Consider the following 144,179-nt stretch of genomic DNA (forward strand, 5'->3'; position numbering starts at 1 on the left):
TGTGGGAAAAAATATGGAGCGCTGTTACTACGTGATGGGCAGCATGGACCATGATCTGAATGAACACGTTCCCTTTGATCTACAGTAGAAACATATTTCTGTACCTTACATTGTTGAGAAAAGTACATTACAGGAGAACCCATGGACAGCAACATCTTCTCCCTTACAGGTGGAATACTGTTCTGGAAACTATATTCTATCACCTTAAAATTAACTATTGAGTTAATGTCCCAATGACTAAGGAAGATCAAACCCAGAAAAATATCTTCATAAAAATAAGGGTTTTATACCCAGACTGATCTCTAATTTCAGTATCTACTTGGATAAATTGCTTTTATTGACATGTTTCTGTAACATTTCAGTTCTTATTTGAAAATAAGGATAAGGGGTACTTATTCTTATTGTGTGTGTTTTCCAGCTTTGGGTGAGGATTTCATAGGAAAATATGTGTAAAGCACTTAACCTAGATCAGAGAACCTAAGAAATTATAACTAAAAAGATACAGAGACTCATCTGCCGTTACAACAATCCTGGAAAGTGGTTTATAACTAGTCTTTTTTTGTGGATGAAGAGACTGAAGCTGAGAGAGATCAAATGCTTTGTTGAAAGTCAGAAAACCTGACTTCAGAAAGATATACCATGATTCACATTCCAGTTTTCCTTCTTACAAATAATGTTTATCATACGTATATGAGTGTGTGTGTGTGTGATTTCAAAATAAAAACAAGCCAATTGTAGAAAATTTTAAAGACACACAAAGGAAAAATTAATTTTTACCTACTTCCCTAATGTTTCTCATATATAAATTATGTAAAAATATAGATAATACTATTAATAATAATTATAATAATAACTTAACTTTATTGAATCCTTTTATGAGCCAGAGCTTTCCTAAGTATTTCACTTGGATTAAGTCCATTTGTGTGTTAGTCACTTGTTGGGTCCGACTCTTTGTGACCCCATGGACTATAGCTCGCCAGGCTCCTCTATGTACTTCTTCAGGCAAGAATACTGGAATGAGTTACCATTTCCTACTCCAGGAGATCTTCCTGACCCAGAGACAGAACCCGGGTCTCCAACACTGCAGGCAGATTCTTTACCATCTGTGCCACCTAGGAAGTCCAGGTCCACTTGGCCTTGATAAATACTGGGGAGGGTACGTGCTATTCTTATCTCCATCTACCAATGAGAAACCTGAACCTGAAGGGCCGAACCAGCTCTCCCAAGGTCATCAACCTCAGCGGTGGAGGTAAGCAACACCAGGGCCGACTGAAATTAGAGCCAGCACCTTTAGTCATTAGGCTGGTAACCTAAGTACGGACAAGATTTCTTACATTGGAATCATACTGCACACTTCTTCATGATTTGACCTTCCATTAAAATAGAATGTTAATATTTCTTCATGTTATAAATATACTTCTCCATGATGATGTTTATTGGCAACTCAGTATTACAACTTCAAACATGCACCACTATTTATTTGATCCCCTCTACATTGCTGAATGCTTACAGTGTTGTAACACTGAGCATTGTAACACTCAAAGAATACTTTTGTATATACTTTGTATATGCTTTGTTGCAGATGTGATTAAATATTTCCATGGGTCAAAATCCTAGAATGGAATAGCTGGATAATTTTTAAGGATTTTTGTTACACATTTCCAGCCTGCATTAAAAAAACATGGTACCAACCATCTCTCACAGGCAGTGATGGAGAGTCCTCTGAATTCAGGCCTTCTGATCCTTGCTTGTCTGCATACATGCTAAGTTGCTTCAGTTGTGTCCAACCCTTTGCAACCCTATAGACTGCAGCCTGCTAGGCTCCTAAGTCCATAGGATTCTCCAGGCGAGAATACTGGAGTGGGTTGCCATGAGTGGAATAACTGGACAATCTTCCACTGGAAGATCCTCCTCCAGGGAATCTTCCCCACCCAAGTATTGAACCTGCATCTCCTGAAACTTTTGCATTGCCAACAGATTCTTTACCACTGAGCCACTGGGGAACCCTTACTGTGACTTTATCAACTCTAAATTATCAACTCTGCGATAATTCCTATTTAATCCTGCCACTTGGTGTCAAAGAATACATCTGAATCCAACTTGCCAAGAACCTTCCTCTGTATGATGCCTTTCTTATTCAAGAGTTATTCCCCATATGAAGCACAACTGTGTACTTACTTGGGTAAATCTAGAGGGATGAAATTTGACATCTACTGTGAGATTCAGTTGGGAAATCTTGTAGCACCTGATGCCAAAAAGGAACTTTTATTCTTAAACCGAATTTCCTAATCATGTGTTTGAATTGAGTAGAATGCAAACTTGTGAATACTCAATTATAGTAGATAACTCTAGTACATATTAAGTAATCTAGATTTGGTAAAAATGTATTTTTTTCTCCTCCTGCCATAAGTCTCTATCCTGAAGGAGCCAAAGGCACAGGAAATTTCTCGGGACACCCATCAAGTCCCTCAGGGTTCAAGGGTTTTCTCCCAAAGCACTCTGCCCATAAAGTGTTAAATATTTATAGCCAAGAATTGTCATCAAATTCTTTCAAATTTCTTTAATTTAAAGTTGAAAAATCAGGACATCCCTGGTGGTACCATGGATAAGAATCCACCTGCCAGTGCAGGGAACGTGATATGATCTCTGGGCCAGGAAGATTCCCCATGCTGTAAAGCAATTAAGCCCATGCGTCGTAACTACTGAAGCCTGTGTGCCTAGAACCTGTGCTTCACAACAAGACAAACTGCCTCGATAAGAAGCCCATGCACCATAATGAAGAATAGCCCTTGCTCATTGCAACTAGAGAAAGCCGCATGGCAATGAAGACCCAGGAGTCATAAAATAAAAACTAAAAATTAAATAAAAAGTTGAAAAATCAGGCATCTGTTGACTTGGACAGATAATTTCAAATGCAACAATTTGGAAACATGAGATTTTCATCTTTCTCCTAAGTATGGTTAGTGGTTTAGTCACTAAATTGCATCCAACTCTTGCAGCCACATGGACTGATGCCCCTCTAGGCTCCTCTGTCCATGGGATTTCCAAGACAAGAATACTGGAATGGGTAGCCATTTCCTTCTCCAGGGGATCTTCCTACTAAGGGATCAAACCCCAGTTTCTGCATTGCAGGCAGATTCTTTACCTACTGAGCCACCAGAGAAGCCGTAAGTATACATGCAAACAAATCTACCCATTTGTTCCTATGGACATGTTGTACCTTTTTGCGTCTCAATAAAAGATAGAAGTACTTCAGCCTCAAGTAGTGGTTCACAAACTATAGATAATCATTTTTCAAAATAATTAAGGGGAGATTATCAAGGAAAAAGAAGAGATTCCTTGAGGGTTTTTTTTCCCCCCACTAAAGGTAGATGGACTTAGGCACATAATCTGGGAAGGAATATTGGACTTGAATTTGGGAAGACTTTCTGAGGAATGTCCCTTCTTACTCCTGACTTGGTCCATGCAAAGGACTTCAGGACCCTGGGGAAGATTCTCAAGACACAGAATGATCTAGATGCCAACATCTCTTTATTTTCACACCCGGTGCTTGAGCAGTTCATGCCAAGAGCCTAAGATACTCCAGAGCCTAAGTTTCCTACAGCATGACTCTCTCTAAGGCCAGACATTGAGGAGTTAAAGGAGGCCTGGGTGCAGGGACAGCTGGAGATAATTACTTACAATCAAAGGACACACAGAAAAGCAGCAGGAACAGCAGGGTGAGGTGTTCTGCCTGACTGGATTATAAGAGGCATCTGGACAGAGGCAACTGGGCTTAAATACTAGTCAGGGAATTTTGCACTGTTTGATCTTATTTTAAGACCTAAGAAAGAGATTGGGATTGGTTTGAACCTGGTTTAAAAAGCCCAAAGGTAGACATTCCTGTCATAAACAGCTTGAACTCTCTTGTCCTGTAAATGCGGATATAGGAAAGATGTGTTAGGGCCAAGGGGGCTTTGTGTATTAAACACAAGATCAAGTTTTACTTCGAAAATTCTGAAGGATAATTTTGTACTCCTGTTTTCCAACATGGGCAATTAGTCTAAAATCCTGGACATCTGACTTTGTTCTTTGTATTATTTTCCCTAAGATCTCTACATTCTTTTCCCTAAGATCTCAAATTTTTTCGTCAACTTACTTTTTTCCGCAGCCCTAAATTATATTTCAGCAACTGCCATTTTCCCTCACAGGGCCAAGATTCATGAGGCAAATAAATATTTCTTCAGTGAAAGAACGTATTGTAGCCAGCACTGTTTTAAGGAGATATCAGATCTCTGAAGTCTCTAAATTGGATTTTCTTCTCAGATACATATTTTTTTCTATTTAATAATGTGTATAAAATGGATCCACTGCATTATATTCAGTACCTAAACCTTGACTCTTGGAGAAACCTTTTCTTGATGAACTCCAATCCGAAACTGTGATCTTTCTTCTTTTGATTTATCTATAATGTTAAGACATAAGCTCTAAACTTTATAACAGTGAGTACTTTATCAGGTAACCATGGAATTAAGCATACTGAGCAACTTGAAAGAAAGCATGCTTACTTCAAAGCTGATGGCATTAGATGGTATGAGATAAAATGGAAAATTGCCTCATGTACAGATGCCTGCAGCAGGACTCATACAGACAGGGTAAATGACAGCCTTTTCATTTAGGATATGGAATTGGCAGAGGCAAACCTCCACGGTGGAAGTCAGAAACTTTTAGACACAAAAGCACCTAAAATACATCTCCCTTTCTTATGAACTATTGATGATAGTTCCCCATTGCTTATAGGATGAAGTCCAAATGCCTTAGAATCCACAGCTGCACCTCACAGTATGTTTAAAATCTGCCTCTGCTTCCTCTTCTCTTTTCCCATCTTTGCCCCATATGCCTGTTTCATTGAGTCCTCTAAAATGCCATTTCATTTTCTTATCTTTAAACTTGTGATCCGTAATATCTTCACATTCAAACATCCTACCTTCATTGAACAACCTGGACATTTTCTACTCAAGCTTAAAGGCCTACCTGAGAAATATTTTCCTCCCCAACCAATATATATTTTTAACTTTTTATTTTGTATTTGAGTTGTTATAATAATTTCAGGTGGACAGCAAAGAGTCTGAGCCATACATATGCATGTATCCGTTCTTCCCTGAACACCCCTCCCATCCAGGTTGCCCCAGTACATTGAACAGAGTTCCCTGTGCTGTACCTTAGGTCCTTGTTAGTTATCCATTTTAAATATGACAGTGTGTACATGTTCATCCAAAACTCCCTAACTATACTTTACCCCTATTTTTCCCCCTTGGTACCCATAAGTTCATTCTCTAAGTCTGTGAGTCTGTTTCTGTTTTGTAAATAAGTTTATTTTTATCATTTCTTTTTAGATTCTGCATTTTAAGGGATGTCATATGATATTTCTCCTTCTCTGTCTGACTTACTTCACTCAGTATGACAAGCTCTAGATCCAACCCTGTTGTTGCAAATGGCACTATTTCAACCCATATTTTTAACCAATGAACAAGAGGCTTTTCCTTTTCATCTCCTTTTCCCCAAATAAAACTCAATATTTTAACCTTACTTATCCTGAAGAATGAATTGATCCTTTATTGGTGTGTCCATGGTACTATGTACATTTCTCTATAATCCATTTGTCCAATAACTCAGGCATAAGTTCATTCATGCATTTATTTTTAAAAAAAGTATTATCTGTATAAAGATGGTTAGTCACTACTCGAAATTATAGGAATTATAGGAACTAAGCAGTAAAACAGATCAGACTGACGGTCTCAGGGTTAAAGATCTAGCTATCAAGTTTAAATTTCTTCTATAATGTTATGATTAGCCACTTTGCTTATCTGCTCTTCTTCAAAGATGGACAACTTCTTAGTAATCTTTAGTGTGGATCCACAAGGCTTAGTACTGTGGTTCATATTTGAAGTGAAAGTGAAGTCACTCAGTTGTGTCTGACTCTTTGCAACCCCATGGACCATAACTTACCAGGCTCCTCCGTCCATGGGATTTTCCAGGCAAGAGTACTGGAGTGGGTTGCTATTTCCTTCTCCAGGGGATCTTCCCAACCCAGGGATCAAACCCAGGTCTCCCGCATTGCAGGCAGATGCTTTAACAATATTTTTAAACTGTTACTCACTATTTTCTAAGTAAAGCTTTCATGCTTTACAGAAATTCTCCTGGAATCTTCACAATAGTGCTATGCTTTGGACACTCGTTTAACTCAGAGAATTCAAGAGACACAGTTTCTTGGTCCCACAGTTATTAAGTAGTAAAGTCATAAACGGAACTCATGTATGTTTGACTCCCAGAGTAAAGTGAATGAAAGAAGAATGAAAGCAATATTCCAAGAAAAGGTCAGTTCTTTGGTGCTTCAGGGAAAGTGGAGAGGCGGTCATTGGCCTGAGGACCAACAATACAAGGAGTGAGTTTCTGTGCCTAGAGTAGAGGAGGGAGCACTGGCTTCATCTGCTTGAAGAATTTGAAGCTTCTGTTAAAATTGTCTCTGTGCTCTATTTCATCACTAAACCTGAATCCCTTTGGACCAGCCTAAAGTGATTGGTTAATCAATTCACTTATTTTTGTATACTCTTTATAGAAATTATTTCAGACTGCTTAAATAAAGGAAACAAATCTAACCAAAATAAATAAATAAGTCCCAGTTCTTCTGACCCTGGAATGTTTTTTCTAAAACGGCCCATGAGAGAAGCTGCTCCATTTCTTATTAGTGGTTGCAATTCACCACATCTGTCCTTTTGGTCTTTGAGGATTCACACTGAAACCATCCTTAGGTCTTCCTGGGAGGCAGCCTCATGGTATTCTGAGAGGGACTGTCTGGGCCTTTGTAGTTCCTGTCAGGAGCCCATACCCCCCTTAACCCCCCGCCCCGAGGCAGTTTCCTCCTTATACAGTTTTCACATCCAATCATAACTAATACACTCTCTAAAGTTGGTACAAATCTTTTTAGCCCTTCCCCTTTAATGTGATTACAGACATGGAGAAACTGTTTATTTATATAGATAATATTTGTAAATGTAAATAGTAATGAAGAAGAGGCACACGAAGCTTCTAGGCTAATAGGTTGTTATGTCTGAGCATCAAAGTCGAGCCAGTGTTTCCTGGTAAAGTTTTGCAATTTTCAACATAAAAAGAAAGATTGTTTTGTTTGTTTGTTCGTTGTTTTTTACTATATATCATTTCTCTTGTAGTCACTACTTTTGTTAGACATAACTACTAACAATAATATAAAAAACTTTCCCCATTTTGCTTTCAAAAATGGCCACAGGAAATGTTCCGGTCACTACTTTGACTCAGTTCATTGACTGTTGATAGAATATTGAATTCATCTGAGTCAGTTGATATTTTCACTTTTGCTTTAAAAAAAATGTTTTAAAAGTATTTAATAAGATAAAATATTTTATTTAATATTTTATTTCTTTGTTTGGTACACCAGGTCTTAGGTGAGGCATGTGGGATCTAGTTCCCTGACCAGGAATTGAACCCAGACCCCCTGCATTGGAAGCATGGAGTCTTAGCCACTGGACTGCCAGGGAAGTCCCTCACTCTTGCCTAGAATCCCCTTACATGATTTATTGAATATTGTAGTCTTCAAAATGTTTTACGAAAAATAATTTTCACATGAGGCTGGGAGTATTTTCTTTTACCCTTGACTGCGGCTTCCCTGGTGGCTAAAACGGTAAAGAATCTGCCTGTAGGGCAGGAGATGCAAGAGATTTGGGTTTGAACCCTGGGCCGGGAAGATCCCCTGGAGAAGGAAATGGTAACCCACTCCAGTATTCTTGCCTGGAGAATCCCATGGACAGAGGACCTTGGTGGGCTATAGTCCATGGGGTCTCAAAGAGTCAGATACAACTGAGTGGCTAAAACTTACACTTCACTTTTGTGTTTCTCCGTAACGGAGTATTCTGCACTTCTCTCCATGACTCATTCATTTCTTCTGAAGGAGAAAGGAAGTGCTCTGGGTGGTGGACCTGGAATAGTTAGGCATGCCTATCTTTGTCCTTCCTTCTTCCTCTCTCTTCCGGGTGTGTCTGTCTGAAGATAACAAGAGTTGTCATCTGCAGAGTGTGCGTGGTCTGCATGAGCCTGATTAACTTCTCACGGAATCTGAAGTTCCCAGTATGCCCAACCAGACACAGTGACTCTGGATTCAGGAACTGGACAAACAGAAGGGTATCATTTTGTGGACCCATCCAAACCCCAACATTGGTATGGAAAAACTAAAAGGTTATATTTTGTGAAGCAGAAGTTTCTTAAAATTTAGCCTAAGAAGGAGTGCTGAATAAGATGTGAATGGTTGTCTCATATACAGGGTTATCCTTACCATCTTTCTAAATTCCATATATATGTGTTAGTATACTGTATTGGTGTTTTTCTTTCTGGCTTACTTCACTCTGTATAATCGGCTCCAGTTTCATCCATCTACCAATACAGTATTGTAAAGTAAAATATAGTAAAAATAAAAATTAAAAAAATAAATAAAAAGCAGAGACATTAAATAAATAAATAAATAAATGAAAAGAAAAAGATGTGAATAGTTGTAACTTTAAAATCTAGTTCCAAAAAGTCAATGACATTAGGCTCTCAAATACATAAACTCTCTGTTTCTCCATCTGTATTCTTTGTATTGGAATATCTGCCACCACTTTATCTAAAATACATGAAGGCAAACAATTGTATGAGAGCCACTGAATTTTTAGATGTTAATATAAATACCTTCTAAATGACATACTGTTAGTATTCCAGACTCAAAGTAAGAAACTGTTTGGTCTGAACATGAGATTTGGTCTACTTACACTTGAATTCTGAAAATAAAGAGTTTTACATCTGATTTTGTTGTTCTCTAATCTGGCAATGTGAGGAATGATTAAAGCAGGAGTTTACATGTGGCAGTGTAGGGCAATGATTTGTGATATGTTGCTGATCAAATATCCTTTCTTCCCTTCTTTTTTCTTCCCCCGAAGGGAAATAAATGGTCAGACAAATTCTTCCTGTATTTCATTTGTTGTTACTTCTGGTTTCTTCTCCCCAACCCCCGCCACCGCAACACACACATTTAGCAAAAACTAGGATTTCTGGAGATTACTTTCAGAGTTCCTGTCTCACCCACAACACATACTCAAAAATTCTTCTGGAAAGGTTATCAGAGGCAGTAAAGGATGTAGGGACATTACTATGTAGGAGTAATGGGGCATAAAACCAAATATTTATTCTTCCTACTGAGCACCAGCTATAACTATAGTTTAGGCAAGATTGCCTCTGTACCTGCCTCTAACGGTGAATGTACCTTCCAGATTTATCAAATATGCCTGGTTTGAAGATTAGTTCCCAGTAGGAGATTCCTTACACTGAAGAGCACTTTGAATAAGATTTATTTGATCCTCATCTCATCTTTACTTAAGTCTGGTTAGAAAGTATGAGGATGTATTTTAAATAGAGCCTTCATTCATTTTAATGAGATAAAATGCCTATGGTGGTCTGACGATGTTGCAAAGGTCTTTATTTACATCTCTGTCGTCTTTCTCTTTGAGAAACGAATATTTTACAATAAGATTTAATCAGTTCACACAAAGAAGTTAGTTGTTGCAATGTCACTGCCTTAGTAGGTATTAATTCCTTCAGTTTTATTTCTGGATGACCCAGTTAAGAGTTAGGTCTCCACGCTTTTGTAGATTATTACTTTCTCTGCTTCTTAAGGGTTGACAATACATGGTATCTTTTACAAATTTAATCTTCTAAAGACATTAACAAAAATTCAGTATAATATAAGGAACTGGTTAAAAATTATTACAAAAATAAAAAAGTATTTAGTCATTAAAAACACATTATCCAAGTACTCTTAAAATGAAAAACAATTAGGTGTGGAACATAAAAAAATTTCACACACTTTATTAAAAAGCATATATATATGTGTACATATGTTATATATGTATAAATTAGGAAGGTAGACACAGTGATACAAATTACTGCCTGGTAAAGTACATGTGATTATTCTTTTATGTGTCGTGGTGGTGGTGTATTTTTGCTGTTTGAGATTTGCTGAATAAATATTACTTTTGCAATCAAAAAGTGGCACTTTTTAAAAGTCCAAAATAAAGAAAGATTTTGGAGAGCATTAAAAAGGCAGCTTTCTGTTCCAGCTCTTATAAACTATATACATTTTGTCTCATGTTTGCTTTAGCCATGAAGCCACATAAAGTAACATTAATAGAACTGATATCTCAGCTGGTAAAGAATCCACCTGCAATGCAGGAGATCCCGGTTCAGTTCCTGGGTCTGGGAGATCCCTTGGAGAGGGGATAAGCTGTTCACTTCAACTGGAGAAAGAAATGGCAACCCACTGCAGTATTCTTACCTGGAGAACCCCATGAACAGAGGAATCTGGTGGGCTACAGACCGTGGGAACGCAGAGTCGGACAGGACTGAAGCGACAGAGCTTGTACACACACACGCGGGTACTCACTCCAATGTTCATAGGCTTCCCTGGTGGCTCAGACAGTAAAGAACTCACTGACGATGCAGGAGACCTGAGTCTGATCCCTGGGTTGGGAAAATCCTCTAGGGGAGAGCATGGCAACCCACTTCAGCATTTTTGCGTGGAGAATCCCCATAGACAGAGGAGCATGGTAGGCTACAATTCATGGGTTTACAAAGAATTGGACATAGCTGAGCTACTAAGCACACACACAGGTATTACTTTATGTATTAAAATCTTAAGTATGTACTGCACATTGCCTTTTCCACTATTTACTTAGATATTTTACAATAAAAAAATAATGAAATAGAGAAAAACTAAAACAGAATTGAAAAAGAGAATACAAGTCTGCCAACCATAAAAGTCAAAATAATTGATGTGTTTCTGCCTCAAATTTGTCTCTAAAGTTTTCTTCTCTTTGTTTATAAGAAAGAACATGTCCTTAGGTGAAACATACTTTTTGTATCACTGTATAATGAAAGAAGTATCTCAGGGGGGAATCTAACATTGGATTTAATAATCACTGTATAATTTAATGTATCAATAAACGTGTAAGTTGCTATTGCACTTAACAAAAGCTTACCTTTATTTAAAGAAGAGAGGCGGCTTCCCTGGTGGTTCAGTGGTAAAGAGTCTGCCTGCAATGCAGGAGACCCAAATTTGATCGCTGGGTTGGGAAGCTCCTCTGGAGAAGGAAATGACAACCCACTTCAGTATTCTTGTCTGGGAAATTCGTGGACAAAGGAGACTGATGGTTACATCCAAGGGGTTATAAAAGAGTCAAACATACAATTACATTGATAGCCTCTTTTCTTTCTGTTTTCCTGCTCTACCATCCTCTTGAGAAGGCAATGGCACCCCACTCCAGTACTCTTGCCTGGAAAATCTCATGGACGGAGGAGTCTGGTAGGCTGCAGTCCATGAGGTCACTAAGAGTCGGACATGACTAAGTGACTTCACTTTCACTTCTCACTTTCATGCATTGGAGAAGGAAATGGAACCCACTCCCGTGTTCTTGCCTGGAGAATCCCAGAGATGGGGGAGCCTGGTGGGCTGCCGTCTACGGGGTCGCACCGAGTCGGACATGACTGAAGCGACTTAGCAGCAGCATCTCTACCATCCTCAGTAGGTTACCTTTCTTCCTGGGTGAGTCCTTGCCTCATGACTGCATAGTTACAAGGAACTGCCATCATGCTAGGGCCCATGACCTCACACAATCACATATTCAAAAAAATGGCAGCCTTTCCTTGTACATCTCTTTGTCAGGAAGGAAAAATCTTTACCAGAAGGTATCTGGAAGAGTTCCCATGCTTTGTAAGTATCACATCATGTCAGTTCAGTTCAGTTGCTCAGTTGTGTCCAACTCTGTGTGACCCCATGAACCGCAGCACTCCAGGCCTCCCTGTCCATCACCATCTCCCGGAGTCCACCCAAACCCATGTCCATCGAGTTGGTGATGCCATCCAACCATCTCATCCTCTGTCGTCCTTCTCCTCCTGCCCTCAATCTTTCCAAGCATGAGGGTCTTTTCCAGTGAGTCAGCTCTTTGTATCAGGTGGCCAAAGTATTGGAGTTTCAGCTTCAACATCAGTCCTTCCAATGAACACGCAGGACTGATCTCCTTTAGGATGGACTGGTTGGATGTCCTTGCAGTCCAAGGGACTCTCAAGAGTCTTCTCCAACACCACAGTTCAAAAGCATTAATTCTTTGGTGCTCAGCTTTCTTTATAGTCCAACTCTCACATCCATATATGACCACTGGAAAAACCATAGCCTTGACTAGATGGACTTTGTTGGCAAAGTAATGTCTCTGCTTTTGAATATGCTGTCTAGGTTGGTGATAACTTTCCTTCCAAGGAGTAAGCGTCTTTTAATTTCATGGCTGCAGTCACCATCTGCGGCGATTTTGGAGCCCCCCAAAATAAAGTCTGACACTGTTTCCACTGTTTCCCCATCTATTTCGCATGAAGTGATGGGACCGGATGCCATAATCTTCATTTTCTGAATGTTGAGCCTTAAGCCAACTTTTTCACTCTCCTCTTTTACTTTCATCAAGAAGCTCTTTAGTTCTTCTTCACTTTCTGCCATAAAGGTGGTGTCATCTGCATACCTGAGGTTATTGAGATTTCTCCCAGCAATCTTGATTCCAGCTTGTGCTTCCTCCAGTCCAGCGTTTCTCATGATGTACTTTGCATATAAATTAAATAAGCAGGGTGACAATATACAGCCTTGATGTACTCCTTTTCTTATTTGGAACCAGTCTGTTCCATGTCCAGTTCTAACTGTTGCTTCCTGACCTGCATACAGGTTTCTCAAGAGGCAGGTCAGGTGGTCTGGTATGCCCATCTCTTTCAGAATTTTTCACAATTTGTTGTGACCCACACAGTCAAAGGCTTTGGCATAGTCATGCCAAAGTATCATATGCCCATTCCTAAATTAATTGTCAGTGGGATGGGTGGTAATATTACCATGGTTGTCTTAGTTAAAATTTACCGCTTGGGCATAGAAAGGCACTCTTTCCTTGTATATCTGACAAAAGAAAAAGTGAACAAAATTGGGATTCTGCTAGTGATAAAGAATGTGGTAATTGTTAGAGAGAGGAAGCCTGTCTTGTGTCAAGCATAAGACAACTTATTGAAACTCCACACTGGATGAGTATAGGGTAGACAGAGGGAGTAGGTCACAGTGGCACTTTTCATGGAACCTGTAGTCTAGGGGAGAAGAGGGGAACTGAACATGCCATTATCAACAAAGTATAATCTTATTTTTGGATGAGGAAAGTGAATAAGCAAGCTCCAGTATTGTATGCACGTAGATATGGTTAAGTCAGTTTAAAACGATAACTTCATCAAGGCCTCTGGAAACCATTTAAAATATATTGGGTTGGCCAAACGTTTGTTCAAGTCTTTCTGTAAGATCGTATGGAAAAACCTGAATGAACTTTATGGCCAATCCATCTAAAGCAACCATTTACTTAAACTAAAACTGTAGTTTCTTCTGTTTTCTTCCACTATTTTATTTTAAAATTTTACACTTAATATTTCTGTGAACAAATAATTGCTCTCCTTTACATTTTACATTTACAATTAACATGATCAGATACGACACATTTAATGAACATGGTGGGTTAAATTGTACAGTACAGATGTCCAGGTTCTAATACTTGAAACCTGTGAGTATATTGCCTTATGTGGTAAAAGGGATTTTGCAAATGTGACTGAATTAAAGATTTTCAGATGGGGAGATTAACCCCAATTATCTGAGTAGGTCCGATGTCATCACAAGGATCCTTCTGAGAGGACGTCAGGAGGATTAGTTGGAGGCAGAGGCTGTGATGAACAAGAGGGTGGGGAGGCAGGAGGAAGGGCTCGTGCACGCATCCTCAGTCGCTTCAGTCAGGCCCGACTCCTCAGCCCTCCGGGCTCCTCGGTCCATGAGATTCTCTAGGCAAGAATACTGGAGGGGGTTGCCTTACCTTCCTCCAGGGGTTCTTTCTGAACCAGGGATCTTACCCACATCTTTTATGTCTCCTACTTTGGAAGATGGATTCTTTACCACTAGTGCCACCTGGGCTGAAGGGACTGTGAGCCAAAAAAATGCAAGTGGCCTCTAGAAGCTGGGAAAGGAAAGGAAAATAATTCTTCTCTAGATACTCCAGAAAGAAATGCAGTCCTGTCAGATCTTGATTTCAGCCTCTTGAAACCTATGACATGCTTCTGACCTCCAGAAGTATGAGAAAAAAATTTATGTTAAGTCATTAAATTTATGGTAATTTGTTACAGCAGCAATGAGAAATGGATATAACATGCTATGGTCTTTTGCCTTAATGCCAGGTTTTATGATGCATATGTGTATACAGTTTAGAAGTACTTATATTTATACTATATATTTTTCAAAGAATTTATTCTAAAACTATTTAAATTTTATTTAAAAATTTAAAATTGGAAAAATATTCATAGTTGACCTTCAGTGATCTTTATTTCAGTACAATATCTCTTTTGTATCAAATCCCACAAAGTTAAGCTTAGTATACTAGAGTGGGTAGCCATTCTTTTCTCCAGGGGATCTTCCTGACACAGGGATCAAACCCTGGACTAGTGCATTACAGGCAGATTCTTAACTGTCTAAGCCACCAGGAAAGTCCCATGTTAAGGACAGTTATGACTAAAGATGAAGACCAAAACTTCCTTAAAGAAAAGAGCTGAATGAGGAAGAATAAGTGAAATGCCACTTTCATCTGCATAAATTGGAATAAAAATGACTTACATGAAGTTGTGTTTAGCAAAGAACAGTTAATCCTGTTTTTTGCAAAACCCAGCAAAGTTGAGAAAGCATTAGTCCGATTTTACATAGGCAAGAGTTATACCATAAAGCTGTTTTGCTCCTACTTGTATTGAGCACTTACTGTGTGCCAGACATCATGATAGGTGCTGAGGAAATAATAATGACAATATGACAATAATGTGAGTTTATTTGTTTATCATTTATTGAATACTTACTTTGCTTGAGTAGAGTTCAAGATATTATTCATATATTAATTAATCTGTAAAACATACCAAAATAATAGAACAGACATAGCCTTGCCCTGAAAGAGAGCACAGCCTATTGTTAAGGAAGAAATGGTGGACATATCATCAGACCCTTTCTCTAGCCAAGTAAGTATGTGTGTGTGCTCAGTTGCTCTGTCTTGTCTGACTCTTGAGATCCCATGGACTGTAGCCACCAGGCTCCTCTGTCCACAGGATTTTTCAGGCAAGAATACTGGAGTGGGTTGCCATTTCTTTCTCCAGGGGATCTTCCTGACCCAAGGATCAAACCCATGTCTCCTGCATTGGCAAGTGGATTCTTTACCACTGAGCCACCGGGGAAGCCCCACCAAACAAGTACCAGGAGAGAATTAAGGTCACAATTCGGGAATCACAGAGAAGATACAGGTGACCCAGTCTGGGTAGGAATAGGGAAGGTTTTCTGAATTAGTTGTTCCTGAATATAATCTTGAAGGCAAATTCTTTTAGTCTCCCTGAGATAAGCAATATAACAATATCATTAAACACAAAACTTTAATGACTCAATGCAGCAAAGACTGAGTTCTTAATTACACCACAAATCAAGGTAGATTATACATCTTTTCACAATGCCTCTGCTCTGACCATGACTCGGGGATTATGACTGCTTCCAGACTGTAATTCAACATGTTTGAGTTTTCTTGCATAGCTAGAAGAAGACAGAAGGTGCACTTATATTTAACTTCCTTGACTGATAAATAATATACCTAACCTCCACTCCCAATTATTGATCAGAACTAGTCCCATACCCCAACTCAAGTACAAGGGCAAAGGAGTATGTTGAACATATGGTGATTATCACTCCCTGATATAGTCAGACAAAGAGTACTGAAAAGGAAAAAGTTAGCAAAAGTACAGAGAGAAGAAACACTATCATCTGGGCCAGCTGGATTTTGGTTTTCTTAAATGTAATATAAAAGGAAGTGTGTAAATGATAAGACCCTGAAGGAACAGTCATGACCCATATCAGGAAAGGTCTCATAGGAGATGTTAAGACTCTTGGATTTTATTCTATAGAAGAGATGGAAGAATTCTAAGTAGATCTGAACTCTGGAGACTGTAGCCTGACAGGGACAAAGCTAAAAGCAGGAATACTAGCTCAGTTCAGTTGCCTTCAGTAGCTCAGTTGTGTCCGACTCTTTGTAACCCCATGAATTGCAGCATGCCAGGCCTCCCTGTCCATCACCAACTCTCGGAGTTCACTCAAACTCATGTCCATCGAGTCGGTGATGTCATCCAGCCATCTCATCCTCTGTCGGTCCCCTTCTCCTGCCCCCAATCCCTCCCAGCATCAGAGTCTTTTCCAATGAGTCAACTATTCATATGAGATGGCCAAAGTACTGGAGTTTCAGCTTTAGCATCATTCCTTCCAAAGAACAGCCAGGACTGATCTGCTTTAAATGGACTGGTTGGATCTCCTTGCAGTCCAAAGGACTTTCAAGAGTCTTCTCCAACACTACAGTTCAAAAGCATCAATTCTTCAGTGCTAAACTTTCTTCACAGTCCAACTCTCACATCCGTACATGACCACAGGAAAAAACCATAGCCTTGACTAGATGGACCTTTGTTGGCAAAGTAATGTCTCTGCTCTTCAGTATGCTATCTAGGTTGGTCATCACTTTCCTTCCAAGGAGTAAGCGTCTTTTAATTTCATGGTTACAGTCACCATCTGCAGTGATTTTGGAGCCCAAAAAGATAAAGTCTGACACTGTTTCCACTGTTTCCCCATCTATTTCCCATGAAGTGATGGGACTGGATGCCATGATCTTAGTTTTCTGAATGTTGAGCTTTAGGCCAACTTTTTCACTCTTTTCTTTCACTTTCATCAAGAGGCTTTTTAGTTCTTCTTCACTTTCTACCATAAGGGTGGTGTCATCTGGATATCTGAGGTCATTGATATTTCTCCCAGCAATCTTGATTCCAGCTTGTGCTTCTTCCAGCCCAGCATTTCTCATGATGTATTCTGCATATAAGTTAAACAAGCAGGGTGACAATATACAGCCTTGATGTACTCCTTTTCCTATTTGGAACCAGTGTGTTGTTCTATGTCCAGCTCTAACTGTTGCTTAAGACTAGTTAGGAGGTAATAAAAAAGGAGAATACTCACCAATGCTTACATGATATAATAGAGATAAAGGAAATGTTAGAGGCAGAGTTGGCAAAAATATACAAACAGATTAAATATGGACATTAGGATGAAGAAGTGACAAATAACTTTCAGATTTCACAGCTCTGGGTAGGTGGTACTATCAATTTAGACAGAGATTATTGGGAAAAGACTATTTGAAAAGGATGATGAAGAAGTTTACTCCAGACTTTTAAAATTTTTTAAAATTTATTTTTTGACCAAAAATAAATGGGTCTTCACTGCTGTGAGTGGGCTTTCTCTGGTTGCAGTGAGCAGGGGCTACTCTTTATTGCAGAGCATGGGCTCTAGGGCACCCAGTTGTCCTTTGGCATGTGAAATCTTCCTGGAACAGAGATTGAATCTGTGTCTTCTGCACTGTAAGGTGGACTCCCATCCACTCTATCCCCCCGCCCCCCAGGGAAGTCCTTATTCCAGACTTCTTAAGGTTGAGCTGTCAGTGGGAAATCCAGGCAAAGTCAACCAGCAGGAGTTTGGATAAATGTCTAGAGGCAAATCTAGGGTTGAGATGAAGATCTGGGAATGTAAAACTTGGATGAAGGATGAAACCACAGGAATAGATGGCTCACAAACTGAAAATGAGAAGAGCAGTGGGTTTGGAACACAATCCAGGGGAATACCAACATGTAAAGGGTAGAATGAAGAAAGGGGCTCATTAAGATACAAGAGAAGGTACTGCCAGCTATGTAAGAAAAGAAGCCAAGGCAAGGAGAGTGTCAAGGAAAGTGGGATCACCCATCTTAAGCAGCATAAGGAAATGCAGCAGGATAAGGGCTGAATTTTGACATTGAACTTGGGGATTAAAAGTGCCCAGTAATAGTCTTTTCAGTAAAGAAATTAGTTCATGATAAGTCACCACAGTCCTGTCTGACTCTGTGAAACTATGGACTATAGTCCGCCAGGCTCCTCTGTCCATAGGACTCTCCAGGCAAGAATACTGGAGTGGGTTGCCATGCCCTCCTCCAAGGGATCTTCCCAACCCAGGGATTGAACTCAGGTCTTTTACATCACCTGCACTGGCAGGAGGGTTCTTTACCACTAGCACCACCTTGAGAAGCCCAAAGAAATTGGTAAGAGAGTGATTGCAATGGACCTGGTAATGCTACATAGTAGATAAAGCAGCCACAAGGTAGCCATGTCCCCTGAGAAGTTTAAGAACTTGCTCAGCATCCCACAACCAGGGCTTGAGTTCAAGGTGGGCAGAACTGAAACTGAGGCAAGGTCATGTAGCTGCTTAATGGTTGGGCAGGATACAATCATATTCACCAATGTGTACATGCATGCTAAGTTGCTTCAATTGTGTCTGACTCTGCAACCCCATGGACTGTAGCCCACCAGGCTCCTCTGTCCGTGGGATTCTCAGGAAAGAATCCTGGAGTGGGTTGCTGTGCCCTCCTCCGTATTTACCAGAATACTTCAAGAATAAGTGCAGTCTTTCACGAGAGTTTCTAATTTTCATGACAGTTGAGATGAGTTGCTGAGGGGAATTTTCCAAGCATATGTTCAAACACATACACACAAAGTAAGGCTTGAAGAAGTAGAATGTTTAGGTGATTTACTTTAATGGGAGCTGAGCAGAGCACAACAAACTAATAATAAATGATACCCTCCTAAATCCAAGTGCATTTTAGACTTTCAGGGAGTACTTAATGGGACCGAGCAGTCTTAGCAAGTAAAATTGAATGGATGTATTTTTAAACAGCACCCTACATCAACATAATTCTATCAAGTGATCTTTTTCAATAAGCAAGGTGCTGAGCTCATATTTAAGCCCGTGCTTAAAGAAATGAAGCACTTGGGGGAATAAAGTTCCCAATGCCTCTTGGGGGTCACAGAATTCTCAGTGGCCCTAAATAAAGGAAAGACCCTGGTTTACATAGCAGGCTCTGGGAACATAGACAAGCTGTATGACTCTCACTTGGTGGGGAGCGGGGAGAGATAAAGCTGACCATGAAGGCCGGAACCAGATAATGAAGGGCTTTATATATCATGCTAAGGAGTCTGGACTTTATCTTGCGGGTTAGCAGAGAGCTATTAAAGACTTTTAAGTAAGGGATTATCATGATCAGATTTCTATTTTCTGGCAGCTACAGTGTGGAGGAGAATGAAGGAGGACAAAGACTGGAGGCAGAAAGACCAGTAAGTCCTGCTTATTATCTCCCTTCCCCCCTCCTCTGCCTCAAGATTCCCACATACCAAGACTCCAAATGCATTTTTGGTGTGGACTTTCTTTTCAGGGGTGGCCTCCCTGGTCAGGGGCTTCGTTCCTTGACTACCAACCATGAGTGCATATATATGTGTCTCTTGTGTATACCCACATACACACACACATTTATGCACACCCAGAGCATGGTTTTTATTCTGATCGTTCTTGGGCAGCATCAAAACTTCCTGTTGTATCCAGATCACTCAGAAGTCATGTCAAGCCATGCCAGAATTTACTACATGAACAAAGAATCCTTTGTCTGTTGGGAAAACAAGGAAAGTACATAGGATTTAGTCAAGCGATGAGGACAGAACCATATAGGTGTATGAAAATCACAGTCAAGTTGCTTAATGAATTTAATGTAAAATAATTTTATTTTCTACATCTTTATGATATATTTGTCATGGAGTGCCTGCAAAGGTATGCACAATTCTAAAACGCAGTAAGAGAAAGGAATTGAAGAAGAGAGGGTTTGCCCACACAGGAGACTTTGAACAAGAATGCTCTAGTGAGGAAGCACACAAGAATTGTCACCCATTATCCAAAGAAGAGACAGCTAAGGAAATTGAAAGCTTACTTCCCCCAGAAAAAAGAAAAGAGTAAAAGTTAGATACAATAAAATATTTGCAAATAATGATTCAAAAGCAGGCATATTTAAAGGGAGAGATGGAAGAAATTGTATATGTATCTGGTTCTAATGGTACAAATGTTTCTAGGTTATTAAGAGCAGGAGAACAACTCAATTGCAGTCAGTCAATAGCTGTAAGTCTTGAGAAGCAGAAAATAATGCAGCTTAAGTGGATTACTAAAATGTATTATACTTGCAGAAAACTTTAACTAATACCTATGTGGTCTTTAACAGAAGAACAACATACTTTGACAGAAGTACTGTTTTTGGAACATTGTGTTTTTAAATCCCTTGGAAAACAAAGTAGTATCTGTGGCTCTTTGTCTTCCTTGCCTTAAAGAGAGGAACTTCCCTGGTAGTCCAGTGGTTAAGACTCCATGCTGCCAGTGAAGGGGGACAGAGGTTCAATCCCTAGTCAGGGAAATAAGACCCCATATGTTGTGTGGCCTGGCCAAGAAATAGAAATAAAGATAAATAAGTAAATAAAATTTAAGACAGACTTAAAAAAATAAAGTATAAGAAAAAATGGCAATGATCTCATCTAAACAGTGAGGCAGAAAGAGGGCATGCATGTCTAAGTCTTTGTGACCCTATGGACCATAGCCTGTCAGGTTCCTCTGTCCATAAGCCTCTCCAGGCAAGAACACTGTAGTGGGTTGCCATCCCCTCCTCCAGGGGATCTTCCCAACTCAGGGGTCAAACCCAAGTCTTTCATGTCTCCTGCACTGGCAGGCAGGTTCTTTACCACTAGCACCACCTGGGAAGCCCAGGAAGAGGGAAGGGCCATTTTATACGTTACTGAATCACTAAGATATTCTTGAACACTGCAAATTTGCCAGTTTGCACATCTGTGAGAATAACAAGATTGTACAGAAACAATTGGTATCTGAAAACTCTCTGCTTTCCTGGGAGAAGGCATGCTTTTTAAAAACTACTTATTTATTTGGCTGCCTCAGGTCTTAGTTGGGGCAAGTGGGATCTTCTTTGTAGTATACGTAGAATACTTAGTTGCAGCATGTGGGATCTAGTTCCCTGACCAGGGATCGCACCCAGATCCCCTGCATTAGGAGCTTGGAGTCTTAGCCCCTGGACCACCAGGGAAATTTCCACGGTCCACTTCTCACCCTGGTGACATGCGTGAGGTAGTGAGCAGAATGGGTGTAGGGGAAGCATGGAATGACAAAAGAGAGCAACATACACTGAAGCTGCTGGTGGGCATCAGGTCAGGGGGATGATGGAGACGAAATGGCCAGAGTAAACTAGACTGCGTAGTGCTGGGATTGAAAAGTACCTCTTTCACTGCTCAAACTTTGAAAGCTGTGGTGGCTTTGGTTCCTGGGGTCAGTGTCTGATAACTCTCCTGTTCACACAAAGTACAGCAGTGATCCTAATAGGAGTTGCTTCCAAATGGTTTAAAAACTCAGGGTTGCCTCCACCCTCTAACCTCAATAGCTGAGAGCTGACAGGCATAAGCTGTTTGGTTTCAGAGTGCCAGATATTTGGGCCTGAGACATTTCTTACTTCCTTCCTTTCCTTGTAAGGCCAGGACACCAGGTCTTCCAAGTGTCTGTACTAATTAAATGCAGGTCTAGTATGCCAAAAATGTTTTGAACGTAAAAGATTAACGAGAGAGGGAACTTTTGTGAAACGAGGGAATTGAGACAAGAGGAGCCCCTCCTGGTTGGCACGGTTTTAAGAGGGAGGTAATCTTAAGGTCTTAAGAACACGAGCTATATGATTTTTTTTTTTTTTAAGAGACACTTGGCTCCAATGGGAAGGCATGAACCAAATATTTCAGGGACTAAGACAGCAGCCACCCAGGAAGGCTCACTGTGATCCTGGGTGACAGATGAGCTGTAAGTGGACTGTCTGAGTAAATGAGGGTGAGATTAAGCCATTCTACATTTGCCTCTTCTGGTCGTGTTACCCCGTGTTTTGTTTTAGAGCTCACCATAAGGGGAACCCGCTGACCACTTTGACCTTTCCTTCCAGATTTGGCATTTGGAGGTATAAATCAGGATTAGCACTGCCATTAAACTTCAGACGTGGTGCCTGTAAGACAAAAGTAAGACCATTACTGGCAGTTTTAGCACTTGGGACAATATTGCATTGCTCATTTGGAACAGTAAGGAATTAATCAGTAGGAGAAACTCGACGTTCTTGTGGGCATCACCAATCTCCCCCAATATTTTGACTATTACTTGTTCAATCAGCTGAGTGGTGGGAGGTGAGGAATGAGACAAAGATTTGTGTTTTGGTAACTTGCCAGAACTTAGATGTCAGCTAACCTTCTGAGAAGCAGAAGGATTTTTTTTTTTTTTTAATGAAAACATTCAGCAGCGGTCAGACTGATGAACATATTTGGAGACACTGAAATGATGTAATGATGGCAACAATGTTATTTTTACAGCATTAGAAGTAAGGAGGACAACTACCAGCTGCCAAACTCATTGGTCACATTGATCCCTAATAAATCCTGGGTGAGCCTGCCTAATATTAGTCATAGGAGTTAAGCCTGTGAATCTGTTAGGACTTAAGACACATTACTTTTAGTTGGGAGGGTAAGAAAAAAAAATCTTCTGGCATACGGTAAAAGGAGGGGTAATTTAGTATGCTTTCTTAATGTTTTGAAAAGCAGAACTGAGGCAACATTTGTTTTCTTGGATGAATATCTTTTATTCTCAAGAGAAAATGGTAAACTCTCATCAGAGAAATATGGGGGAAGTGCACCTAAGGGAAGCTTGTAAAAGTCTTTCAGGTTTCCCAGAAAAGATTAAAAAACAATAGCCACACGTGATATCATTTCCACATACACTGAATTCACGTTTACTGAACATTGCCTAAGGCATCATACTTCCCATGGAATCAGCTTTCTTTTTCTAATACATTTTAAGCAGTTGCCCTTCACAACCCTAGCGGCAGTAGAGTCTGCTAATATCTCTATTTTACAGATGAGAAAACTATTGTTAACTATGATGCAACAACTTAATTCAGCCAGTGAAGACCACAGAGCTGGTTAATTGCGAAACTAGGATTGTGCATCAGTCCCATTAGACTCCAGAGCCCAAGATCCTAAATGTGAGGCTAAACTATGGAGAATTTCCCATCTCCAGAGGTAGCAGACCTGGTGATCAGGGACTCAGGAATGGAAGTGACAGATTTGGGATCTTCAGCTTACCAGCTGTTTGAGTTGAATAAAGTCATCTATGAAACTGGAGATCATTGTTCTTTATTGAGTTTGTGTCTAGGTTAAATTACATAGCCTAGAAGCAATGCTCAATACACCAGAAATGCTTAGAGGGTTGACATGTACACAAAGGTATATTTAAAATGGTTAGCCAACAAGGACCTATTGTATAGCACAGGGTAGTCTGTTTAATACTCTCTAATAAGGTAAATGGGAAAAGAATTGGAAAAGAATAGATACATGTATATGTGTAACTGAATCACTCTACTGTACACCTGAAACTAACACAACATAGTAAATAGACTATGAAAAGTGAAAATGTTAGTCGCTTAGTCATGTCAGATTCTGTGACTCCATGGACGGTAGGCTCCTCTGTCCAAGGAATCCTCTAGGCATGAATACTGAAGTAGGTAGCCAGTCCCTTCTTCAGGGGATCTTCCCGACCCAGGGATTGAATCTGGGGCTTCTGCATTGCAAGTAGATTCTTTACCATCTGAGCCACCATAAAAATTAAAAATTTGTAAAGTATCTATTTTTTTGAATGACACTTATCGGTATATACTTATTAGTTTAGTCTTTGTTTACTTACTCTTTGCTAGTGATATCCAAACTTGGAGCCTACTCTAGACCAAAAGGTTACCTAGTACTGGGAAGGGACCTTAGAATTATGAACTCTCATCAATCATCACTTATGATTCTCAGGATCAGGCTAGTTGGGGATATGATGTTTTCAGTTTTTGGTTCCTTTGCTATAGCCCAAACTAACCAATTATTTAGATAGTTCATTAAAGGCCATCCCACACCACTGGTCTCTGTCTATTAGCCCTGTGAAGTACACACCAATCTTTATTTTGTCCTTCATCTGCAAAGATTAGTGATGCTGTACCAGTCAGATAAGTGTCAGCTCTGGTTCTCTCTGGCATTGAATTATAATTGGTTCAAAGCACACATTTAGGGGAAAGATTGTCTGAGGCCTTCACAATGAAATTGTTTTTCTTAAACAGGTTTTGTGTTGACACCCAGAAAGCAAAGTCTCTATAGAGCTCTCTGCCCACCCCCACCACCAGTTATCTATCAATGTTTTAAAAATCAATTCAGAATTTACCTATTCCAGAAATTGGTGCTAATTACCCTTGATTTCAACTACTCCCGCATTACTCTCAGAATTTCAATTCTGCATCTATGAAAGTAATTGGCTTGGGGCTTCCCTGGTGGTGCAGTGGTTGAGAATGCACCTTGCAATGCAGGGGACACCAGTTCAATTCCTGGTCAGGGAAGATCCCATATGTTGTGGGCAACAAAGCCCACGAGTCACAGCTAAGGAGCCCCCATCCTGGAGCCTAGAAGCTGCAACTGCTGAACCCACAGACCGCAGCTACTGAAGCCCTAGAGCTTGTCCTCCACAACAAGAGAGGCCACTGCAATGAGAAGCCCTCTCACCACATCTGGAGAGTAGCCCCTGCTTGCCGCAACTAAAGGAAAACCTATGCAGTACCAAAGATCCAGCACAGCCAAAAATAAATGAGTAAATGAAATATTAAAAAAAAATTGGCCTGGTCAAATGAAAAAGGTTTTTAATAAGGACAGTTTGGTATGTCTCTTCAAGTAGATAGCATAAATCCTTGAGGACAGGGACCATGTCTACCACATATTAAATGTGGATGGAGGATAGGAGAGAAATAGAAGATATGGTTCCTGCTCAAGGAGCATGTGATTCAACTGAAGAAAGATGTTGATCTGCAACTGTGACACGATACTTTCCATGTAACTCAGTTAGGTTCAGTTGCTCAGTCGTGTCCAACTCTTTCAGCCCCATGGACTGCAGCATGCCAGGCCTCCGTGTCCAACACCAGCTCCCAGAGTTTACTCAAATGCATATTCATCTCATCCTCTGTCATCCCCTTCTCCTCCCGCCTTCAATCTTTCCCAGCATCAGGGTCTTTTTTAAATGAGTCAGATCTTCCCATCAGGTGGCCAAAGTATTGGAGTTTCAGCTTCAGCATCAGTCCTTCCAATGAACATTCAGGACTGATTTCCTTTAGGATGGACTGGTGGGATCTCCTTGCAGTCCAAGGGACTCTCAAGAGTCTTCTCCAACACAACAGTTCAAAAGCATCAATTCTTTGGCACTCAGCTTTCTTTATAGTCCAACTCTCACATCCATTACATGACTACTGGAAAAACCATAGCTTTGACGAGGTGGACCTTTGTCGGCAAAGTAATGTTTCTGCTTTGTAATATGTTGTCTAGGTTGGTCATAGCTTTTCTTTCAAGGAGCAAGTGTCTTTTAACTTCATGGCTGCAGTCACCAATAGAGGTGATTTTGGAGCCCCCCAAATAAAGTCTGACACTGTTTCCACTGTTTCCTCATCTATTTGCCATGAAGTGATGGGACCAGATGCCATGATCTTCGTTTTCTGAATGTTGGGTTTTAAGCCAACTTTTTCACTCTCTTTCACTTTCATCAAGAGGCTCTTTAGTTCTTCACTTTCTGCCATAAGGGTAGTGCCATCTGCGTATCTGAGGTTATTGATATTTCTCCCTTAAATCTTGATTCCATCTTGTGCTTCATCCAGCCTGGCATTTCACATGATGTACTCTGCATATAAGTTAAATAAGCAGGGTGACAATATAGAGCCTTGATGTACTCCTTTTCCTATTTGGAACCAATCTGTTGATCCATGTCCAGTTCTAACTGTTGCTTCCTGACCTGCATACAGATTTCTCAGGAGGCAGGTTAGGTGGTCTGGAATTTCCATCTCTTGAAGAATTTTCCACAGTTTGTTGTGATCCACACAGTCAAAGGTTTTGGCATAGCTCATAAAGCAGAAGTAAATGTTTTTCTGGAATTCTCATTCTCTTTCAATGATCCAATTGGTGTTGGCAATTTGATCTCTGGTTCCTCTGCCTTTTCTAAAACCAGCTTGAACATCAGGGAGTTCACGGTTCACGTACTGTTGAAGGCTGGCTTGGAGAATTTTGAACATTACTTTGCTAGTGTGTGAGATGAGTGCACTTGTGCAGTAGTTTGAACATTCTTTGGCATTGCCTTTCTTTGGGATTGGAATGAAAACTGACCTTTTCCAGTCCCGTAGCCACTGTTGAGTTTTCCAAATTTGCTGGCATATTGAATATCCATGTAACTAGATAGTATATAAGTACCATGTACATATGTACACATGGATAGTACATATCCATGTAACTAGATGCACATTAGAATACTACATTTTGACTGCCATCAGCTCCCTAAGGAAACTCACATCTGAATTTCACAAAATGTTTGCTCTTTTGGAGGACTGAGCAAATCACTACAAATATTCAAATAAAATCAGAACAATATTTTCTTTTGTATAATATCTTTATCTACAACTTGTTCTCAAAGTTTGTTCTTTTCTAGTACATGAGCATATTATACTCTAGATGAGCATTTTTCAGCTGTAGCTTGTGATTTATTACTAGGTCAGGAAATTTGTTTAGGGGCCATGATCATCATTTTTAAAACATGAAATAGAATAGACAATATCAGAGACTGCACACTTAATAAAAAAATGAGTTTATGAAAATTGTTTTCTGTACATGTACAGGGTCATAGTGTAAAACGCATTTCTTACTATGACTTGTAATCAAAAAGCATTTGAAGAGTAATGTATCTAGTCAGCACCCAGAAAACTAAACAGATATTCTTAGCAAGACTATAGAAAAGCTTGATGCTTGCAACATGCTTTCTCATTGAAGAGAATCACCTTGTGTGATGGTAATAATTTCTTTGCTAAGTTTAAAACTACCCACTGAGAACAAATGCTACTGATAAAGTTCTACTGAAGACCTGGCTTAGATAGATGCCCACAGTGCACTCCCTAATGCTTCACACCAGAGATGTTTGAGGTACATGTACCCAACTGCATATAGAGCTAGAAAACTGCAGACCTCATTCAGGTCAAGTTCCCATAAATCTGCCTCATTATGGACCCTCTGGACCAGAGAATCCTAGGATCTAAAGTCAGAAGGCCACTCTCAGGAAAACTCAAAGGGAAGGGAAGTCACAAAAAATAATTCCAGGATCAGCCAAGTAGGCAATTATCAAAGAACACTCAGAGGCCATGAGAAGCCACCACATGTCTCAGCAACCTGCTTTCAAGTTTGTCCTCACTTTCCACTTCATATCAGTGCCTCTCACTGTTCAAAATTAAGTCTGAAGATCATCCTGACACGAGTCCTACACTCATGAAAGTTTGAAAGACAAGCAAATTTCCAGGCATTTGCGGCCCTATACAAGCTTCCCTGATGGCTCAGCAGGTAAAGAATCTGCCTGCAATGCAGGCAATGATCCCTGGGTCCAAAAGATCCCTGCAGGAAGAAATGGCAACCCATTCCAGTATTCTTGCCTAAAAAATCCCATTAATAGAGAAGCCTGGCAGGCTACAGTCCAGAAGTCACAGAGAGTCAGACATGACTGACTGCCTAGGTACACATAAGTACCTGGTACTTGGAAAAAATCTAGACCATGTGCCAGTAACCAGAGGAAACTCTGTGACTTAGTTGCTAGTAAGTCCTATACTATATGGAACTTAGGGTTTATTACTATGAAGTCAATTGTAAGAACTCTCTATTCTGAGCTGAATATGGATATTTATCATATTCCAGGGTGGATGTGTAACAGAACAAACCTGACTCCATATTGGATCTGTTCCTTTAGCTCTATCCTTTGTGCTCTGTTGCCGGTGCTTAGCTGTAAGTTCTCCACCTTTTCTTTCTTTTTTTTTTTTTTTAATTTTAAAATCTTTAATTCTTACATGCGTTCCCAAACATGACCCCCCCTCCCACCTCCCTCCCCACAACATCTCTCTGGGTCATCCCCATGTACCAGCCCCAAGCATGCTGCACCCTACGTCAGACATGGACTGGCGGTTCGATTCTTACATGATAGTATACATGTTAGAATTCCCATTCTCCCAAATCATCCCACCCTCTCCCTCTCCCTCTGAGACCAAAAGTCCGTTATACCCATCTGTGTCTTTTTTCCTGACTTGCATACAGGGTCGTCATTGCCATCTTCCTAAATTCCATATATATGTGTTAGTATACTGTATTGGTGTTTTTCTTTCTGGCTTACTTCACTCTGTATAATTGGCTCCAGTTTCATCCATCTATCAGAACTGATTCAAATGAATTCTTTTTAACGGCTGAGTAATACTCCATTGTGTATATGTACCACAGCTTTCTTATCCATTCATCTGCTGATGGACATCTAGGTTGTTTCCATGTCCTGGCTATTATAAACAGTGCTGCGATGAACATTGGGGTACATGTGTCTCTTTCAATTCTGGTTTCCTCGGTGTGTATGCCCAGAAGTGGGATTGCTGGGTCATAAGGTAGTTCTATTTGCAATTTTTTAAGGAATCTCCACACTGTTCTCCATAGTGGCTGTACTAGTTTGCATTCCCACCAACAGTGTAGGAGGGTTCCCTTTTCTCCACACCCTCTCCAGCATTTATTGCTTGCAGATTTTTGGATCGCAGCCATTCTGACTGGTGTGAAGTGGTACTTCATTGTGGTTTTGATTTGCATTTCTCTAATAATGAGTGATGTTGAGCATCTTTTCATGTGTTTGTTAGCCATCCGTATGTCTTCTTTGGAGAAATGTCTTTTTAGTTCTTTGGCCCATTTTTTGATTGGGTCGTTTATTTTTCTGGAGTTGAGCTGCATAAGTTGGTTGTATATTTTTGAGATTAGTTGTTTGTCAGTTGCTTCATTTGCTATTATTTTCTCCCATTCCGAAGGCTGTCTTTTCACCTTGCTTATATTTTCCTTTGTTGTGCAGAAGCTTTTAATTTTAATTAGATCCCATTTGTTTATTTTTGCTTTTATTTCCAGCATTCTGGGAGGTGGATCATAGAGGATCCTGCTGTGATTTATTTCTGAGAGTGTTTTGCCTATATTCTCCTCTAGGAGTTTTATAGTTTCTGATCTTACATTTAGATCTTTAATCCATTTTGAGTTTATTTTTGTGTACGGTGTTAGAAAGTGATCTAGTTTCATTCTTTTACAAGTGGTTGACCAGTTTTCCCAGCACCACTTGTTAAAGAGATTGTCTTTACTCCATTGTATATTCTTGCCTCCTTTGTCAAAGATAAGGTGTCCATATGTGTGTGGATTTATCTCTGGGCTTTCTATTTTGTTCCATTGATCTATATGTCTGTCTTTGTGCCAGTACCATACTGTCTTGATGACTGTGGCTTTGTAGTAGAGCCTGAAGTCAGGCAAGTTGATTCCTCCCGTTCCATTCTTCTTTCTCAAGATTGCTTTGGCTATTCGAGGCTTTTTGTATTTCCATACAAATCTTGAAATTATTTGTTCTAGTTCTGTGAAAAATGTGGCTGGTAGCTTGACAGGGATTGCATTGAATTTGTAAATTGCTTTGGGTAGTATACTCATTTTCACTATATTGATTCTTCCGATCCATGAACATGGTATATTTCTCCATCTATTAGTGTCCTCTTTGATTTCTTTCATCAGTGTTTTATAGTTTTCTATATATAGGTCTTTAGTTTCTTTAGGTAGATATATTCCTAAGTATTTTATTCTTTTCGTTGCAATGGTAAATGGAATTGTTTTCTTAATTTCTTTTTCTACTTTCTCATTATTCGTGTATAGGAATGCAAGGGATTTCTGTGTGTTGATTTTATATCCTGCAACTTTACTATATTCATTGATGATCTCTAGTAATTTTCTGGTGGAGTCTTTAGGGTTTTCCATGTAGAGGATCATGTCATCTGCAAACAGTGATAGTTTTACTTCTTCTTTTCCAATTTGGATTCCTTTTATTTCTTTTTCTGCTCTGATTGCTGTGGCCAAAACTTCCAGAACTATGTTGAATAGTAGTGGTGAAAGTGGACACCCTTGTCTTGTTCCTGACTTTAAGGGAAATGCTTTCAATTTTTCACCATTGAGGATAATGTTTGCTGTGGGTTTGTCATATATAGCTTTTATTATGTTGAGGTATGTTCCTTCTATTCCTGCTTTCTGGAGAGTTTTTATCATAAATGGATGTTGAATTTTGTCAAAGGCCTTCTCTGCATCTATTGAGATAATCATATGGTTTTTATTTTTCAATTTGTTAATGTGGTGAATTACATTGATTGATTTGCGGATATTGAAGAATCCTTGCATCCCTGGGATAAAGCCCACTTGGTCATGGTGTATGATCTTTTTAATGTGTTGTTGGATTCTGATTGCTAGAATTTTGTTGAGGATTTTTGCATCTATGTTCATCAGTGATATTGGCCTGTAGTTTTCTTTTTTTGTGTCATCTTTGTCAGGTTTTGGTATTAGGGTGATGGTGGCCTCATAGAATGAGTTTGGAAGTTTACCTTCCTCTGCAATTTTCTGGAAGAGTTTGAGGAGGATAGGTGTTAGCTCTTCTCGAAATTTTTGGTAGAATTCAGCTGTGAAGCCGTCTGGACCTGGGCTTTTGTTTGCTGGAAGATTTCTGATTACAGTTTCAATTTCCGTGCTTGTGATGGGTCTGTTAAGGTTTTCTATTTCATCCTGGTTCAGTTTTGGAAAATTGTACTTTTCTAAGAATTGGTCCATTTCTTCCACGTTGTCCATTTTATTGGCATACAACTGCTGATAGTAGTCTCTTATGATCCTTTGTATTTCTGTGTTGTCTGTTGTGATCTCTCCATTTTCATTTCTAATTTTATTGATTTGATTTTTCTCTCTTTGCTTCTTGATGAGTCTGGCTAATGGTTTGTCAATTTTATTTATCCTTTCAAAGAACCAGCTTTTGGCTTTGTTGATTTTTGCTATGGTCTCTTTTGTTTCTTTTGCATTTATTTCTGCCCTAATTTTTAAGATTTCTTTCCTTCTACTAGCTCTGGGGTTCTCCAACTCTTCCTTTTCTAGTTGCTTTAGTTGTAGAGTTAGGTTGTTTATTTGACTTTTTTCTTGTTTCTTGAGGTATGCCTGTATTGCTATGAACTTTCCTCTTAGCACTGCTTTTATAGTGTCCCACAGGTTTTGGGTTGTTGTGTTTTCATTTTCATTAGTTTCTATGCATATTTTGATTTCTTTTTTGATTTCTTCTGTGATTTGTTGGTTATTCAGAAGTGTGTTGTTCAACCTCCATATGTTGGAATTTTTAATAGTTTTTCTCCTGTAATTGAGATCTAACCTTAATGCATTATGGTCAGAAAAGATGCTTGGAATGATTTCGATTTTTTTGAATTTATCAAGTTTAGATTTATGGCCCAGGATGTGATCTATCCTGGAGAAGGTTCCATGAGCACTTGAAAAAAAGGTGAAATTCATTGTTTTGGGGTGAAATGTCCTGTAGATATCAATTAGATCTAACTGATCTAATGTATCATTTAAAGTTTGCGTTTCTTTGTTAATTTTCTGTTTAGTTGATCTGTCCATAGGTGTGAGTGGGGTATTAAAGTCTCCCACTATTATTGTGTTATTGTTGATTTCCCCTTTCATACTTGTTAGCATTTGTCTTACATATTGCGGTGCTCCTATATTAGGTGCATATATATTTATAATTGTTATATCTTCTTCTTGGATTGTTCCTTTGATTATTATGTAGTGGCCTTCTTTGTCTCTTTTCACAGCCTTTGTTTTAAAGTCTATTTTATCGGATATGAGTATTGCCACTCCTGCTTTCTTTTGGTCTCTATTTGCGTGGTATATCTTTTTCCAGCCCTTCACTTTCAGTCTGTATGTGTCCCTTGTTTTGAGGTGGGTCTCTTGTAAGCAGCAAATAGAGGGGTCTTGTTTTTGTATCCATTCGGTCAGTCTTTGTCTTTTGGTTGGGACGTTCAACCCATTTACGTTTAAGGTGATTATTGATAAGTATGATCCCGTTACCATTTACTTTGTTGTTTTGGGTTCGGGTTTATACACCCTTTTTGTGTTTCCTTTCTAGAGAATATCCTTTAGAATTTGTTGGAGAGCTAGTTTGGTGGTGCTGAATTCTCTCAGCTTTTGCTTGTCTGTAAAGCTTTTGATTTCTCCTTCGTATTTGAATGAGATCCTTGCTGGGTACAGTAATCTGGGCTGTAGGTTATTGTCTTTCATCACTTTAAGTATGTCTTGCCATTCTCTCCTGGCCTGAAGAGTTTCTATTGAAAGATCAGCTGTTATCCTTATGGGAATCCCCTTGTGTGTTATTTGTTGTTTTTCCCTTGCTGCTTTTAATATTTGTTCTTTGTGTTTGATCTTTGTTAATTTGATTAATATGTGTCTTGGGGTGTTTCGCCTTGGGTTAATCCTATTTGGAACTCTCTGTGTTTCTTGGACTTGAGTGATTATTTCCTTCCCCATTTTAGGGAAGTTTTCAACTATTATCTCCTCAAGGATTTTCTCATGATCTTTCTTTCTGTCTTCTTCTTCTGGGACTCCTATAATTCGAATGTTGGAGCGTTTCATATTGTCCTGGAGGTCTCTGAGATTGTCCTCATTTCTTTTAATTCGTTTTTCTTGTTTCCTCTCTGATTCATTTATTTCTACCATTCTATCTTCTATTTCACTAATCCTATCTTCTGCCTCCGTTATTCTACTATTTGTTGCCTCCAGAGTGTTTCTGATCTCATTTATTGCGTTATTCATTATATTTTGACTCTTTTTTATTTCTTCTAGGTCCTTGTTAAACCTTTCTTGCATCTTCTCAATCTTTGTCTCTAGCCTATTTATCTGTGATTCCATTTTGATTTCAAGATTTTGGATCATTTTCACTATCAATATTCGGAATTCCTTCTCCGGTAGATTCCCTACTTCTTCCTCTTTTGTTTGGTTTGGTGGGCAGCTCTCCTGTTCCTTTACCTGCTGAGTATTCCTCTGTCTCTTCATCTTGGTTATATTGCTGCGTTTGGGGTGGCCTTTTTATATTCTGGTAATTTGTGGAGTTCTCTTTATTATGGAGCTTCCTCACTTTGGGTGGGGTTCTATCAGTGGCTTGTCAAGGTTTCCTGGCTAGGGAGGCTTGTGTTGGAGTTTTGGCAGGTGGAGCTGGGTTTCTTCTCTCTCGAGTGCAGTGGAGTAACCCGTAATGGGTTACAAGACATCAAAGGTTTTGGGATAATATTGAGCTGCCTGTATATTGAGGCTCAGGGGATTGTTTCTGTGTTGCTGGAGAATTTGCGTGGTATGTCTTGTTTTGGAACTTGTTGGCCCTTGGGTGGAGCTTGGTTTTGGTGTAGGTATGAAGGCATTAGATGGGCTCCTATTGCTTAATGTTCCCTGAATTCATGAGTTCTCTAATGTTTTCAGGCTTTGGATTTAAGCCTCCTGCTTCTGGCTTTCAGTTTTATTTTTACAGTAGCCTCTAGACTTCTCCATCTATACAGCACCGATGATAAAACATCTAGGTTAAAGATGAAAAGTTTCTCCACATTGAGGGACACTCAGAGAGGTTCACTGGGATATAAGGAGAAGAGAAGATGGAGGAGGTAGTTAGAGGTAACTGGAATGAGATGCGGTGAGATCAAAAGAGAAGAGAGCAAACTAGCCAGTAGTCACTTCCTTATGTGCGCTCTATAGTTTGGCCCGCTCAGGGGTATTTACAGAGTTATACGGGGAAGAGGAGAGGGAGGAAGTGGACAGAGGTGACCAGGAGGATCAGAGAGAGGAATGAGTGGGAGAGAGACAAATCCTGCCAGTAACCTGTTCCTTAGGTGTTCCCCACCGTCTGGAACACACAGAGATTCACAGAGTTGGATAGAGGAGAGATGGGGGGGGAAAGAGACAGAGGCCACCTGGTGGAGAAAAAGGAGAGTCCAGAGGAGGAGAGAGTGGTCAAGCCAGTAATCTCGCTCTCAGGTAAACTGGGGTAGTGAAGTTTGGGTTTTTAAATGTACAAAATTGGCAATAAACACCTAAGAGCAAAGATTAAAAATCTAGAGTAGAGTTTGGATTTTCAAAGATACAATATTAAAGAGAAGCAGAAGGAAAAAGGAAGAAAGAAAAAAAAGAATTATTAAAAAACAAACAAACAGACAATCAAAAAAAAAAAAAAAACCATCAACAACCATCCAAAGACTATATATGGTGTTTGCCTTAAAAAAAAAAAAAAAAAAAAAGGTCTTTAAAAAAAATTAGTAATAAAAGGTTATAGAAATAAAAATTTAAGGAGAAATAGAACACAACAATTAAAAAAAAGTTAGAAAAAAACCAAAAAAAAAAAAAAAAGGAGTGCTTTTAAAAATATTGAAATATATATATATATATCTTGCCCTTTCTGGTATTATGGGCCGTGTGGGATCACTTCCAAGGTGGTTCCCTCTGATTAACTTCTTCTGTTTGCTGGTTTTTTAGGATCACTAGTTCAGTCGCGCTGTGGGGAGGGGGGATGCTGCAAACAAATAGCACTGTCGTGTGCACACAGTATCTCTGCTCCGCTTGACCTGTCCTTTCTCGCGGCGCACAAACCGCTCCGGTTCTATGATGCTCAGCTGGGAACCGTCTGGGGCCGGCCCTAGGCTGCGTGCACTTCCCCGGTCCTAGCCGCTCAGGTTCGACGCTCAGGCAGCCCTCAGAGGCACAGATTCGGCTGGAACTGCGCTTTGTGCCCTTCCCAGGTCCGAGTAGCTCAGGAGTTTGGCGAGCGCGGTCGCCGCGGCTTGTCACCTTTTCTGCCGCTGCTGCTCAGCTTTCTGGGCGGACTGCTGGCGCACCCCGTGAGGCAAATTGTGACTGTCCAGCTCCCCCAGAAGTCTTAGCAAAGGAGCCTGCTTGCAGTTAGGTAAGCAAAGTCTCTCCGGGTCTGCAGTTGCCCCTTTCCAGACCTTACGGCTCTGGCTGCCTGTCCCCGGCGGGGGATGGTCTGCAGCCGGCTTTTTCCGTTCCTTCCTTTGTTCTGTGCTCGGTCCTGGCGGGGTCTTATGTTCGAGCTTTTCGCGTGGTAGCTATCCCACAGTCTGATTTGCTAGCCCAGGTTAGGTCGTTCTGGTTGCGCGTGGGGCGTTCCTGCCCGATTCTTACAAAGCTCTGCAGCCCGCGCCTCCCGCGCATCCCTGCCCTGCCCCCACTTCCCAATGGCGGATGCAGGCGTCTGTGCTGCTTTTCCGCTGGGGGAGTTACTGGTGGGCTTGTAATCTCTTGGTTTTAATTATTTATCTATTTTTCCTTCCTGTTATGTTGCCCTCTGTGTTTCCAAGGTTCGCCACAGACTCGGCAGGGAGAGTGTTTCCTGGTGTTTGGAAACCTCTCTTCTTAAAATTCCCTTCCCAGGACGGGCTTCCCTTCCCGGGACGGAGCTCCCTCCCCACCTCCTTTGTCTCCTTTTTCGTCTTTTATATTTTATCCTACCTGTTTTTGAAGACAAAGGTCTGCTTTTCTGGTTGCCTGATGTCCTCTGCCAGCCTACATAATTTGTTTTGTGAAGTTTGCTCAGCGTTGAAATGTTCTTTTGAGGAATTTGTGAAGGAGAAAGTGATCTTCCCGTCCTATTCCTCCGCCATCTTTCCCTCCCTCCTCTCCACCTTTTCTAGTAGAGTGTTTCCTATAGTCTGAAATACACAGACTAGCCAATTCTCCAGCCTCTGACCTTTAATGGTATAACACTTATTCATTAAAATGCTGCAGAACAGAGAATAGTACTCTTCTTGTTGGAGGTTTATAGCAGCACTGTGAGCAGACCTACGTGGACAGTGGCATGAACAAAGGATTCCAGCAGTAAGCAGTTTGCAACAACTAGTCACAGTCCCTCCTTTTTAGTATAAAAGAAGCCCAAACTCTGACTTGGGTAAAATGGTTATTTGGGACACTCAGTTCAGTTCAGTCGCTCAGTCGTGTCAGACTCTTCGTGATCCCATGGACTGTAGCATCACCATCTGCATCATTTTCTCTCTATCACCAACTTCAAAAACTTGCTCAGACTCATGTCCATCAAGTTGGTAATGCCATCCAACCATCTCATCCTCTGTCATCCCCGTCTCTTCCCACCTTCAATCTTTCCCAGCATCAGGGTCTTTTCCAGTGAGTCAATTCTTCCCATCAGGTGGCCAAAGTATTGGAGTTTTAGCTTCAACATCAGTCCTTCCAATGAATATTCAGGACTGATTTCCTTTGGGACAGACTGGTGGGATCTCCTTGCAGTCCAAGGGACTCTCAAGAGTCTTCTCCAACACCACAGTTCAAAAGCATCAGTTCTCTGGCACTCAGCTTTCTTTATAGTCCAACTCTCACATCCATACATGACTACTGGAAAAACCATAGCTTTGAGAAGATAGACCTTTGTTGGCAAAGTAATATCTCTGCTTTTTAATATGCTGTCTAGGTTGGTCATAGCTTTTCTTTCAAGGAACAAGGATCTTTTCATTTCATGGCTGCAGTCACCATCTGAGGTGATTTTGATTTTATTTGGACCCCCAAATAAAGGCTGTCACTGTTTCCATTGTTTCCCCATCTATTTGCCATGAAGTGACGGGACCAGATAACATGATGTTAGTTTTCTGAATGTTGAGTTTTAAGTCAACTATTTCACTCTTTTTCACTTTCATCAAGAGGCTCTTTAGTTCTTTCTTTTTTGCCATAAGGGTGGTGCCATCTGCATATCTGAGGTTACTGATATTTCTCCCTGAAATCTTGATTCCAGCTTGTGCTTCATCCAGCGTGGCATTTTGCATGATGTACTCTGCATATAAGTTAAATAAGTAGGGTGACAGTATACAGCCTTGATGTACTCCTTTCCCACTTTGGAGCCCAGTCTATTGTTCCTTGTCCAGCTCTAGCTGTTACTTCTTGACCTGCATACAGATTTCTCAGGAGGCAGGTTAGGTGGTCTGGTATTCCCATCTCTTGAAGAATTTCCACTGTTTGTTGTGATCCACACAGTCAAAGGCTTTGGTGTAGCAAATAAAGCAGAAGTAGACATTTTTTTCTGGAACTCTCTTGCTTTTTTGATGATCCAACAGATGTGGGCAATTTGATCTCTGGTTCCTTGGGACATTAGTTCTCCATCTTCTTGGTCTGTTGACTTTCCCCAAAAGTCACTATTCCTTGCCCCAACACCTCGTCTCTCAATTTATTGGTCTGTCATGCAGCAAGATGGCTTCCCTGGTAGCTCAGAAGGTAAAGAATTCACCTATAATTCAGGAGACATGGGTTTGATCCCTGGGTTGGGAAGATCCCCTGGAGTAGGAAATGGCAACCCATTCCATCATTCTCGCCTGGAGAATTCCATGGACAGAGGAGCCTCACAGTCTACTGTCCATGGGGTTGCAAAGAGTTGGACATGACTGAGCAACTAACACTAAACTTTCACTTTTCATGAAGCAAACAGTGTGAACTTGGACTCAGTAACAAATGCACCTATACACTCTTCTCTCTCAGAAAGCAACATTTGCCATATCACTCCCTTATGTTTGCAAACTTTAGAAATTTCTCAAGTCTTCTTTGAATCCCATTTCCTTTCTGGTTGTATTTAAAAATCTCATTGTGCATTACCTTCTGATCTCTTTTTATTTGGAACTCCAGTGCTGAGTACACCATGGCTTCTACCTAACCATTGAGTCTCCATTCTATTTTTTAAATTTTATTTATTTATTTTAATTGGAGGCTAATTATTTACAATATTGTCATGGTTTTGGCCATACATCAACATGAATCAGCTGTGGGTGTACATGTGTCTCCCTGTCCTGAACCCCCCTCCCACCTCCTTCCCCATCCTCCTTCCCCATCCCTTTGGGTTGTCCCAGAGCTCTAGCTTTGAATGCCCTGCTTCATACATCGAACTTGCACTTGTCAGCTATTTTACATATGATGATATACATATTTCAATGCTATTCTCGCAAACATCCCACCCTCACCTTCTACCAGATTAAAAAATATATAGTTTTAGAGCAGTTTGAGGTATACAACAAAGTTGAGAGGAAAGTACAGAGATTTCCCATACGTGTCCTGTCCTCTCACATTCATAGTTTACCCATTAACAAAGCTAGTAGAGGTGATGGAATTCCAGCTGATCTCTTTCAAATCCTAAAAGATGGTTCTGTTAAAGTGTTGCACTCAATATGTCAGCAAATATGAAAAACTCAGCAGTTGCCACAGAACTGAAAAAGATGCTTTCATTCCAGTCCCAAAGAAGGGCAATGCCAAATAATGTTTAAACTACCACACAATTGCCCTCATTGCACATGCTAGCAATGTGGAGCTCAAAATTCTCTGAGCCAGGCTTCAATACTATGTGAACTGAGAATTTCCCAGTGTTCAAACTGGATTTAGAAAAGGCAGAGGAACCAGAGATCAAATGACCATCATTCAGGGCTTCCCTAGTAGCTCAGATGGTAAAGCGTCTGCCTACAATGTGGGAGACCTGGGTTCAATCCCTGGGTCAGGAAGATCCCTTGGAGAAGGAAATGACAACCCACTCCAGTATTCATGCCTGGAAAATCCCATGGACCGAGCCTGGTGGGCTACAGTCCATGGGGTCGTTAAGAGATGGACATGACTGAGTGACTTCACTTTCACTATTGTATAATAGAAAAAGGAAGAGAATTCTAGAAAAACATCTACTTCTGCTTCATTGACTATGCTAAAGCCTTTAACTGTGGGCCTCACAACAAACTGTGGAAAATTCTTCAAGAGATGGAATACCAGACCATTTTACTGCCTCCTGAGAAATCTGTATGCAGGTACATAAACAATAGTTAGAACCAGACATGGAATGACAGACTGGTTCCAAATAGGAAAAGGAGTACGTCAAGGCTGTATATTGTCACCCTGCTTATTTAACTTATATGCAGAGTACATCATGTGAAATGCTGGGGTGGATGAAGCACAAGCTGGAATCAAGATTTCTGGGAGAAATATCAATAATCTCAGATACGCAGATGGCACTACCCTTATGGCAGAAAGTGAAAAGGAATTAAAGAGCCTCTTGATGAAAGTGAAAGAGGAGAGTGAAAAAGCTGGTTTAAAACTCAACATTCAAAAAACCAAGATCATGGCATCCAGTCCCATCACTTTGTGGCAAATAGATGGGGAAACAGTGGAAACCATGACAGACTATTTTCTTGGGGCTTCAAAATCACCTCAGATGGTGACTGTAGTCACAAAATTAGAATATGCTTGCTCCATGGATGAAAAGCTACAACATACCTAGTCAGTGTATTAAAAAGCAGAGACAGTGCTTTGCCAGCAAATGTCCATCTAGTCAAAGCTATGGTTTTTGCAAATGGATGTGAGAGTTGGACCATAAAAAAGGCTGAATGCTGAAGAATTGATGCTTTTGTACTGTGGTGTTGGAGAAGACTCTTGAGAGTCCCTTGGACTGCAAGGAGATCAAACCAGTCAATCCTAATGAAAACCAGTCCTAAATATTAATTGGAAGGATGAATGCTGAAACTGAAGCTCCAATACTTTGGCCACCTAATGTGAAGAGCCGAATCATTAGCAAAGACTCTGATTCTGTGAAAGATTGAAGGCAGGAGGAGAAGGGGATGACAGAGCATGCAATGATTGGATGGCATCACTGATTCAGTGGATATGAATTTGAGCAAGCTCTGGAAGATAGTGAAGGACAGGGAAGCCTGGCGTGCTGCAGTCCATGGATTCACAAAGAGTCAGACATGCCTGAGTACCTGAACAGCAACAACAACCCATTAAAAACATCACTCACTACAAAAGCACACTTTTTACCAAGGATGATCTTACATTGACTCATCAGAATCACCCAAAGTCCATCGTTGCCCTTAGGATTCATTCTTGGTTCTGTACATTCTATGGGTTTGGAGAAAATCATCATGACTTATGTCCCTCATTACAATGTCATAGAAAGTATTTTCACTGCCGTATCCATTCTAGTTTCATGAGCTAGTGTTCCTTATTGCTGCTGATAATGGAACTAAGGCCTATGAATTTCGCCTGCTGGATTTCATTAGTTTTGCCTCACCTCTAGCAGATTACTGAACAAAGCTGAAGGAGAATCTGTGCCCCTTGAGGCCCAGTCAGGCCAAACATTTTCTTTTTTCCCTACAGCCTGAATTTTCCTCAGTTCTTCATCTCATCAGATCTTGAATAACTCAGAAACTTTAATGTCAACAAAAATATTTTATTCTTTCATAACAACTTTTTGGGGTGCACTGGAACACGTCTCTTGCATTGTCTTTATCCTCTTCCTCATTTTATGGGGACTCGGTTACGTTTTCACAACTAAGTTACATTGTCCATCTCTTTCTCTGACACCTAAAAAGCTCACTCTGTTTGCTGAATCTTCCACTTTTCTTTTCAGACATTTGTTTTTCTAACATACTCCTCTAGGTTTAGCCTTATTCCTTAAACACCTGCATGCCTGTCCTTTAAGAAGCATGAATTAAATGAACAAATGTTCATTACAATGAACAAAAGTCTTACAAAAGTATACCTTCTTCAAGCCAATGTGTCTATTTCCTTCACTCCATCCTCACTTTGAATAATCCTACCTGGAAAGAATTTTTTCATCAGATGACCCTTGAACCCATCACTGAACTTCAATATAAGACACAGTAAATTAGTATGATCAAGAGTCCAGAGTCTGGAGCTAAACTACTTGAGTCTGAATTCTAGCTACTTTATTTACTAGGTATATATTCTTGGGCAAATCCTTTAAGTTACTATGTCTCAGTTTCCTTATATGTGAAATGGACTGTTTAGTATTCCCTTTCTTGTGAGATTATTGTAAATATTAAATTAACTCGTAGGTAAATTTCTGAGACTAGTACATGATACATAGCAGGAGGTATTATGTGTTATCTTCCCGCTACTTTCACTTATTCATATATTTCCCAGTCATTTTACCTCAAGAGAGAGAATATCACCTGAGGTCACTGATGCACCTACTAATGCCTTAATCATGACTCTTCCCTGGTGGCTCAGACAGTAACACGTCTGCCTATAATGCAGGAGACCCAGATTCAGTCCCTGCATTGGGAAGATCTCCTGGAGAAGGAAATGGCAACCCACTCCAGTATTCTTGCCTGGAAAATCCCATGGATGGAGGAGTCTGGTAGGCTACAGACCATGGGGTCGCAAAGAGTCGGACACGACTGAGCAGCTTCACTTCAATTCTTTCTTCTGTTACAGATCTAACTTTTATAAAACTGCTAGTTGGCAGTTGATTCAAGTCTTCAGAGAGAAAATATTTGCGGTTTTAAGGGTATGCCCCTCCCTGGTTTCCTGGATCCAGACTCCTTCTGAGAGAATCATTCTAGTGAGCTTCTGGAGTTCTTATTGCCCTTCCTCTGGTCGTTTTCCTTGAACCCCAGTCACCGTTTCTGAGCAAGTAACAGCTAGTACACTCTCCTCTAATCCTGTCTGTAAGGACAACTAAACCTGGGTGCGTATCTCCCCTATTACTTATTTGCCCAGACTGACCTCCAAGGTCTTGTTTTTCTGCTCATATTGTTCTACCCTCTTCTGTAAAAGCTTAACCTTGCTCCTAAGAAAATCTCTCTCTTCCTCTTAACCAAACATTCTTTATTTCTCTTTCATTTTCCAGAAGATCATGTTCTGATAGCTTTTAAAATCCAATTCAACTCTTTCCTTGTCACCCAAACAAACTTTGTCCTTAAAGATAAGAGTATTCCCAGCTTCGACTTTTCTATTTGCCTTAGCTTTTATGTTTGAATAAACTTCATTAGGTAGCTTCTCTACTTCAAGCAAAGATGGTCGATCTCTCATTTAAAAAAGGCTCCTCTACTGGGGGGCTATTCAGTGATGCAATCACTACCCCTGCGAGTCCGAACATAGTTACCTGAAGACAATGGGTTGGGGAGAGTTTTTCTGAGACAAACTATGTGAATGCAGGGAGTAAGCCTTCCACGCTTTACCCCCTTGACAACTAAATGCAGATGGGGAAAAACATTGACTCCAGCTCCTATCTATGCCTGCTGTAAAGCTCTGTTACCCAAACCGAACTTAACTGCTCTGAAATCTATGGATGTGCTAAGTCACTTCAGTCTTATCTGACTCATTGCAACCTTATGAACTGTAGCCCACCAGGTTCCTCTGTCCATGGGATTCTCCAGGCAAGAATACTGGAGTGGAAAAAAAAAAAAAAGAATACTGGAGTGGGTTGCTATGCCCTCCTCCAGGAGATCTTCCTAATCCAGGGATTGAACCCATGTTTCCTATGTCTTCTGCAATGGCAGATGGATTCTTTACCACTAGCACCACCTGGGAAGCCTGATATCTACAGCCCTAGCTTGAAGGCCTTTTTGGGAAAAAAAAAAAAATACGATAAAGTTAAAATCATTCCATACAACCTGTGCCTAAAGAGCTTGCACAATGATATGTAGTAAAAGAATCTCTTGTCCCACAATCTTCTAATCCTTTTCTGGGCCTCAACTGCAACATGATGGCACTATGTAATTCTTGGGCAGCAGCAGCCTCATGTACATGAAAGCCTTTATGACCAAATCAGTGGGGTCTGTCTGTCCCAGCTAGTAACCAGCTGACCCACTGGAAAAACAGCAACAGATATACTGCCTCAAGACACCAGGATACAATTGTACAAGACCTGAATCTACAGAGTACTGAGTAAGCAAGTCTCCTGGCTGCACCATCAGAAGCAAAGATGACCATGGGTTATTTTGGTAAACATATGTTCTTTATTTTTACTATTATTATTTTAGGCAGTGCTGGGTCTTTATTACTATGCCCAGGCTCCATAGCTGCAGCTCATGGGCCCTAGAGTGCAAGGCTCAGCAGTTGTGGTGCCCGGGCATTGTTGCTCCGTGGCATGTGAGATAGTCCCAGACCAGGGATCAAACCTATGTCCTCTGCATTGGCAGGTGGATTCTTAACAGCTGAACCGCCAGGAAAGTCTTAAACATCAGTTCTTGTTTTCATCTTTCAAGGTTAATAGACTGTGTATCATTCCTTTTGTCTCTTAAACAGAAATAATAACAGTCTGTAGCCATAGGAAGCCAGAGAAGGCCATGGCAACCCACTCCAGTACTCTTGCCTGGAAAATCCCATGGATGGAGGAGCCTGGTGGGCTGCCATCTATGGGGTCACACGGAGTCGGACATGACTGAAGCGACTTAGCAGCAGCAGCAGCAGCCATAGGAAGCAGATGAAGATCAACAAATTAACTTTCTTATTGATACAAGCTAAGCTGGAGAACATGGCCTCTGTGTACATTTTCCTTGTTCTTCATGACATAATTATACCTCGCCACATGAAAGGAAATCAGTGCTTAATATACATTGGAAGGACTGATGCTGAAGATGAAACTCCAATACTTCAGCCACCTGATGCGAAGAATCAACTCATTGGAAAAGACCCTGATGCTGGGAAGGATTGAAGGCAGGAGGAGATGGGGATGACAGAGGATGAGATGGTTGGAGGGCATCACTGACTTGATGGACATGAGTTTGAGCAAGCTCTTGGTTATGGACAGGGAAGCCTGGTTTATTGCAGTCCATGTGGTTGCAAAGAGTCGGACATGACTGAGAACTGAACTGAACTGAACTGAACATGGCCCCAGTAAGCTGGGTCTCCACAGGACACCTCTGCACAAGCTTCCCGGCCAAGAAGCTTGGCACACAGAGGGTACAGACCAGAACATAGAATTGCCATAGGTCTGCATGTGTCCTCAGTTTCTCAGCTGTGTCTGACTCTGAGACCCTATGGACTGCAGCCCACCAGGCTCTTCTATCCCTGGGATTTTCCAGGCAAGAATAATGGAGTGGGTTGCCATTTCCTTCTCCATTTCCATAGGCAGGCAGCTTCAAAAAGAGAACGTGGAATTATTTCCTGCTCTTCTTCCAAGTAGCTGGTCAGAAAATCCCATGAGGAGGCCTAAGTCAGTGAAAGAATGGGGCAGACTCTTAGGTAGGCAAGAGTCTACATAAGACATTCTCTCATGGGGACATGAGGCTAGGCTAACACTTCAGACTCGGCTTTTAATGAATTACCTTAAATATTAAAAACTAGGGGGGGGTGAATGGATAGGAAATTGTTCACCAAATCTCAGACTTTTCTAACATTCTGCTCCAGTAATTGAATGTAAATAATGTAGTGAAAGGCAGGTTAACTGTTTACTCAACTTTGCAATGTTTCTAGGATGGACATAAAATTACATTGGCCATTTAGAGGTGACATTTATTTTATTTTTTCTTGTGCATCTCTAAGACTTATTTTCCTTTATAAACTAGAGTTTTAAATTCAAGGTAGAAAACAAATTCATGGGATTTTTCAAAATAACTTTGTCAGAATATTTTAGTAAGAATTCAATTCACAATAACATATTTTCAATGTTTTTGAAAGTGCTTTGAAAACTGTAAGACACTGTATGGTGGTGGCTTAGTTCCTAGGTCGTGTCTAACTCTTGTGACCCCCGTGGTCTGTAGCCCACCAGGCTCCTCTGTCCATGAAATCCCCAGGCAAGAATACCGGAGTGGCTTGCAGTTTCCTTCTCCAGGGGATCTTCCTGACCCAGGGATCAAATCTGGGTCTTCTGCATTGCAGGTGGATTCTTTCCTGATTGAATTACCAGGGGAGTCTCTAGGGAATTCACCAGGGAAGAAATTATATAGAAGTATGATATTGCTTAGGATAAGTTTAAGGTTTTATATGGTGGCTTTTTTTCTAATAAAAAGTGGGAAATATCTATTTCTAAAGGTGAAAAGCTGCCTGCAGTGTAGGTGACCTGTGTTCAACTCCTTGGTTGGAAAAATCCCCTGGGGAAGAGAATGGCTACACACTCCAGTATTCTTGCCTAGAGAATTCCATGGACAGAAGAGCCTAGCGGGCTACAATCCATAGGGTCACAAAAAGACAAGACTGAGCAACTAACACTTTCACTTCTAAAGGTAGATAAATAGGGTTTCTGCAAAATTTTAGAAAAGCAACTTCAGTGTCTCATCAACTTTTGAAGTTTTCACTGTCTTGATCAGAGATTAAACCTGATTAGGTCGATGGGATGAGCTTTTTAAAAATTGTTAGAACACAAGTGGGAATCTCTGCTTTTTGGAAATAATTAAGACACATCAACTATCCCAGCTGTCTAACACAATTGCTCTTGTTATTTTTTAAATTTTCCCTTTAGATTCTCTCTCTGTTATGTTATTGTTTGATAAAACAAATTAGTCTTAGGTGCTGCTTTTTGTCTAAAAGTACTTATTTCTCAGCTGCAACCACTACAAAATCTGTATTAGAGTTGTACACATGCTGACCCTCAAATATTTCCCACCTACATATGACCAGTGGACCACATATGACTGGTGTCTCTTTTTCTATGGAGAAAGTTCTCTTTATTCAGGCTGTCACTTGAATTACTTTGGCTCCTTGGAGACAGTTAGGTGCTAGTTGTGATTAATGGGAAGTTAAAGTTCCTCCCGTGACACCTCTTTCATCTTCTTCATGGGAAAGTATTAGAAAAGGTACATAAACATCCCTACCAATAGGAGTCAATCCCAACAATACCATTATCTGACATTGAATTCTGCTATTTATAAACTCAGGTCAAAACACATAATTTTGTGTAATTATACTTGTGCTATAAAATTATTCTTTAATAAATAAAAATAACTTTAGCCTGAAGATTTCCTTTAAGTGAATGAGTGAAGTGAAGTCGCTCAGTCATGTCCAACTCTTCGCAACCCCATGGACTGCAGCCTACCAGGCTCCTCTGTCCATGGGATTCTCCAGGCAAGAATACTGGACTGAGTTGCCAAAATATCAGGTAAATAGAATAAACCCAAATTCTCTTAATCACCTTTATATGGCCAGATCAGATTACTTTTTCCTGAGGAGGTCATTATAAGACAAGTCACAAAGTAATCTTGTCAAGAGAGACTGGTGTCTGCTCACAGGGACACATACATTCAAAATGAAAATATCTAAAACCTTCTGGGTTTTCTGCTGTTATTAAGGGACTCTCCATGGTATCTATAACCCAAACTCCAGAGGAACCCTGAGATCCATGTCAGCACTGGAGAGGAACCCTGAGGTTCCGGCTTCAACTCCAGATGAGGACCTCGGCCCTGGCAGCGACTGGAGAGGAATCCCGAGAGGCCTCTCAAAACTTGCATGGAGACTGGACTTTCCTGAGGCCACACGAGCAGGTCACTGAGGTCCCCGTTGTATCTCAAGAGGAACCCCAAGTTTCCTACTGCAACTCAAAGGTCCATCTAGTCAAAGCTATAGTTTTTCCAGTAGTCATGTATGGATGTGAGAGTTGGAATATAAAGAAGGCTGAGCACTGAAGAACTGATGCTTTTGAACTGTGGTGTTGGAGAAGACTCTTGAGAGTCCCTTGGACTGCAAGGAGATCCAACCAATCCCTCCTAGATGAAATTAGTCCCGAATATTCATTGGAAGGACTGATGCTGAAGCTGAAGCTCCAAGACCCTGGCCACCCGATGCCAAGAACCAACTCATTGGAAAAGACCCTGATGCTGGGAAAAATTGAAGGTGGGAGAAGAAGGGGACGACAGAGGACGAGATGGTTGGATGGTATCACTGACTTGATGGACATGAGTTTGAGCAGGCTCCGGGAGTTGGTGATGGATATGGAAGCCTGGCGTGCTGCAGTCTATGGGGTCTCAAAGAGTTGGACACAACTGAACAACTGAACCGAACTGAACATATATTGAATATTCTTTGGCATTGCCCTTCTTTGGGGTTAGAGTGAAAATTGACCTTAACCAGATTCATGGCCACTGCTGACTTTTCCAAATTTGACATATTGAGTGCAGCACTTTAGCAGCAGCATCTTTTAGAATTTGAAATAGCTCAACTGGAATTCCATCATATCCACTAGCTTTGTTTGTAGCAATGCTTCCTAAAGCCCACTTGACTTCGCACTCCAGGATGTCTGGCTCTAGTTTAGTGACCACACCATCATGGTTATCCAGGTCATTAAGACCTTTTTTGTATAGTTCTTCTATCTATTCTTGCCAGCTCTTAATCTCTTACACTTTTTTTAGGTCCTTACTGATTCTATCCTTTATCATGCCCATTCTTTCATGAAGTTTTCCTTTGATATCTCCAATTTTCTTGAAGAGATCTTTACTCTTACCCATTCTATTGTTTTCCTCTTTTTCTTTGAACTGTTCACTTAAGAAGGTCTTCTTATCTGTCATGTCTCTTCTCTGGAACTCTGCATTCAGTTGGGTATATCTTTCCCTTTCTGTCTTTCCTTTTGGTTCTCTTCTTTACTTAGTTATTTGTAAAGCCTCCTCAGACAACCATTTTGCCTTCTTGCATTTCTTTTTCTTGGAAATGGCTCTGGTCACTGCCTCTTATACAGTGCTACAAACCTCTGTCTGCTGTTCTTTAGGCACTCTGTCCACCAGATCTAATCCCTTGAATCTGTTCATCACCTACACTGGATAATCATGAGGGATTTGATTTCAGTCATATTTGAATGGCCTGATGGTTTCCCCTACTTTCTTCAATTTAAGCTTGAATTTTGCGATAAGGAGCTCATGCTCTCAGTCACAGTCAGCTCTGGTTCTTGTTTTTGCTGACTGTATAGAGCTCCATCTTCATTTGCAAAGATAATAACCTGATTTTGATATTGATTCTCTGGTGATGTCCATGTGTAGAGTTGTCTCGTGTCATAAATTTGGAAAACTCAGCAGTGGCCACAGGACTGGAAAAGGTCAGTTTTCATTCCAATTCCAAAGAAAGGCAATGCCAAAGAATGCTCAAACTACTGCACAGTTACACTCATCTCACATGCTAGTAAAGTAATGCTCAAAATTCTCCAAGCCAGGCTTCAGCAATACATGAACCGTGAACTCCCTGATGTTCAAGCTGGTTTTAGAAAAGGCAGAGGAACCAGAGATCAAATTGCCAACATCCACTGGATCATTGAAAAAGCAAGAGAGTTCCAGAAAAACATCTATTTCTGCTTTATTGACTATGCCAAAGCCTTTGACTATGTGGATCACAATAAACTGTGGACAATTCTGAAAGAGATGGGAATACCAGACCACCTAACCTGCCTCTTGAGAAATCTGTATGCAGGTCAGGAAGCAACAATTAGAACTGGACATGGAACAACAGACTGGTTCCAAATAGGAAAAGGAGTATGTCAAGGCTGTATATTGTCATCCTGCTTATTTAACTTATATGCAGAGTACATCATGAGAAACGCTGGACTGGAAGAAACATAAGCAGGAATCAAGATTGCTGCGAGAAATATCAATCACCTCAGATACGAAGATGACACCACCCTTATGGCAGAAAGTGAAGAGGAGCTAAAAAGCCTCTTGATGAAAGTGAAAGAGGAGAGTGAAAAGTTGGCTTAAAGCTCAACATTCAGAAAACGAAGATCATGAAATCTGGTCCCATCCCTTCATGGGAAATAGATGGGGAAACAGTGGAATCAGTGTCAGACTTTATTTTTTTGGGCTCCAAAATCACTGCAGATGGTGACTGCAGCCATGAAATTAAAAGATGCTTATTCCTTGGAAGAAAAGTTATGACCAACCTAGATAGTATATTCAAAAGCAGAGACATTACTTTGCTGACTAGGTCCATCTAGTCAAGGCTATGGTTTTTCCTGTAGTCATGTATGGATGTGAGAGTTGGACTATGAAGAAGGCTGAGCACCGAAGAATTGATGCTTTTGAACAGTGGTGTTGAAGAAGACTCTTGAGAGTCCCTTGGACTGCAAGGAGATCCAACCAATCCATTCTGAAGGAGATCAACCCTGGGATTTCTTTGGAAGGAATAATGCTAAAGCTGAAACTCCAGTACTTTGGCCACCTCATGCGAAGAGTTGACTCATTGGAAGACTCTGATGCTGGGAGGGATTCAGGGCAGGAGGAGAAGGGGACAACCGAGGATGAGATGGCTGGATGGCATCATGGACTCGATGGACGTGAGTCTGAGTGAACTCCAGGAGTTGGTGATGGACAGGGAGGCCTGGCGTGCTGCAATTCATGGGGTCGCAAAGAGTCGGACATGACTGAGCGACTGAACTGAACGGATGACCAGTGTGTTCTCTTGACAAAACTCTGTTAGCCTTTGCCCTGCTTCATTTTATATGCCAAGACCAAATGTGCCTGTTATTCCAGGTATCTCTTGAATTCCTACTTTTGCATTCTAATTCCCTATGATGAAAAGGACATCTTTTCTTTGGTGTTAGATCTAGGAGATGTTGTAGGTTTTATATATATATATATTATTTTCCATTGTGGCTTATCACAGGATATTAAATACAATTCGCTATGCAATAAAATAGGACCTATTGTTTTTCATTCTATATATAATAGTTTGCATCTGCTAATCCCAAACTCTCTGTCCATCCCTGCTTCACCCATTTGTCCCTTTGAAAACCACAAGTCTGTTCTTTATGTCTGTGAGTCTGTTTCTGTTTCATAGATTAATTCATTTATGTCATATTTTAGATTCCATACATAAGTGATATCATATGGTATTTGTCATTCTCCTTCTGACTCACTTTACATAATACGATAATCTCTAGGTCCATCCATGTTACTGCAAATGGAACTATTTCATTCTTTTTTATGGCTTATACTATTCTACTGTATATTTGTACCATATCTTCTTTATCTGTAGAGGCATGTTTAGTTTGTTTCCATGTCTTGGCTATGAATAGTGCTGTGAATAGTGTTGCTATGAACATAGGGGTTCATATATCTTTTTGAATTATATTTTTGTACAGATATATGCCAAGGAATGGGATTGAGGATCCTATGGCAACTCTAGTTTTAGTTTTTTGAGGAACCTCCATACTGTTTTCCATAGTGGCTACACCAACTTAGATTTTCAAGGAATAGGTCTTGTTTCAATAACTGAGCCTCTTATTCTTTTCTCCTTCTGCCAAACTGAACTCCTTTTGGATTACTGTCTAAATTCCATGAATATTCCCCTAGCTACACTGTGCTTTTTGGAGAGCAGTCCAGAGAACATAAAGCAAGGTAAAACTGTGAAGCAGCCAACTGCTGGGCAAGTATGAGTTAGTGAATAGTACATACAAACTGACATCAGGTTCCCAGTAAATATCAGAAGCTATCTTTTAGGTATATCAGTTTAAATAAACATGATATGTTTTTAACTTTAAAAAAAGATGTATATCTTTGGGGAAAATGTCAAAGGAAAACTTTGCTTTCACCTAATGTATTTTAAGTAAGTAAATTGCATGAATGTAATATAAATTATGCCAGGATATCTTTTCAAAATGGTGTTGATATCATGTTTTATAAGAAAAAAGAGGGAATAAAGAGAAGTTTGAAAACAAGTTCTTTCAAATAGAGTTGAGGTATAGAGTAGTTGTCAGTTTTTACCAAGGTTTATAAATCTGAGATGCCCAATTATAGATTGTCTCAGTAGAAATTGATCTTAGAAAAGTGCAGAAGTTATCCACACTCTTTTAATCTATATTCTTTTCTCTTCATTTATTTCTTTTTTTTCTCTTCATTTATTTATTTGCCTCTTGATTTTCAGTAAAAGATTATCTTAGGCTATATCATGTAGGGAGAAGCAATATATGTTTATGAAGAGTTAATAGGACAAATTAAATTGCTATGATTTATACTACTATCTCAACACTTCTGGAGATCACTTAACATCAAAAGCTTTAAAAGTATACCCTGACTTTCTTTGTTCCTCAGAAATTCTACTTCTAGAGGTCCATCCCATAGCTGAGATGCATAAAATGTTGATCACTGCAGTATTCTTAATATAAACAAAAATTGGGAACAATGTATCAATAAATGTCTGACAATAGGAGGTTGGTTCTTCAGGATATGACGACTCAAGCCCATCAGTGTAATAATGTGTTGCCTAAATGATTGTGCCATACATGTAGAAAAATATGTGATGACATAAGAAAATCCTTGTAATATACTCACTGATGAGAAGCGGATTAAAAACGGTTAGTACAATATGATCTTATCTTGGCCTGTTTGGGCTGCTATAACAAAATACCATAGCCTGGCTGACTAAAACAACAGACATTTATTTCTCACAGTTCTGGAGGCTGGGAAATTCAGGATCAAGACAGCAGTATATTCAGTGTCTGATGAGGAACTGTTTGTTCACAGACAGACTGTCTTCCCTCTGTGCCCTCACATGTCAGAAAGATGAGAGAGCTCTCCAGGGTCTTTTTTATAAGGGCACACGTTTCCTTCATAAGATCTCCACCCTCATGACTAATCATTCCCAAAGGCCCATCTCTAAATATTATATTACTGGAAACTAGATTTCAACATATGAATTTGGGGAGAAATTTCAATCTTGCAAAAGAAACTGTATACTTAGTATAAAAGTTTATGTTCATGGAATGAACTTCTGAAAAAATTATCTTTTAGTTTAAAGATTATGAGTAATTAAATAACAATGATATTAATTTATCAAACAATGTTCTGTGTGCTCGGCACTCTTTTAAGTGCTTCGCATGCACTGTTTAATTTAATTATTGCAACAACCAGAAAAATAGGCATCACTGTCCCATTTAGATGATGAAGAAACTGAAGCCCACAGGAATTAAGAGGTTTGATCAAACTAACTATGACAGACATGGGATTGAACCCGGCAGTTTAAACAGAGGACACATTTCAAATTATACACTATCACAATATCCCAATTTTTATTCATTTATATTTTTCATCTTTGTCCAGATTTTCTAGAGTAAGTATGCATTATTTTATAACCAGGAAAAAAAATCTAATAAATCTTGTTTTAAAATCATGTTAGGCACTGTACAGGAAAAGAAAAAAGCACCTAAGTAGTGTAGAATAATATTTCTGTTTCAAGAAATAGATGTTCTGAAACTAAATTGATGGATTAGAGTCTCCTTTAATTTTTCTTTCAGGATACAGTAAAACCATGTAACTGATGAAATAACAAATGACAACATTTCTGTCTTACTAATCATCCCCTTTTTTTTAATATACATGATCAACCTACCCAAGAAACATGATATTTTCATAATATGACTGTATCTGTGCTTGCTTCTAATTTTTCTCTTCATTTCTCCTTTCTAAAGAAGTCTAAACACCTCACATAGACACATGAGAACTCGTTCTCCTTGTAAGTAAAGAGAGAACAGAGAACAGAAAATGATACCATTGTGGAATTAAGCCTATCATCCTTCTTTCAAAAGGAATTGGTCACAATTTGCTTTGTTGAAGCAATCTGTCCCTTGTTACCGATTTATATTGCTCTGTGGGACTATGTTAGAAAAACATTATTATTATTAGCAGTAGTAATACTTGGCAGCCATTCAGCACATTTCATCAAAGACTCTAAGAGCTTAGCCATCAATCAAACTTGCCTTGGTGTGCTCCTGGGAGGAGGTGGTATTATTTCTGTTTGGAACAGAGGTTAAGTGACTTGCCCAAGGCCTTGAAGCTAGTGAGATTCAGAGTTGGGAATTAAACCCTTGAGACTTGACACCCAGCATCCCACTCTCCTTCCTGGAGCACATTCCCACTGCCTGTCTGAAAGATGTGGGGATAAATAAAGCATCTCATAGAAAAATGGCCTGTTCCCCAGCGTGTATTCCTATGCTCAAGCTCTTCTGGCATTAAATTGAAAGAGTGCAAATACTTTTATTCAGAACTTGAGATGGTACCTTTCAGTTTTGGCACTCATTTCATTCAGTCCTTCATCAAATATTTATTTAGCATTACCACATGTTAGACAACAGTTCAGTTGTTGTGAGTGACACAGTCATGGCCTGCAGGGAGTTTTCAGTCTAATAAGAAGTCAGGAGGAACAGACAGATCACTACAATATTGAATGATGTTATTTAGTGTTTATTACTTTATCACAGGTCACATTTGAAATCTAAATCCTTCCTCTTTGCTGTATGTTATAGATTGTAATGAGGCAACATCTGTCATAGCAATTTAAAGCCATAGACAGTATATACACATTTTTATATATTAGTAACAATGAAATGAAAATTACAAAATTAAAAAATAAGCTACTTATAAGATAATCAAAACCAGTTAACATTTAGGAATAAATTTTAGATTTCTACACTAAAAGCTATGAAACATCGCTGAGGAAAATGAAAGGGTATCTAAATAAATAGAAAGAAACATCATGTTCACTGAGTAGAAAACTCAATACCATTAAGATATCCATGTGAAGTTATTTCAGTCATGTCTGACTGCACCCCCATAAACTGTAGTCCACCAGGCTCCTCTGTCCATGGGATTCTCCAGGCAAGAATACTTGAGTGGGTTGCCACTTCCTTCTCCAGGGGATCTTCCCAACCCAGGGACTGAACCCTCATCTTTTACGTTCATTCTCCCCAAATAGATCAATAAATCCAAAACGTCATCTATCAAAACTGCAGTAGGCCTTTCAGCAGGAATTAGAAAACAAAGTCTAAAGTTATGTTGAAATGCAAAAGGCCTAGAATGGTTGAAATAATTTTGACAACAAAGCACAAAGTTGAGTGACTCATATTTCTTGAATTCAAAATTTACTTTAAAACTACAATAATTAAGGCAGTGTAATATTAAATATTTGCATGAAGACAAAGCTATTCACAAAACAAAAGTAAAGAGAAAAATCTTGAAACCGTTTTATACAGTCGGAAAAAGCGTGGGCAGCTGGGACGGCGCATAAGCGCGGCCGAGAGGAGCAACCCCATGTCTGAGGTCAGGGGTGGCAGCCAAGACTGCCAGGCTGCGACAGCGCAGGAGCAGCCAAGAGGAGCTACCCCACGCCCGAGGCCAGAGGAGGCGGCTGGGAGGAGCTACCCCATGACCAAGGAGCGGCGGCTGCACGGGTGCAGGAGGGCCTAGAGGAGATACTCCACGTTCAAGGTTGGGAGGAGTGAAGGTGAGGAGATACCCCTTGTCCAAGGTAAGGAGCAGCGGCTGCGCTTTGCTGGAGCAGCCGTGAAGAGATACCCCACGTCCAAGGTAAGAAAAACCCAAGTAAGACGGTGGGTGTTGCAAGAGGGCATCAGAGAGCAGACACACTGAAACCATACTCACAGAAAACAAGTCAGTCTAATCACACTAGGACCACAGCCTTGTCTAACTCAATGAACTAAGCCATGCCCTGTGGAGCCACCCAGGACGGGCAGGTCATGGTGGAGAGGTCTGACAGAATGTGGTCCACTGGAGAAGGGAATGGCAGACCACTTCAGTATTCTTGCCTTGAGAACCCCATGAAAGGTATGAAAAGGCAAAATGATAGAAATAAAATAGAATGAAAGAGGAACTCCCCAGGTCAGTAGGTGCCCAATATGCTACTGGAGATCAGTGGAGAAATAACTCCAGAAAGAATGAAGGGATGCAGCCAAAGCAAAAACAATACCCAGTTGTGGATATGACTGGTGATAGAAGCAAAGTCCGATGCTGTAAAGAGCAATATTGCATAGGAACCTGGATGTTAGGTCCATGAATCAAGGCACACTGGAAGTGGTCAAACAGGAGATGGCAAGAGTGAATGTTGACATTCTAGGAATCAGCGAACTAAAATGGACTGGAATGGGTGAATTTAACTCAGATGACCATTATATCCACTACTGCGGGCAGGATTCCCTCAGAAGAAATGGAGTAGCCATCACGGTCAACAAAAGAGTCCGAAATGCAGTACTTGGATGCAATCTCAAAAACAACAGAATGATCTCTGTTCGTTTCCAAGGCAAACCATTCAATATCACAATAATCCAAGCCTATGCCCCCACCAGTAATGCTGAAGAAGCTGAAGTTGAATGGTTCTATGAAGACCTACAAGGCCTTTTAGAACTAACACCCAAAAAAGATGTCCTTTTCATTATAGGGGACTGGAATGCAAAAGTAGGAAGTCAAGAAACACCTGGAGTAACAGGCAAATTTGGCCTTGGAGTACGGAATGAAGCAGGGCAAAGGCTAATAGAGTTTTGCCAAGAGAACGCACTGGTCATAGCAAACACCCTTTTCCAACCACACAAGAGAAGACTCTGCACATGGACATCACCAGATGGTCAACACTGAAATCAGACTGATTATATTCTTTGCAGCCAAAGATGGAGAAGCTCTATTCAGTCAGCAAAAACAAGACAGGGAGCTGACTGTGGCTCAGATCATGAGCTCCTTATTTCCAAATTCAGACTTAAATCAAAAAAAGTAGGGGAAACAACTAGACCATTCAGGTATGACCTAAATCAAATCCCTTATGATTATACAGTGGAGGTGAGAAATAGATTTAAAGGCCTAGATCTGATAGATAGAGTGCCTGATGAACTATGGACAGAGGTTCATAACATTGTACAGGAGACAGGGATCAAGACCATCCCCATGGAAAAGAAATGCAAAAGAGCAAAATGGCTGTCTGGGGAGGCCTTACAAATAGCTGTGAAAAGAAGAGAAGTGAAAAGCAAAGGAGAAAAGGAACGCTATAAACATCTGAATGCAGAGTTCCAAAGAATAGCAAGAAGAGATAAGAAAGCCTTCCTCAGAGATCAATGCAGAGAAACAGAGGAAAACAACAGAATGGGAAAGACTAGAGATCTCTTCAACAAAATTAGAGGTGCCAAGGGAACATTACATGTAAAGATGGGCTCGATAAAGGACAGAAATGGTATGGACCTAACAGAAGCAGAAGATATTAAGAAGAGATGGCAAGAATACACAGAAGAATTGTACAGAAAAGATCTTCACGACCAAGATAATCACGATGGTGTGATCACTCACCTAGAGCCAGACATCCTGGAATGTGAAGTCAAGTAGGCCTTAGAAAGGATCAGTATGAATAAAGCTAGTGGAGGTGATAGTATTCCAGTTGAGCTATTTCAAATCCTGAAAGATGATGCTGTGAAAGTGCTGCACTCAATATGCCAGCAAAGTTGGAAAACTCAGCAATGGTCACAGGACTGGAAAAGTTCAGTTTTCATTCCAATCCCAATGAAAGGCAATGCCAAAGAATGCTCAAACTACCACACAATTGCACTCATCTCACATGCTAGTAAAGTAATGCTCAAAATTCTCCAAGCCAGGCTTCAGCAGTACATGAACCATGAACTTCCAGATGTTCAAGCTGGTTTTAGAAAAGGCAGAGGAACCAGAGATCAAATTGTCAACATCCGCTTGATCATGGAAAAAGCAAGAGAGTTCCAGAAAAATATCTATTTCTCCTTTATTGACTATGCCAAAGCCTTTAACTGTGTAGATCACAAGAAACTGTGGAAAATTCTGAAGGAGATGGGAATACCAGACCACCTGACCTGCCTCTTGAGTAATCTATATGCAGGTCAGGAAGCAACAGTTAGAACTGGACATGGAACAACAGACTGGTTCCAAATAGGAAAAGGAGTATGTCAAGGCTGTATATTGTCACCTTCCTTATTTAACTTATATGCAGAGTACATCATGAGAAACGCTGGGCTGGAAGAAGCACAAGCTGGAATCAAGATTGCCAGGAGAAATATCAATCACCTCAGATATGCAGATGACACCACCCTTATGGCAGAAAGTGAAGAGGAGCTAAAAAGCCTCTTGATGAAAGTGAAAGAGGAGAGTGAAAAAGTTGGCTTAAAGCTCAACATTCAGAAAATGAAGATCATGGCATCTGGTCCCATCACTTCATGGGAAATAGATGGGGAAGCAGTGGAAACAGTGTCAGACTTTATATTTTTGGGCTCCAAAATCACTGCAGATGGTGACTGCAGTCATGAAATTAAAAGACGCTTACTTCTTGGAAGAAAAGTTATGACCAACCTAGATAGCATATTGAAAAGCAGAGACTTCACATTGCCTACAGAGGTTCATCTAGACAAGGCTATGGTTTTTCCTGTGGTCATGTATGGATGTGAGAGTTGGACTGTGAAGAAGGCTGAGCGCCGAAGAACTGATGGTTTTGAACTGTGATGTTGGAGAAGACTCTTGAGAGTCCCTTGGACTGCAAGGAGATCCAACCAGTCCATTCTGAAGGAGATCAGCCCTCAGATTTCTTTGGAAGGAATGATGCTAAAGCTGAAACTCCAGTACTTCGGCCACCTCATGCAAAGAGTTGACTCATTGGAAAAGACTCTGATGCTGGGAGGGATTGGGGGCAGGAGGAGAAGGGGACGACAGAGGATGAGATGGCTGGATGGCAACACGGAGTGGATGGACGTGAGTTTGAGTGAACTCTAGGAGATGGTGATGGACAGGGAGGCCTGGCAAGCTGCAATTCATGGGGTAGCAAAGAGTTTGACAGGACTGAGAGACTGAACTGAACTGAACTGAACCTTGACAATGGTGTTCACTTCAAGCATAGACTTTAAGAAATGGTGATTGGTGGTTTAGTCGCTAAGTCGTGTCTGACTCTTGTGATCCCATGGACTGTAGCCTGCCAGGCTCCTCTGTCCATGGGATTTTCCAGGCAAGAATACTGGAGTGGATTGCCATTATAGAACAATAGATCATCCAATGGAAAAGTGAACTTTGATCTTCATCTCAGGTCTTATGCCAAAGTTAATTAGAAATGGATTACAATTAAACACAAAAGTTAATACTATACAATTTATAGAAAGAAACATGGAAGAATATCTTTGCAACTGGAAATTGGAAAAGGTTTATTTGTACTCGCCACAGAAGAAAATGAAAAAACAGGATAAATTGGATATTATCAAAATAAAAACTTGTACTCTTCAACAGACTCCACTGAAAAACAGAAAAAATATGTAGACTGGAAGAAAATATTTGCGACACATAACTGATAAAGGACTTCCAGCTGGAATATATAAGGAATCCTTACAATTCAATAAAAGGATGAAAATCATCAAATAAAAAAATAGGCCAAAATTTATACAGAAAAGTCAGTAAGAAAAGTATTCAAATATATAATAAGCAACATCATTCAACATTAGGGAAAAAGTAAATTTAACCACAATAAGACACTGCTTTATACTAACTAGTTGGCTGAAAGTTAAAGGGTGACAAATACCAAATGTTGGGAAGCACATAGAACAAATGAAACACTTACAGTTTGCTGTTAAAAGAGTAATTTGGAAAAACAGTACAATGACTTTAAACAATGTTCTGGTGACTTTTTATAAAATGAATTGTATGCTTACTATAAGACATGGCAAGAGAAAAGAAAACATATTCATAAAATCCTACACCCAAAAGTTTATGGTAGGCTTATTCATAATAGCCTCAAACTAAATCCATCAATAGATGAACATATAACTAACTTCTATTCATACAAAATGAAATATTATTCAGCAATGAAAAGGAACAGATTCATGCAATAACATAAGTTAATTTTTAAAGCATTGCTATATACTGATTGAAAGCCAGACAAAAACTACTACAAAGTGTATGATTTTATTTATGTGACACTCTGGAAGAGACAAAACTAATTTATGAAAGAAATCAGACCAATTACCTAGGATGAGAGTCTGAGGCTGACTTCAAATGGGCACAAAGGAATTGTATGAATTGCTCATACATTCACTGGGGGGCAGTTGAAATGTTCTCTATCTTCATTGTATGTTTGTTGCTGAGTCATATCTGACTCTGTGATCCTTGGGACTGTAGTCCACCAGGCTCCTCTGTCCATGGGGTTTTTCAGGCAAGAAAACTGGAGTGGGTTGGCATTTCCTTCTCCAGGGGATTCTTCCTGATCCAGGGATTGAACTTGCATCTCCTGTGTCTCCTGCAATGCAGGCTGATTCTTTACCCATGTGTACATATAAAATGTTCATATGCATTATATTGGATGTTAAATTATCTCAATAAAGTTTACTGAGAAAATCTGTCACAAATTTAAGCATTCCAGAAATACAGATTCCTTTGAATTAGTAACCAAACATATTTTCTAATACTAAAATAACACTGTAGTCCTTCCTTTCATAGGAAGAATTTAAATTTAATGTAATTGAAGCTTGACTTCTATTCTCTGCCCTGTTTCTTGTCTCAAAGAGGGAAGGAAGAGTGGGCCATAGCTTTGTACTTTTTATGTTCTCTTTTGTAAATGGATATGAAAGATAGGAAAAAGCTCTCTCAAGATGGGAATTTTTAGTTCAGTGTAATGGTTTATAGTATAATTTCATCACTTTTATTCTTGTATTTTTTTTGACACAATGGATGAACTTAAAGCTATTTTCATTAATCTTTAATTCAGCTCCTTCTGCTACCTGATTGCATTTTATACACTTTACTAATTGTTTTTTTAAAGGATTTTGCTCTATTTACCGGGCTTTCCTGTTGGCTCCCATGGTAAAGAATCCGTCTGCAATGCGGGTGACTGGTGTTCAATCCCTGGGTCAGGAAGATCCCCTGGAGAAGGAAATGGCAACTCATTCCAGTATTCTTGCCTGGGAAATCCCATTGACTCTTCCCTATCTCTGTACTATTGTTTCTTGATGGTTCCTTCTTTATCTCTGCATTCCCTTACTTCCCTAATTAGTAACTGTTTGAATTGTCCCTTTGGAACTCAAGGAAGGTGTAGGAAGCTGAGGCCTTTTCCCTACAAACATGAAATGATGGACCCAGAAAGACTTTTGTACCTGATAGCACCCCACAATGGTGCTCAGTTTACAGTGAAATGTCTCCATTCATGCCCTCTTTAGTTGCTCTCACTTTCACAGGTCTCTGCTGAATTGTCCTTTATTATTCTTTGACTGCAAGGCTCCTTTAGCTATTACTCCCAACTGTAGACCCTCACTCTTCCGGCATTAAAAACTCAGCAGGACAGCCTATAAACTTTACGGTCTTCAAGATATTCCTTGGCCACGTTGAAATTATTCTATTGCTCTTACAAAGTGCTAAAGGTCTGGTCATTTATAACAAGCAATTTTGAGTCAATATGCATATACCTATAGTATTTAGATGGGTCAATGGATAATCTACCTGATGTAAGTGTGTAGTAGGTACTGGCATCACCTAAAGAACATCTTCCCTTGGAAGAGGGGCCACTCTTCACCTGCAGTGGATTGCTTCTGTATGCAAATGTAGACTGATGTTCGCAGATATTCTGGGGTTTCAAGAAAGTGGAAATAAGGTTTTATGTGAAATTTCCCAACAATTGGCCATATGTAGCCTGTGGATAGCTATACTAGTTTTCTACTGGTTTTTTAGCAAATTATCACAAACTCAGTGGCTTCAAACAATACAAATTTTTTACCTTACTGTTCAGTAGGTCAGAAGTCTAACATGGGTCTCTCTGGCTTTGTTCCTTTCTTAAGGCCCTTGGAAAAATGTTCTTCCTTGCTTTTTCCAGCTTCTAGGAGTCACCCACATTCCTTGGCTCATGGGCCCCTTCCTCCATCTTCAAAGCCAGCAGTGCCACGTTTCTCTTGCCTTTTATCTGTTGTCGCAGCTCTCTCTGACCACAGCTGTGACAGTCTATCCACTTTTAAGAACTTGTGTGATTAGAGTGTACTCATGTGGCTAAGCCAGGATAATCTTCCCATTTCAAAGCCCTTAACTTTAATCACACCCGGAAATTCTCTTTTGCTTTATAAATTAACATATTTACAGATTCCAAGGATCAGGATTATGGACACCTTTGGGGAGTCATTATTCTACCTATAAATGGGCCAGTTGTAATCTCTGGTCTATATATTCTATGAAGTCATCTCTAACCTAGGATTCTTTCTACTCCCTAGAAAAGGGCTATGGGCTGCTTTTGCTTTCTGTTTCCTGGATTTACCAAGATGCTGTCACTCACACCTGCCCAAGTGAAGGTTTATGAGGTTCCCCTAGACCTCAGAAACCTGCAGGTCCTTGCTTCCTTGTTGACTTTCTTTTGTACCAGGAGAGGATCTGGTCTCAGGGAATAGGAGGAAAGTTTTACTCTGGCCTCATCTAACTGTGCTAAATCTTTAGCAACCTCAGGGCGAGGCTTTTGAAAGTCTGTTTCAAAGCCAGTTTGTATTTGCCTTAAGGCTAAAGTGTTTGGCTGCCCTAAAAAAAAGGAAGACATCAGGTTATAGGAAATACTTAAGGGAGGGATTAGTTAAAATTCTATTATTTTGCAAATTAATTTTATTTTGCTTTTTTCTTTTGACTTGAGAGATTTGTGTGTGCTCAAGCAGACCACTTTTAACTATTGACATGAGATAACAAAGAACAATTAGCAAATAGTGCTTTAAACTTCCATTATTTCAATTGTTAAAGCTGTAGCTGACTTCCGATTTTCTGTTCTGCCTTGAATAAAATGCTGAATGACCATTAACATATCAATAATATGTGAAATTTATTTTCCCAAAACTTACAGTTTTATGTTAAACTTGCAGTCATATAGACTAATAACTTCATCACCTTAACTCCTTAAAATAAGATAATTTTAAATAAATTAGTAAATCATTTTTATATTTTCCTTTAAAGTTTGAAGACCTATTTGCAGTATTTCCTAATTTCCACTTTGTTGAAAGTCAATATTACTACTACCACTACTTTTAGGATAGTTAGTGATTAGAACAGTCGTGATTTTATTTTAATTGAAATTACTTATGGGTATAGGAAAACTCATTCAACGTTGTTAATGATTAAAAGATGCAGATTAGAACAAAGGACGTATTTTCACTTGATAGAGACTTTTCAAAAGATAAAATTTTTATTGTCAGGTTGTGTAAAACAAATTAAGAAATTATTTATTTTGGACATCTTTATGATAATACGGAGAAGGCAATGGCACCCCACTCCAGCACTCTTGCCTGGAAAATCCCATGGATAGAGGAGCCTGGTGGGCCGCAGTCCATGGGGTCGCTGAGAGTCGGACATGACTGAGTGACTTCACTTTCACTTTTCACTTTCATGCATTGGAGAAGGAAATGGCAACCCACTCCAGTGTTCTTGCCTGGAGAATCCCAGGGATGGGTGGGCTGCCATCTATGGGGTTGCACAGAGTCGGACACAACTGAAGCGACTTAGCAGCAGCAGGATGATAATAAATGTTATACAAGTTTTAAAATGTAGGTATTGGTGACAGTATCAAATAACTCTCCAAACACATAACAACTCCAGCATGGTGGAGGTTTTCTCCTTGTACATGACGTGATGTTGAATCAGTAAATCTGTGAGCAGAGCCTTTCTCTACATGGTCACTGGGACATCCAAACTAACAGAAGTTCTGACAACTTTAATGACAACTTCAGTTGTCATTCCAAACAACTGAAAAGGGAAAAGAGTTTGAAGAAGTACATGTAAGAGGGCTCTATGGGTCATTACAGCACTGATGATGATTGGTTGAACCTCAGGCTCCTGGTCACACTTAAGTGCAGTGGTGGGAGGAACAGATAGTCTGGTTGCATCCAGGAGGAAGAAGAGGCTGTGGAATTTGGTGTATAGAACAAATTCTCTGCTACAATAGGCAGTATATTTGACCTGGCATTTCCATATTTATACTAAGAAAATTTAAATTCTGTGCTCAGAGATTGAGCTACAAAGAGTGTTTTTTAAAGCAATCTTTATAGTGGTGAACAATTGGATATTATTTGAATGTTCAGCAATAAGTTGTGCACTGATTTCAAAATACATGGTGATGTGTGTATATATACACATATTACATATGTAAAAAAGAATACACTATGGTGCAAGAATATCTACAGCAGCCTATGATGTCTAGATAAACATTTATTCACCTGGAATGTTATGCAAGGTATATCAACCATTTTAAAGAGCCAATTATGAATAGTATGTATACTTTGAACCACTTTCATTATAACAATATATATTGATGGATGGAAAATATCCTAGAATGATATTGGTGGAGGCTATCCCAGTTACCTCTAGATTGTGGAGCCATGGGTACTTTGATTTCCTTTGTACATTTCTTTCTTTAAAAAAAAAATTCCTGAAATTACTTTATATTTATTTTGCTTTTCTAAACAAAAAATCAAGTTGACTCTACTGCAAAAATATCTAGGCACATATTTCAATACAAAAGTTATCTTTTTCTATGGATTATGTAAATCAGTACTTAGATTTATTTTGCAGAGTTACATAGACTCTTTGACCTGAGAATTCTATCTGTAGCTGGATACCTGTTCCCAGCTCCCCTGCATCTGTACTATGTAAATAACTCTTGAACTACCTTGAGCTATGTAAATAACTCTTCCATGTGGCAGGGGCTACATCTCTAAGATTTTTTCTCTTGTACAGTGGATTAAGTACTTTAAAGTTCCCTTAACTCAGGCTAACTCGCTCATATCATCCGCAACAGAGTGCGTCTGCTGTATAAGTAGTTGAAATGATTAGAAATAGTGCAGAGTATCTCCTTTCCTTGTGACCTCCCTGGTGGCTCAGAACGAAAAGCGTCTGCCTACAATGCAGGAGACCCGGGTTCAATCCCTGGGTCGGGAAGATCTCCCGGAGAAGGAAATGGCAACCCACTCCAGTATTCTGAAAAATCCCATGGATGGAGGAGCCTGGTAGGCTACAGTTCACGGGGTCACAAAGAGTTGGATGCGACTGAGCAACTTCACTTTTGTTTTTCAGTGCAGTATTGTACAACAGCGTACATCAAGAAACAAGGGCTCACTGGGAATGCTATTCATGAAAAAAGACACTTCACCGTGACTGTCAGCTTGTTCCTTTAAGTATTCACAAACTTCCTTTATTTCATCTAGACCATGACTAATTTTATAGTCAATTCTCAGCTAATGTTGTTGGTTTATTATTGAAGTGTCCCAGCATTTAATTTTGACTGTCCATCAGCCAGGCGGTTTGTCAAAAAGTCTCATTTGATAAATCAGAGGAGAATCCTTACTGAACTTTCTCAACTGCTTTCTTAGAAAATCTGCTCTAGAGCACAAATATATATCTATAATTGAAAACATTAGGAATTTAAGACCTTAAGCCTAGGATAGCAATAGGCACAGCAGCTTAACCAGCCATTGAGGATCCATTAACATTAAATCAGTTTCCTATCTGAAAAGAACAGTTTTCTGCTAAGATATAAAGATCAGCAAAATGGGTCTTTGAGGTGGTGTTCTTTGATAAATCTATGGGGCTTCAAGTTGTCCTCTGCACAAAGGCTTGTAGTGGGGCCTGAAATCCAGACTTCATTTGCTTCTCCAAGCTATGCATCCATGTTTGAACCTGTGTCTATCTTGGCATTTGAAGGAGATTAGCACAAAGGCTCTGTTTGGTCTTTGCTATTCCTGCCTGCCTTCCTTGGCTTCCCTTGTGGCTCACCTGGTAGAGAACCCACCTGCAGTGCAGGAGACCTGGCTTCGATTTCTGGGTTGGGAAGATCTCATGGAGAAGGGAAAGGCTACCCACTCCAGTATTCTGGTCTGAAGAATTCTATGAACTATATAGTCCATGGGGTCACAAAGAGTCGGACATGACTGAGTGACTTTCATTTTCATTATTCCTGTCATTGTTTAAGCCTGAATAAATTGCCATACACTTTATTAAGCTTCTCTTGTCGTCAGAATCAAAAGATTTTTTTCAGTACAGTATTGTAGGTTAACATTAACATGAATCACTTATTGACTAAGCCAAGACATCCCTTCCTCACTCCCCTCCTTCCTTTCCTCCCTCATTCCTTCCTTTCTCCCTCCATCATCTTATTATATCACAGATATTATACTCAGCTTCAAAGATGAAAAAATGAACATTGAAGATCCTGCCTTCCAGGATCTGGTGGTTGTTTTTCAGTCACTAAATCATGTTCAACTCTTTGTGACCCCATGGACTGCAGCACATCAGGCTCCTCTGTCCTCCTCTATCTCCCAAAGTTTGCTCAAATTCATGTCCATCAAGTCAGTGATGCTGTATAACCATTTCATCCTCTGCCACTCTCTTCTCCTTTTGCTTTCAGTCTTTCCCAGCATCAGGTTCTTTTCTAATGAATCAGCTCTTCACATCAGTTGGCCAAAGTATTGGCGCTCCAGCTTTAGCAACAGTCATTCCAATGAATATTCAGGGTTGATTTCCTTTAGGATTGACTGGTTTGATGTTCTTGCTGTCCAAGGGACTCTCAAGAGTCTTCTTCAGCATTACAATTTGAAAGCGTCAATTCTTCAGCATTCAGCCTTCTTTATGGTCCAACTCTCACATCCATACATGACTACTGGAAAAACCATAGCTTTGACTATGCAGACTTTTGTTGACAAAGTGACGTCTCTGCTTTTTAATACGCTGTCTAGGTTTGTCATAGCTTTCCTTCCAAGGAGCAAGTGTCTCTTAATTCCATGGCTGCAGTCACCATCCTCAGTGATTTTGGAGCCCAAGAAAATAAAAGCTGTCCCTGCTTCTGCTTTTCCTCCATCTATTGGTCATGAAGTGGTGGGACCTTATTTTCAGGGAATTTATAATCTGGTGGTGGCATCATTCAAAAAATGACCATTAACAGATAATGTAATTGTGGGCAAGGCATGCTCATGAAAGACTGCTGTGGCCTCATCTTGATTCACAATGTGTAGGTGACCAGTAAAGTTTTCAGGGTCAAGCGTAGGGCATGATCCTCACTGAGTTCTAAGGCTTTTGGAGCACAGTTGTGAGTCAGAAAACCCTCAGGTTTAAACATTCTCTAAATAATGTCCCCAGCCCCTTCTCAACCCTTTACCCCCTAAGATCCTCACCTCTGTTTTATTTAGCTTGAAACTCAGCCAGTCAGCTTTCATGTGAGCCCTTAGCTCAGCCAGGCACTGAGTAAGCTCTAAAGCTACACTGTCAGAATAGATGAAAAGAAGACGTAGTGCAGAGTATCATTAGTGTTCTGATGATATTCCAATATTTGCATTAAAGAAACCATAAATATTTTAAATCAGATTTCAAAAATTCCCTGTGCCCAGCCTGATTTTCTCAGGAATACCCAAAGAAATTTGGTAGAGGCATTTTATAGAGTCAGTGGGAGAAGATGGATTGATCTTGGCTGGAAAGAAGAGTTGAAATAAAAACTATGAACTAACATAGATCATGTATTTCTGGGGCACATTTTTGTAGGTGTATATGATTCTGTAAAATTTGACTAACTCTTTGTATAATGACTTCTAAAAAGTGATATTCTTTTTTTTGTGCAAAATAGAAAGAATCACCTTTTTTTCTCCCTTAGACACAAGTATAAAAAGTAAAACAGAATGTCAAAATATTCTAGTTAAAATGCACGATGTCAGAGATTCAGCTTCGCTGCTATTATGTTCAAGCAGCATGGCACTTAAGAACAATGGAACTGGGGTGAACTCTTCCAGGCCAAGTCTGCTTTATTTGAGCACAGCACTTTTCTTTGCACTAATTTCCCTGATTGACAGCAATATTGGCAGTGGGAAGGAATTTATGGGTATCATTAATGACAAGCAGTGGAAGCTTTTAGGTATTTTTTATATGTATATATAAGAAACATTATGCCTTTCAAACTAATATGGTAAGAGGTCCTTTACTGAAATGGGATTTATAGAATCTAAAATGAAAATCTAACATATGCCACTATTTATATATACATGTATATATAAATAATAATTATATATAATTATTAATAAATAATAATATTATTAATAAATAATAATTATAAATATATAAATAGTGGCATATGTTAGATTTTATACATATATACCTGTATGGATTTTATACATACATGTGTATACATATATGTGTGTGTGTGTGTATATATATATATGTAGAGGCAGTTTTATAACTTTCTGAAGTTGGAGGGTGGCATTTTATCAGCTGGGAGCGTGACAAAGATGAGAGGCCATCCTGAGGATTTTGTGTTCCCCTTTATCTGCAATTGGTTGCTCAGCTAAAGCTCTCCTTGATGTTTGTGGTGCTGGGTCTGTAGGAAAACCTGCACTCAGTCTGATGCTTGGCAAATGAGATTGCTGTTAGAAACTAGACACAAATGATGTGCTTAAATTCCAGGAGATTACATTAATGTTACCATAAATGGAAAATCAAATTGTCATCATCTTAGAGGAGTAGAGAAGAAAAAAAAAATCTATTTATACCAGACACATCATAAAATTAAGTTACTTCACATAAAATATGAATTACTTGAGTCCCAAGAGGAAACCATTAAATATAAGCATATACAAAGTCAGTTTTGACCAAAACAAAAGTGAAATAAACTCAGGATCTGATTGGGCCATTACACAAAGGAAGAGTTGCTAAATAGACCCCCTATAATGGGGGATGTGGGTAGATATCAAGGATTTTTTAACTGCAGAAATTTTGATGATAAAGGAGAAGAATAAAAGGAGGGGAGAGAAAGTTCCCAGAACACCTTGCTAAGCACCATTTCCCATTGCCCAAGTCTAATTCTGATTACTTCTGCCATTTTAGAAAGCTCAAAGCCTGAGAATTTGACAAGGAAATAGGCCAAAAAATTGAACCCACATGTAAACTATTTACAGGGTTGCTAGCCCAGAGAAATGGGATGGGAAACAAACAGCAACAACAGCAAATTCAAAATTGGCTATAAATCTCAAATAAGAAGTGCTAGACTCACAATGGGCATGGTACACCAGGATCAGCTTGCTTTAGAATTTATATATATATGGAGAACATCTATCACTAGTTCTCTTGTTGAAGAGAAATTCCAGAAGAGAATTGACACCCGTGGAAAAGACCTATTACTGGGGAAAAAAACATTGTTTATATTTATTTCTTTGTTAATAGAAATGCTTAAAACTAGCAATTCAGCTGAAGTGAGGAGGGTTATGTCCCCAACGTGGTACAAGTAGGGCCAGAGAATGTAGAACTCAAATTGGGGCTCTATCCTTAGGCTGAGCAAGTGAACTCTGGGAGTTGGTGATGGACACGGAGGCCTGGCGTGCTGCAATTCATGTGGTCGCAAAGAGTCGGACACGACTGAGTGACTGAACTGAACTGAGGTCCCTTAGCTTCTGCTGTTCAATTTCATCTTTCTACTTAGGTCAGTGGAAAACTATACCCCCTCCCTCCACAGAATTGCTAATAGCCTAGGGATGCTCATACCATCTTTAGGAGTCAGTTGATACAAAGGGACAAAGAAAATGACTGTACACTGCCTGAAGGGATCAGGGAGTGTTTTGGGGGCTCGTGTTAACCCTAGGGATGAAATCTTGTTGGGCTTGGGCATTTTGCACTCTATACGCCTGTGTGCATGCAGAAGTTAAGTTTGAAGTGGTATATGGACAGAGGAGCATGGTAGGCTACAGCCCATGTGTTTGCAAAAGTTGGACACGACTGAGCGACTTCACTTTCACTTTCAGCAGTTCCTCACTGAGTTACTATCAAATGTTGAAAGTTCTTCATGCGTATAAATTTGCCCTGAGATTCAGCTGAGACAGTTATATTTTATTCATATTTGCACCCACTGAAATAAAATTTGAGAACAAACACTATGGTAGACTATGTGCTTGGTAATGAGATTTAAAAAGGAATCTTCAAGGAGGTGACAATCTAACAAAGGAAAAAAACAGAAATAAACATCACCACATACTATGATAAGAGTTATTAGGGGTCATAGGAAGTACTTTAGGAGGAACAAGAACAGGAGTAACAGACTTGATGTTAGGACATTGGAGAAAGCTGCACAGATATTTGAACTGGGTTTTGAGGAATGAACTGGGTTTTGGGCTTCCTGATGGCTCAGAGGTTAAAGTGTCTGCTTGCATCTGCCTGCAGTGGGGGAGACCTGGTTTCAATTCCTGGGTTGGGAAGATCCCCTAGAGAAAGAAATGGCAACCCACTCCAGTATTCTTGCCTGGAGAATCCCATGGACAGAGGAGCCTGGTGGGCTGCAGTCCGCGGGGTCACAAAGGGTTGGACATGACTGAGCAACTTCACTTTCACTTTGAGGAATGAGATGGATTCACCGTATGGGAGCTGTATGATGGATGTTATCATATGAGGTTAAAGGCAGAGCAAAGTCCCGGAGGAATGCAAATAACAGTGTGTTTAGAATAGAAATTTTTTTAATGTGTGAAATGGGAGTAGTAAAAGATGAGATCAGAAAGGTAGGATGTGTCCTGAGATTAAATGGGCTTTGGATACAATTCTAACACAGGGTTTCAATTCAGTGGCTTCCTTTCCTAAGACTTTTCTTTCTGTTTAATCATTTCCTCTGAAATAAAATTTTTTACCTTTCTTCTGGATCATATCAACATATACACATGTACTAACATTTATTCTTTTCAAATATGAATTCTCAGTGCTAGGTTTATCCTACTCATCTCTATGTGCTGCTGTCTATATCTGGCTATAACTAAATTAACCTTCACAGATTGTTCTCAAAAGTATTATTTACTTCTTTAATAAATGCTTCAGTTTTTACTAGCTATGTTGGCTAATTTTATGTGACAGCTTGTCTAAGCCACAAGTTGCTCAGATATTTGATCAAATATTATTCTGAGTTTGTCCAAGAGGATTTCTGAATGAGATTAACACTTGATTGGATAGACTGAGTGAAGCAAATTGCCCTCCCCTAATATGGGTGGTTCACCTATTGCTGAAGCCTGGCTTGGAGAATTTTGAGCATTACTTTACTAGCATGTGAGATGAGTGCAATTGTGCGGTAGTTTGAGCATTCTTTGGCATTGCCTTTCTTTGGGATTGGAATGAAAACTGACCTTTTCCAGTCCTGTGGCCACTGCTGAGTTTTCCAAATTTGCTGGCATATTGAGTGCAGCACTTTCACAGCATCATTTTTCAGGATTTGAAATAGCTCCACTGGAATTCCATCACCTCCACTAGCTTTGTTGGTAGTGATGCTTTCTAAGGCCCACTTGACTTCACATTCCAGGATGTCTGGCTCTAGGTGAGTGATCACACCATCGTGATTATCTTGGTCGTGAAGATCTTTTTTTGTACAGTTCTTCTGTGTATTCTTGCCACCTCTTCTTAATATCTTCTGCTTCTGTTAGGTCCATACCATTTCTGTTCTTTATCGAGCCTATCTTTACATGAAATGTTCCCTTGGTATCTCCGATTTTCTTGAAGAGATCTCTAGTCTTTCCCATTCTGTTGTTTTCCTCTGTTCTCTGCATTGATCTCTGAGGAAGGCTTTCTTATCTCTTCTTGCTATTCTTTGGAACTCTGCATTCAGATGCTTATATCTTTCCTTTTCTCCTTGGCTTTTCACTTCTCTTCTTTTCACAGCTATTTGTAAGGCCTCCCCAGACAGCCATTTTGTTCTTTTGCATTTCTTTTCCATGGGGATGGTCTTGATCCCTGTCTCCTGTACAATGTCAGGAACCTCCGTCCATAGTTCATCAGGCACTCTATCTATCAGATCTAGTCCCTTAAATTTATTTCTCACTTCCACTCTATAATCATAAGGGATTTGATTTAGGTCATACCTGAATGGTCAAGTGGTTTTCCCAACTTTCTTCAATTTAAGTCTGAATTTGGTAATAAGGAGTTCATGATCTGAGCCACAGTCAGCTCCCTGTCTTGTTTTTGCTAACTGTATAGAGCTTCTCCATCTTTGGCTGCAAAGAATATAATCAGTCTGATTTCGGTGTTGACCATCTGGTGATGTCCATGTGCAGAGTCTTCTCTTGTGTGGTTGGAAGAGGGTGTTTGCTATGACCAGTCTATTCTCTTGGCAAAACTCTCAAAACTCAAAATTCTCCAAGCCAGGCTTCAGCAATACATGAACCATGAACTTCCAGATGTTCAAGCTGGTTTTAGAAAAGGCAGAGGAACCAGAGATCAAATTGCCAACATCTGCTGGATCATGGAAAAAGCAAGAGAGTTCCAGAAAAACATCTATTTCTGCTTTATTGACTATGTCAAAGCCTTTGACTGTGTGGATCACAAGAAACTGTGGAAAATTCTGAAGGAGATGGGAATACCAGACCACCTGACTTGCCTCTTGAGAAACTTATATGCAGGTCAGGAAGCAACAGTTAGAAGCGGACAAGGAACAACAGACTGGTTCCAAATAAGAAAAAGAGTACATCAGTGCTGTATATTGTCACCCTACATATTTAACTTATATGCAGAATACATCATGAGAAACACTGGGCTGGAAGAAGCACAAGCAGGAATCAAGATTGCCGGGAGAAATATCTATAGCCTTGGATATGCAGATGACACCACCCTTATGGCAGAAAGTGAAGAGGAACTAAAAAGCTTCTTGATGAAAGTGAATGTGGAGAGGGAAAAAGTTGGCTTAAAGTTCAACATTCTGAAAACTAAGATCATGGCATCTGTCCCATCACTTCATGGGAAATAGATGGGGAAACAGTGGAAACAGTGTCAGACTTTACATTTTGGGGCTCCAAAATCACTGCAGATGGTGACTGCAGCCATGAAATTAAAAGATGCTTACTTCTTGAAAGGAAAGTTATGACCAACCTAGACAGCATATTCAAAAGCAGAGACATTACTTTGCCAACAAAGGTCCATCTACTCAAGGCTATGGTTTTTCCAGTAGTCATGTATGGATGTGAGAGTTGGACTGTGAAGAAAGCTGAGCACCAAAGAATTGATGCTTTCAAACTGCGATGTTGGAGAAGACTCTTGAGAGTCCCTTGGACTGTAAGGAGATCCAAACCAGTCCATTCTAAAGGAGATCAGTCCTGGGTCTTCTTTGGAAGGAATGATGCTAAAGCTGAAACTCCAGAACTTTTGGCCACCTCATGCAAAAAGTTGACTCATTGGAAAAGACTCAGATGCTGGGAGGGATTGGGGGCAGGAGGAAAAGGGGATGACAGAGGATGAGATGGCTGGATGGCATCCCCGACTCGATGGACGTGAGTGTGCATGAACTCCAGGAGTTGGTGATGGACAGAGGGGCCTGCGTGCTGCAGTTCATGGGGTCGCAAAGAGTCAGACATGGCTGAGCGACTGAACTGAACTGAATATGGGTGTGCCTCATCCAATCAGTTGAAGGACTGAATAGAACAAAAAAATCTGATCCTCCTGCTTATAAGAGATAATTTCTTCTGTCTGACTGCCTTTGAACTGGGACGTCAGCTTTTTCCTGCGTTCACTCTAACTGAAACATCAGTTCTTCCTGGGTTTCAAGACATCTGTCCTTGAGAATGGAATCACACCATAGGCATCTCTGGGTTCCAGCTCACCAACTCACATTGAAGACCTTGAAAATTGTCACCATTTGTGATCATGTGGACAAAACTCTTATAATAAATCTCTTTTATATTTATATATTATGTAAACATTAAATATTAATTAAACATATATTTTATTGGTTCAGTTCCTCTGTACTAGTCTGACTAATACCCCAACTAACACTCTTCTGATTCTCAATTTCCTCATCTTTATAATGAAGATAACAAATACAATATTATCTACCATTGGGTCTATTTTAAGGAAATAGTTCTAATATCTGTGTGTGTAATATATGTTTTTACAGTGCTAAGAGTTTGGTGGAAATAAATATAATGTAATTGGAAGCTATTATTACTTAACAGTTTTTCTACCTAAGCTACTGTTTGGGCTTCTCTGTTCACGTTACATTCTCTGATATTGTTACATCAGACATCTCTGGCAACAGGCCTCATATTTTTGGATCATCTTTATTTCTCCAGTTTTTTTTGAGCAAACAGTTTAGCACATGCGCAACATAGCAGCAGCATGTCATACCTATGTCAAGTACTTCTCCTTTTATTAGCTTTATAGAACTATAATTAACATAAACTGAACTTGTTGAAAGTTCATGATTTAATAAATTTTGACACATGGATACTTCTCTAATGCCATGCCTACAATCAGAATAATGAACATATTCATCACCCCCAAAAGTTTCCTGTTGGCCCTTCAATTCCCTCTCTTGCATTTCTTTGCCACCCATTTTCCAGGATATATCTGACCTGCTTTTTGCCAGTGCAAATTAATTACAACTACAAATATTAGAATTTTCTAGAATTTTGCATCAGTTCAGTTCAGTTCAGTCGCTCAGTCGTGTCTGACTCTTTGCGACCCTATGAATCGCGGCACGCCAGGGTATTCATGTCTTTCTTTTTTCTCTGAGCATCCTCTTTTTGAGGTTTATCTGTGTTGTTGAAGATATCATTAGAACGCTTCTTTCTATTGCTGAGTAGCATTTCACTGAATGGCTATACGACAATTTGTTTTTCCTTTCCTCTACTGATAATAATTTAGATTTTTCCAATTTGGGCTATTAAAGCTGCTATAAATATTCATATACAAGTTTTTTAAGGAAATATGCTTTTATTTATCTTGGATAAATATGTTGGCATTAAATGACTGTATTGTATGATAGACATAGAATTAACTTTTTAAGACCCTGCCAAACTGTTTTAGACCAGGAGTGCGTAAGAGTTTCAGTTGTTCCATATACCTGCCAAGACTTGATATGGTGAGTCATTTTAATTTTAGGCATGCTAATAGGTGTGTGGTAGTAGTTTATTGAGATTTTAATTATACTTCCATAAATACTAATGATGTTGAGCATTTTTATATGCATATTTACCATCTGTATAAATTCTTTGGTGATGAGCATGATCAAACCTTTGGCTATTTTATAATTGTGCTTTTTATGTTCTTATTGAATTTTAACTGTTCTTTACGTATTTATAGATACAAGTCCTTTATGAGACGAATAATTTGCAAATATTTTCTCCCCCAGTCTATGGCTTGTCTTTCATTTTCTTAACAGTGTCTTTGGAGGAGAAGATGATTTAATTTTGATAAGTCAATAAATCAATTTTTATTTTTTATAAATTGTCTTCCTGGTATAACAGCTAAGAAATTATTTCCTAACCCCAAATCACTTACAAATCACATTAAGTTATCTCCTATATTTTCTTCTTGAATGTTTATGAATCTTGAATTTATACTTGAGTATATGATCCATTTTGATTTAACTTTTGTATATGGTGTGAGATATGAATTGAAATGCTTTTTTCTTGCTTTCTTTTCCTCTTTATAAATATAAAAAGCCTACTCTTCATTGTGAAAGTATATGGAAGGTAAGGGGTTTGGGGAGGTAATTAGGTGTGGATGAGATCATGGACACAGAGCCTACATGATGGGATGGGATTCATACCCTTGTGAGGAGGTAAAGAGCATACCCGTTCTGGTATGTGAGACTACAAAAAGAAGTCAGAGCCTGCAACTCAGGGAAAGGCTCCCATCAGAACCCGACTGAGCTGGCACCATAATCCTAGACTTCCAGTCTCCAGAATTGTGAGAAATATGGATCTGAAAATCAAAGAGTGGAATTGCAGAATGTATATTTTTGTCCAGTAATCTTAGGTTCTGTAGGATTCAAGGTCCTGTATCTCAAGTAAGTGGAAAAGATGCTTCTACAGGGAACACAGCCAAGATTCTACTGAACTTGGAAAGACTGCTACCAACTGATCAGTTCAGCCTTGCTATGTGAGTGAGTTGGTAGGCAGAGAAAGGACTTACTAATGAACCTAACATTGCTACCATATTATGAGGGCAGAAGGGAACACGTGTAAAACCCAGGGAACTCACAGAAGTATTTCTTATTAATTCCATGACCAGTAATAACTCTAAAGGGACAAATCCAACAACCACAGCCAAGCAAAGGCAAAACAACTAAAGACTCAGAACCTATAAGGATGAAGATCTGAGTCATTACTAAAGGAAACAACCTAGAGTTGATGTATGGCTGGTCAAAGGTAGAGGGAGTCTAGAAAAGGTGGGAGAGAGAGCTGTTGACAAATCACAGCCCCAATCCCTGTTGCAGCAACAGGGACTATAGATTGCTCAACTAACCCTTCAGCATTGGTTTTTGAAGATTAAGGTAAACCATTATCTTGAAGGTCCTGAATAATTTTAGGAATGAATATTATCAGACCTTCTTATTCCCTGCCTTACACTTTTCATGCTCACATTAAATTACAAATATTGCTGTTAGCAACCAGATCCTTTCAGGTATAGTCTGGCAATACTTCTCTTCTGTGCTTTATATCTCTATCTTTCTGTCCTGACACCTTTGATTACACTGAGGGCAGAATCTCTCAATAGCTGAGTTTGAGAAAATCAGAAAGTATGGAGAATGGACACCCATAAATAACCCTGGAGCAGTAGGGGATGGGGGCCTACAGATAAATGGTCTCTAACAGGCAGGCAGTTCTAAGGAATGTTCTACAGCTTCTTAGAAGATTCCCAGATGATAGCGTCTCCAGTGATGATCAAGTTAATACATGCTTATATCGACTGTCCTCCCTTCCCTGCTTTACCCATTCCAGTTCTCCATTCCAAGCTCATGGGACTGATTACCAAAATAAACTACTTTCACTGTAGGCTTATTTTAGACTCTGATTTCTGGTGAGTTGTACAAGTTCAAACAGTTGCCTTTGGCATCCATGTTCCAGTGGTCATTCCTCTGTCCTTGTTAAACTTATCAGAAACATGAGACAAGACACTCACTTTCTCTTTCATGACATATTTTATTCTTTTGGTTTCTAAGATAGTAACACCTGGTTTGGCTTCTACCTCAGTTCAGTTGAGTTCAGTTGCTCGGTCATGTCAGACTCTTTGTGACCCTATAGACTATAGCACGCCAGGCCTCCCTGACCACCACCAACTCTCAGAGCTTGCTCAAACTCATGTCCATTGAGTCGGTGATGCCATCCAACCATCTCATCCTCTGTCATCCCCTTCTCCTTCCGCCTTCAATCTTTCCTGGCATCAGGGTCTTTTTAAATGAGTCAGTTCTTCGTATCAGGTGGCCAAAGTATTGGAGTTTCAACTTCAGCATCAGTCCTTCCAATGAATATTCACGATTGATTTCCTTTAGGATTGACTGATTGGATCTCCTTGCAGTCTAAGGGACTCCAAGAGTCTTCTCCAGCACCACAGTTCAAAAGCATCAATTCTTCGGTGCTTAGTTTCCTTTATAGTCCAACTCTCACATCCATACATGACTACTGGAAAAACCCTAGCTGCACTTCACTTATGAGGCCTCAGGCCAACCAGGAAAACAGGAGCCCATGACACGTGGGAGCACCCCTAGAGAGGAGACCTGGTCCCACCCTCCTGTTGGCCACCTCCAACACAAGTCATCATGTCCCTGGATCAGAAAAGTGAGCACTGCAAGCTTGAGGAAGATCTCCAGGCCCCAAAAGGCCTAGAAAGGGCTTTGAAAGTGTGCAAGCTCCTATGGCTAGGAAGGAAGAGGCCAACTCCTCCTTCTCTTCCTCCTCCATATCCTCCTTCTCCTCCCTCACTCCTTTGACCTCTGGCACCCCAGAGTGCCTGCCACTGGGGCACTGAGTGCTTGCCAGGGTTCTCAGGGAGCCTGCTTCTCATCTGCTGCCACCACAGCCTCTCTACTGAGTCAATCTGATGAGAATATCAGAAGCCAAGAAGAGGAGGGCCCCAGCATCTCCGAGGCTCCACCAGATCCCCAATTCTTGCTCAGTCATGAGCTAAACCAGAAGGTGACTGAACTGGTGCAGTTCCTGTGTGTCAAATATGTAACAAAGGAATCCACCCCCAAAGCATAAATGCTGAGGAGTGTCATCAGAGAGCACAAAGACAACTTCCCTGTGATCTTCAGCAAAGTCTGTGAGTGTATGGAGGTTGTCTCTGGCATTGAAGTGAAAGAAGTAGACCCCACCAGCCACTCCTATGACCTTGTCAAATCACTCAACCTCAGCTATGACAAGAGGCTGAGTGATGACCGGGGCATGCCCAAGACCAGTCTCCTGATACTTCTCCTGGGTATGACCTACATGGAGGGGAACTGTGCCCCCAAGGAGAAAATCTGGGAAGTGTTGAATATGATGGGGCTGTATGCTGGGCAGAAGGATTCCATCTATGGGGAATCCAGTAAACTCATCAATAATGATTTGATGAAGGAACAATATCTAGATTATCAGCAGTTGTCGTGACAGTGATCCTGCACAATTATGGATTTCTATGGGGTCCAAGGGCCTATGCTGAAACCAGCAAGATGAAAGTCCTGGAATTTTTTTTTGCCAAAATCAGATGGGTGGGACTGACTCCACTTCCTTCTCATTCTGGTATAAGGAAGCTTGAGAGATGAGAGAGCCCAGGCTAGAGCTGCCCCCCCGGGATGACACTACTGTCACGGCCAGGGAATGTCCCAGTGTCACACCCAGCAGACTATCTTGCCCTGAGTGAAGTCAGAAGCAGTTTATTCAGTCTTCATTTGAAGACAGCAGCCAGTATTCTACACAGTGGAGGATCAGGGTGGATCTGAAAGGAAGGGTATAGCATCTTTGCATTTCTGTTGTATATGGGTGATTTGGATATTTATCTTTATTTTTTACTTTCCCCCTCCAAATATTGTTTAATAAAGTTTAATTAGCTCCAGAAAACAATCTTCTGTCCATCCACTTCACTCTCCATCTTTACTGCCTAGTATGTCACGGTAATATCAAACCTGAACCACTGTCACAGCCCTCTGCTTGGCCTTCCAACTCCTACTCTTGTTCCTTAGAATTCAGTCTCTGCACAGCAGAGAGAATGACCCCTGAAGTTCATTAATCAGAACACATTGTTCCTAGGCTTAAAACCCTCCAAAAGGCTCCCAGCTGCACTTAGAATAAACGCAATGACTGATCATCACCTTTCCAGATTTTACATGAACTGACTGCTGCCTGCCTGCCCGACTTCTTCATCTACCTTGCTCCACCTCTCATTATGCTACAGTCACACTGGCCTTGCATCTGATCTATGAGTTTACCAAGTATTTTTTGCCTGAGGGCATTTTCACTCTCTGTTCCCTCTGCCTAGGACAAGCTGCCACCATATCTTTACAAAGCTTGCTACTTCTTGTCATTTGTCTCAATTTAAATATCACCTCCTTAGAGAGGCCTTCAAATCTTGCCAAATACCCTACCCTCATGCCCACTCACTCTAATATCATATTTCTCTATTTTTTAAAATGATGCTATTTTTATTAATTGTTACATTTAGAATTTATTTTTTTAATTTTAATGGGAGGATAATTGTTTTACAATATTGTACTGACTACTGCCATAGAACAATATGAATCGGCCACAAGTATACGTGCATGCATGCTCAGCCATGTCTGACTCTTTGCGACCCCGTGGACTGTAGCCCACCAGCCTTCTCTGTCCACTGGATTCTCTAGGCAAGAATACTGGAGTGGGTTGCATTTTCCTACTCCAGGGAATCTTCCCGACCCAAGGATTGAACCCATGTCTCCTATGTCTCCTGTATTGCCTGAAGATTCTTCACCACGTGCCACCTGGGAAGCCCTTAAATATACATATATCCCCTTCTTCTTGAACCTCCTCTGCCTCCTACCCCAACCCACCCCTCTAGATTATCACATAGTTTTATTCATGTATCACTATCCAAAATGGCCATGCTCATTTATTTGTTTATTTCCTCCTTCTTTCTTGGGAGTGGAAGCTCCATTAACGCTTACATTCCCTAACACTCTTTCTGGTACCTATATGGAATTTATTAAACACATTGAATGAGTGAAAAAAAGGTTTCTCTTCAAAGCAAGATTCTACTTTTTAAAAAAGTCTTAGATCTATGGATCCTTCTCTGCCTTGCCGTTAAATATTTACTCTTTGCAATTCTGTCAGTTTTACATAATCTTACTTGGCAGTTTTTTATTTAGCAAGTCCTCAGTAATTCCTAAATCATGGGGATTTATGGCAGTAATTAAAAGGAGTATATGCATAAAGCTGTTCCTTATATGCTGTCCTTATTCACAAATATAGTTCTTTTGGCCCAACATGTATGGAAAATAAACTGAAACAGTGTAATGTGGTCAGAAAAACACAAATTGAAGTTGTAATACATTTACTTGTAATACATTATATAATGAGACCTGTTTTGCCTCTGAGTCAACTAAAGTCTCCAAAGAAATAAAGCAATAGAGGAAAACATCCTGACCTTTCAAAAATGTCATTTGACTCCTCTATGCAAGATTTGCAAAGGTCCCACCCAAACTCAGTTTTATTGACTTCAGCCCACTCACTCAAAGGAATAAAATGCCTGAGTTTGAAGATACTGGGAGAGAGAATGTCTTCTGAGAACACTGTTGCTTTTTGTGGTGCTTTTCTTGCCCTCCCTCCCTCTAGGAAAAGATTGGGTATTGCTTTCCCTTCATTTAAGCCATAAGAGTGATGTTTCAAATTGACCCTCTAGAGAATCTGCTCAATGAATCCTGGAAGTTGGGTCATATGGTTGACCAGTATCTATAAGACGGTCTTCGTGGCAGAAAGAATGATGACAAGACTATGAACAAGCTGATGACAGGTCAGAAATGCATGTGCTTCCCCTGGATTAAAGAAGGGCCCTAAGGAAGAGAAAAGGCCCAAAGCTGGTTTCATAAGTCCGAGAGAGCTTCCTGAGAGATGTGAGCATCCCAGCTGGGAGAAGGCTGTGGTATACACAGAGTGCAGAAGCTGAGGAGTGTGCTGATGTATCAAGATGGAGAAGAGAGAGCACCCAATGTCAAACGAGCCGTTGTGAGACATTCTGCATAGAAATGATTCCTGAGGAAACAGTAAAAGGAAGATTCAGCTTGAAATAACTATAGCTAATATTTTACTTAATTTCACGCACTCAATAGTTTCCCCCTAAAACTGAGAAGAAGTCAATGATGTGTGCTATGACCACATCCATTCAGATTTGTATGGGAAGTCCCAAACAGTGCAATGAGGCAAGAAGAATAAATAAAATATATCTTTAAAAGCATTGTACTAAATGAAAGTTACCAGACGTTAAAGGCTTGACAGTGTATGAAAAAGATGAAACTAGAGGAAGAATAATCAGATCAGTTGCAGGGGATGGGAGTATGGAAGAGATTAGGCGAAGAAGAGGCAAAAGGGAACATTTTGGGGCAATGGGGGAATTTCTATGTCCTGATGTTGTGGTCATTACATGACTGTATGTGATTGTTAATTTCTCAAGAAGTTAAATAAATCTGACATAAAAGTTAACTATGCCAAGAGCTATAATAAATATATGTGGAATGGGTGGGAAATCATAGACAAGGGAAATATAATCTGAAATAAGGTGGTGGAATGTTTTGAGATAAATATAGGGTCCATACCTATCATCTCACATGACATTGAGCATCAAGTGGCCAAATAATAAGATATGTGAGCTTCTGAAGTTGACTGGGATACTGGATTATGTCACACAAATGCATCATTGCACCTGTGTTGCTGCCAGTTGAATATATGCTCCCAAGAGCAGAAATTTGGTCTCATTCATGATTCTATCCTGTGCTTATCATGTTTGGAAATTCATTGGCACCATAAATACTTCTTGATTAATGGACTGAGCATCTTGTGGGGAATCAGTTTTAAATTCCCAGATCTAAGTTGGGAGTTAATCTTCTCAAAAATGAGAGAAGAATTTTAAACATTTTGCCTACTTCCTACACCAAAATGTTCTTCAATTATATTCACCCAGTCTTTCCCCAATGGTAGATTCACACACTTCCTCCTGGAAACTTGTTGGTCTCCCAAGCCTGGATTAGTACTCATCAGGAGTATTCTTCCTAATTTGGTGCTTCTTACATTGTATGAGCACATAGTTGGGGCTTCCCAGGTGGCACTAGTGGTAAAGAACTGACTTGCCAATGCAAGAGATGCAAGAGACATGGGTTTGATCACTGGGTTGGGAAGATTCCCTGGAGGAGGGCATGGCAACTCACTCCAGTATTCTTGCCTGGAGAATCCCAGGGACAGAGGAGCCTGGCAGGCTACCGTCTATACAGTTGTAAAGAGTTAGACATGACAGAAGAGACTCAGCACAGTACAACTAGCCAGATTATGACCAGGATCCAAGTTTGTATTATTCATTTTGTATCCTAGAACCGAATACCAAGACTCACTCATACTGAATACTCTATATGCACTTTGAAAAGAATGAGAATTTATAAACTTTAATTTTTCTTTTATCAATGATAGAAATGAAAGGGCTGAGAAAACAGAATCTTAGTAGAGCTAAAAGCTTGTATTCTACTTTAGAGTTTCTTAATCAGCACCCACTGGGGTCTGAACCTATTTTTATTTTTGTACCAGTTGAGCACAAAGTTAAGTAAGGAATAAGGCCAGACAGAGAATACAATATATTCTTGTGGATTTCTTTTAACCTCCCACTAGGAAACTAATAAGCTGAAGCAGGGGCAGTGGTAGTAAGGAAAGAATAAAATATCCTCTGAACAATGGCTCTACTTAAATATTTCCTTAATAAATGCCACAGCATTTGGGAATTCATTAAAGGGAAGAACACTCCTTTCTATATGTTAACTGCAGCTTCAGCAATAGGAGAGATAATTAAGAGATTCTTTGAACAGAGCCAACTTTCTCAGCAGCAGACTAATAGCTATGATTTTCCTAAAAAGGACTTTCCTAATAACCTATAAGCTTTCCTAATCCCTGGTTCAGTCCTGTTTTCTGTCTATGAATAAAAATAGAATAGTTCTGAAACCCAACCCTAAAGTGCTTAAAATTTAGAATCTCCTTTAAAAGAGAAGACAGATTGGCTCATAAGTATCTTCCCTTGCTCAGTCTTTTCCTCCTTGTCCCCTATTACTCACCTTTGCAGAGCTCCAGTTCAAGATGGAAATTTTTAGCAATATGTATTCATAATGTTTGGGTTTCCCAGTGGCACAGTGGTAAAGAATCCGCCTGCCAATACAGGAGATGCAAGTTTGATCTCTGGGTTTGGAAGATCCTCTGGAGGAGGAAATGGCAACCCACTCCAGTATTCTTGCCTGGAGAATCCCATGGACAGAAGAGCCTGGCGGGCTATAGTCCATGGGGTCACAAAGAGTCAGACATGACTGGGCATGCACACATATTCATAATGTTTACCTTAAAATTGGGATGCATCCTAAATACATTGATTAATTTAATTAAAAAATTTGATTGTGGTAGTGGTTGCACTATTGTGGTTATTTACCAAAACTCATCAAAATTATGACTGAAACAGCTGAATTTTTTAACGTAGGTTATACTTTTGTTATATCTCAATCAATTGTGAAAGAACTGTTTTGGAATTTTGCTATAAAGTGTGTACTGTGATGAACTGAAATCTAGGATCACACTCCATAGAGGGTGTAGATAGACAGCATGTATTGTTTTCTCCATAAACATAAGTCTATTTCTGGTTATCTTTATTTTTATATGTATTTTCTTTTCCATTTATTTATTAGGAACTGAATTTCGGCAGTGAAGAAGGACTTTTTTTTTCATCAAAGGACTTAGATTGTAGTTGTCATCATAGGTATATAAGAAAACGATTCTGAGTTCATTTCATGACCAATTTAATGAAATTGCTTGTTAGTTCCCAAGGTTTTTCAGTTGATTCTCTTGAGTACTTTTTCCATGTCTATAACCACATCATTTGAAGATTTTAAAAACTGTTTTTCTCTTTTCCAGTATTATACGATCTCATTTCACTTTCTGATTGCATTACTTAGCATTTCCAGGAAGACTTTAAATACTAACAGTGAATTGAGTACCTTTGTCCCATTCTTAACTCTAAATGAAATTACTTTCTACTCTAACATTAAGTATGATGACAGTTATTTAAGATGCTATACATGTATAGATCAAGTTAAGAAACTATTCTATCCCCTATTTTGCTAAGAGTTTTATTAAAAGGATATTAAATTTATCAGTTGCTTTTAGATCATCTATCAAAATGGTCTTTGATTTGCTCCTTTGACCTATTGGGAGAATTTACTGATTCATAATATTAAATTACAGTTGGGCTCTTTTTTTCACATACTGCTGGCTTAATTTGCTATTTAATTTAGGGTGTATATCTATCTTGAGAAGAGAAATATTTTTGGTTTTTGTTACTTTCTTTTGTTATATTTTATTATTAAGGTAATTACTAGGGTAATTGTACTGTTACATACCAGTTGAGAACTTTCCACTTTTCTTTCTTCCATTGAACAGATAAAAAGAATGGAAGTTTTTCTTGGAAGTTTTGCATATTTGACTATAAAAGAGTAGATCATGTACTTTTTGAAGAAAATCATTTTACAAGATTTTACATTTCATGTTTATTGATCAGTTAGATTTTATTCTCCTTGACTCAGTTTAGGAAATTTTTATTATCCATGAATATCATAAATTTCATCAAGATTTTAAAAATTAGCCTTATTCAGTTTTATATATGACATTATCATATATTTAAAAATAATCTTACCTATAACTCGTCTTCATAATGCTGTATCTGTTTCTTCTCAATTTTGTTCACTCTCTCTCTCTCTCTGTGTTACTCTCTCATTGACAAGCCTTGTCAAAGATATTTCTCTTTGCCTTTGAAAAAAGAAAAAAAAAACAAGCTTTTGGACTTATTAATGTTATTTTTCTATTTTTGTTTCATTTCTACTCATATCTGTAAAGTTATATTTCCCTCCAAATATGTTACTAGGTAGTCTAGGATTTGCAGCAAAGGCTGTTAGTTACCTACTTGATATTCAAGTTCATCTTTTTAACTAAAAACCAGGACCTTGATGTTAATTTGGGCAGCAATATGCATTGTTCAAAAACTATATCTTCCAGTCTCCTTTGAAGTTAGGTATGACCATGTCCCTAAACCCTGGCCAATGAAATATAAATGGAAGGTAGTGGATAGGACTTTCAGGTAGGCATTTTAAGGCAGTTGATTTTGCCTTCCCTAATGTCTCCAGTTGGAAGGTGGGTGTGATGGCTGGAAATCCAGTAGCCTCTTGTCACTTTGAGAATGAAATCAGTGTTCAAAGAATTATAAAGCAGAGGAATAGCAGAAGGAGCTGGGTCTTTACTGTCATGTGAGATCCCAAGCCAGCCTTGGGATGCTTATCTGTGATTTTTTTTTTTTTTCAAATGAAAAAGAAACAAACTCTCCATTACCACCCTGTTCTCTTCATAACCTATTCACAACAAAAACAAGCCACCTAAGAGAGTAAGCCATACTTACTTTCTTAATAGGAAAATCAGATAATGGTCCTTCTTTATTCTAGATGAGGTTTCCCTCATAGTTCAGTTGGTAAAGCATCTGCCAGCAATGCAGGAGACCCCTGTTCAGTTCCTAGGTCAGGAAGATCCGCTGGAGAAGGGATAGGCTACCCACTCCAGTATTCTTGGGCTTCCCTTATGGCTCAGCTGGTAAAGAATCTGCCTGCAAATACAGTAGACCTGGGTTTGATCCAGGGTTCTCTTTGGGTTGGGAAGATCCCCTGGAGAAGAGGAAGGCTACCCACTCCAGTATTCTGGCCTGGAGAATTCCATGGACTATATAGTCCATGGGGTTGCAAAGAGCTGGACATAACTAAGAAACTTTCACTTTCACTTTATCCTGGATATTATTATTTGTCTTAAATTTCATGTTGTTGATTATTGATATCAACTTTCTTGGCTTGTTTGATAACTTTGTTAGTAATATTTTTGGCTATGCCTTAATTGTTAGCCTTCGTCTGTCATTTAGCTTCAGGTACAACTTGTAAATTACTTATTATAAAATTTAACTTTTTGTTTCAATTCACTGTTTAATAACAGTCATTTTTACAGAATACGTATTATGTGCTTTGTGTCATGTATTGTGGAAAGTACTGTTTTATTAGTATTTATAACTGTCTTACATTGTCTTTTGTTCAATAATTTTCTTATCTTTTGCTTTGCTGTAGTTGTCCAACGTTCAGAAAACGAAGATCATGGCATCTGGTCCCATCACTTCATGGGAAATAGATGGGGAAACAGTGGAAACAGTGTCAGACTTTATTTTGGGGGGCTCCAAAATCACGGCAGATGGTGATTACAGCCATGAAATTAAAAGACGCTTACTCCTTGGAAGGAAAGTTATGACCAACCTAGACAGCATATTCAAAAACAGAGATATTACTTTGCCAACAAAGGTCCGTCTAGTCAAGGCTATGGTTTTTCCAGTGGTCATGTATGGATGTGAGGGTTGGACTGTGAAGAAAGCTGAGCACTGAAGAATTGATGCTTTTGAAGTGTGGTGTTGGAGAAGACTCTTGAGAGTCCCTTGGACTGCAAGGAGATCCAAACCAGTCCATTCTAAAGGAGATCAGTCCTGGGTGTTCTTTGGAAGGAACAATGCTAAAGCTGAAACTCCAGTACTTTGGCCACCTCATGCAAAGAGCTGACTCATTGGAAAAAACTCAGATGCTGGAAGGGATTGTGGGCAGGAGGAGAAGGGGATGACAGAGGATGAAATGGCTGGAGGACATCACCGACTTGATGGACGTGAGTTTGAGTGAACTCTGGGAGTTGGTGATGGACAGGGAGGCCTGGTGTGCTGCGATTCATGGGGTCACTAAGAGTTGGACAGACTGAGCGACTGAACTGAACTGAACTGAGTTGTCCTTTAATCTCTGTAAAGAGATTCATCTCCTGAGGGCCTGAACGAATAGAAGTAGAAGTTCTTTTGAATAGCAGGATAAGTCCTTTTTAGACAAGAAGTGCTTGGAACAATAACACTGTTGTCAAGATGTTTACAATTTCACGAAAGAAAAACCAGTGAGCCACTCAAGTCTGGTAAAGTGAAATATTCATTGGAAAGACTGATGCTGATGCTGAAGCTCCAATACCTTGGCCACCATCTGTGAAGAGCCAACTCACTGGAAAAGACTTTAATACTGGGAAAGATTTAAGGCAAAAGGAGAAGTGGGTGGCAGAGGATGAGATGGTCATAGAGTCACAGATTCAGTGAACATGAATTTGTGCAAACTCCAAGAGAGAGTGAAGGACATGGAAGTTGGGGGTGTTGCAGCCCATGGGATTGCAGAGTTGGGCATGATTTAGTGACTGAACAACAACAACAGAATGAAATCTAGGAAAATATAAGTAGACGTCTCAGGTTATTGTCCCATTTGTGAACTAGAGATTTAAGGACAATACTTAATAAAATCTATTAAAATCTGTCTTTTTTCTTCAGTAGATGAGTCACAGAGAGTGTAGTTTCTTGATTTTCCCCCTTTTTAAAAACTTCTTACAATTAAATGATATTCTCACATTCACACAGTGAGAGTCCTTAACCGAAATGTTGAAATGTGTGTGTCATGAGCTCCCTAGCCCCACATTTAAGGGTCTGAAAATATAAGAAAAGTATATAAAGAGAATAAGGAACAGTTAAAACAGATTCTTGGAGACTGAATTTTTAAAATCCTATTGTTTTTGCAAATAGGTACTTGCTCACCAGGTATAGGTGGTTATCAGTTTCTGCTCGGGATGTGGTAACAAATACCAATTTCATTTGTCACTGATCTGCTTTGGGGACAAAGAACTGCTAATCTTCAAGGTGAATACACAAAATTTACATTCCTGCATGATCCTAGTTAAGACTTACCAAGGAGAAAAAAAGTTTCAGCCCAACTCAAAAATATATATAATTTTACTCTCAATCTTTTCCATCAACAAAAATTTTTGCAAAGTATTAAGTATCGTGTATCATGATATCAAAGTATCAAAGTATCACATCATTTTGCTTTAGAGATTTCAAATAGGTATCTTCATTTGTGTATAATTTTGCTATAGGAGGAAGGAGTTGGAAAAAGAAGAATTATAAATAGAGAGGAAAATTTACATTAAGATCAGTGTTCAAAAATTATGAAAGGATATTAAGATGATAAGAGAATATTTTAAATTGAGTTTGACATGTACTATTTATCTGGAAAACAAATGACAGAATGGAAGGTGTGCAAGCTAAATTATTTAACCTTGAAACCATTTTGCTATTGAAAATGTTAAAAATGATCACCTTTCAGACTTATTTTGGAATGGAAGTGACCTATAATGAAGTTTATGACTTTTGGAAAATTAATCTTGTTAGATTTCCTTTATGTTTATAGTTTATGATCATTTCAAATTTTAGTGACAGTCACATTAAAAAATCAGTACATAAGACTGCTTTTTGCTCATAAACAAAACAAAGAGAAAGATATTACTGGGACCTTATCTTCATTATCTTATGAATAGGATGAAACCTATAACTTTTCTTTTGGGCATAATTATCCTAAATTATAGCCCAAAAAGTTTTAAATTAAGTTTAAAAACATTAAATGAGCACAAATAGGTCTAGATTTAAAAGAGTGTTTTCCCATGGGAAGAAAATAATTGTTGTCAAAGAGTCACCAACATTCAATTCGAGCATCATCTCATAAACACAGTGTTCCAAGATGCTGGGGGACTATATATGTAAATAAGATATGTTCTCTATCTTCAAGGAACTTTCATTGGGGGGTGACATACAGAGCCAAAATATGTATAAATGAAGACAGAAAAAAGTTTCCCAGACTCCTCTGTAGGGGCATCCTCTTACATGCCAGCCCCCTCTTCTGCATACCCAAACTCACACTTTGAAAACTTTTCTACATTGATGTTCCTCAAGGATGGAACTTGCCTCTTATCCTCTCTAATGCTCTATATTTTCTATGAAGTCTCAAGGCCAATGAGTCTCAAATATACATCAAACACAGATTTCTCCTTTGATCTTAAGTGAACCTTAAACACAAGCTTCCCCAAAGTGAAAGGATATTCTCTCCAAGAACTGATCTTCTTCCAGTGTCCTTTATCTTGGTGGATGGCATCAGCGTTCATTATACCCAAGCCTGAAACACTGACATCTCCCTCTCTCTCTCCCTGAATCCATATCAAATCATCACTGAGTCTAGATGATTTTATGATCTAAGTATTTCTCAAACCTGTACACTTCTGTTTACCACCACGAACATCACCCAAGCCACCAGTTCACACCTGAACTATTGCAAAAGTCTTGTAACTCGTTACTCTGTACCCACTTTCATAATCCTCAGATAATTTCTCTGCTACAACCAGAAAGTTCTTTACAAAACTGTGTCATTGCCCCAGCTTAAAACTCAGAGGTTTTCCATTTCTCTTAGAATAAAGACAAAACCTGAACACTCTGGATCACAACAGATACTCTCACTTTATTCAGCCCCTACTTTATATCTTCCAAGTGTTTCTGACTTTCGTCCATTTTTAAAAAATAAGCCAAAGTCACTCCCACCATGAAGCTTTAGCATTCTCAGTCCATTTTAACCATATCCCCTTTTCATCTGGTTGATGCCTACTAGTCCTTGAAATCCCAGTTTGCTTATCAATTCCTCAGAAAATCTCATCCAACCACCCAGGAAAACCCGCTACACGTTCTCACAAAACGCTTTCTTTTCTTGCAGAATTCTTTTTTTTGTTCATGTCAGTTTATCCTTATATCTTAGGGCCACTGTATGATTAACATTAATAGTCTTCTTCTCTATTAATCTAAGCTCCATGAGAGCAGAAATTCTCATAGGATAAAGCAGAGTGTCAGGTTCATGGTACGTTCTCAGTGAACGTTGTTGAATGTATGACTGGATGGATGAATGAATAGAATAGTGAAAGATATGGATGGAAGAGCAAAGGAATTATCAAAGCAGATTAGAAGTAGAACTTTAATTCTTAAAGCAAGATGCAATGGATTTCTTGAGGCAATAGCTTCTGAGTTGAACTTAATAGGCTAAGAAAAAGGGAAAAGCTCTTCTAGGTTAAGGGAAGAAAAGTTTTTTAAAGTAAGAAAATATAAAAGTTTTAAAATATTGTTAGCACAGAAATTTAGCCAATGTGGCTGAAGTAGGAATCTGTGAGGCATTATATATATAAAAGCAAAAAAGGCACAGTGGGTAAAGAAGCCACCTACCAAAACAGGAGACACAAGAGACACGGGTTTGATCCCCGGATCAGGAAGATCCCCTGGAGGAGGAAATGCAACCCATTCCAGTACTCTAGCCTGGAAAATTCCATGGACACAGGAGCGTGGTGGGTTACAGTCCATGGGGTCACAAACAATTGGAAATGACTGAGCATGCATAAAGAAAATGAACTCTTAGCGACCCCATGGACTGCAGCCTACCAGGCTCTTCCGTCCATGGGATTTTCTAGGCAAGAGTACTGGAGTGGCTTGCCATTTCCTTCTCCAGGGAACTTCCTGACCCAGGGATCAAACCCAGGTCTCCCACATTGTAGACAGATGCTTTACCATCTGAGCCACTAGGGAAGTTCAAGCATGAATAAGGAAGAATCTTATTTAGTAGGCAATGAAACACCGCTGAAGATTTAGAGAAGGAATGTGTCATTATTTAACTTGTTGAAAGATAAGCTGAATTTAAAGGATGGGCTAGAGAGTCAAGAGATTAGAATAGAAAGGAAAAAAATGGTTAAGAGGCTACTCAAAAAAGAGAACAGAAGTCTCAAGTGAGACTATGAAAGTGAAGTTGGAAAGGAGAAAAGTGCTAGACACATTTCAGAGAATGAACCAATAGTCCATTCTTGCCTAGAGAATCCCATGGACAGAGGAGCCTGGCAGGCTGCAGTCCAAGGTGTCACAAGAGTTGGACACGACTTAGTGACTAAACCACCACCACCTCTGGGTGACAATCGAAAAGAGAGGAGGAAGAAGGTAATGATATTCGAGATGCTTTGATTTCTCTATCCTGTGTGACTAGGTAGATGGGATATATACAGGTCCATGGGAGGAGGACCATGATTAGCAAGAATAACCTTGACAAAGTTTCAGGTTAGAAACAATGAAAGTTGGATAACCCAGTATAATATCATTATGGAGAGGACTGGCAGGTAGTAGTTGCAGTCTTGCCCTTGGACCCTTGTCTAAGTGTCCACAGTTTAGAGAATTTGACCCTGGTCCTGGTCTGGATATGTTTCCTTGGGACAAGGAATCCACAGGTCTAAGATGGATGTGCCCTGGAGTCTGATACTTATTGTTACATCAGTTTTGGGTTCCTGAGACCTTAGATACCATGTCCAAATGGCCCCCAATCCACTTCTAGAATTGGTGCAGACTTCCTCTTTGGGACCACACTCTGATGTGCCTCCCTTAGACTCGAGATGCTCAAAGCATAGCTGTTTGCAAGGGTATGGATGCAGCCTCCACCTGAGGTTGGGGGGTCCATATGCCTACTCATGAGGTCCCGTACAGTGCTGGATAGAGTCCAAAAGTGAAAGAAAAAAGGACAGGAGGCAGGGCTGGGATAATTCTCACCTTTTGTTATATCCTGAGGAGGAACCCCCAGAAATCTCACAGTTTACACTTGAACCTGGCTTCTCAGGTTTTTATGGAGGCATATTTGCCAGGATAGGAGAATAATCTATATTAGACTGTTAAAACACTAGGCATGTAAAACATGCACTGTTGGTAGCAATATAAATTGGTACAGCCACTATTAAAACAAAAACGACTAAAAATAGAGTTATCATATAATCCAGCAATCCTATTCCTGGGCATATATCCAGAGAAAAATATGGTTCAAAAGGATACATGCATTCCAGTATTCTTTGTCACACTGTTTACAACAGCCAAGACATGGACACAACCTAAATGTCCTTTAACTGGTGAACGGATAAGGAAGATGCAGTACATATATACAGGGAATATTACACAGCCACCACAAAGAAGGAGATAATGCCATTTGCAGCAACATGGATGGACACGGAGATTGTCACAGTAAATGAGGTAAGTCAGACAAAGACAAATATCATATAATATCACTTATACATGGAACCTAAAAGAACGCCATAAATGAACTTATTCACTAAACAGAAGCAGACTCACCCACTTTGAGAATGAACTTATGGTTACTAGGGAGGGGGACGCATCGATTGGGAGTTTGAGACTGACATGAATGCACTGCTATATTTAAAACAGATAACCAACAAGGACCTACCATAAAAAATACACATACATAAATAAAATTTTAAAAATACCAGGCATCTGTTAAGAAATCAGTCTTGAAACTGTAGACTTGTGAGTCATTGACATCACTGGCATCATCGATATCAAGCAAGTCTCTTCTGGGCCAAGTGCAGACTCAGAAATCACTGTGGAGGGCTGCAGGTGGGACATGAAGAAAGGATGGACCCATAGGATGAGAGTTAGATGGAGCAATCTTAAATGTAGAAGGTTGCTCAGATGAGCAGTCAGAAAAGTAGACACTCATGAAAGTCAAAGGAGGCTTCGAATATAGCAGGATTATTAATAGTAGCTTTTTATAGAGAGGTCAGGCTGGAGAAGAACCCAAAAGTGACCAATAGAGTCTAAATGACCTTTTAAATAATTGTTGCAATGATATTTTATGGGCAGTCATAAGATCCTATGGGATTAAGAAGGAAATGAGATATGAGGAAAAGAGATGAAAATGAACATTTCTTGAAAAATTTATAGTGGTGGGCATAAAAGAGAGGAATGGGAAAGTTTTTATTAGGATATGAGACAATCAGACTTGTAACCAATGGTGTAGAAGCCATAAAAGGCGCAGGGCAGGATAGGTAATTGATATAACAAGCATCAGGACACTTGGGGAGTAGCAGTGTCTATAAGTGGGTTAAAGAGGGTCCCAGAGTTAGTCTGAAAAGTAAGATTAGAAAGGGCTGCCATTATAAGTAAGATTGGAAGGGAATAAGTGATAGCAACTGAGAGAGTTTGCATCTGGCTGTCTTCATTTTTTTTGTGATATATAGACTATGTTGTTAGTGAATTGTTATGTGGGTGCTTTAAAGAAAAACACTAAACTTCTGAAATAACTCAGACAGTAAAGAATCTACCTGGAGTGCAGGAGACCTGGGTCAGGAATAGGCCCCTGGAGAAGAGAATGGCTATCCACTCCAGTATTCTTGCCTGGAGAATTCCTTGGACAAGAGGAGCCTGGCAGCTACAGTCCATGAGGTCACAGTGACTAACATTTTTTTTCCCCCCTGAAATAATCACTGTTGGGAGAAGAGTAGTAAGTTAACTAATTCAATGAATTAGTAAAAGCAGCTCTATACACTGGTCATCAAATAAATCAGGTTTGGTCATGTCTCTCTTTCTTGACAGTTTCATTTAGAAACTCAGAAAATTAAAAAAGAGAAAGTGAGTTCTAAGTTTTCCATGTTTATGTATTCAGCTATTGAATATTTATGTTTTTGCCTAATTAACTGATGTAGACAAGAACAGAATCTATATTTGGGGAACTAACTCTGCAGTGGAATTAGAACAAGGTACGTAGTCAATAAAATATGGAATACTTGTTAATGAATAGTTTTAACTTTTCTTGGGGATCTGACTTAGTAGCAAGGAAAGTGAAAGCAGATTGCAAACTTTGTGAGATCAGCAACAATTGGAATGTTTCTTTGTAAAATCTGCATTGAACAGGTTTTAAATAAATACTTGTTCAATAAGTGAATGAATGAAGTTGGTCTGATAAAAATTAATGAGTCTGGCATAAGTGCATGATTAGAGTAGACAGAAGTTAGACCTTGAAGTCTGGAAGAAATTAAAGAGTAAATTTAGCAATAGTACAGGCTTGATGGTGGGGAGCTCAAAAATAAGGATCAGAAGATTTGAGAGTTTGAAACTTAAGGACTAAAGAATTCTAAGTAATAAAAATGCTAAGATGTAGCTCTGTTAAAACTGAATGAGGAGAAAAAACCACAACCTGAATGAGGGTAAACTGTGTTGGATTTGGTCTAGGATATCTGAGTATCAGGTGTTTGGTCCACTGGAATGATGCGGGGCAGGTCTAGAGGGAATCTCATGCAGGTTTCAAGAAATATGAACATGAAGCGGAGCTTCCTGAAATTAAGTAAAATCATGATAAAAAATAGGAGTAGAGTCATATAGGCAAAAAACTGGGAAGTAAAATTAAATGAGGGTAAACAAGCAAAGCTAAGAAGTGGTAGTGAAAAAAGGATGGAGGTGGATCTTGACTGTATCTTCTGGTTTTGAAATATAATAAATCTGGGGTAATGATCCACTTTAATTTGAGAGAGTTACTGGGAAAGCTAGATCATCTGAAGGAATCTAGTTTCCTAGTGGAGGAGCTATGGGAGATAAAATAATGGTCCCCAGTATGTTCTCATTTTTATCCCCCAAACCTGTGGCTATATTATCCTACGAGGCAAAAGAGAGTTTGCAGAAATGATTAAGCATAAGGATTTTAAAGTTGAAAAATTATTTTAGATCATCTCAGTGGAATCAGTCTAATCACATGTGTCTTTAGAAGTTGAGAACCACTTCTGGCTGACTGAGAGAGAGATGTAAGTGTGAGAACGACCCTGACCACTTCAGGGAGGTAAGGGACCTCGGGCAAGAACTGGAGGTCTAGGAGCTAAGGGTCCCCCCACCCCCAGCTCCCAACCCCTGCCTCACCCTCACCACCACCGACAGCAAAAAGACAGAGATCTTGATACTGAGCAGCACCCTGTGGCTCCTGGACACAAAAGGCTTTCTATGTCCCCCATTTCTTGATAAGAAATAGGCTTCATTCAGCCTCCATGACTTTCCCTGAGTTCCTAAGGTCATGTTCAGAAGTTGCTAATCAGGGAGGGGAAGGGATATAGAAACAAATGAGGAGCAATCAAGAAACAATGGCACAGCCTTGGAGCAGGGTCCTGGTTTCCCATCAAGGGATACACACAAAAGTATCTTTGAGCTATTTTATAGATACGAAAACCTCCACCAGGTGGGAGAAGTTAACTACTTTCTGTCCACAGGCACACACCCAAGACAGGTTGGAACCGGAAATGATGATGCTGACTCCCACTTCCCTCACCACCAGCCAATCAGAAGAATGTCCATGAGCTGATCACACCCTTTTTGAATCTTACTATAAAGCTCCTAACACTTCATAGGTCGGAGCACACAGTTTTAAGGGCATTACTGCTGTGACTCCCTTTGCCTTATTGCTGTTGTTTTTAGTCACTCAGTCGTGTCTGACTCTTTGCAACCCCATGGACTGCAGCAAGCCAGGCAAGCGATTCTTTTCTACTTGTCTCTGAGGCTCAGTTCTCTATGGGAGGGTATTGAGGCTGAATTTCAGCATCAGTCTCAGTTCTACGACTGCACAGTGTCATCCCTTGGTGTCTCCAGAGATTAGTTCCACCACTTTGATTTTGCCCTGGTGAGACCTGTCCTGGACTTACGGTCTCTAGAACTGTGAGATAAAAGACTTATGGATGTTGCTTAGGCCACTAACTATGTGAGCATTTGTTACAGTAGCAAAAAAACCAAAACAAAACAAAAAAAAAACCATTCAGGAGCCATTATCGAAATAGAGACTTCATAGCAATTTGCTGACCAAAAAATGGAGATTGAGAAAACACAGACAATGTTTAGGAAGATATTAGGAAGACTTCTCAGGTTTCAAAAAAAAAATACATGGATAATCTACTTTTTAAAAATCATACACTGTTTCACAAAATTATACAGAGGTGAAGGATCTCACATTATATGCTTTAAAATAGATATTATATATATAATAAATATATAAATTACAAAATGTCAGTTTGACAATTAGTCCTAAAACAGTTTTTATAAGCTAACATGAATAATATTTTATATTAATAAAACACTACATTTTTTAATTAAAGAAAACATTTTTTAAAATAAAATGGGGTGAATTTCCATTGTAGAATATACATTTTGTTCCCTATAATCTTAAGTCCTATAAGACTGGTGGAATTAAAAAGGATTGACCTCTTGGCTACTCTTTAAATCTAGAAAAAGTCTAGAAAAGGCTTGATCTTAACACTGTAGTTTAGTCTAGCTCATATGATAGTTAGTCTTGATAATTGTTCAAAAAAAAGAAGAAAGAAAAAGAAAGCTACCTCTTTCGCCTTTTCAATTTCATAGCAAAGATAGGTTTAATCCATCCTGTTTCCATTCCAGTCTACATGTCCCACTGGTCTGGGAAAATTGTTCCTGACAGAGGGATGAAAACAGATGGGAACTTGCCTGCATTTTGCTGATGTGCAGGCAAGATCTTTCCCAGAATTTCCTTTTGGCAGAAGAAGATCTTTCAATTTACATAAAAGTGACTGTGTTTTTCCTTTAACTTGTACCCTTTTGATTTACATTCTTCCTTATTGACTCACTTCTTCCTGGCGTGTTAAAAATCACTCCTCAAATTCTAGAATGACTAAGAGTCCTTTTTGGCTCTTCTTCAGGCCGTGCTTCTTCATGACCACACTCCCTTTCTAATCCCAGCTGTTTCACCCCCACGACTGGCCTGAAGAATGGGGCTTATCCTGGGGTGGTCCCTGTGGAGCTCCTCTCTCTGCATGTGGGGGAAGTAAAAACATATTTATGGCACAAGACTTTGTATGGTATTTCGGTGCTTAAAATATTTTTTGCAAATATTATTTTTGTTAAAGAAAACAAGTGTGTTAAAGTTTTGGTACATAAAATAGCAAAAGGTCTATTAGGAATAATGAATAAGGGTGGTGTGACGAAGACTTAGAAACAAAATAAATTCAGTTAATTTTTGTCTATTTAAACTGATAAAGGAAAGTAGAAAGTTATAACAGAAGGACCATAGGTCTGAAGATTAGATATTAATGGAACTACCTTTGATGTGAATATAAGTTTTATAACATTGTAATGTCACAAGTGACTGTAACATTGTAACATGTTAACTCTGTGCACTTGGACTCAATATTTCACCTTTCTGAGGCTTTGTTGTTCCCATCTGTAAATGGGGATGGTGACAACTGCCCTACAAGGCAATTGGAAGGATTCAAGCACGGTAATTCCTGATGCACTGAATAACGGTTTGACACCTTGTGTGCTTGTTGAAGGTGGGAACGGTGTCTTCTCATTTTGTTTTTCCCATGCTAAAGACAGCAGCAAATAGATACGCAAAAGATATACATTGAATGGCTGAGCAAGGGCAGCAATAATCCAAAATAACAGATCACTGGAATAAACGTATTCCTAGTGGGGAAACTTACATGTGTCTTTCCATGGAATCAGGTTTACATGATTCATGGATAGCCAGTATTTACAATTATACTGCATTCCATGGGAACGCACTGGTTGAGCAGAAAGTCACCCAAGACCTTGCTGAGCAATTAAGGGACAACTGGCCTGGGACTAACAACCCTTGTAAAAATAAATAGAAGTCAATAACAATTCCAGTCCCTTAATATGCATTCTTGTCTTCTTTTAAGCACCAGAATCAATGGATCTAGGCTGTCATCCACTTACTATTATGCTATGTTGGGAGCTTAGACCTTGGAACCCATTGTTTGCAATACTCAAATACAGGAGGTATATTTAATAGGGTAGTTTGGTAATTTGGGGGTTTTTATTTTTTTTCTTTCTGAAATCTCTGATCCTAGAGTCTGGAAAAAACTGAAAGTTAGAATTGAGTAGAGATTAATTGGAATGGTGGCTTCGATTTATTCTGTCTTGTTCCCACAGTTCTTACAACAGGCTATTAACTTTTTTGGAATCTTATAGTGAGAACATCTTTGAGCTAAAACTTGATATCTTTCTAATAAATAAAGATGATAACTAAGAATAAGAAAACTATTGTCAGTAATCAGGAAAAGACTTACCTTGAAAAGAATATTATGGATTGTTACTCATTTTTAGCATACTTTTTATAGCTGATATGGCTTGCTGTGGTTGCATTCAATGAAAAATGACTAATAAATATTTTAAAGCCATATGCTTTGAGGATAGTCAATCAAATTTAAATAAAGCACTTGTTTTAAAATGGCATATTTAAACATTTAAAGGTGGCTCAGTGGGTAAAGAATCTGCCTGCAATGCAGGAGACACATGAGATGTGGGTTCAATCTCTGGGTTGGTAAGATTTCCTGGAGGAGAGCATGGCAACCCGTTCCAGGATTCTTGCCTGGAGAATCTCATGGACAGAGGAGCCTGTACAGTCCATACGGTTGCAAAGAACTGGACATGACTGAAGCAACTGAGCATGCACATACAAACGTTTAGCTGAAAGAATGAGGGCTTCCTGTAACCCTAGAACAGCATCCTACTTATAAAAAAAACCAAAACACTTTTATTGGAGTATAGTTACTGTACAATGTTGTGTTAGTTTCTACTCTACATGCTTCCTTGATGGCTCAGTTGGTAAAGAATCAGCCTGCAATGCAGGAGACCCCGGTTCAATTCCTGGGTTGGGAAGATCTGTTGGAGAAGGGATAGACTACCCAGTCCAGTATTCTTTGGCTTCTCTTGTGGCTCAGCTGGTAAAGAATCCCCCTGCAATGTGGGAGGCTGGGATCCCAAGGGAAAGGCTACCCACTCCTGGAGAATTCTGGCCTGGCCTGGAGAATTCCATGGACTGTATAGTCCATGAAATTGTAAAGAGTCAGACACACTGAGTGACTTTCACTTTCATACTACTGTACATATATACATATATTCCCATTTAGGTCACCCCAGAGCATTGAGTAGAGTTCCCTGTGCTATGCAGTAGGTTGTCATTAGTTATCTATTTGATACATAATAGTGTATATATATATATATCAACTCCAATCTTCCAAATCTCCCCACCCTCCTTTTCCCCTCTTGGTGTCCATGCATTTGTTTTCTATGTCTTTGTCTCTATTTTTGCTTTACAAATAGGTGCATTGTGCTTCCTTTAGTAAAGCAAGTTGCACCAGGGAATGCATATGAATCACTCTTAATTTCATTAATCTATTTATATTACTGCTCATTCTCTGAATCATCAAAATATGACACTCATCTGGCTTTTAAGGAGCATGATGTTTTGTACTCTATTTTGCAATACTTTAAGAAATTCATAACATATATTACTGTGAGTGCCTTGTATGAGTGGGAAAAGTAATTAAAGACATGATGGAAAACATTTCTGTACCTGATGGCATAATCTCCACGGATTTTAGTTATTTAAAGGACTTAGCTTGTTATTTTGTAGAAATAAATATGATGAAGAACAGAATTAGATTATAGTTTTTAACAGAAAGCAGAATAAACTTGTTTATATCTAATTAAATTGATTCATTAGCTATGTTATAATAACTAACACACTAAGGAAAGCATTGTTAAATTATTAAAATACAGAGGCACTCAATATTACAATATTGCATTGTTTTAATCAAAGTGTCAGCTCCAATAATGTAGATGGCCCAGGGTTGTGGACCTGGGACAAATAAAACTGGAGGAATTTAAGGGACAGAGATTGTGTAAAAGCAGAGAAGTAAATAATTAATGGATGATTTTGTGGTCAGGGCTGAGCTAGTGGTCTGAAACCAGGTCCAAAAGTTTGGCAAGATAGGAGGAAAGGGAAGAGAGGAGGTTTGTAACGTTTGTTATTAAAAGAAAATGTGCCTTAGAGTTCAACATCCATTGATTGAAATCTTAGTTCCACTAATGGTTTATAGCCTGACCTCAGGGTCATATCAAGGCCAGTTTTCTCATTTGCAAAAGGGAGATAACACTTGCCTCTGATGGTAGTTTCTCGTGTTCCCATTACTAGGCATTATCTTTGGAGTGATCTTTCCTCTCCAGGAACTTACATTTGAAGAGATGTGAGAATGTGCACTCAAGTAAAGACCAGTGAATGTGGTGTAGGCAGTGTGTATGCAAAGTTCTCAAATGACTGAAAGACTGTTTGGACAGGTGAGGGCAACCTGCACAGAGGCGACATTTAATGCTATATATCATTATTGCTTATCCAAGGTAGGCACCAGTCTTAGTTTTTTGGGCTGCTGTAACCGAACACTACAGGATGAGTGCCTTCAATGACACAAATTTATTTTCTTACAGTTCTAGAGGCCGGAAGTCTGAGATCAGGGTACCAATATGGTCAGGTTCTGGTGAGAGCTTCTCTTTGTAGCTCTGGGGCTTCTCGCTGCAGTGGCTTGTGGAGAATGGGCTCTAGGATACACAGGCTCAGTAGTTAGGACCCATGGGCTTAACTCCTCAGCAAGTAGAATCTTCCCAGACCAAGGATCAAACCTGTGTCCCCTGCATTGACATGTGGATTCTTATCCTCAACACCACCGAGGAAGTCCCTCACATTGTCCTGTTCGTGCTGGAAGGGAGAACTCTCCACTGTCTCTTCCTCTTCTTGTTAAGGTCACTGGTCCCCTGGTGGCTCAGATGGTAAAGTGTCTGCCTGCAATGGGGGAGACCCAGCTTCAATCCCTGGGTCAGGAAGATCCCCTGGAGAAGGAAATGGCAACCCACTCCAGTAATCATGCCTGGAAAATCCCATGGACGGAAGAGCCTGGTAGGCTGCAGTCCATGGGGTCACAAAGACTTTCACTTTCACTTATGACCTCGTGGGTGAATACATGCTAAGTCACTTCAATTGTGTTCGACTCTGTGCGACCCTATAGACTATAGCCCACCAGGCTCCTCTGTCCTTGGAATTCTCTAGGCAAGAATACTGGAATTGGTTGTCTTGTGCTCCTCCAGGAGATCTTCCTGACCCAGGGAATGAACTCACGTCTCTTACATCTCCTGCATTGGCAGGAGGGTTCTTTAACACTAAAGCCACTCCCTTAAAGGGAAGCCCCATTTATGACCTCACTTAACCTTAATTTTTTCCTAAAATCCGTACCTCCAAATACAATCCCATTGGAGATTAGAGCATCAACATAAGAATTAGGCTTGAGATGGGGGTTGGAGAACACAATTTAGTTCACAGCAGCATCTAGTTAGAGGCAGGCAGCGAGGCTGTAAAGACTGACAATGAATACAGAATCCACAGAGAGACTTAACAAGAGGAATTTGAAGTTCAGCCAGGTAGTCTAGTCCATGAGCAGTTCTTCACCAGAGGCGCAGTTCTTCACAGTAGGTAACAGTTTTTCTCAAATTAGGACATTTTGCATTTTGGCAACTTTTTAGGACAAAAAGCAGTCTCTAAGTATGACTATGTCAGGCCACTGCGGTAGCTCAGTGGGAGGATGAGGCTGATGAAATGATGCTAATACAAAAGCAGATGACAGAGAAATGGAAAGAAGCACCATACCCTCTGTCTTTGATTCTTCCATAGGCCAGAATACACTATCTGATGTTCAATTTGTGTCTGTTTAATTAACTTGATAGGAAAATCCAAAAACATAGAAACCAACTTGTGTTTTTTTTAGTCCAGTGATGACAGGAAGTACCTATTTTTCAGAAAAAGAAAATAAAATTGCTGCCTAATATTCCTGAAAGAGTGAGGTTTTTGCTAAAATATCTAAAGTACATATTCTACAGAAGCTCATCCATGCCAAGCTCAGTGAAGCATGGGTGTAAACAGAGTGCTGTGATATAAATGTCATTTCTACTGTTTCTTTTTTGAAGATTTTTTTTTTTTGATGTGACCTTTTGGGGTGGTAATTTTTTTTAATTTATATTTTAATTGTAGTATAATTACTTTACAATATTGTGATGGTTTCTGCCATACATCAACATGAATCAGTCATAGGTATGCATATGCCCCTTCCTTCTTGAACTCCCCCTCCCACCTCTCTAGGTTGTCACAGAGCACAGGCTTCAAGTTCCCTGTGTCGATGATGTGGACCATTTCAAAGTCTTCATCGAATTTGTTACAGAGTGCTTTTGTTTTATGTATTTTGGCCATGAGGCATGTGGGATTTTAGCTCCGCAATCAGGGATCAACACTGCCCCCCTCCACCCCAACCCTTACTCCCCTGTATTGGAAGGTGAAGTCTTAACCACTGGGAAGCCAGGGAAGCCCCTCTGCTGCCTCTCCTGTGTGCACAGGAGGACACTGTGCCCCCTTCCATCAAGTTAGATTGTGGCCACGTGACTCAGAGCAGCTGCGATGCGAGCTGCTTCCAGGCCTGGAACTTAAATTCTCCTTGGGTGGCCCTCAACCTCTCTCTCCATTGTGGCAGTTGACACCCTGACCTAGAGACCACATGTTGTGCATTGTGAAGTTGTCAGATAGAGGAGGCTCAACTAGCCTGAACTGGCTTTATATGAATGAGAAGAAAATATTTTATTGTATTAAAGCCACTAAGATAGCAAGTATAGGTTCAGTTCAGTTCAGTCGCTCGGTTGTGTTCGACTCTGCGACCTCATGAATCGCACATGCCAGGCCTCCCTGTCCATCATCAACTCCCGGAGTTCACCCAAACTCATGTGCATCGAGTCAGTGATGCCATCCAGCCATCTTATCCTCTGTCGTCCCCTTCTCCTCCTGCCCCCAATCCCTCCCAGCGTCAGGGTCTTTATCATAGCTAATACATGACCCCTCCCACAGTGAAGAAATGTGTTTTCTGCTTAGGTCTATTTTATGTTAGTTTTCCAAAACACTGGTTCCAGCTAATTAAAAGGATTTAACAACCCCTAGTGGGTCCTGATCTCTAGTTTGAAAAACACCCTTTTAAAGAATGCTAGCATTCAGATAAGGCAATGCAATGCTCACCATTTAAACAAGTGGATGAAATCACATTCTTGAAGACTTTGGGCCTATGGTTCAGACTGATCACAATTAGTTGGTCCTGTCATCTCCTTAAGAAGCTAAAATCCTTTGTCAGCCTTCTCATCAACTGGTAACAATAGGAACCACCTCTAGAGACTTCTGTTCTTCAAAATGAGGCAAATACTATTAAAACATCATGCATGTTAATGACACACTGAAGAGCCTGAGCTACTCCATCTTGTAAAAGAATTCCAGTTTTGCAAAGGTACCGGGCAAACAGACTTAGACTTTGGATATTGCCTAAATTTGCCCCGCTATGCATGAGCCAGTCAGCCCTTAGGATAAACCTCCTGACTTTAAGTTCAAGGATTTTTGATTTACCTTGGAAGTAATGATTTACCTTTGTGATTTACCTTGGAAGTAATGATTTACATTTGTGACATTTGTGATTTACCTTGGAAGTAATGATTTACATTTGTGATTTACCTTGGAAGTGATGATTTACCTTTGTGAAATAATGATTCACCATGTAAGTGAAAAAAAAAAAACAATCAGAGATCCACACACGACCCTATCGAAGAGGGTAACCAATCAGTAGTCCTTCAGCCTGAACACCCCTTTTTGTTACCCTTTCACCTGAATATTCCCTATATAAGCAGTGTAACCCCAAACTCGGGGCTCCCTCCCTATAGCCGCTACGTCGGTGCTGGTGGGAGCCCCAGATCGAGCTTGGTAATAAAAACTCTCTTGCTTTTGCATTGGATACCGGCTCCCTGGTGGTCATTGGGAGATTTTGCGACTTGGGCACAACAACACTCCATAGAAAGGACAAAGGAAATGAGGTATCAGTTTCTAAGTAATTGTTTGTTTTTTCTTCTTAATCTGTGATGGCTCAGACTGCCTTACTGGCTTTTATTTTCATGCACCATCTTCTTCCATATAAGATCCCAAGCTCTCACTTGTATCTACAGCTTCCTCAAGCAGCCTGGGCTGTGGCAAATCCCCAGGAACTGCTACAAGGCCAACAGCTCTTCCTCTTTGAGGCTTAAATCCTCCAGGATAAACTTTAAGGCTGTTAAGTCTTGACCTTTTAATAGCATTTGCCTTCAATGCAATGTTCGATCCCTGAGTTGGGAAGATCCCATCGAGAGGAGAACGGCAGCTCACTCTAGTATTCTTGCCTAGAGAATTCCATGGACAGAGGAACCTGGTGGGCTACAATCCACGGGACTGCAAAGGGTCGAACGTGACTGCGTGACTAACACACACATGTGCACACACAATTAACTCCAGTACTTAAGCTCTAAGAAAGGTTGTCCACTCACTGGGGAGCCAAATGTTTTCTCAGTGTGCTCACGGCATTCTCAGCCATGAAACGGTTCCAAGAAACTTTGAAAATGTTTTCAAACAGAAGAATGTTGGCAAAGTAGCATCCCCATCCCCTTTTGTTTGTTTTTGATTCTTTATTTAAGGTAATATGTTGGTCAAGCAAGATGGTATTGGGCTTGGAGTCGGCAGGTCTCTATCACTTCTGAAAAATGTAGAAAGTCTGGATAGCTGGTGTATTCTAGGCTTAGACCTGAGTCAGTTCACCCTTCTATCTGTCAGTTTCAAATGATTTTAAATGGACTTCCGTGGTGGTGCAGTGGATAGGAATCTGCCTGCCTATACAGGGGACATGGATTCCATTCCTGGTCTGGGAAGATTCCACCTGCCATGGGGCAATTAAGCCCATGCCCCACAACTACTGAGCCCATGTGCTGCACCTAATGAAGCCTGAGTGTCTCGAGCCTGTGCTCTGCAACAAGAGAAGCTGCTGCAAGGAGAAGCCTGAGCACTGCAATTAGAGAAAGCCCATGCAAAGCAACAAAGACCCAGTGCAGTCAAATATAAAAAATAATAAATAAAATTTAAAAATTTTTTTAAGCACTCAGATTTTTTCAGTCTATCCTGTCTCTACTTGAACTGTTGGGAAAGTTTGATAACAAGGAGCCAAGTAAACTTTCTGCTGATAAGAACTTTTATTCTTAAATTCTTTTTCATTAAGCCATCTTAATATTTCAACATAACATATTAGGAGCAAATTTAAAACAGATTCTGACCTAACTTCTTCACAAGTTAAAATCCTCCGATGTTACTTAGTTTTGGGGGGAAATGGTTAGTAAATGTTTTCACCCACATAGTTAAAAGCATGAGGTCATGCTCTTATGTGAAGATTCCGCATTCTGTGGATTTGCAGTATATGAAAAGAAATGTAAGAAAATATATGAAAATCACAAAGTGTTAGATAACAAGAAAAAGACTAAATAATTAACACTCAACAGGGCTTCCTGGATAGCTCAGTTGGGAAAGAATCTGCCTACAACGCAGGGGACCCTGGTTCAATTCCTGGGTCAGGAAGATCCCCTGGAGAAGGGATAGGCTACCCACTCCAGTATTGTTGGGCTTCCCTTGTGGCTCAAGGAGTAAAGAATCCACCCGCAATGCGGGATTTGATCCCCAAGTTGGGAAGATCCCCTGGAGAAGGGAATAGTCCGTGGGGTCGCAAAGAGTCAGACATGACTGAGCGACTTTCACTTTCACTTTGATGTTACCATTTACAACAAGACTAAGAGTTTATTAAAAGTGATCACTTATGTCAGATATTTAAAAACAGAAAGGCAGAAATCATGGTAAAAGTTAAAGTGCCATCTGGGAGGACTTATTCTAGTTACAATAAATTAATCCCTATCACTAGTTCCTATATGCACTGTGAACAGTGATTATTGTTTAAGGTCACTGATGACTGGAATGAACTACAAACAAAGGTAATTAGGCTTTTAGAGCCACGGGTTGCTGCTGTTATTTGGGGAGAAGCAGAAAGCACCAGGACTTTCCTGGTAACTCAGTCAGTAAAGAATTCACTGCCAACGCAGGAGACCAGGGTTTGATCTCTGGGTTGGAAAGATCCCCTGGAGAAGGGAATTGCAACCCACTCCAATATTCTTGCCTGGAAAATTCCATGGACAGAGGAGTCTGGCCGGCTATAGTCTATAGTGTTGCAAAGAGTCAGATGCTACTGAGCAACTAAGACACACATTTAATATGTATATATATGTGTATATATATATATATATATATATATATACATATAACTGAATCACTTTGCTGTGTACATGTAACTTTGTAAATCAATTATGCTTCAGTTAGTAAAAAAAAGAACACAGTAAAGAGATGGGTTTGGGCATAATGATGATCAGTTCAGTTTTGAACTATTTGAATTAAAATTTTGTTAAACCCAATTTATGAGAGTCTTTGAAAATCAGGTTCAAAAGATTTAACTTTGATACTGTAATTAGACAAGGACAATTGAGCAAAATTATGGAATTATAAAGATGGTATTAAAATATAATTGATTGTATATCCATGTATCACTTTTAAGAAAAAAATAGATTAAGAGAAATCTATCTTTGAGAAACTAATGATATAATCATGGTGACAGCAACAGAAAAATTTAGGAAGAGACCACAGAAGGCAGATTTGACATCATGTCATGTAAGGAAGACAGAGTCTGGGACCTATGTAACATCTCTACCTGAGTAAGAAGAAGGCCATTTCTCCAGGTAAAGCAAGTCCTTCAGGTAGAAAGTTTGGCAAGTGGACCTAATTGGCGGGGTTGGGGGCAGGGGCGGGCGGTGGGGAGGTGCGTGCATGTGTAGTCACTCAGCCATGTCAGACTCTTTGCAACTCCATGGACTGTAGCCCACCAGGCTCCTCTGTCCATGAAACTCTCCAGGCAAGAATACTAGCGTGGGTTACTACGCCCTCCTCCAGGGCATCTTCCTGACTCGGATGTGGAACCTGTGTCTTCTGCATTGCAGGCGGATTCTTTACCACTGAGCCATCATGGTAGCCCTAATAGGGTGGGGGAGGGCTTCACGACAATTATAAGACACCCCTCCACAGCTCCATGTTGGAGCTCAACACCTAGCACAGAGCCTGAAATTCAGGCTGAAATTTCAGGCTTTACTCACCTGTTTGACCTAACTACCCTTTGCAGAGCAGGTGTTGGTGCTGGAGTGAGGGTAGGTAAGCCTGGAGGCATTTGATGAAATAAGAGAAAAGGAAGGGAGCCAAGTTTTGTTTTTAAGCAGATAAAAGGAACTTCCCTGGTGGTTCAGACAGTAAAGAATCTGCCTGCAGTGCAGGACACCAGAGTTTGATCCCTGCTTTAGGAAGATCCCCTGGAGAAGGAAATGGCTACCCACTCCAGTATTCTTTCCTGGAGAAGTCCATGGACAGAGGAGCCTTAGAAGGCTACAGTCCATCAGGTTGCAGAGTTGGACACGACTGAGCTACTAACACTTACTTACTTAGATAAAAGACACTCTTGGGGAAGGAAGATTAGACTTTTTCAATTGGGTTTACTGGATGTAATCATGACCAGCAGACCACTATTTTGAAATAGCAGGTAAACATTTTAAGTAAATAAAACTGTCTCTCATTTCGTGAGAGACAGTGAACTCAGTCATCGGAAGTAATAAAATGGACTCTGGATACCTAATTGATAAATATTTTATAGAGGAATTCTTCAAGAAAATTCTTTCAAGCCTGTGATTTGATGATTACTTGGGTGTTATGACCAATAAATCTGTGACCACAGAGGAGAGCTAACTGGCTGGAATGGGGGAAACCGACCTTGGTTTGGCCCTTGTAAGAGGAATATTTTCTCAAATACAAAGATTTGGAGAAGAAATAGAAGAGCCCCTTCCCTCACTCCCCAGTTAGTTTGTTCATATTTGTATAGCTACATAATGTTTGTTACAGTTGACTATAATTTAACCGATCAGCTTCATCCTGAAAGTCCTGGATTGGATTGATGGATTATTCTAGTAGAAGCTGGTATGGATGAAATCTGGATTTGGCTTTGGTTAGATTATGTGTCTGCATCCCCAGACTTTCTAATGTAGATAACTGGATAGCTAATTTTTTTTTTTTTTTTGCTTTCTGTTTCTGCATTCAGTTGCTTTTGGTTTGGTATATCTCACATCTAGAACATTAATTTTATTTCAAAAGGGAGGTCTTCATTATGATCCAGGTGTAAATAAGTATATAGGTATCATGTATTTGTATTTAACTGAAATAAGAAAGTAAGAATAATAAGTATCAAAGATCTAGTTTTCATTGACTATTAAATTAATTGACAGACTAACTTAGGGGAAATTAACTGATTTTGGGAAAAAAGTATAAGCTAATAAAAATCGAGTTTGGGGACTTTCCTAGCAGTTTGGTGGTTAAGATTCCATGCTTCCACTGCAGGGGCCAAGAGTTTGATCCCTGGTCAGGGAAATAAGATCCCACTTGCCAAACAGTACGGCCAAAAAGAAAGAAAAACTAAAAAAATTGAGTTCTGTTCAGACTTCAGCAGTAAAGAAAGTTGAAAGAAAATAGGGAAAGGAACACAACTCACTAAGAAGGAAAACGAGGAATCTGAACCAGCAGGTTAGTTTCACAGCTAATGTTTCTGTCATTTTAAAGGATAAATAGAAGGTCAGGAAGACAAATACCCAGTTTCCTGATTCAGGGGGTTACTGCACATCTTGGAACATAGTCTACCTTCCAAATAACAGTTCTCACTGGAGATTAGAAACAGGTTCTAACAGATCATTGTGTCTAAAAGTTAATAGTTTCGGTAGAGTGGAACATTGGGTCTAGTAGCTATGTAAACCAATACTTGGATGGCATCACGGTGCCCAGCTAGTATGTCAAACATTATCCTGGTGTTTCTGTGAAGGTGATTTGGATGAGATTAATACTTAAACTGGTGGACTCTGAGTAAAGCCGCCTGCCCTCCCTGATGTAGGTAGGCCTCATCTATTTAGTTGAAGACCTCAATAGAACAAAAAGATCAGCCCACCCAGAGTAAGACAGAATTCTCCAGCCTGCTGGCTTTCAGATTGGAAAAGCAGCACTGGCTACAGTGAGTCAACAGCATACCTGTGTACCTGAAGAGTTTGAATTTTCCACCCATTATTGTACAAGTTGATTATAATAAATCTCTTCATATATATTTAAATATATTTATATGTGTATCCATATTTATATACACACATCCTACTGGTTCAATTTTTCTGCAGAATACTGACTAATACACAGGTCATACTTATTTCATGAGGGTGGGCAGAACACTGTGCCATTCTTTCGCTCACCTTGGCTCCAGGGCATAAATCCTCTCCATTCTCTTCTTGGTCTCAGTTAAACTCCTCAAGTGATTCAATATGCACAATCCTAAAGTTTATTCCTAGCTGAAGCTGAAACTCCAGGACTTTGGCCATGTGATGTGAAAAGCCAACTCATTGAAAAAGACTCTGATGTTGGGAAGGCTTGAAGGCAAAGGGAGAAAGGGGTGGCAGAGGTAAGATGGTTAGATAGCATCACCAACTCAATGGACACGAATTTGATAGTGACGATGATCACTATCATCACCAGTAGATAGTGAAAGACAGGGGAGCCTGGTGTGCTGTAGTCCATGGGGTCACAGAGTCAGACACGACTTAGTGATTGAACAATGACAAGAACAAAAATTCAGTATGACTGGTGTCCTTATAAAAAGTGGAAATTTGGAGAGATGTACACAGTGGAACACCATGTGAAGATGGAGACAGAAATCAGAGTGATGCTTCTCCAAGCCAAGGAATGCATGAGGTTGCCAGCAAACCACCAGAAGTCAGGTGAGAGGCATGACACATAATTCAATGCCTTTGGAAGGAACCAACTAGACTGACACTTTCTGATTCCTGGCTTCCAGAGCTGTGAGACAATACATTTCTGTGCGTCACCCAGTCTATGGTGCTTTTTGGAGGCAACCCTGGCAAACTAATATAAGATTGCAGGAAAAAAGACACATATACAAAGGATAGTTGACATTGACATTGACTTTTCATTTCAAATATTCATGGATCTCAAGGATATACTGAATCTCCTCTATTTCTCAATTTTGGTATAGGTACTCAAACAGGACATTTTGAACAGCATCTGCCCTATTATGGCCAATACTCTAAAGGATAGTTCCATCTGAGTAACTTTTTATTTTGATACGTTCTTAATTTTTGTTGAGATTCATGTGATACAGGAAGCATGGGCAAGTCAATTGAACAATGAGTCTCTGGGAGAAGCTAAAAGAAAACTGAAAGGCAGATTCACATATAAAGAGAATAGATTTTGAGTAAGAAAGATATTGGGGCTTACCTGGTGACTCAGTGGTAAAGAATCCACCCGCCAGAACAGGAGATGTGGGTTTAATCTCTGGGTTGGGAAGATACCTTGGAGAAGGAAATGGTAACTCACTCCAGGGTTCTTGCTTGGGAAATCCCATGGACAAAAGAGCCTGGAAGGCCACAGTCCATGAAGTCGCAAGAGTTGGACATGACTAACTGATTAAACCATCATCACGAAGAAAGATACAAGTTCTAACACCTGTACTGTAACTTTGGGCAAATTAGTCACCAAACTTTGTTACTCGGGATGTTTTCTTTCACTAATCTCATCTCTAGTTTTGCTGCCGTGTATCTTCTGAGAAATCCTTAACCCACTCTGCTGGCCCTATAAATTGTGGATCTCCACTTGAGATTATTCACCTGTGTTTTCTTCTCTAGATGATGTCTTATGTTGCAAACCTGTCTTCACCTTGCTCATATGCAAACCCCTGTTCTGACCAGAATCTATTTTCCACAGAGATAAAATAGTTTCAGGGAAACCTATGAGCTCCTTGTGGGCAGAAAACATGTCCTGTGGTTTCATTCTCACTGCTTACCTTGTACGGTATCTGGCACCCTACAGGTCCTTGATGATTACCTGCTGAATGACTATTCATCTGAACTTGGACATGAGGGGTTCATGTGTTAAATCTCGAGTAATTTTATTTTTCTCATTTCAGTGTTCTTCATTTGTTTCATTTGAAGAGACCCTACTTACCCATCAAGACTGAACCCCTATGTCACCCTTCCTGGGAGGCCTTGCACAGGTCCCTGATGAAACAAATTATTCATTGCTTCATGCTCACCAAGCACTTTGGCTATCTACTCTCATCATCTTCTCCTTGGGTAGACTATGATCTCCTATTCATCACTGGATTTCAATAATTGTTGAACACTTTCTTCAACAATCAAGTTGAATGGGAAGGGAAGCTATATTTAATTATTCCTATGACTTTCGGTTTCAGATTGTTTTAAGGAGAAGCTGATTTAAATAAACTTGAAGCACAGTAAGTAAAATAGGCAATGTACAATAATTAGGGCATGCAGGGGATGAAGAGAAAGACTAGGTTTGATTGGTGGTTTTGCAGTTTAAGGGTGTATGTATAGAGACCAGCTTTTCCCTTTCTTGGCTGCCTCCGGTTTCTGCCTGGTACCAGCAGGAAAGCCACTAGAGATGGCAGCACATTCCATAAAAGTTAGCAAATTAAAAATCATGCTCTAACTATAGAGACATCCATTGATGATGGAATTCCAGGCCGCATGGCCGACTTATGGCAGATATTTATAACTTTTCAAAACACACTTGGAAGCCTCTGAGTGGAATGGTCCTGCTGAGACAAGTCCATGGGCCTTCCTTATGTAACTCATTAAAGGAAATATGTGAGTAACCAGAGCTGCAGTGGAAGGCAGAGGGGTAAATAAGGACCAGCTTCAGAATCAAATTGGTTATCTTGAAAATCTGTCACTTCACCCTTGCAATACCTCATAACTTTCTGTTATTCGTAAATTTAATTATCATGCTTTTGATTCCACTTCTCAATCCAAAGATTGAGGTGTTTTTAAAAAGACTGAACTTTAGTTTCCTAAGTCTTTTTGGAGATATTTAACCTTTTCCTTTTCAGCATCTCTAAGAAATGTTTCATTGATCATATATGGTCTTAAACCATCACGGAATCTGCAGGCATTTTTTTCCCTTTTCACTCCTTATTTTATATTTTAATACCCTAGTGGTAAAGAATCCATCTGCCAATACGGGAGACATAAGAGACACGGGTTCTATCCCTGGGTTGGGAAGATCTCCTGCAGAAGGAAATGGCAGCCCGCTCCAGTATTCTTTCTTGCCTGGGAAATCTCATGGACAGAGGAGCCTGGCAGGCTATAGTCCATGGGGTTGCAAAGAGTTGAACACAAGTGACTTAGCAAGCCCGCATGCACCCATTTTCTAGTTTCTACTCTGAAACGTTGAACAAAACTAGACTCAAGAATTGGTGGATACAGTTTTTCCAAGGATCACTGTCAAGAATTTCATTTTTTAAAAAAATTTATTTATTGATATTTATTTTGGCTGCATTGGATCTTAGTTGTGGTTAGTGAGACTTCTTAGCTGGGTATGTGGGATCTAGCTCCCCCATGAGAGATGGAACCTGAGCCCCCTGCATTGAGAGCAGGAAGTCTTACCCACTGGACCACCAGAGAAGTCCCCAGGAGTTCCATTGTTAACAGAAAGACCCCTAAACTCCTCCTTCACTGTGGGGTTGAAAAGAGAAAGTAAACATTGTTGAGGAAAAAAGGATTTAGCCTTGGAAAAATTTTGTTTCTCCCCGTATGTCTGGTTTGACCTTGGGAAAAGGAGTAAATGTTATTGTTTTCAGACGTCAAGTAATCTGTGGGTTTTGAATTTTCTACCAGTGACCTATCCATGTGTAGAATCAACATATGCAGGAAAGGGAAGAATAGGAGACTGAATATTTAATTTTTTAAAATAAAACTGATGAGACAGCAAATGATATTCAATCCTATTAAAGAGACTAAGCACAGACCTTAACAAAAAAAATCCTTACATTCCTTGCATTGGGATTGTGTGATATGGTTCCACAATTCAGGGAGATTGGAAATTACAGAGCATCTGCAATGAAATTGGTTTTCTGTGGAAAACTGATGAATCACTTACTGCCAATGACTAGAAGGAAAAGCACTTGTTTATGCCCTTATGTAATGAATTTTTATGAGGTGAAGTTTGCTGTTTATAAAAAATACACTTTAAGCTGCTGTAGATGTAAAATAATAGAATTCAAAATTCGGAGCAATGCATTACTGCAAAGACAGTCACTAGCAGAATATTATCTGCTTACAAAACACCAAAACAGGGCTATTACTTCTATAATGGAATTAAAAAAAAAAATCTCATCTACCCAGTTGGATTCTAGAAGAAAAAGTATTTAAAGAGACATAGCTGAAATCGACAGCTCCAAAATTGAATGCATTTTCAAAGAAAAGTTATTAATTCTCTTATTGTGCTCCTGAATTCCAACTGTTTTCCCTCAAAGCAAGAATACCGCGGATTATTTTAAATTAAAAATGGTACTCCTAAAATTCACCACAAAGACAAACTGGGGGTGCTGGCTTCTCTATGGTGTTATAGAAACGCATGTAGAAATCTCACAATAATACCATTAGTTGTTCAGCTCCATGCTTGTGAAAAGCTTCATGATCAAACCCCCAAGTCTCTTGCCTTCTTCAAATACTGAGCATTTGCAATGTGCCAGTCACTATTTTTGGCTGCAGTGTCACAAAACAATGAGCAAGATACAGTCTCTCTCTTCACAGCCTATTTTGACGTTTGATAGAGTCATCTGACTGAAATTGAGGACTATTCTGGTCACTCTGAGAAGCGGCACTAAGAAATATTGCATACAATATTAGGTGGGGGCTTTCTCGGTGGCTCAGATGGTAAATAACCTGCCCACAGTGCAAGAGATCTGGGTTCAATCCCTGGTTTCAGAGATCCCCTGGAGGAGGACATAGCAACCCACTCCAGTATTCTTGCCTGGAAAATCCCATGGACAGAGGAGCCTGGTGGGCTACAGTCCATGGGGGTCTCAAAGAGTTGGACATGACTGAGTGACTTCCACTTCTTGCTCTCAAAGAATTTATCTGCCTTTTGTATTTGGTCTGGAGCTAAGCATTTTTAAAGCAATTAACTATAATTTCCACAAGTGGAAAACAATTGTATTTTAGAATTTTGTTGACTAAAAAGGCACTCTTACAAATTGTTAGGGGTTTGAAAGAAAAGAGGCTGTTAGGAAAAGATGCTATTTCCTGAGTGCTTAAGGAATATGTTTACCAGGGAACCATCCTTGACACCTTACAAGACAGTAAAGCCTCTGGGTCCGCTAATTCAGGACTGTGACTATTTAGATAAAGTTATCAGCTACAGTTCATTTGTATTATTGGCAACCAGATCATAAAAATATCTTAGAAATGTCAGGATTTCTGTGTCCACATTTGGAAGGAATACAAAATCCTGGGTCAGACTCTGTCTTGACTCTTAGTTGAGGATATATGGTCATCTTCCAGGCTTAGGTGAATTGCTAATATATTTATGTCATTTGTTTTGATCTGCTGTACTAGTTCTAGATATTTTAAAGTAACTAAACCACTTTCATTTACGTTATATGAATTTATAAGTATCATACAAATACTTTTGGAAAAGGGTGTGGGGAACTTTTTACCTTTTTGTTGCCCACATATTTCTAAGTGGTTGAAAAAAATGTATATGCTATGAGTCAGAGATTTAATATGTAATTTAAAATGCATGAAATAATTCAGACTATTTTAAGAGTTGTGGGCAGTTGGCCATAAAAAAAAAGACTATTTATTGTAATGCAAAAATAGGTACTCTAAGGTTTTTAGGGTCTTATATCTCCTAAATTCATATTGTTCAAGGATTTGTTTACAAGCTGTGCAGATGTTTACCTTTGAACTGAACTGAAGCAAAGCTGGCCAGGAGATTTTAAAGAAATAAGTAACTTGTTTTGGTGTGATTAAAAACTATTACATGCTCCTTGTAGAAAATACACGAATACAGAAAAGAATTTTTAAAAAAAGGAAAACTGAATTATTTAGACACTGATTGTAAGATATACGTGCATGTTTATCTCAAAGTTGAGATCACATTGTACTTTATATCCTCCTTCCTTCCTTTTAATAGTATACTGTAAACATGTTCCCATTATAAAATTATTTGTGTATATTTTTACATAAACTTTTTTCCATGGTATTTATAACACTGACTTATTAATTAAAGCTATACCATTTTACTCATTTCCTTATTTTTGAACATTTGTATTATTATTATGAATACTCCTATATTGAACATCATTTCAATAAATCTACATCTAAAATCTTATTGTTTCCTTGAGACAAATTCTTAAGGTCAATCATATAAACATATCCACATCCATTTGATTTTAAATTCAGCTTTACTTCAATAGATTTATGTTTTATTGGTTTGGGGATTCCAGCAGGGGCATGACCCAAAACCTGTTAATGTGAAGTTACTTCACTGCTAATGAGAAGGAAAGAGTACTACCCACTGAATACTGTACACTTGGATTTCCTGGCTTCAGGAGTGACTTGGTTTAACCTCATTTGACTTGTTTTAATTGCCAGAATAACAATTCGAATACAGGTTTGTATGAAGGCCCAAAATGGTGCTTCCTTTTTTTAAAATGACATTTTAAAAACCATAAGATTTTTTTAAAAAATCAAGAAAAAATAAGAGATGACCTGCAAACATAAAGGCCTATTCTGTCTTGTTACATGATTTATATACTCTTTGAAGGAAAAAAAAAAAACACTAGAAATATTTGCCAACTTACTGGTGACGATGAATATAAATTTACTCTTCACACTAATTTTAGCTGCAGAGAACCATGGAGCATCAGTTCTATAGACAATATGGCCTATTGGCTTGGCTAAAAATCTGTTTGGAATTGTTCTGTTGCTGAAAATGTCTTTTCTTAATAGAGTAACGCTTCACTTAGGGTGTGCTGTTAGGAAAAACAGCTTTTTAAAAAGGAAATGTTTCAAATGAATCAAGTTTTTGCTTTGAGTACCAACACATTTTGAAGGCTTCCTCAAATAAAACAATGCTAATGTCACTGCCTCCTTAATCAAATGATACAGATCATATGGTAGTTTTTATTGATGATCCAAGGTCATTTTTAAGCCACAATTTTGCCATTGTTGTCATTTAGTCTCTAAGTCATGTCCTGCTCTTTTGTAACCCCATGGACTGCAGCCCGCCAGGCTCCTCTGTCCATGGGATTTCCCAGGCATGCATACTGGAGGGGGTTGCCATTTCTTTTTCCATGGGATCTTTGCACCCAGGGATCAAACTTGCATGTCCTGCATTGGCAAGCAGGTTCTTCATTGCTGAGTCACGTGGGAAGCTCCAAGCCAAAATTATTATTCAGTTAGTTATTCTTCAAAGTCCATGGGTCCCTATTCTACATACTAGCAGATTAGTTTTTAAGTTTTTTCCCATTGATATCAACTTTTTTATTATTTCTTGTTATTGTAGACAGGCTTGTGTTTTACCAGTGTCCTCTGTCTCACATCTCTTAGTTTTCACCTGTTGGTGAAAGTTCACAGAAATCTAGTTAAAAGAAAGCAGCATCTAAATGGGGATTCAGGGAACCACCCATTTTAGTTTCTCACGGCTTTGCTGGTTTCCATGTCTGTGACCATTTCAGAGAGTCATGCTGTTAATGTACCACAAGCCTAATAGAAATTGTAACAATTGTGGCTTGTTATTTGCTGTAGCCTTTGAACTGGTTTTCTTGCTTTTACTCATAATTCTACACACATCAGTTTTTGTGATCCTTTAAAAGAATGTGTTTGATGCCATTTCTTGGTTTAAAGTCTTCCGGCGGTTTCCTCATACTTAGAATGTGTGTGTGAAAGTCACTCAGTTGTGTCTGACTCTTCATGATCCCACAGACTGTAGCCCGCCAGGCTCCTCTGTCTATGTAATTCTGCAGGCAAGAATATTGGTGTGAGTTGCCATTCCCTTCTTCAGGTGGTCTTCCCAAACCAGGGATAGAACCCAGGCCTCCCATATTGCAGGCAGATCCTTTACTGTCTGAGCCACCAGAAAAACCACACTTGGAATAAATTCAGGTACTTTTTCACTGTGGCCTGCATGGGCTGGCCTGGCATCCCCCTGTCTCATTGCCTCATATCCCAGTCTTGTTCGCTCTGATTTCTTGCTTTCTCAGAACAGGTGATGGATGCTCATCTGAGACCTGGGACACTTGCCATTTTCTTATCCTGGCATCCCTCCTCTGCTTGGCTTTCTCTTTTCATTCAGATCTTTTTAAACTTCAGCTTCTCAGAGAGGACTTCCAGGAGCATGTAATTCAATACAGCATCCCTTGTCACTCTCCATTCTCTTAGTCTATTTTATTTTTCTCAAAGTATTCTAACATCTGAAACGATCTTACAACATTTGTTTATTGTCTATCACCCCTTCAAGAAGGTAAACTCCATGAAAGCCAGGGTTTTGTTTTATTCATGAATGCATCTCTGAGTACCGAAGAATGCCTGTAGGGCCTCGAGAAATAATTTTTGAAAGAATGATACGCTATTTAATTCCCCATTACAGTCTTAGTGGAGTTGCTCAGTTTTGTCTGACTCTGTGACCCCAGGGACTAGAGCCCACCAGTCTCCTCTGTCCATGGGATTTTCCAGACAAGAGTACTGGAGTGGATTGCCATTGCCTTCTCCAGAGGATCTCCCCCACCCAGGGATTGAACCCACATCTCCCGCATTTCAGGCAGACGCTTTACTGTCTGAGCCACCAGGGAAGCCTCAGTTACAGGCTTAAGAGGTCAACATTACTAAATGTCCATTTCATAGGTTGGGCAAATTGAAACTCAGGAAAGTTAAATAAACTTGTTCAAACCCCACGGACACTAAGTATTGAAGGCAGGGGAGCTGGGAATGAGGGAACAGGTCATGGCTTGTGTTCACCTGGACTGATGTCTTTTAGACATGGTCACTGAAGCCACTTGGACACACTAAACACACAAGGAGCAAACCTGACTTGAGAACCAGGTGCACGGGAGGGAGAAGAAAAATGTTAGTGTAGAAGTTATTTTCCCAGAGGACACTCAGGGCTGAATGTTGGGTTCTGAATGCCGAAGTGGAAATATATGATGTAGCTAGATACGACCCAGTGGTCATGAACTTGGAGCCCTGCAGCCACTGGGGAGTGGGAACAGAAGCACCAGGGTTCAACCAAGTCCCCTGGCAGCCCTGGGGCAGCAGGGACTAGGTGCTGTCTGGGCCTGTCATTGCAGCTTGGCCAGCAGGCCTGTCTCTGGGGTGAGCTGAAGCTCCCTTAGGTGGCACTCAATGTTACCCACTGATGAGAAGCTGCACACCAGCTGCCCTCAGTGTGCTCTTTGCCAAGAATCCTTACAAGCAGGAAAAACAAATGTGGAAAACTAAGAAGAAAAAGAATGGAGAGACAGGGTCAGGTGTGATATCCAGCTGACCCTTTAGGAATGGCTTTGCAGCCCAGCTGTGGGGACGGTGGGGGATCAGGGCAGCAGGCTGCCTCGGGAACAGAGCTGCCAAGCCTGAGGTTGTACCCTTCTGAGTGGCCACCGCCAGCATCTGACAGGTGGAGGTCAAAAGCCTGACTGCTCTGGCTCCACCTAGGACATTGAGGCCTTCAAATGCTCCAGGGCTCTCCTCTGGGTTGGACAAGTTCTTCAGCTTATTCCTGCTTCTTCACCATTTACTTTCACAGGCATAGAACTCCCTAATGAGTATCTTGCACTTCAAACCCTTTCCCACCACAGAACCCAATCTGTGATAGGTTTCGCCACTGGCTCACAAGATGTCTGTCTCAGTACCCCGGAACAAGGGGCAGGGTCTGACTATCCAGTGATGGGCAGAAGAGCTATAGTCTCTGACCTCACAGGGGGATATCACTTAGTGGAGGTGGCAGACATTAAATTTAAAAATATATATTTTGTATTAAGTGCCATAAGGGTCTGTAGAAAGTATCCGACCCCATCCATAATACTGACAACTGTTAGCATGCGTATTGTGTTTTCATGTTAAAATTATGATAATATGGGCACCTGCTCAGAAACTGCTATCAAAATAACACTGCAAAAAAAACCTGTTGGTAGAACAAAATCTTGTTGACCTTATTTCATCCTTTCAAATCTGCAATCTAAGATGACCATTCAGTTGCTAACGTGCTTGTCAGACTAGATGACTGGTAAAATTAGAGGCGGGTGTAGACCTACAGGATAGAGGGCAAACGGAGACTGGGCAAGGTCTACCGCTTCTCCCCTGCCCAGCGGCCACCATGCTCCTAACTAGCGCCTGAGGTCAACTGCTTCCTGTCCTGTATTAGGTTCCTGGGGTGTTTGTGATGGTGCATCGTCCACAGTTGAGGGATTGGGAACAGTGTTTCTCCATCATGGTTTAGGAATGTGCACACAATTTCAGGCTGACCAATGACTGTGGGCTCCTGGACTCACAGAGAAGAAGCTCTTTGGCCAGTGGGATCAGGAAGATGGTAGGATAGAAATCTTGGGCCTCTGGTGGCTGTCTTTAGCTCTGAGAATGAAGCAGACAGAGCCTCTTAAAAGCTGGCTTCAGAGAAAAGCTTACAATTACAATCGGGACATTGGGTCTGAAAGTTTCAAACAACAGGTCTTACTCTTTGTTATTGTATAATTTTCTGGTGTCATTTCTGAAAATAAATGTACAATCAGCCCAGAGTCTCCATAATCTTTTATTTTTAGTCTCACCTCTTTCCAGGAAGTGGCAGAATGAAGGCACAGTTTTAGTGGTCATTTGTTAAAAAAAAAAAACAAACAAAAAAAAAACCCAAAACTGCCCATTATTCTTCACATTAAAAATTAAACCCAATGATTAAAAAAAATAGCATGTTACCATTTATATCACATATTTAGGATCATGTGGTTTCCAGTGTGAGTAGAATGTAGTTGTGCCTGTGAAGGAACAGAAGGCAGTGGCTGAGAAGCACGTGTCCTCATAAAATATATCTAAGTAGTACACTCAGGATGACTCATGCTAAGGATTTAGACATAATATCCCAGTCCAGTACTCTTGCCTGGAAAATCCCATAGATGGAAGAGCCTAGTAGGCTGCAGTCCATGGGGTTGCGAAGAGTCGGACACGACTGAGCGACTTCACTTTCACTTTTCACTTTCATGCATTGGAGAAGGACATGGCAACCCACTCCAGTGTTTTTGCCTGGAGAATCCCAGGGACGGGGGAGCCTGGTGGGCTGGCGTCTACGGGGTCACACAGAGTCGGACACGACTGAACTGACTTAGCAGCAGCAGTTCTTCTCAGAGGAAACAATTTTAGTTTCTAAGGGACACTCACTTCTGCCATCTCAATGCCCGATTTCAAAGGTTGCAGGCTATGGACTTCTGTGCCACACTTAGGACAAGTGAAGGACACATCAAATAAGAAGCTACTTTTCACGCAGTAGTAACAAAAGACATGCTCGCAGCCAATGGTGTGAGGCATGGTGGGCCACTCCCCACACAGAGAACACTGTCTGCCACTGGCTGCCAGCGTGCTGTCGCTGCCTGGGGCTCCGGTCAGCGGGACACACCATGCAGAGAGCTTGGCTCTCAACTTCTGGACATTGATTAGGGGGAGGAGAAAAATCAGAAACTCGGCAAAGCCGTGCCAGAGGAGTTCCCTATTCATATACTCAAAGCCCACTTCTCGGACACTTTGGGGCTTGTGAAAGACAGAATGGATGCCCAGCAGACGTTCAGTCAAAGTTGCAAACTTGCCCCTTTGGAGGAAGATCAAGAAATTAATCAACCCGCCTAACTTCAGAAGTCCGACCACCAGATTCACGCACTGCTTGGCTTTCCTGAAGGATGCGATGTGACGGTTCCGAAACAAATCGTAGCATCGTTCTTCTAACCACTTGCCACCAATTGTACAGACAGCATACCAGAGCTTCTGATTTCTGCTCGGTGGCTGGTAGCTCAGGTTTGGGGAAAGATCGTTCTGGTACTGAATATTCAACACTGACTGTCCCACTGTGGCATTTTTAGAGTAGATGGTGAATCTCCACAAGAAAAGCCACAAGAATGCTTTCACCTCTGGTTCAAAGCGGGCTAACAGCCCTGGCTTAAATCCATGAAAGCACTGAGTAAACTGGGACCAAACGAGCTGCTCCAGGGCCTTGTTTAGTTCAAGCGCATCCAACTGGCTGATTCTTAGCACTCTGTTTGTCCGCTCTGCATTCTCGTCTCTGGAAGCCATGCCTTCTTTGAAGGTCTCTAGGAAGAAGTACAATCAGAAACCATCACTGACGGAGCAGTTTCTCAGAGCTATCTAAAATGCTGTCTCCCGGGCTGCAATCCTCATTTTGCCCCCAAACTCCCCGCCCCCGGCCACACACACACAAAGAAAACATCATCGAACAGTCGCAATCTTGTACTGTCTTCCCAACTTAGAGCTGGAAAACTCTTGTTGACACACAAGTGACAATGGACAGAGGAGACAGGAATTCTGTGAAATCCTTGCCTCACGCTAGCCAAGAGCTGGAGGGAAAGGAACGGGTCAGGACAGAGTTCCCCTTCTTTTATCCATTCATGACTCTATCCCCTCCCAGCCTTTTCTCATTCTGGCTGCTCTGAGCTCCCCACCGATGGTATCTAACGTTTATCTTCCCTTCCGCCTCCTTCAGTGCCTGTCCCACACTGCAATACTCTGAAAACACGACCCTTCCCAAGTGGACCCCCAAGGCTGCTTTCCTCATGCCTCACCCTCTAGTTACAAAGTGCTCCCTTCTCTTGTTCACTCCTGGACATTTGTTGTCTGTTCCCTTCATCTGGAACAATCTGCTCCCATTCTCTAACTGGAAAACTCACATTGCCTGGAAACCCCATAGACAGAGGAGTCTGGTGGGCTATAGTCCATGGGGCTGCAAAAGAGGCGGATGTGACTTAGTGACTAAACAACTAAGTTTTTGAGTACTAGCTTAGGGACCACTTCTTCTAATTTAGTTGCCTCTCTAGCTGTTTCTTTAGCTCTCTGTCCTTCCTCTTTCATGATGTCCCTACTCTATACTTTTCAATTGTCTATTTCCTCCACTGGAGGATAAACCCTATAGCAAAGACTGAGTCTTCTTACAGTTGATTCTTAGCAAATAGCCCAGTGCTTGGTATAGAGAATGCTTCCCACAAATTCAAGATGAGTGGAACAAGAAACAGGATGAAAGTCTGGAGTGGGGGAGTGGTAGAAAATACAAATTTCCACCCAGTAACCTTTCAAACGATTTTGAGTTACCATATCTCGACTGCTGATTGCCACATCTTTCAACATGTTTGTTGCTCACCGGCTTTTTCCCAATGAGTGTGTCAGAAGCCTGTGATAAAACGGGAGAACACAGTCCCAACCCTTGTGGAGATCATAATCAAGTGACTGGGAAGAGGGATGAAGCAAGAGTGTACTGCAGAAAATAATAAATAGGCAATTACAAGATGTGAAAGGTGATGTGCAAGGGGAACTTAAGAACATCGTGCTTACAACTAGACCGCAGAAGGTCCAAGAAGGCTTCACGGAAGAGGCAAGATCTTCTGAAGGTAGGCACCTGAAGGATCAGCAGTGTCACGAGGGTAAAGATAGGCAAGAAAACCACTTCTACAGAGGGAACAGAGGGTGCTAAGGATGGGAGGAGCCAGGACAAAAGATCAGGCTGGAAAGGAAAGACTGATGCTAAGAGCCACGTTTGAGGAGGCTGCATTTTATCAAGAAGGTAATGGGGAGACACCACATAGCTGTAAGGAAAGAATTGATCAACTCTGCATTTCAAACAGTGTGTTCTGGCCACACAGAGAATGGATTACAGGCTGAAAGACTGGAGGCAGAGAGACCAATTAAGATGATTGTTAACATGATTTAGTGAGAAACTAATGATAGTCTAAATTAGAAGGGTATCAGTGGGGATGGAGAAAAATAGGTACCTTTGAAAGCTACAAAGTGGAAGGATGGACACGACTCAGTGAGAAGTAAGCCAAGAATAACTGACTTGAGTAATGGAGTGGATGGTAGTCCAATTCTCTGAAATAGGAAACATATGCAGAGATATAGGCTTGAAGGGAAGATAATAAATCTGGGCAGTTTTAGAGAGCTGAGGCCCCTATGAGACAGCTATGTGGAAAAGCTCAGCAGGAAGTTCTGAGGATATATGGGAGATAGATTTGGGGAGGAGATTTTGTGTGAGCCCCTCTGATGGGACTGATCTATTTTAAATCTACTTGATCTATTTAAATGCTAAGATCAGGAAGACAGTCGTCTAAAGATAAGGTAGGTCCTGCCCATTCACAGCACATCCAACTTTCTTTGTACAATATAAGCTTATTCCCTTGGTTTCCTTCTCCAGTCACTGTAGCGTTTCATGGGTCACGATCACTGCCATCACCAACCTCTGACCTTTCAAAGCTTTCTCTGCTCGGGTCTGTGTATCACAGTCCTGTTGTCTCTCTGCTTGTAGTCTAGTGGCCTTCACACCTGAGCATTAATCACCATCACATGCAGGACTTGTCAGACTGCGCTCCTCAGTTCCAGAGTTCCTGATGTCCTCTGGAATGGGCACCAATAATTTGCATTTCTAGCAAGTTCCCTGCTGACGTTGTGAATGACTGGGCTAGTCCATTTCCAGGCAAAATTCATGATTTTGTGGGCCTGTCGCCCACATGGCTCAATGCTGCACACCAGTCCTCCTGTCTTTTTTGCTTGGTTTTTGTCCACAGATCTGCAGAGGCTCTTACAGATCTCACTCTGATTCAGTTTTCTCTTTCTGCTACTATGTAGTCCTTGTGAGACTGAGACCACTCACAGATTTCACAAAGTCGATGAGCATCAATGTATCCTAGCTCTGCAGGTGCTTGGGATGCAAATGAAGACGCCAACCTGGGTCTGCACAAGGAAGCAGGCAAATCGATGGACAAGTCGGGCAGCAGCAGAATTACATGGTATTGCAAGATTCTTAAAAGACAACTGCATAAAATCTCAGAACTGTCTCAACAGAAAAAGACTTTCAATCTTTATGCAAAAAAACATTAGTGATTATTTTTCTCACATTTTATGTAATTTAAAATCTTCTTTAAATATGTCATTTATGTAATTAAATAAAGGTCCATATAGTCAAAGCTACGTTTTTACCAGTAGTCATGTATAGATGTGAGAGGTGGATCATAATAAAGGCTGAGCACCAAAGAACTGACACTTTCGAAACTGTGGTGCTGGCGAAGACTCCTGAGAGTCCCCTAAACAGCAAGGAGATCAAACCAGTCAATTCTAAAAGAAATCAACCCAGAATATTCATCGGAAGGACTAATGCTGAAGCTGAAGCTCCAGTACTTGGGCTCCCTGATGCAAAGAGCCAACTCACTGAAAGAAACCCTGATGTATTTAAGAAATATAATTTAGAAAAAAACCCACTAAAACATTATTTTAAAAAACCTCATAGGCAAATCAAAATCGAGACAATTATTTGTTCAGATCTACCAAATCATCTCTTACCTCACTGACCCCAGGATAAAGTACAAACTTTTTAGATTCTAGCCTTTCTGTGTCCTTCTTTTTAACCATATAACCAGTTATTCACTGAAGAGTCTTTATTTTACTTTTAAAAGACTTTTTTGATGTGGACAATTTTTTAAAGTCTTTATTGAGTTCATTACATTATTGCTTCTGTTTTATGTTTGTTTGTTTTTTTTTCTTTTTTTTCACTGAGAGGCCTGTGGGATCTTAGCTTCCTGACCAGGGATGGAACTGCACTGTCTGGGTTGGACAACGGCAAAGTTTTAACCACTGGATCACCAGGGAAAACCAAAGAAATTTTAACTGACTCTCTTCTGGTCCTGCCTCTATGCCTTTTCTCATGTACCGAACACTTAGCTTCTCTACCATCTCCTCCTGCCAGCCCCAAGTACCCTTGCAACCCTATTTCAACGTCTGCTTCACAATTCTCTCTCCAGTTCCCACTGTCACCATCTCTAACTATCACAGCAACTCTCTGTGCTGTGTGCTGGGGTCCTCACTCCAGTCATCCGAATACACCTTTCCCTAACTTAACCATAAACTAGTCAAGGGAAACTGCCTCATGGCTGCTTCTCAAGGTACCTGCCATCAACAGAGACTGATACCTAACTCACTTTTCCTCATGCAAAATTCTATAATCGCTCAGGATAGGTGAAAAAATGGTATATACAATTCCTCTACTGTGACAGTCTGGACAACTCGGCATGTTTCCCAGGTTTTGTATCCTGTGGTAAACAAGATAAAGGAAGTTCTCTTATTTGTCAAAGTACTCCTGAAAAGCTCAGGCTGTACTGGACATCAACTCCAGCACTTCAGCCTTCTCCCGTCACGCCATCCCTGCCCCCAGTACTGAAACGGATGGACTGGTAATTTTTTTCAGTTGTGTGCTCAGTTTCTCAGTAGTGTTTGACTCTTTGTGAGCCCATGGACTCCCATCAGGCTCTTCCGTGGAATCTTCCAGGCAAGAATACTAGAGTGGGCTGCCATTTCCTTCTTCGTTTCAGTTGAGTAGCAGATGAAATTTATGGCATGTGTTGAGAGGGCCAGTTGTACCAACTTATGTATCTTCAGATATCAGAGTCACAATCAGTTCTTCGTAATCTTTATAGAACTTACTGCAAAGATGGGCCAGCTGTAGCAGTTGCTCAGTAAAGGTCTGTTGAACTCATACGTGGTGGAGTGAGCAGTTTGGCAGTGAATCAATGTTCAGATTGAACACTGCTGATAAACTGGAGTCTGAGGGCATCTCTCTCTTCTCAGGTTCCTTACTTGTATGCAGGAAGAAACTGGTCAGAGAGACTGGCTTCTGACAGGAATCACTGATCTCAAATCCCTCATTTCTGGAGGAATCATACTTAAGTAGAGTTAGTAAAGACAGGAATTTTTAATGGGTGCCAGGAAAGAAGACTTAACACACTCTCTAACCAATCCAATATTCAACAATCCTTATCATCAGAAAATTCTTTCTTATACCTTCTGTTACAGTTTAACTTTTTTCTTGTTTCTTTCCTCTTCTTCACCCCAGGCCTGGCTTCAGTGAAGATTAAGAACAGCTGGGCCCGATCTCCTCTCTACAGAAGACTCTTTACTAGAGCAAAAGACTATTATTAAACTGTTCTTCCAGATGAATAATTTGTTTCTTTTTTTGGTTTTGTTTTAGGTTTCAGTATCCAACATTTTAGTCATTTTTGTGACTTCGTTTCACTGTAAACATAGAACAGGCATTGTCTACTATGCATCACAGTGTGTTAAAGTAGGAGCTGCTGCTGCTGCTGCTGCTAGGTCGCTTCAGTTGTGTCCGACTCTGTGCGACCCCAAAGACAGCAGCCCACCAGGCTCCCCTGTCCCTGGGATTCTCCAGGCAAGAACACTGGAGTGGGCTGCCATTTCCTTCTCCAATGCATGAAAGTGAAAAGTGAGAGTGAAGTCACTCAGTCATGTCTGACTCTTACCGCCCCATGGACTGCAGCCCACCAGGCTCCTCTGCCCATGGGATTTTCCAGGCAAGAGTACTGGAGTGGGGTGCCATTGCCTTCCTATTGCTCTGTCATCCTGTTCAGGTGACTGGGACAGAGTAGAAAGACCAGGTGTAAAATCTGATAGACTCAGGCTCAAACTCCAGCTTGGTCTCTTGGCTGCTAAGTCATCTTAAAAAAATCCCTAGCAGCAGATTCTTCTAAGAGTTGGAAATGAATGGCTACCTCTAGATGTTGCTGAGATTAAAGCAGACAATGTTGTACAAGCGGTTTGGAAACAGGCAGGCAGTATTACTATTACATTATTGCTACTTTGGCCAGGGATGAGCTTTAGAAGAAAAAGACTCAGCTGATTTTGCCAAATCTCATTTTAAAAGACTGAAATCTTCATTATTACTCATCTAATGCCTCAAGCTGGGCTGGAAGAAGCACAAGCTGGAATCAAGATTGCCGGGAGAAATATCAATAACCTCAGATATACAGTGGACACCACCCTTATGGCAGAAAGTGAAGAGGAACTAAAAAGTCTCTTGATGAAAGTGAAAAGAGGGGAGTGAAAAAGTTGGCTTAAAGTTCAACATTCAGAAAACTAAGATCATGGCATCTGGTCCCATCACTTCATGGGAAATAGATGGGGAAACAGTGGAAACAGTGTCAGACTTTATTTTGGGGGGCTCCAAAATCACTGCAGGTGGTGATTGCAGCCATGAAATTAAAAGATGCTTACTCCTTGGAAGGAAAGTTATGACCAACCTAGATAGCATGTTCCAAAAAAGAGACATTACTTTGCCAACAAAGGTCCGTCTAGTCAAGGCTATGGTTTTTCCAGTAGTCATGTATGGATTTGAGAGCTGTGAAGACAGCCGAGTGCTGAAAACTCGATGCTTTAGAACTGCGGTGTTGGAGAAGACTCTTGAGAGTCCCTTGGACTGCAAGGAGATCCAACCAGTCCATTCTAAAGGAGATCAGCCCTGGGTGTTCTTTGGAAACAATGATGCTGAAGCTGAAACTCCAGTACTTTGGCCACCTCATATGAAGAGCTGACTCATTGGAAAAGACTCTGATGCTGGGAGGGATTGGGGGCAGGAGGAGAAGGGGACGACAGAGGATGAGATGGCTGGATGGCATCACCGACTCAATGCATGAGTTTGGGTGAACTCTGGGAGTTGGTGATGGACAGGGAGGCCTGGCGTGCTGCAATTCATGGGGTCGCAAAGAGTCGGACACAACTGAGCGACTGAACTGAATGCCTCAACCAACCTGCGGTAAAAGGATTCCCACCCCCGTCCCTCCAGGAAATACTGACTACACCATTAAAATATAAATTGTGGCAGTTACACAGTGAACATTATGTCACCGTGATGTGGGCATGTGTGGAGGAAGGGGCAGAAACATGGTCCAGTGGAACTCATGCATCATATTAGAGGAGATGCTGGGGTGGGAATCCTGAGAGGATGGGGGGATCCCAGCATGACCTGCTCTCTCGGTTGTCTCACCTCCATCCACATGGCTGTGCCTGTTTATCCGGAAGCAAAGAAACCTCTCCAGAATGCACACTGACAGCATCTAACTCGAGGGTGCTTCACCAAACAGGGCCTGCCTGGTACAGGCAGTCCAAGACAAGCATCCAACCTTGGTTTACCATCAACACGCTCCGTTCAGTTCCTCCTCCTCTCCCCTCCTCTTTCTAGAAGGTACAGTTATTCTAGGATATTGGCTTTAGAGAAAGGCACTGCTCAGGAGTAGAAGAAACTGATGAGACTGAAAAAACTACAAGTTTAATTCATCTGATTATGGAACTTTTTCCCTCCACTGCTGGACAATAATATTTGGCTGAAGTAGGTGTAGGACACATAAAAAAATGCCATAAGTACCTTTAGATCACATAAAGTTATTCTCAATCTATTGGAAGAAGTTTTGGTTTCGGTGAATTCTAAATCTCTGACAAATCACTATTCAATTTAATATTTACTGAGCGCCCACAAAATGCCAGGCATTCTTCTACATTTCAGGGGTTTGATCCAAATAGTTAACTCTTAGTTAACTTCCTTTTAGTAAGGCATTTCTAAAGAAATAGGACGTTGCAATAATCAAGACTAGCCACTGATCTCTGAAGAAAAGAATGGATCTCAAAATACGAAAACACTATGAAGGATCACAAAACTCCCTGGGGCAGAAAAGAGAAAACTTGGATTTAATACTGTACAAACTGCAGAAATATGCAAGCACTGACTCCAGCCATGGTCCACCTGGGAAACACAGGGAGATGGGTTTCAACGGGAGCCGCATCCTTATGAATCCCCACTAACCTGGCTGCACTTGTTTGGAAGTAATGAAGTTGTCTGCTGTGACCAGAGCAGAATGGCTTGGCAGCAGAGACTGGCTGAAGAGTTGCTGCTGCTGCTAAGTCGCTTCAGTCGAGTTAACCCCCTGCAAAAAAGACTCCGTTTTAAGGAAATTGCATTGGTTTTGTAGCCATGAGTAATCACTGAACAGAAGGGACTTAACAGGATATAAATTTTAAAAGATTAACCTGATTGCAGAGTTTAAGAAAAGGAAAACTGCAATTCTGAAGGACCAGTTCCAGCAGTTGGCCCCCAACCTTTCTGGCACAAAGGACCAGTTATGTAGAAGAGAGTTTTTCCATAGATGGGAGTGGGGATGGTTCAGGTGGTAATGCAAGTGATGGGGAAGGATGAGGAGCAGCTGCAGATGAAGCCTCACTGTTCACCCCTCTGCTCACCTCTTGCTGTGCGGCTGGGTTCCTAACAGGCCACAGACTGGTACCAGCTGGTGGCCTTGGAACTGGGGACTCCTGAGTCATACGACTCCTGCGACTGTTCAAGGACCTTAACTGAGGTGTTGATTAATAACATTCTGAACAAGTCTTAGTAAGTTGACCTGCTTCACTGACAACTATGAAATTAAGAAAGATTACAGCATGCTCATGTTTTCGAATCAAAAATCTCCAGCTCTTCTGGAAACCAGTGCTTTCCTGACTCTGCTACACTTAGTGCTATCCAAGGCCTACTACTGGTCGGTCTACTTCTACTTTCAAAAATTTAAATATTAAAAATTGTATTATTATTGGTTCTTGTAGGTTGGTATCTAGTTTCACAAAAGCAGCTCAAACTTAAATGGTTTAAAAAAAATACAAACTAATTTTTTTTTTTTTAAGTTGGGATTGTTTTGAATTGAAACAAATACCATCGGATTTAATTCAAATTGATTTTTCCAGCAAGACAAAATCTGGTGATGCTTTATCCTGTTCTGCAATGAGATCTCCTTCTTTTAATGCACAATCCTATCAACCTCTCCCTCTCCATCCCCCGTTTGCCAAACTATACTAAGATTCTGAAAAGCTAACCCAGGTAAAACATTTATGGCCATGCAAAGAGACTTATAAAAACAATTAAAAGTACAATTGGCACTAAGTTAATTCACGTTCAGTGAAGGATACTATGCTAAGGACATGTGAAGATGCTTAAGGCAAAATCAAGGCCAGATAAAAAGTAGAGCATCTACGAGGGTTACTGTGATTAACTTGTCACATAAATATGTTTAAGACAAAATGATTGAGCGCTATAAAACTATTAAAAAGGTCTCCTGCTGACATTTTATCACTAGACATGTCACACTGCTTTTCTTTCACAGGGAAAAAAACAACTGAAAATTCGTTTACTGAGAGCAGCGATATATAACCTTATCCCTTAAATAACTCATGCCTTTCTTTTAAGCTTTTCATTCCCCAAATAAAACTTTGTCATCTATATTGCATTCCAAAATGAAGGACTTTTTATCTCACTACAGTGGGAAGAATTTCTCAGGACGTCTTCCAGCGCTTTTATTGAGTATCGCACAAATTATGAATGAATATATTTTATTTAAAAACATGTTATTGACAGAAATCTATCAATAATAATGTGGGTATTGTCAAGGGCCTGTCAATATTAATGTAATTATGATTAAGGGCATAGCATGGATTTTTAGCTATAATACCAAGTAACATCTCAGGCATTACTGCTATCAATAAACACATTATTATTGACCTGTTTCAAGATGCTCAGTACTAGATGTATTACCATTAGGCATGTTTGTCAATGCATACTGCTGACAAAAATTCTACATTTAAATTTACAGTCTTTGCAAACTTTGTCAGCAGAAACATGTGATTCCCAAGCAATCACTAAGGTTTCAAATCCATCCACACACTCTCTGCCAGGCTATTCTTTTCCAGACCCACAATCATCAACTGATTTTCAGTATGACAATGCTGCCGCCTCACTGTCTTAAGGGTTCTGGTGATGTATATGGATGAGACCATTTCTGCCTTTTAGTTGTTTTTTTTTTTTTAATCTTAACTGGCTTTTCACATTAGGAGGTTATATGAATAAAGTTCTACAACCTGAGATCTTAAGCTTTGAACCTCTACCCTAATTATTTTATTTCCTTTGTATAGTCAGATAGATTTACTGTCCATTGTATTGAAATCAACACTAATAAATGGGACATGCATCAAATAAAGATTTTAACAGGGCGTTGATTCCCAGAATGCACTGCAAACATGAACAAAAGAGGAAAAAACCTATGGCTGAGACCCATTACATCCTTGTGACCTCTGGCACTGTGAACAGGCCTAGAAATCAACAACTCTAAGTTCAAATCCCACTTCTGCCACAGCCTTGCTAAGTGACATGTCACTGTTGTTTCATTCATCTCGTTCATCAAATATAAATGAAGTCCTGATAGCTTATAGCTATCTGATGATAAAAACTCCAACTGTGCTCATTTGACGGAAAGGCAATGGCACCCCACTCTTGTACTCTTGCCTGAAAAATCCCACAGACGGAGGAGCCTGGTAGGCTGCAGTCCATGGGGTCACTAAGAGTCGGGGCACGACTGAGCGACTTCACTTTCACTTTTTACTTTCATGCATTGGGGAAGGAAATGGCAACCCACTCCAGTGTTCTTGCCTGGAGAATCCCAGGGACGGGGGAGCCTGGTGGGCTGCTGTCTCTGGGGTCACACAGAGTCGGACACGACTGAAGTGATGCAGCAGCAGCAGCAGCAGCAGCACTAGTGGGTATGTAACAGAATGTCTCTACAATGTATCTGAAGGATAAACTTCCAAATAGCACACATTTTTCAAACACATGAACAACGATAAGTTACTCTTTTTATTTAGAGAGAATTGGGAATTCAACTCAAAGACTAAAATCTTCACCACTATAATCAGTCTTACACAATTGAGCACCTTACCTATTTCACTTATGATATATTTACTCAAGTATCTAAAAGTAACACAAACTTTTTTTTTTTAAACCTGGGGACGAATCTCCCATTACTTTGGCCTTTCTTCACAAACACATTTTAAGCGTGGCACTCATCTTTTCTCTCAGAAAACTGATACTTCTGAGTCTTTGAGGGAGAAAGCACACTGTGGAAATAAAGAGCAAATGTCTGGGTGAACACGGGGCAGGAGACTTAAAACTGGTTCTGATTAGTTCTGTATTCTAGCCCAGGTTCACCAACAGGCTGTGTGACTCTGGACAAGTCATTTCACCACACTATACTCTACAGCAGTTAAAAAAAAGTCTTATAAAAAGTCTACCTCTCTAGAATCATCATGGGAATTATTTTAGAAAACCCTGGAAGAGAAGATAAAAAGTAAAAGTACAGTCATTTCCAACTGTAGTAAGGGTTAATGTCAAACATAAGTAAGGAAAAGGCTAAAGTAGAGAAATCAGAACAGTAACACCCGTGAGACAGACTCAATCCTCACAGAAAAAATACAGCGAAGCCTCATGGAAGACAAACCAAAACGATTTGGGAGTTTACAACTGCAGTAAACCTATACTACTTACTTCCTGGATATGGAGTTGCTAATAAGTGAGCACTACAGCTAAGTGCCCTTTGTAAAAAAATCAAATATTAAATTATTTAATCCTTACAATATTATGAAAGAGGTTCTTTTGCTATTTTGTTTTAAAGCAAGAAAATTGAAGCGCAGGGAGACGACTTGTGTGAAACACACGAGGAGGAATGGTGGGGCCATGCCCTGCACCAGCCTCCTCTATGGACAAGGTGATGGCTGACCTAATAGCTGCACATAAACACCTTAGGATGTCACTGCAGGACATGCAGATGGGGCTGTTTAAGAACTAAGTATGAAGTGATGATGAGTACCGGTATGAACTTCAGCAAAAACTGCAATCCAAGGATGAACAAACAAAAGACATGTGAAACTTGAGAGCGACTAGACCTTTAAGTACTCTATAAATCTGGAAAAAGATTTTAGGATTTAACTGCCTAAGAAGAGAATTCTAAATGACTTCAAGATTATTGGAATACAGGTTTAATTGCACATTTTATGGAACACGAGAGAATATGAAAACAGCCACAAGGGAACAGAGGTATCAGCAATGGAAGAGGAGGAAGTACCACGGGATGCATACTACGAAGAAGGCACTAGATGTTTTCTTTACAGTTTCATGACAGTTAATGTCATGTCCACTTTAAGAAGTCAAAAATTAAGAGGGGTCTGATAACGTGCTTAAGGTCAAGCTGACGATTTAGTAAATGCTAGAAAAATGGTGGAACATACAAAAGGAAGTCAGTATAGATATTTGCTAAGCTTGGATCAAATTCAACATCACAGAGCTCAAAACAAAATTTTTTCTCTCAAGATAATTCTGAAGACCAGACTGCCAGTCAAGCTCTCAGGACTGTAGATGGGAGGGAGAAATTCAAGGAAGCTGGTAAAGTTGCCCACGTTGCCTGGAATTCACCTTATCTACTTTTCTTGCCTTTCCGTGTGGTCAGAGAACCATTTGAAGAAACTGAATGTCAAAAATGAACCAAAGGAATATGGGGGTGAGAGAAGGAGGTGCAAACAAATATTATGAACACATGTAATACGGGAAGTAAAGGCAATGCCAGCTCACGTGACCCTGGAAAGGAACAGGTGTGCATAATCAAAATGGAATTACTCTAGAGCTCCTTTTTTTATTTTTAAGATTTTAATAGTTAAAAAGAAAGAAAAGATAACTGGGATGAAATTTTATCTCGTTATTGACAAATGGGTAAAAAGGAAGAGCTCTGCAAAAAAAAAAAAAAAAGGGAAAATAGATAAAAAGTAATCTAGAAAAGGACATTTTGATTCCAGAGATGAGAAAAGATGTGAGAAATTTACAGTACACAATGGGAAGGCCTCTTGGTGGCTCAAGTGGTAAAGAATCCACCTGCCAATGCAGGAGATGGGTTTCTTCCCTGGGTTGAGAAGACCCACTGGAGGAGCAAATAATAACCCATTCCAGTATTCTTGCCTGGAGAATCCCACAGAGGAGCCTGAATGCACACACACACAGAGGAGCCTGAAGGACCACAGCCTGTGGGGTTGCAGGGAGTCGAGCATGACTTAGCAACTGAATATACTCACACACAGGGAAGGACAGAGGGTGCTAGACAACCTCTTCCCTGCTCCCACATGCAGAAATTAGTGCCAGGATTACAGTTGTAGGGCAAGTGGGACAGTCAGGGCTTTTCTCCTGAGGTTACTTCCACATTCCAAAGGAACTGAAGAGGAACATGGAATGTGTGAAAATGCTGTCATTTCACAGCAAAGAGAAAAGAGAACGTCCAATTTGCTTCTAGGTTGTCCAACTCAGATAATAAGGTGAAGAAAGAAAGAGGCCAGTGACTCAGAGCAGAACTTCTGTCTGTGAATAAAGACTGCTTTGTCTTGTGCTACAGGAACCAGAGCTTGGTGGAGGGCAAAAGGCAAAGAAACTAAAAATTTACTTTATGCTTTAAGGAAAACGTGAGGCTAGGACTTGGAACTTTACTAGTAAAATGACGTTAGGTAAAACTGCTAACATCTTTAAGGTTCAGCTGCCAAAAATGGAAAATATCTGCCCTCCCTATTGCAAAGACTGCTATGAGCACAAAAATAAGCAAAAATTATATGATTAAAATTAAAAAGTAGGGGGAAAAGAGAAAAAAACCTGTGATCAAAAATAAAGTACCAAACTTAAAATTTGTATCTATTAAATAAGGTAGAATATGGACACATTTGTGGCTTTTGGTAATGAATTAACTGCACATACATGCATTTTATTGTTTAAAAACCTGTAACAAATGAATGCAAGTTGAATACAAATGAATAATTAATCTACAAAAAAAAAATTAAGGCCAGTAGGAAATATATCATCTAGTCTAAGATACAAATTTAATTTTCTTAACAGTACTACTGTTTTTCAAGCAGAACAAAAAAGAATAGCTGTTCTTGTAAAATACAGCTGAGGGTCAGCTTGCTTTGTCTCTCCTCTGCATGACTCCAGGACATTTCTACAGGAATTCTACCACAGAACAGTTTTAAAACCACAGATTGAGTGCTCCTCCTAATTTCTAAAAATGAGAATAAGGCCAAGAGGTAGAGCTGGTCAGGAGCAGAAACTCAACTCTCTTGACTCAGTCTAGCATGCTCATTGCTATGTCCTCTTACTTCTATTTTTTCCCCTATTTCTAAGGAAAACAAAATAAGAGGTTCTTTTTCACTTGTATTGTCAATAAAGAATTCCTAACTCCACTCTTTCTTTTCTTCCAAATCTCTTTCTGGCTCAAGACTACTCAACTTTAATGTTTCTGGATACAAGAAATGGATAATATGGGCAAGATGAGGGAGAAGATACAGTCATCCTGAGATATTCTGCCAAGGCTTAACTAAAGGTAACTCATTAGGGGAAGGCGTTCAGACTGTAAACTGGTGTGGATGGAACCTCAGCCTACCTGTAATTTCTACTGTTCAGATACAGTGTTCCAAGGACATCACAGAATACCAATACCATTAGACGTGAACAGTCTACATACAACTTAGTCTCATTCTGTGAACAGCCCTTTCACTAAGTGTAGTATTTTCGGAAAACGATAATAAGTAAACAGTGAGTTTTAAGGCCTCACAAGAAAAATGACCTTTATATTCTAATTATCAGGTATCAATGTTAAATGTAACTGACTCATTGTAAGCAATTTTCTAAGAAAATTCTCAGTAGTTTTTTCTCCCCAAGAAAATTAAAACTGCTTTTGAGTTTATAGGCTTTTTAAAATATTGGAAACTTAAGCCTACTCAACTTTTTGGTACCAAACAGCGCTATACACGAACCATCAGATATCAGGAAAAGTTTGGACCCTCGGTAATTCTTAAGCCGTTCAAAAGGGTTAAATCTCACCACCGCCAAGTGACAGGAAACGATTTCCAAGTATGTTCTAGAAAATCACTTCCCAGAACGCAAAGGAAACTCAAATCTAGCTGTCCTTTTTTCCTTTTAATGCCATCCTAAGACTATTTTTAGACTTTTAGGTTTGCTCCACTGCCTTTCCCAAAATCAGACTTTGCCTCTTCCAGGAAGACAGGAAGCCAAATTAAACAGGGAAACAAGCAAAGGGCGACAATTACAAGGTCATGAAACTCCACGCCCTCCCAGTTGTAAGCAAGACCGCAGGTCCACACTCCGACTCTCTCGGGCGACACTGACCTTAGGAGTCTGCGAAACGCCCCGCTCCAAGTAACTGTTTCTGAAACATCTCTGGGAAGCTTGGCTTTTCCAAGCCGAACCTGCGGTCCCCAAGCTTCCGGAACTCGTGGGTTTGCGGAGTGACGCAGCACCCGGAAGTGCCTGGAAAAAAAAAAAGTGGAACTAAACCAACGAGAACCACGCTTTAACGCTCTGAGAAACGCCGAACTCCGACGAGCCGAAGGGCCGAAGAGTCACGAGCCGACGGGCCGAAGAGCCGACGAGCCGAAGGGCCGAAGAGGACACCCGCGCGCTGATTGGTCTGCTGGCCGTGGGGGAAATCCGCATCTGATTGGCAGGAAAGGCGCGAACCCGGCAGCCCGGGTCCTGGGGGCGCGCGTGGAGAGGCTACCGGGTCAAGGGGCCGCGGGGAAGCCAGGGCTCTGGAGGGCCGGGCTTTCCCTGCCTTCGGACAGCGGCAGCCGGCCTCTGAACGAGTGCCGCCGAGTGGCGGCGGGGTGCCTCCGCGTCTTGGGGCCTCTTCGCTCGCTAGGTTGGAGGGCCCACTGCGAGATGGCCGGGTGGGGATGGTAGCCTCCGGCTGCAGCTGCAGCATCCGGGCTGGGGCAGTTTTTGCAGCGCGTGGCTGCCGTGGCGGGAGGGGCGGATGGCTGGTTGGCCTCTGCGGGCTCAGGGAGGCAGGTGGCCTTCAAAGCCTCGGCCCGGGAGGCCTTGCCTTACGAATTGGACCCTCTCTCGCTCGCACAAATCAGAGGCGTGAGATCCTTGCCGCGTGGTCGGTGTAAATCATCCCAGACCTTTAGAAACGCGGACAGTAGGGTCCCCTCGCCCTGGGGAGCTGAGGCAGGATTTCTAGTACTAAGGCCCCGAGGGAAGGTATTTTTTGAGCATTGATCAGGCAATTATGTGTAGCCGGCATAGAGAATCGTCTCTGCCTATAATAAAGGGATGGCCTTATCTGTCTGGCTTGTTTGCTCAAAGGTTTGAATGAAGTCATGTGGGTACAAGCTCTCTGCACTCAGTAGGTCTTAAAAACGTTTGAGCGCATGTCTCCCCCGCTGCGGCTTCTCAGAACCCAGGAGCACGCAGACCTGCAATAAATGTGTTGACAGATATTGGAGAGCTCATGCTGTAGAAGCAGTGTTTGATTAATTATCCCGTGGAACAGTTGTTATTAAGAATTTGAAACATTATGGACGAGATAAAAGAACATTTATCAATGAAGTCTTACATTGTTCAAATTTGTTTTTACATTGAAGGTACACAATTAGCATCACTTATACCTGGAATTTTGTCCTCTTCCGTATATTAAGATCAGAAAGATCAGGCCTAAAAGAAAATGGTGATGGTTTCTCGAATTAATGAAATTCCCACTACAGGAACCAATAGTATAAATGAGATTGGCTTTCCTGATGGGTCAGAATGCGCCTGCCAGTGCAGAAGATGCAATTTCCATTTCTAGGTGGGAAAGATACTGTGGAGAAGGGCATGGCAACCCACTCCAGTATTCTTGCCTGAGAAATCCCATGGACAGAAGGAGCCTGATGGACACTCCATGAGGTCGCAAAAAAGTCGGACACCTGGTAGCGACTGAACAGCAAAGGAGCTCCAAGTTGAAAGGATATGTAGTTCTCTTAGGTACAGAAGGGAAGGTGTCTCCAGAGCGTTGGCCAACTGATTGCCGCTGGATTGATGTCTGCTCTAAGTGTAAGATGCACACTCTATTTCTAAGATAAAAGGTATGAAAAGAAAAGAATGAAAACTACCTCATTTGTTGCATTGGCTACATGTCAACATGAGAATGTTTCAGAAAATGTAAAATTACATATATGGCTCCTGTTACATTTATGTTGGGTAGGGAGAAGGCAATGGCAGCCCACTCCAGTACTCTTTCCTGGAAAATCCCATGATTGGAGGAGCCCGGTGGGCTGCAGTCCATGGGGTCGCGAAGAGTCGGACAGGACTGAGCGACTTCTCTTTCACTTTTCGCTTTTATGCATTGGAGAAGGCAGTGGCAACCCACTCTAGTGTTCTTGCCTGGAGAATCCCAGGGACGGGGAGCCTGGTGGGCTGCCATCTATGGGGTCGCACAGAGTTGGACACGACTGAAGCGACTTAGCAGCAGCAGCCGCAGGGCTCTTCTAGAGCGTAAGAAAAGCTCTTTGAAGAAGACCCAAGTCTTTCATGTAGCAATTGTAAAGGAAGGTAACCATGTTGAGCCTACATCTGTGCTTCACTTGATTTTTATGAAAAGGAGAAAATAGGACTCCCCTCCCCCCCCCCCAACATAGGGGACATTTTCAGAATGCAAGTTCTAATTCATGGAGCCTATGTATGTCACATGAAAATATCGTGATATCAGTTGATAATAAAAAGATACCAAGTTATCAAGAAATTTGAATTATGTTTTAAGGAGTCTGATTATTAGGGCAAAACGTATAGAACATTTAAGATTTCTGTTGAAAATGTTTCAGATAGCTTCTGGGTTTTATCATGTAACTTCTAGATATGGTAAACTTTTTTCAGTTTTCCAATGAGGTTTTAGGTAAGCTTTTCCAATACATTTATTTTTCATTCATTTATTTAACAAAAGCCTGCTGAGGGCTCTGGGTATTGCAAGGCAATGTTATAAAGGTGAACACTCAGACATGGCCCTTACTCTCTCATAGCTAACCAGTATCAATTCAGAAACAGTGAAAAAGTACATAATAACCAAGGCATAGTGTCTTTTGTCTTTGAGTGAGTGCTCACCTTGGTAAATTCAACACATTAATTGTCTTCAACCCAGTATTTCTATATTACTGCTCATGTATTAATGAAGAGTCTTATAAGGACTAGATATGGGCTTAAAATATGTTGGTAAAAAAAATCAAAATATACTTAATTCATCTGTTAATTGTCAGAACTTAAAAAAGAAAAAAAAATTTGAGTATTCACCTTTAAATAGAAAAGATGAAAAAATTACAATACCATCTTATTTATGATACCTTCTTTTAGCCTTTCAGCAACTTTTAGGTTATAAGGAATTTAATAATAGAAATGTAAAAGAGACATTGATTTATGCCCCTAACATAGTTTAAAATTGCTGACTTAAAAAAGCTAAATTTATTTTAGCATATTACAAAGTTCTTAAATCAATATATTTGAGTCTTTTAGGAAAAAGGTAAACATAAATCTTATGTTAGTTTACTACTGCTGCTGTAACGAATTATTGCCAATTTAGTGGCTCAAATCAACACCAATGTATTATCTTACAGTCCTGTGGTCCCAAGTCCAACTGGGGTCTCCCTGGGCTAAAATCAAAGTATCCATGGGTCTGTGTTCCTTTCTAGAGCATCTGGGGAAGAATCAGGTTTTTTTGTTTATTCAGATTGTTGACCAGATTCAGTTGCTTGCTATGGTAGTATTGAGGTCCCTGGTTCCTTGCCAGTTATTAGCTGAGAGATGTTCCCAGCTTCTAGAAGCCATTCACATTCCTTGGGTTGTGGCCCTACTGCTCTATCTTCAGAGCCACCTGTGGTAGGTTGAGATCCTCTCATCTTTCTGATTTCTCTTACCTTTTATTTAATTTCAGTCTTTCAAACCTCCTGTTAGGTTGAGCCTACCTAGAAAATCCAGGATAATCTCTCCATGTCAAGGTCTGTAACCTTAACCACATTCTTCAAGTCCCATTTGCTGTAGTGAAGTGACATATTCATGGGTTCCAGGGATTAAGGCATGGACGTTTTTAGGGGTCATTATTCTGCCTACCATAGATCTTAATTGGGTCCATGCAGTATAACCATAATTTCTTTTTTTTTCTAGAAATATTTTGAAATTTTATTAAGGTACATATACAAATACAGGGTATCCATGAGAGTAAAAACAGCAGGGAAAACTGCTATTCTTGTCATTCGGCCTACCACAGATCTAAATTGGGTCCATGCAGTATAGCCATAATTTCTCATTAGTACTCTCGGTACTTTAGGATAGAATAACAATGTTTATAATAGGTAGACTGATGCTGAAGCTCTAATACTTTGGCCACCTGATGTGAAGAGCTGACTCACTGGAAAAGATCCTGAAAGATTGAGGGCAGGAGAAGAAGGCAGCGATAAAGGATGAGATGGTTGGATGGCATCACCAACTCAACGGACATGAGTTTGAGCAAACTCCAGGGGATAATGAAGGACAGGAAAGCCTGGAGTGCTGCACTTATGGGGTCACAAAGAGTTGGACATGACAGTAACTAAACAACAACAAACTTTACTGGATGTTTGATATATTCCAGGCACTATTCTAAACCCTTTTTCTGCATTTACTCTTAGTCCTCAGAAATGCCCCAGGAGACAAGCGCTGTTGTTGTCCCCACTTACAGATAAGCAAACAGGTACTGAGTAGGAAAGTGACTTGCCTACTTCTCGCAGCTGTTAAGTGGTGGGATGAGGATTTCAATCTACATGGTCTGTCTGATTTCAGGGCCTCTGCAGGCTCTGACCCACAACATAGAAGAAATAATTTTGAACATTTGGATTTACTAAACATGCTTTAGAGATATAGTGACTATGAGTTCAGGCTCTAGTATCACAATGTGTGGATTTATATTCTATCTTTACCAGTTACCTGATGACCTGGAAAAGTTACCTAACCTCCCTGGCTCTCAATTAACAACAAACTGAATTCATAGTAACACTTGAGGATTAAATGAGACACTATAAAAGTATGTACTTATAACAGTGCCTCTGCATGAGCTATTGCTAGCTATAATTATTGATGACAATTCAACTTCTAAAAACAGCAGTTTATTGTAAAAAGGAATGTTTCCTTTATGAAAATTCAGTCTCTTTATGAAATAAAAACTGAAAGTTAATCTTTTTCGTTTTCAAAGACCACACTGTTTTCTTCTTCCCCAGTTGCTAATTACTCTCCGCTCCATCCCAGCTGCCATCCTTCTGGCAATGTTAATTTCTCCAATCAGGTGTTACGCTATTGTACACTTTAGACACTTTGTCCAGACTCTAATTCTCCCAGGTTAACATCCAAATTCCTTAGAAAGGCACCAGGACTCAAACTCCAAGTACCCTGTGCTGCCTGGTATTTACACAGCCCCCATTTCTAACTTCGACTTTCTTTTGCAATTATTGTTCCTGGAGGAGACATAGTGCTAATATACCACTCCAAACCTACCCCCTCTCCCAATAATCTTTGCTACCATTGCTTCAATTCAAACCGTCATGCTCTCTGCACTGTAAGTCATCCCCAACAAATTCATGGCCTCCAGTCTTACCACCCTTCAAACTTTTACTCGCCTCCCTGTTCACCAGAATAGTCTTTCTAACATACAAAACTCCACATTACTGTCCTCCTTCAAACCCTTCATTGTCTTTTCCAGACCCCATTCCTGCAAATGTTATTCCTTTCCTTATGTCTCTTAACACTGACTAAATGCTTCTACTGTTGCATTCAAGGTATGCTTATTTAAGAACTTTCTTCTTGCCTTCTAAATCATGAACACATTGATAGGGATTAAGAGATGCTTTTGCTTGCATGAATTTATTATATTATTTTGTTACTGCCTATGTATACGTCTGTCTATTGTCTCTGAACTGTGAACTCTTTGAGGGGAGGCTTGTGGTGTTACTTCTCTTTACCTCTGCGCCCAAGAAGTAGAAAGTGCTTAGTCATTGTGAATGAATGAATAAAGAAAAATAACCCCACACACATACAGTTGAAAAAATGCTGCTTAAATCCCCAAATGTGTTTATTGAGACTATATAAGGTCCTGATTTTAAAAGCTACATAACTGGTGGTTATGTAGCATGGACTCTGCATGGACTCTGGAGTTAGAGTGTTTGGCTTTGAATTCTGGCTCTGCCACTTACTACCTGTTCACTATGAACCTTGAGTCTATTCTTTGTAAAACAGGGATGATAATAGTATAACTATCTCTTTGGGTTAATAGAGCCAAATGACTTCATGTTTATGAACTGTTTACAATAGCATCTACCACATAGTAAATATTTTGTAAGTGTTGGTTAAGTAAAAATATGATAGTTTGTTTATGTTTTTATTACTCTCGTAGCCCATCAGGCTCCTCTGTCCGTGGGGTTCTCCAAGCTAGAATACTTGAGTGGGTTGCCATTTCCTTCTGCAGGGAATCTTCCCAACCCAGGAATCAAACCTCGGTCTCCTATATCGCAGGTAGATTCTTTACCAACTGAGCTACAAGGGAAGCCCTGATAATAGCTAATGTCCTTATAATACAGTGATAAAAAAATATGACAGTGTTTTGTAACTGTGATATTTAACTAGAGATTTTTAAACTTTCAATGATTTTTAATATCTTAAAAATATATAAAATATATTTTGATGAGTAAAGTTGTGATGTTGCATGTTGCCCTGTAAAGAGGCCAAGGAACTGAGGGCAGCACCCGGCCAAAAGCCAGAAAAGAACCAAGGTCCTGAGTCCAGTAGCTTGCTAGCAACTGAGTCCTACCAAGGGCCGGATCATGTACTTATAATTGGACCTTTCTCTGGTTGAGCTTTGAGACGCCTGCAGCCCCAGTGAACACCTTGATCACAGCCTTGTGAGAGATCCTGAGCCAAAGGACACTGCTAAACCTCACCCAGATTCCTGATCCATAGAATTATGAGATAATAATTTTTAAAGCCATTACATTTGGAGGTAACTTGTTACACAGCAGTAGATAGCTAATGTGTGTCTGTGTGCGTACTCAGTTGTGACCCCATGGACTGTAGCCTGCCAGGCTCCTCTGTCCATGGGATTCTCCAGGAAAGAATATTGGAGTGAGTTGCCATTCCCTTCTCCAGGGGATCTTCCTGACCCAGAGATCAAACCGGGGTCTCCTGCATTGCAGGAAGACTCTTTACCATCTGAGCTACCAAGGACTAATATATTAATGCTGTTTCAGTACAGATACATAATAAAAAACACTTGGAATGAAAAGGCAACTTTGTAGGTTTCCCAGTTATTAATCAAAGCTCTTTCTACTGAAAACAATGATAATAATAATACTAAAATTAGAATATTGGTAGTAATTAACATTTTTTGAATGCCTACAAGGATATAAGGCACCTTTCCAAATTATATTTATATATATCAGTTCAGTTCAGTAGCTTAGTCATGTCAGACTCTTTGCAAACCCATGGACTGCAGCACGCCAGGCCTCCCTGTCTATTACCAACTCCCAGAGTTTACTCAAACTCATGTCCATTGAGTCGATGAGCCAACCAACCATCTCATCCTCTGTTGTCCCCTTCTCCTCCTGCCTTCAATCTTTCCCAGCATCATGGTCTTTTCAAATGAGTCAGTTCTTCACAGCAGGTGGCCAAAGTATTAGAGTTTTAGCTTCAGCATCAGTCCTTCTAATAAATATTCAGGACTAATTTCCTTTAGGATTGACTGGTTGGATCTCCTTGCAGTCCAAGGGACTCTCAAGAGTCTTCTCCAGCACTACAGTTCAAAAGCATCAATTCTTCAGCGCTCGGCTTTCTTTACAGTCCAACTCTCACATCCATACATGACTACTGGAAAAACCACAGCTTTGACCAGATGGACCTTTGTTGGCAAAGTAATGTCTCTGCTTTTTATATGCTGTTTAGGTTGGTCATAACTTTTCTTCCAAGGAGAAAGCATCTTTTAATTTCATGGCTGCAATCATCATCTGCAGTGATTTTGGAGCCCCCCAAAATAAAGTCTGACAGTGTTTCCACTGTTTCTCCATCTATTTGCCATGAAGTGATGGGACCGGATGCCATGATCTTCATTTTCTGAATGTTGAGTTTAGGCCAACTTTTTCACTCTCCTCTTTCACTTTCATCAAGAGGCTCTTTAGTTCTTCTTCACTTTCTGCCATAAGGGTGATGTCATCTGCATATCTGAGGTTATTGATATTTCCCCCAGCAATCTTGATTCCAGCTTGTACTTCTTCCACCCCAGCATTTCTCATGATGTACTCTGCATATAAGTTAAATAAGCAGGGTGACAATATACAGCCTTGACTTACTCCTTTTCCTATTTGGAACCAGTCTGTCATGCCATGTCCCATTCTAGCTATTGTTTCCTGACCTGCATACAGATTTCTCAAGAGGCAGGTAAAGTGGTCTGGTATTCCCATCTCTTGAAGAATTTTCCACAGTTTGTTGTGATCCACATAGTCAAAGGCTTTGGCATAGTCAATAAAACAGAGGTAGATGTTTTTCTGGAACTCTCTTGCTTTTTTGATGACCTAATGGATGTTAGCAATTTGATCTCTGTTTCCTCTGTCTTTTCTAAATCCAGCTTGAACATCTTGAGATTCATGGTTCATGTACTGTTGAAGGCTGGCTTGGAGAATTTTGAGTATTACTTAACTAGCATGTGAGATGAGTGCAATTGTGTGGTAGTTTGAGCATTCTTTGGCATTGTCTTTCTTTGGGATTGGAATGAAAACTGACCTTTTCCAGTCTTGTGGTCACTACTGAGTTTTTTTTAATGCAACAGCTTGTAAGATTGTTGTTTTTTGTTGTTTAATTGCTAAGTTGTCTCCGACTCTTGAGACCTCATGGACTGTAGCATGCCAGGTTCCTCTGTTCATGGGATTTCCCAGGGAAGAATACTAGAGTGAGTTGTCATTTCCTTACCCAGGGGATCTTCCCGACCTACCCGAAGTTCCTCTTGTGTCTCCTGCACTGTAGGTGGATTCTTTACTACTGAGTCACCAGGGAAACCCCATAAGATAGGTATTAATTATAATTATCTCCATTTAATAAGTAATGGAATTAGCGCTAAGAGAGGTTAAATAAAGGACATGCCCAAGATCCCCAGTTGAATAACAACATATTGGCAAGATTTGAACCCAGGCTGTGTGACTAGAGTTTTCTCTCTGAACCGCTATAATAAATTGTTCCCTAAAGATCCATGATCTAAGGCAAAGGTGATGGGTGTGGCAGGAAGAAATGTCAGCACTCCGAGTTCACAGGGAAATCAGCTTAATCCTGATCTAGGAAATGCTGGGGTGCTAGGGAGGCATCTGATCTGACTTTTAAATGCTGGGTGGAATTTAGGTTGTGTGGCTCTTAGAGGAAGGAGTCTATCAGCTGAGCAAAAAGTTGGAAAAGCATGAGACACAGACAAGAAAATATCACCTCACAAGGTGTCTGGAGGTCAGCTAGTGGGAGATAAGCTTATGTAGTTTGGAACTTGGTTATAATTCTGTGAACATTTTTGAATATTTTTAATATAAAGAAAACTAGCTCTTGAGTTTTTTTTTTTAATAGTAGTTTAAATCAAGTACCTCTTAGTTTAAACTATACTGCAAAACTGTTAGAGAGAGGATATTCTGGTGAATTTGAAATAGAGGATCTGATTGTATGGGTTGTATGAAAATATGAAATTTAATTACCATAAAGTGCAAAATAAAAATATAAATATACACAGAACATTTCATGTGGTTAAATTTCTTAACACATTCAAAGATGTGTTCAGTTTGTATTTAGTTTCAGTAAAACTGCAAGGATATCAAAATTTGTAGACCTTTTTATTTCCTTGTAAAAACAATACTATTGGTGGTTACATTCAAAGCACATTAAGTATTTCACTAAAAAACAGAGCCTAGAGAAATTAAAAAATGTTATGATTGTGTTTTTAGTTACCTGGGAGTGGACCTTGAAAACAGTACTATGTAAGGCATTCATATGAGCAGGGCTCAAAACATCATTCAAGTGCACTAGATGGAAATTTAATTTTGTAAGATGTCTGCACTGTTCAAATTTGTTTATGGTGTGAGCTTTCAATTTAGACAATTTATCATTACTTGGAGAGGAACTTTTTCTCTTAAGCCAGATTGAGTTTCCTTTCCAGGGAATAGATGAATCCAGGAAAAATGTTTCCACAGCTCATACTTAGCCAAAACCCATGGCCATGGAGGAATGGAGAGCTCATTGAATAATGACAAAAGGAAAATATGTAATCCCCTTTCCCGTAGCCTCTCGTGCCCTTGACTTGTCTCAAAACACTCTAGCCATAGATTCAAGTAGTGTCTATTTTGATTCTCAAATTTAGGGGTTGAACTTCTGCTTCACAACAGTATTAAGCGGATGATTACAAATATGATATACATACAGAGGTCTGACTCTAGTTTTTCTGACAATCGTATAATCTTTGGAAGGTCTCTTT

At 40.1% G+C, this 144,179-nt stretch overlaps 1 protein-coding gene and 1 pseudogene across 3 annotated transcripts; one reads left to right on the top strand and one right to left on the bottom strand.

Moving 5' to 3' along the window:
* The first annotated feature begins 1,185 nt into the window (after positions 1–1,185).
* LOC138445865 (putative MAGE domain-containing protein MAGEA13P) lies at positions 1,186–77,004 on the top strand (annotated as a pseudogene).
* A 40,680-nt stretch (positions 77,005–117,684) lies between these two features.
* On the bottom strand, positions 117,685–134,607 carry PEX2 (peroxisomal biogenesis factor 2). 3 transcript variants are annotated; one of them, XM_069601061.1, is made up of 3 exons: positions 134,024–134,229; positions 126,800–126,920; positions 117,685–119,241 (listed from the first exon to the last, which is right to left on the bottom strand). In XM_069601061.1, exon 3 carries the CDS (start codon positions 119,224–119,226, stop codon positions 118,309–118,311), a length of 918 nt encoding a protein of 305 aa, XP_069457162.1. In that variant the 5' UTR covers positions 119,227–119,241; positions 126,800–126,920; positions 134,024–134,229; the 3' UTR covers positions 117,685–118,308. The 3 variants fall into 3 exon arrangements, with proteins under 3 accessions (XP_069457162.1, XP_069457161.1, XP_069457163.1); XM_069601060.1 differs by lacking the exon at positions 126,800–126,920 and having other exon boundaries at positions 117,685–119,243; positions 134,024–134,607; XM_069601062.1 differs by lacking the exons at positions 126,800–126,920; positions 134,024–134,229 and adding an exon at positions 120,234–120,387 and having other exon boundaries at positions 117,691–119,243.
* Positions 134,608–144,179: the final 9,572 nt, after the last annotated feature.

The sequence above is a fragment of the Ovis canadensis genome, chromosome 9 (genome assembly GCF_042477335.2).
Source record: "Ovis canadensis isolate MfBH-ARS-UI-01 breed Bighorn chromosome 9, ARS-UI_OviCan_v2, whole genome shotgun sequence".
NCBI classification, from domain to species: Eukaryota; Metazoa; Chordata; class Mammalia; order Artiodactyla; family Bovidae; genus Ovis; species Ovis canadensis.

Coding starts and splice junctions, on each gene's coding strand:
- PEX2 (XM_069601062.1), bottom strand. CDS start 120,291: ATGTTGAAAGATGTGGCAATCAGCAGTCGAGATATGGTAACTCAAAAT. Junction 119,244..120,233: donor AACTCAAAATCGTTTGAAAG/GTTACTGGGTGG, acceptor ACTTCTTCCTAG/AGACCTTCAAAGAAGGCATG.